The sequence below is a fragment of the Sorex fumeus genome, unplaced genomic scaffold (genome assembly GCF_029834395.1).
Source record: "Sorex fumeus unplaced genomic scaffold, SorFum_2.1 ptg000006l, whole genome shotgun sequence".
Lineage (NCBI taxonomy): Eukaryota > Metazoa > Chordata > Mammalia > Eulipotyphla > Soricidae > Sorex > Sorex fumeus.
The window spans coordinates 46076868-46221046 of NW_026606063.1; the positions used below are offsets into that span (position 1 = coordinate 46076868).

Sequence of the window (144179 nt, forward strand, 5' to 3'; positions counted from 1 at the left end):
CCCCCTTCCGATGAGGTTTTTGTCGCCCCCAACCCCCGGCTCATACCCGCTGTCCACAAGGCTCCTGTGCGGCCGCCATCTTTCTTTCCAGAGAGGAGAGGGCGAATGGGGCAACACCCTTTCCCCTCCGGGCAGGCATGATGGCGCAGTTTAACGCATAGTCCGTTCGCTTTTCTGCTCCAAGCTGCTGGTTTTCTGCGTTGTCCTTGTGCTTCTGGGACCGTGGCCGTGCCAGAGAGCCGCTCGTGGGGGCAACTGGTGACCTCGGTAGGGCGTGAAGGACGGACCTACAATGTTATTTTTGAGTAACTGGTTACCCAACCGAGGAAATCAGAGCAGAGGGCCCTACATAAAGAATATTACCTGATCTTGTAGTCTAAACCTGTCCTCAAGGACTGAAAATTCTTTAAAACAGGAAGCAGGGGCTGGAGAGAGCACAGAGGTTTAAGCACTTGCTTTGCATACATCTGACTCATATTTGATTCCTGATACCACATACAGTCCCCTAAGCCCTGCCAGGTGTGATCCTTGAGTGCAGAGGCAGAAGTAAATCTGAGCACTGCCAGATGTGAACCAGAAAACAGAACCAAATCCAAACAAAATAAGAAGCAATTTTCACCTAAGATCTTGTTTGACGCCTTTTACCTAACAGACATTATTGATGCATTTTTATGAATTAATAAATGCACATAAAATGAAAAATCACTAAATAGTAGATATATTTTAATTTGAATTTTTTAGGGGGGGCACACTTGGCAGTACTCAGGACTTACTCCTGGTTCTATACTCAGGTATTACTCCTGATGGGCTAGGGTAACCAAATGGGGTGCCAGGGATTGAATCTGGTCAGATGCATGCAAGGCAAGGGTTTTACCTGCTGTGCTATTGCTCTGGCCTCCAAATTTAACTTTTTTTTTAAGATCTCACAGTTTACAGCACTATTGAAGTCACATTGTAGTGCAAAGTTGCTATAACCATCCTTCCAACAATGTTTCAAGATCCCTCCACCACCATCCACCATCCTTTTCTCACCTACACTCCCATACTCATGTTTGTTTGTCTTTTGTAAGGAAAGGGCATATCTGGCAGTGCTCAGAAACAATATCCCAAAATTGGTGTTTGGTGGGTTGTGCCTGTGGTATTCAGGGGGGCATACAGTGCCTGTTGAGCTATCCCTCAGGCCCTAAGCAGGGAATCTTAATCCTAGATTTATAAAACAAAAAAACAAAAAATGTATACTTGGAAATAACTCTTCTTTCTGAATTCAGATTTATCTGTACTCCTGGGCATGGTTTGATCTTCAGACCAGAATCAAGACAACCTGTTTGATCACAAGTTTGAATTCATGTAGGAGGAAATTCCAGAACTGGTTTTGCTATTGTTGGGCAACAACTTGAATTCACAGCTGCTAAGGCAGCCCAGTGTGGAGACTTGTTTGTTCACCCTTTTAAAAACTGTGAAAAGGACAGATCTAGATTCTGAAAATACAAAATTCAGATTTCAGAACACTTGTGTTTTATTTTTAAGAATTTCACTGTTGGAGTCGGAGAGATAGTATAGGGTTCAGGTGCTCGCCTTGCACACGACAGATTTAATCACCAGCACTGAACATGGTCCCCGGAACTCTCAGAGTTCTCTGAGCGTAAAGCCAAGAGTAAGTTCTGAGCACTGCCAGGCCTCAAACCAAACAAAATCACTCCTGTGGTGGGGCACAGGGGTGGGGAGAGAAGAGGGTATTCCAGGGGGGTACTTCTGATTCCGGATTCAGTGCTTGAGTGCCACTGGGCCTTCTACATGCAAAGTACATGCACCTTCTACATGCTAGCCCTTTGGCAGCATCTTCCTGGACTGAAATGATCACTCTATATCATGGTAGTGATGACTTTCTTCATGATGCCCCCGTACCCACTTTCAGACCCAGCCAACCTTCACTCCCTGTTTTTTTCCTCTTACTCCCTGTACTCCAACCTTGCTAATTTTTGAACAAGCCCTCAAATGTACCACGTTCCTTCCTGCCATGGAAACTTTGCTCATGTTATCTCATCCTTCCACACCCCCTGCTCTTTCTTCATCTAGTCCACTTCATTATTTCCCCTGAGTTCAGGAACAAGGTCCTCAAAAGTTGCTTTTTCTAACCTCTCCACCTCCATTGAGATATCTGTTTAGTTAAATACATCTAAACACTCCACATTTCTCCTCCATAGCATTTTTTAAAAAATGGGTCATACCCAGTAGTTCTCAGATAAGGAATCACAGCTGAAGGTGATTAGAGGACCATATGGGGGTGCCAGGAATCAAACCTAGGTGAGGCATGCACAAGGCGAGCACCTAACCTGCTTCACTATCTCTCCTTCTCACAATGTGTTTTACCTTTTGCATATCTTTAACTGTGCACCTGGCAATGCTCAGCCAGGGTTTACTCCTGACTCTGCACTCAGGCACCACTCCTGGTTGTGCTTGGGGGACCATATGGGATGCTGGAGAGCAAACCTGGGATGTCTACATGCAAGAAAAGGAAAATGCCTACCCGCTTTGCTATCATTTCAGCCCCACCAATATCATTTTATTCATGTAGGAAACTCTTGACTATGAAGACAAAGGCTGCAAAAGACTTTAGAGTTGAAGGGCTGGAGAGGTAGTACGACACTTGCCTTGCATGTGACCGACCTGGGTTCAATACCTGGCATTCCATACAGTTTCCTTTGCACCACCAGGAGTAATACCTGAGTGCAGAACCAGGAGTAACTCCAAATAATCACCAGGTGTGGTCCTCAAATAAAACCAAATTAAAAAAAAAGACTTTACTTATTGCTGATTCTATGGCTTTCTTGAATGACTCATCGACTCTTCAAAATTCATCATCAAATTATAATTTATACCCCCAAGACTCTATTTTTTTCCCTCCTGGAGTCATACCTGGCAGTGCTTAGAGTTTGCTCATGAGTCTGTTTGGTACTAAGAACTTAACCCAAGCCTCCCACATGAAAGTGTATGCTCCAGCCTTTGGAGCTCCCTTTTAAGCCCTCAAGATGAAGACTTTTTGAATACTTTATTTCAAGTGTCTTCCAGCAATACAAAACAAATCATCTAGCATTGCTTTTTGGGCAGATTTGAGTGGTGGTGGGACTGGTGTCAAAATATCGAATGCAACCAAAGTAGAGAAAGAGTATGGGGGAAATTGTCTGCCACAGAGGCAGGGGAAGGGTTGTAACGGGGTGGGAGGAGGGGAGTACTGGTGGAAAATGTGCACTGGTGAAGGGATGAGTGTTTGATGATTGTGTGACCAAAGCTCAAGCATGGAAGCTTTGTAACTGTATCTCACGATGAATCAAAAAAAAAAAGGGGGGGGAGGGGAAAATAATAAAATAAAATTAACATTCTGAATTTAGAAAATAGTATTGTGGAGTTCATGCCCAATTCAATCAGCTTAATTAATGGCTGAATAAATAGCAAATAGCACAGCGGTAGGGCGTTTGCCTTGCACGCAGCCAACATGGCCGACCCGAGTTCGATTTCTCCGCCCCTCTCGGAGAGCCCAGCAAGCTACCGAGAGTATCTCGCCCGCACGGCAGAGCCTGGCAAGCTCCCCGTGACGTATTCGATATGCCAGACACAGTAACAACAAAGTCTCCAATGGAGACGTTACTGGGCCCGCTCGAGCAAATCGGTGAACAACGGGAGGACAGTGACAGTGACAGTGACTGCTACATTATAAAAAATGTAAAAAAAAAAAAAAAGAAATAAAAGAAAAATTTGAAGTGTCTTCCAATCCCGAACAGTTCTAACATGATCCCTTTGCAATGCTCCCTCTCCCTCCTCCATTGACTTTTATTTATTTATTTATTTATTTAGCTTTTTGGGTCACACTGACGATGCTCAGGGGTTACTCCTGGATCTGCACTCAGGAATTACTCCTGGCATTGCTTGGGGGACCATCTGGGATTGAACCCAGGTCAGCCACGTAGAAGGCAAATACTCTTCCCGCTGTACTACCACTCCGACCCTCCAATGACTTTTAAAACAGACTTTTTTTTCTCAAATTAGTTTAAATAACTTTTTATTTTAAGACAACCTACATGGGTTTTTTTCCCCCCTTAAAAACAGTGCCTCGGGGCTGGAGTGATAGCACAGTGGGTAGGGCGTTTGCCTTGCACGTGGCCGACCTGGGTTCGATTCCCAGCATCCCATATGGTCCCCCAAGCAGGGCCAGGAGTAATTCCTGAGTGCATGAACCAGGAGTAACCCCTGTGCATCTCTGGGTGTGACCCAAAAAAGCAAAAATAAAACAAAACAAAAAAAACAATGCCTCGGGGGTATGGTGCCGCCCGCAGGTCAATCTGTACCTGTGAGGCGAGTGCATCAGCAGCCTGATGGCACTGTCAGGCTTTCAGATACCCCAAAATTGCTGCTGTGCCTTTGGCCAGACCCCAAAACCTTGGGGCAAAGTTTAGCAAGAAAGTAAACGGCCAACAGTTAGGTATGTGGGAGACATACCCACAAACCACCTCCCGCTCAGCTGTATAATTGGAGGCATGGCCCCTCTGGTTCCTGATCGAACTGCTTAACAGCCATGATTCCAGAGGCTCAAAAATGAATCTCGGAACCCAAAAGCTTTTGGCAGAAATGCGTCCTGTTCCTGCAGTAGGTTACTGGGGCTGGGACACTCCAGGTGGGAATAGGTTTCGTGCCGTGGCCTGTTCCCCTTAGCGGCCTGGTGACCGTCATCCTCCAGAGGCCAGAGGACAGTCAGGTTTGGCCTGCAGTGATGAGACATGTGGGGCCTCACCAGATGGGGGTGGAACAGGCCCTTTCCTCCCCATCCCAGTGAGATCTCGAGTCGTTGCTGACAAACGGCTTCTCTGGCTCCTGATCAAGCTGATTAATGGCCGTGATACCAGAGACTCAGAAAAAATCTTGAAACCCAGCAGCTTTTGGCGGAAATGCATCTGGACCTCATACACGGCCATGGTTCCAGAGGCAAAAGGACTTAATCCAGAGCCCGTAGCTTGCAGCAGAAAAGTGAATGGACCATGCGTTAAGGCACCATGCCTCTCCGGGAGGAAAAGGGTGTTGCTCCCTTTCGCCTTCCGCCCCCGCCCCCCCCATCCCAGCAGCAAGGTGGCCGCCTCCTCAGAGCTTATTGGAAAGCCAGGTATGAGCCGACCGTGACGGGGCAACTGCAGTCTCATGGGGAGAGGGGCGGGTACCGGCTCATCCTTCACACTGAGGTCCTGAGTTACCCCCATGCAAGGCTCTCCGGCACAACCATAACACCAGACGCACAGAAACCAATCTCTAAATTATCTGGCTCTTTGCAGAAATCCAAAATTGAGTGGCTGCAATAGCGGCCGCACAACATTATATGATTCTCATAACCAGCTATAGAAAACAAAGTATTTCACAATGCCTTTCCAGCAATTCTGATTGGTGGGGGGGGGGGGGGGAATTCTAAGCAATAATGGTACATCTTTTGTCGAAATGATGAGTGTAATCAATGTAGAGAAGAGTTAAGTAGAAATCATCTGCCTCACAGGCATTGGGTGGGGTGAGAGGTGGGTATATTGGGGTTCTTGGTGGTGAAATGTGAGTACTGGTGAAGGGAAAGGTGTTTGATCATTGTATGACCGAGACTTAAACCTGAAAGCTTAGTAACTTTTCCCACAGTGATTCAACAAATAAATATAAGACGAAAAATAAATAAATAAATAAATAAAACCATGAAAAAAAAAGCAAGGTGGAGTTCATGACCAATTCAATCAGCTAATAAGTGACTGAATAAATAGCAGTACTCCTACATAAAAAAAAATGCCTCCGCTACAAATAACTCAAGGTCAGAATAAATAAGAGCTCAAGATGACATCAGTTCCTGTTGTCTGTCCTGGTGTTGTGTGGATCAAAAGTGGCAGTCAGTTAGGATGACAGGTGATTGATCCAAAGTAATAGCCAAACCTATTAATGTTTTTCCATTTCTAAACCATCCTTAGCGAAAATCATATATGGGGTCACACCATCCTCACAGTATCCAGCAGAGCAACCATACCATCTGGATTCATGTTCTCTCCAATAAAGAACTGGTAGGTTTTGAAATTAGCATGGATATGTTTGCTTTGTTCTGCAGTCCCAGTTATGAGGTTTAAGTCTTTCTGATCTTTGTTCTTCAAGTTTGCCTTGAGTTGATTTCATGTAATCTTTGATGTATTTCTTGCAGGCTTCCTTAGTGAAGTTACTTTCCTGCAAGTGATGGTTCAGGACAATGTCCACACTGGTGATCATTGTGCCTGCAGTTCGTGCTTAGGGCATTTGGCAGGGGCATTTCCACCAACAAGCGAGTCATCAATGCTGCCCTCTGTCCCACTGACCATCTTCCCCTTGACTTCCAGGCATAGCCTGTTTGTGTTCTCCCCGTTCTTATAGATGTCAGAGAACATCTTATCACAGCTGATGAGGTTCCGGTGGATGATCCTGATAGTGGCTGGTGGCAGCAGCTGTAGCTGGGCAGGAGCATGGAGCTCCAAGTCAGGGTGCAAGCCAGAGTGGTGCAGAAATGGTCTTAAAACAGACTTTTTTCTTTATGTGTCACACCCAGTGATTCACAGGGGTTACTCCTGGCTCTGCACTCAGGAATTACTCCTGGTGGTGCTCAGGGGACCATAGGATGTTGGGAATCGAACCCAGGTCGGCCGCATGCAAGGCAAACACCCTACCCACTGTGCTATCGCTCCAGCACCTAAAACAGACTTTTAAGTTTTATAAGTAGCTTGAGTTTGTCCTTACCCTTTGCTGAATCCACAAGAACTCCTAAGATAATGTTCCTCCTTAAGAGTAAGCAATCAACTAAATTTTGTCTTACCAACATGTTGCTTTGCTGAAATTTCAGGGAGGTGATTTCTTTTTTTTTTTTTTCTTTTTTGGTCACACCCAGCGATGCACAGGGTTACTCCTGGCTCTGCACTCAGGAATTAGCCCTGGAGGTGTTCAGGGGACCATATGGGATGCTGGGAATCAAACCTGGTCAGCCACGTGCAAGGGAAACGCCCTACCCGCTGTGCTATTGCCCCAGCCCCAGGGAGGCGATTTTTTATGCTAAAATAGAATAAGTGTTTATATGTAATATGATAGCGTTTTTCCATTTCCTGACAAGGTGTTATCCAATCATGATAGAAATCAATAATTTCTCAGATTTGATAACTATAATAATTCATTGAGAAGTATCTCTCTTATAGGAGCTCACATTTATCACAGGAGCGTAGGCCTAGTTGGTTTTATTGGTTTATCACCTTGTCATATCAGAATAGGTGCTTACTAATAATTTTTGAATGAATGGAGGGATCAGTGAGAACCGATGGACTGCAATGCGACAGCAACTCTTATTGATAAGACTTCTTGTTGATTCATTTCCTGTTTGTGGCAAAACTAAGATAAACCCATTTTCTCACCTTGCCACCTGGACTCAATTCCAGAACATATTATGCTGCTACACAGGATTCTACGTGGAACCCTGATAGTGATCTTAAGTTCCCATATAACTACTGCGACTATAACATGATTTTTTATTTGCTCAGCTTAGTAATGTAGTTGTGCAATTAGGAGAAATAGAACTTGTCCATGACGAAGCCTGGAGAGACATTACAAAGGGCAAGAATTTTACCTTGCATGCATCTGACCTACGAATGATCCTCAGCATCCCACATGGTCAATAGGGCACACCAGGAGTAGTCCCTGAGTGTAGTGACAGGAGTACCCCTGACCATTGCAGGAGTGGCCGAAAACAGAACAACCCCTGTCCCAATAAAATACCACAGAAATTGTCCAATGTTTTGCCATTGTGTGAGAAAGGAGTGAAAATGAGTTCCATGAGGCACAGACATTTCAACTTAGTTTGACTGATTCCAGAGTAAAGGATAGCAGAATATGCTATCCTCAAAATATGCCACAGTAGTCTAAGGATTGTTTTGAACTGAAGGCTTTTGAGAAGAAGCAGATATAAATAAAACTTTTGGTCTTCCCTCCCACTTTTGCCTTCACAAGGCAGGACATAAAATTGTGAAGATGTATCCACCTTCTCTGCACCAGGAAGGAGTGAAGTTAATCCCGAAGAAAAGTCTATTTACTTATCAGTTCAGAGACAGCACCAAAGGAAACTGCTTAGCAAACTTAATGAAGTAGCCCTTATCTTCTATTAGTTTTTCTATACACAGGATGTACAGAAATATTTTACATATATAAAGTATGTATCCCTTCCCACAACTTGCTTTCCCTAGAAACACAGTCTTTTCTCTTTTTTTATGTCTCTATAATTTTATAATTCTTTCAAAATCCTTTAAAGCCCAAGTTCTAACAATTTTTTTTAGTTCATCATCTTTAGGTGATCCCACATATGTACATTATGCACTTATTTATGAAATTTTTTAATCTTCTTCTTGTTACTTATTTGCAATGGTGGGCATCAAGCTCCAGTAAGGCAATCATTTTACCCTTGAGCCACATTTTGCCCTGTTAATGTTTTATCAGTCTAATTTACAGAGATCAGAGTTCAAACAACAACTCTCTCTCTCTCTCTTTTTTTGTTTTTTTGCAATTTTAAGAATCAACCCCAGATCCTCACACCTGCAATACAAGTGCTCTTCTCTCAGCCACACCCCCAAGTTAGTATCAATGACTTTTTTTTTTGGCTTTTGGGGTTACACCTGGCAATGTTCAGGGGTTACTCCTGGATCTACCTCAGGAATCACTCCTGGCAGTGCTGGGAGACCATATGGGATGCCAGGAATCGAAACTGGTTGGCCGTGTGCAAGGCAAATGCCTTACCCACTGTACTATTGCTCTGGCCCCAGCATTAATAACTCTTTCACTTATATAGACATCAGCTTATCCAATGAGTCTAAGTTGAGTGAAGACTTAAGCCGGCTTTTTTATAAAAGGATCACTTGAAACAAGTCACCTGATAAGGAAGGATACGGTACTATCTACACCCATGTAGTGCCATGGTGAAAATACCCAAATAAGACCCCCATTAGAAGAGCCATTGCTGCAGCCAGAGACAGAGTCCAGGGCTTAAGGCACTTGTCTCACACACAGTTCACCTTGATATGATCTCCAACACTGAATATGGTCCCCTAATCACTACCAGGAGTGATCCTTGAGCACAGTGCCAGGCGTAAGCCCTGAGCACTGCCTCTCTTCTCCACCCCCTCCCACCCTTCCCCTCTTCTCCTTTTCTCTCTCCTCTCTCTCTCTCCTCTCTCCCTCTCTCCCTTCCTTCCTCCCTCCCTCATCCCCTTTAAATAATGGAAGAACACAGCCAGCTTTGCTCAGGTCTTACTCCTGGCTCTGGTGCTCAGGGATTACTCCTGGAAGAGCCCTGAAGACCTACCATAAGAAGCAATGGTCATCAAACCCAGGCCAACTGTTTGCAAGGCAAGCACCTTACCTACTGGACTATCTTTCTGGCCTAATGTGATTTGCTTTGATTTATGACTTACTCAGTTACATTCACTTAGCGCTTAAAACACTTAGGTACTGCATAAAATACTTTTAAGATATATGAGTATTTTCAAAAAGATTCTTTAAAACTATTTGTCTTGACTATATGCTGTTATGGAGAAAGATGACCACTAGCTGTGTCCCATACAATTAGCTATTAAAATGCTGAGGGTTTTGTTGTTGCTGCTGTTGTTTGGGGGTCACATCCAGCAGAATTCAGTGTGACTCCTGGTTTACTTGGGGGACCATATGGGATGCCAGGGAGCTAACTTGAGTCAGCCATATACAAGGCAAGCTCCTTACCTGCTATACTATTGCTCTCGCCCCTGTATTTGTTGATTTTATTGAAAAAAATCAAGCTCTAGATATTTTTAGAAGATCTATTATGGGCTAAGCCTTAGAGACACAGAGAAGTGTAAAATCCAAAGATGTATAAGATGTCCTTGCAGGTGAGATTATCACTTCCTTCCTCCACTTTCTCCCTGCAAAAAGAGAATGTGAACAATTGCATCTCTACCTCTGGACCATGGAGTTTTTCCTCTTCTCCCCATGAGGTCCTCTTCTTCATCTAAAGAAAGACAAAGCTAGGTAGAGTTGAGGCACGTTAAGTAACTAGGAGATAGTCTACAGGTTGAGAGAGGCAGTTAAAGGTAGAGTAGAAGTAAAAACATCTTAAACTGAAGTAGGATGAGTTCAACATGTATTTGGAATTCATGTTTGGGTAAGGTTGGGTACAGTGAAGAAGCTTTTGATAGAAGTGATGGTGAGAGGGAAGTCAAAGTCTGGGAAATATTTTCCAGTTTTATAATTTCACCGGAAGAGCCTGGCAAGCTACCCATGGCGTATTTGATATGCCAAAAACAGTAACAATAATGACCCCTCCGGGCTGGAAGAATAGCGCAGCAGGTAGGGCGTTTGTCTTGCATGTGGCCGACCCGGGTTTGATTCCCAGCATCCCATATGGTCCCCCCAAAACTGCCAGGTGTAATTCTGAGTGCATGAGCCAGGAGTAACCCCTGTGCATCGCCGGGTGTGACACCCCCCAAAAAAGCAAAAAAAAAAAAAAACAATAGCGACCCTGAAAGAGCCTCCAATATGGCAACGTTGGAAAAGACAAGTAAGGGAGGCTGCTAAAATCTCAGGGCTGGGACAAATGGAGATGCTCAAGTAAATCCATGAACAATGGGATGACAGTGATACAGTGATACAGTGATAATTTCACCATTGCTGTCTACTAGCTATCGATCAACTGGGGCTAGAGAAAGAACTCAAGAGATCAAGCACTTGCTTTGCATGCAAGAGGACCAGAATCGATCCTTAATACTTTCTGATCTCCAGAGCACTGTCAAGGGTGACCCTGGAGCACAGAGCAAGGAGGAATTCCTGAGCACTGTTGGGTGTGCCACCAAGAAAGAATAGAGCAAACAAAACCCCAAAGAAAATACTTCACGGTTATAGAAACAAGGAAGTTTTATACACAATCATTGGGCATTAATTAAATCCAAAATTCTGTCTTGTAAAAACTTTCTCCTTGACTAAACTCTAGTGAGGCCCCTTTGAGTTCCCTTCTCAACTAGGTCTCAATCTTTGCCTATGAAAACAACAAACTTTTGGGACTGAAATGATAGTACAGTGATAGGGCTCTTGCCTTCCATGCTGCTGACCTGGGTTCAACTCCTGGTATCCCATATGGCCCCCTAAATGCCACCAGCAGAGATCTCTGAGAATAGAATCAGGTCTAAGCCCTGAACACCACTGGTTCTTAACCCCTAAAATCCCCCTAAAAGGAGCTCTCCCAAACAAAAAGCCAATCAGTGTTCCTTCATTCATTGCGGGTGGTAATGTTGCCTGGTGCAGCCCTTTTGGAAGATAGTATGGGCATTTTTAAAGAAACTAGCAACTGAGATTCCATATGACCCAGCAATTTCACTTCTTGGCATCTACCCCAATTCCCCCCAAACTCAGAAATGATATCTGTGCTCCTAGGTTCATTGCAGCACTACTTATAATAGCAAAAATCTGGCAACAAGTGTCCAAGAACAGATAAGTGAATAAAGAAACGGTGGCATATATACACATTGGAATGCTATTTGGCTTTAAGATGAAATCATCAATTTGCTGCCATGTGGATGGATATGGAGAGTATTGTGCTGAGTAAAGTTAGTCAGAAGGAGAGGGACAGACACAGAATGATCTCTCTTGTATGTGAGATATAAAGAAACGTAGTAGGGGCAATAAAAAATGACCAGAGGCAACAGAAAATGAGAACTGCTCTATAGAACTGAAATTACCAAGGAGGGGAACAGGTATGGGAATGGGGGAACACTGAGACAGCGGTGGAGGGTGTGGCATTGGAAGGTTCTATGCATGAAACCTTTTCATGAACAGTACTGTAAATTAAGGTGAGGCAAATAAAACTTAAACAAACTCAAACCATAGTCTTTCAGCACAAAAAATTTTGTTTTCTCTCTACGCACTGATTTGAACAAACATCTCCAGGAGTTTCTAACAGTTCAAGGACACATCCTCACAATGACCCTTGCCCCTCCTTAAAATTCCTGAGAAAGCTCAGAGCTGCCTAGAGAAGCTGTTTGTTCCTGCCAAACCTAGTAACAGAGAGATAGGCCTCAGAACTCCTTTGTAATTGTTACGTGGGAAAATTCACAATTATAAATCCCCTTCTACTTTTTGTCTCTTTGAAATGCAAACATCTGGGGAGTTGACTCTCACTGTCAGACATTGGGCATCCTGGTCTAACTTGCACCACCTGCCTTCTCTCATACACAGGTAAAGTTTGTCTTTTGAATAAGCACAATTCACAAGCCTCACTGGCTTAGTCCCAAATGCTAGTCTCCTTAAATACTCCTCAACCCGATTTCTTCAGTGCTTTCTAGCTTTAAAATGGCTGTATGTCTGTCTTTTGTTTCAGTGAACTTGAGTTCGGTTCCCTCTTGAAAGGGTTATTGTTAAATGGTGTTTGTCTTGTCTCTCTTGGATAGTCTCCTGTTTTCTGTGCTGATTCATAAGGGGAACATTTTTTGGCTGTTCTGGTATCAGAGGGAACCTGTTCTTTGACTGTTGGGGGGTCTCGAATTCCTGGCTGGAAGGTAAACTAAATATCTTGGATAGCTGGGTTTGGTCTTTTTTGTTTGTTTTGTTGTTTTAATTCCTCCCTTGCTTCCACACCTTTATTATTATTTTTTAAATTTTTTATTAGTAAAACACCAGGAAGTACAGTTGTAGACTTACAAATTTTTGTATTTGGGTTTCAGTTATACAATGATCGAGTACCCATCCCTCCACCAGTGCCCATTCTCTACCACCAATGATCCCAGTATCCCTCCCACCACCCCAACCCCCACATCCCACCCTGTCTCTGTGGCAGAACATTCCCTTTTGTTCTTTCTCTCCTTAAGGGTGTTGTGGTTTGCAAAAAAGGCAATGAGTGGCGCTTACACACCTTTAGATTCTATCTCCACCTCTCAGAAATCTCCCCTCCTTTTTCACTCTTGATGTAATTGCCCCAGGTCAAGGCACATCATCCAATGACTAGATCAATCTAATTACCTTAAACTAATCTCCCTGCCTCCTGTCTCCACATTTTCCTTTAAATTCTTGTTTTTTGTGTTAAGCCCAGCAGTGCTTAGGGCTTACTTGTGGCTCTGTGCTCAAGGATCACTCCTGGCAGGGATCAAGGGACCACATGGGATGCTGGGGATTGAACCTGGGTCTGCAGCTTGCAAGGCAAGAGCCATACCTTGCTAGATATTATCTCTCTGGTTCCAATTTACACACCTTTAAAGCCATGCGTCTTAGGTATATAAATTGCTCTATGAAGTTTTTATTTTTTATCTGGGGGGAGATTATGGTCCCACACCAAGGGTCACTCCTGACAGTGCTTGGAGGATTGAATCCATGTTGGCCATTTACAATGCAAGTGCCTTTCTGGTACTATTGTTAGTGCAGAAGTGAATTTTCCTGAGCTGGTGGGAATTGTATGAAGATAAATATAAATCTCAGAAGGTGAAGAAGTTAGAGTTTATTGTACAGTTCATATAGATGGATCCAGTTTCCCCCTGCAATGCCCAGGCTTCTCCTTTGACAGGTGTACAACATCATTCATTCTGTTTCGAGATGCCTAGCCCATGTAGACTCCCTGGTCCTGTCCCTTGCCATTCCCTCACCTCCAGTATATGCTGGCCTGGTCTTGTCTCTACTCCACTCTCTATCCAGTATGGTCTTGTCATTGGGCCTCTCTCCAACTGTGCCCCACTGGTTCCATCATCTGGTCTTTCCTGGTCTTCAGTCACGACCATGGTGCTTGTGGGTGAGACTCCTGTGCTAAGTGCCTATCTCTGGGTCTCTCTCAAACTGTGTCCCAGCGGTTCCTCCTGACTTTCATTGTCTCCAACTATTGCCACGTGCACGTGTGTGAGACTTCTGTGTCCTGGACCTTGTTACTAATTGGGCATCTGAGCCCTGCCTGATGCTGCTGCCTGCCTGGATGTCTGAGCCCTGCCTGATTTCTGTCATCTATCTGGGAGCACAAAGCCAAACTGATCTTGCAGTCTGCCTGGGCATATGTGAAGAGAAAAAAAAATTGGCTGGGGGCTTCTTCAATCTGCTGTTATCGCCCACCCTCCAGCCATCGCATTAACTTTTTTGAGTGGATACCTTTTCCATGGATGGAATTTAAACTGACTAAATTCACCTGGCACTCCATCCTTCCACATCTGCTGTGTCACTATTTCTCCAGTCCTCTATTTATATTTTCAAAAAGGAAAAAATTAGCATTTGGAAGGAAATGTTTCTTCCCAGTATGAAGAGGAACAAATTGGAGGGAATGGGACTGGCTCTAACGCAGGTGACAAGTCAGTAAAAAATGGAGCAATCTCAGCTGGGTTTCTTTTTCTCATAGCTTAAGTTTAGGAGGTCAAAGTGATAGTACAGCAGGAAAGGCACTTTCTTTGCATGCAGCCAACCTGGGTTTGGTTCCCAGCATCCCAGATGGCCTCTGGAATTCTGCCAGGAATGATCTCTGAGCACAGAGTCAGGAGTAATCCTTGAGCACTTCTGAGTGTGGGGTAAAAAAAAAATAGGAAGAATCTGAAAGGGGGAAAAAAAAACACGTTTTAAAAATAATTAAATTTAGAAGGTAGTTGGGCTGGAGAGATAGCACAGCGGGTAGGGCGTTTGCCTTGCACACAGCCGACTAGGGTTCAATTTCTCCGCCCCTCTCGGAGAGCCTGGCAAGCTACCAAGAGTATCTCGCCCACATGGCAAAGCCTGGCAAGCTCCTCGTGACGTATTCAATATGCCAAAAACAGAAACAGGGAGTTGGAGAGATAGCACAGCGGGTAGGGCGTTTGCCTTGCAAGTGGCCGACCTGGGATCAATTCCCAGGATCCCATATGGTCCCCTGAGCACCACCAGGAGTAACTCCTGATTGCAGAGCCAGGAGTAACCCCTGTGCGTTGCTGGGTGTGACCCAAAAAGCAAAAAAAAAAAAAAAAAAAAAAAAACAGTAACAAGTCTCACAGTGGAGACGTTACTGGTGCCCACTTGAGCAAATCGATGAACAAAGGGAGGACAGTGACAGAAGGTAGTTTAAAAAAATGAGGGCCACACATTGCGTTGTTCAAAGGTTACTACTTCTGGCCCTACTTCTAGCAATTCTTGTGGAACCACGTAGTGTCCAGGATCAAACTCAGGCTCCCAGCATATAAAGCAAGTGCTCAGACCCATTGAGCTCTCTCTCTCTCTCTCTCTCTCTGTCTCTCTCTCTTTCTCTCTCTCTCTGTCCCCCCCCTCGACCCTATGAAGTAATTCTTTGTTGAAAATAAACTAGGTAACTAAACGAACTTTAGGAGTGTACCTTCAAGGTGAGAAAACGTTCTATTTTGGGTCAGGAAGATAGGTCAATGGGCTGAGTGCATGGTTCTGAATATGATCCCTGGAGCACTACAAGGGACAACTCCTGAATCCAGAGCCTGGACTTATTCCTGAGTACTTCAGGGTGCACTCCTCCCTCCCTCTCTCCCTCCCTCCCTCCCTTCCCTTCTACTCTTTCTCCTCTCTTCCTCCTTCCCTCCCACCTTTCCTACTTTCCTAACAACCTTTTTTGTTTTTCTTCCTTCCCTCTGATGTCATGCTGTAGCTCTGATGAAGGGTTGTGTATCAAATACACACTTGGTGGTAGTGCTATCACATTTTTTTTTCTTTTTGGGTCACACCCAGTGATGCTCAGGGGTTCCTTCTGGCTTTGCACTCAGGAATTCCTCCTAGTGGTGCTTGGGGGGCCATATGGGATGCTGGGAATTGAACCCGGGTCGGCCGCATACAAGACAAACGCCCTACCCGCTATGCTATCACTCCTGCCTCCTGCTTTCACATTTTGGTGGTGGTGGTCACCAGAATTTGCACCCACTGGTTTAAGTGATTGCACATGCCTGACTGCAGTGCAGGACCAGGGATCATAGGCAGCAAAGCTGCTGAGTATACAAACACAGACGCACACACCACCACCACCAGAGCTGCCAGGAGCTGAGAGCAAGCAGCTGAACTGGAGATGTAATTTGAGGCCTTACTCATGCCAGGCAGGTGCTTTAGCCATAGAGTGATCTACCAAACCCCATGATTTTTTCTTTGGGGTGAGGTGTGTGTGTGTGTGGGGGGGTCACAATCCAATGATACTCAAGGGCTACTCTTAGATATGTGATCAGGGGACCATGCAGTAGCAGGTATCTAACCTAGGTCTTCTGCATGCAAAACTTGTGCTAGCTTCATTCATAGAATCGTCTCCATGCGTTATTAATTTGCAGTTTTTGTTCCATACCCTGCAGTGCTCAGAGCCTACTGGCTCTGTGCTCAGAGGTCACTCCTGGCTGTGCTCATGAGACTGTATGTGTGAGGCGGGTCAAACAAGGATCTGTGCATGAAGGCAAGCTCCTTACCCCTTGTACTATCTCTCTGATCTTCCTGAGTTCTTCTGTGAAATCACAGTAAGCAGGGATAAAGTCCAGAAGAATAAACATTTATGTTTATCACTGGTCCTTTTGTGTATTTCTGGACTGGTATCCGCCCCTCTCCGAGAGCCCTGCAAGCTACCAAGAGTATCTTGCCCGCAGGGCAAACCCTGGCAAGCTACCCATGATGTATTCAATATGCGAAACACAGTAACAATAAATCTCACAATGGAGATGTTACTGGGCCCATTCGAGAAAATCGATGAACAACGGGAGTTGACAGTTGCCATCCCTGTGTATTTAAAAGGCCAACATGTTGTAAAGTACTCCAGTTTACTTTTGACGGCAATGCCGAGTAAGGCTCATTTGGGAGAGAGGTAATAAATGGCTAGTGATAAGAACTACCTTCTTCCCACATTTTGGTGTCACGGGAATTTAAAGTGATTTTGCAATCAGTCTCGGGAGATAATTTTCTAGGTTCTTAGAACAAGTTGGAAGATAAACTTTGGACAATGTATTATACTATGCCCTTTGTAATTAAATAACCCAAGATAATGTGTTAAAGTTCAGTGGAGATTTTAGTTCAGGAGCTGATTAAAGACCAAGTTTTTTTTTTTGGTTTTTTTTAAATGTCACACCACTATTACTCCCTGTGTTTCCAAGTATTAGAGAGAGAATTTTTCACATTTCTATAGGCTACTCTCTTCCAATCTTGCAGAACGACTCAGAGTTAAACAACTAAAAGTAAGTAACAATTCAACTGAGTAGGCTGGCAGCAGGACAGAGTTCTCTGGGTGGCATCGTGATGGAAATGTGTCAGGAAGACAAGTCTGGTCAGGGCAGGAAAAAGTAGAAAGTCCACTGGTGGTACAGCATTCATTATCTAGGATCCAGGCTGGGGTGATCAGGGAAGGGCTGAAATCAAAGCCTGCAGCCAGGCCAAGGACTGGAACCTGTAGGGCTGGGTGAGCGAGGAAGGGAACTGACACAACAGCTTCACGTCTTCCAGAGGCCCGAAGTTTTCAGCAGCCCGGCCTCCACTCCTCCCTCTTTCGTCCAAGGATCTTCCAGGAAACTCAAGCTTCAAGCGGGTCCAGCCCGCAGAAGAAGGTCCGGAGGCAGGCGCGTCCGTGCGCATCCTGCAGCCCTTCTTTCCTCCCCGCCTCCGCACTCGGATCGACCCTGACAGCGTCCAGTTCTGCCCCCTACTCGGGTCCTAGGCCCCCCAGCACCAGCCGCCGGCACCGCCCTCCGCTCCTCCTTCCTCCCCCTCCCCCACGGGGCGCTGACTCGCGAGGCTGCCACGTCTCACTGATGACGTCACCGGGGCCGTTCGGCTTTAGCCAATCCGCTAGGGGGAGTCCGAGCGAAGTCCTAGCCAGCGAGTCAGCGGGGAGGGGAACCGGGAGAGGCGGAGAGGGGGTGGCGAGAGACTGGGGAATGGGATGGGCGACAACCCCTCAAGTGCGCATGCGCCGTGCGCGCGCGGCTTGGCGGGAAGCCGAGTCCCGGCGGCCCCGCCGCGCCGTCCGTGCCCCGCGCCTACGGCCGCTCGTGACTCTCTTTCCCGGCATGCCTCGCGGTGCGCCCGCCCCCTGGGCTGTGTAAAGGCCCCTTGGTCTAAGGCTTTCCTATTTCCTGGTTCGCCGGCGGCCATTTTGGGTGGAAGCGAGAGCTGAGTGGCGGCGGCTGCTGATTGTGTTCTGAGGGGACGGAGTGGGGGAAGACGTTTGCTCTCCCGGAACAGCCTATCTCATTCCTCCCCTCCGGTTCCCCGTGGCGCGGAGAGTCTAGAAGGCGGCTGCGGCAGCAAGGGCGGCGGTGGCGGCGGCGGCGGCAGCTGCAGTGACATGTCCAGCATGAATCCTGAATAGTGAGTGCAGGGAGCGAGCGCCTCGGTCGGCTGCGGCGGGGGGCCAGCCGGGAGAAGCGTCCAGGGGGCGAGGAGGGCGGCGCGGGGGGTGGGCGTCCGGGCCGCGGCGCGGAGGGCAGGGGTCGGGGGGGCAGGAGAGGCGGACGGCCGCGAGTCGGGCCCCATTGTCTTGCCGGTGGAGGGGAGGCCGGGGGGAGGGGTCGGCCGGGCGAACCGGGGCCCGGACCGGGTCCGGGTGGAGGCCCGGGGCGCGCTGCGGGTGCGGGGGCCCGGCCTCTGAGGGGGTGGGGCGGCGGGGAGACTTGTTTTTCCGGCGCGGGGCGTGTGTCTGGGGGGGGGCGGCCCGGGGCTCGGGGTCTGCGGCCCGTCGGGACCCCGCGGCCGCGCTCGGCGGGAGCTGTCAGACCGAGGCCGGCGCGGTGGAGAGCCGCTTTCCTCGTCAGCCCCGAGCGCGCGGGCGCCCCTCCGCCGTCCTCCCCGGCGGGCTGCGGGGAATCGGGATGCTTTCCGGGCTTGCGTGGGATTGGGGAGGAAAGGAAGGAAGGAGTCGACGGCGAGGAGCGAGTCGGAAAGGCTCCGAAGAAGCGCTCTTGCCGACTGAGTTCTTCCCCCACCCCCCTTCCCTCACCCCGGAGTTCTTGACGAGAAACCCCGGGCTCGGGGGAGCGTGTGGATTTTAGAGGACACGCAAGTCACAGGGTGTCGCACAGGTCAGGGGGAAAAGCGAAGACGGGGGTGGACGGACCGGACGCCTCTGTGACCGCCTCCCCGGGGCGGACGGAGACTCGGGCCGTCCCGCCGCGCGTCGATCGGCGGCGGCGGCGGCGGCGCTTGGGTTACCGACTCGGATGCCTGCAGCTGGGGAATGAGGTTCCCCGAGGTGTCGTGAAAAGTTAATGCATTTCTTTCCCTCTCGCTCACTCGGGAAGTCACCCGAGCAGATAGGGCACGCCCGGTGCGTTTCCTGGGAACTGGCATCCAACGTTCCGGGAATACTTCACCGGGGCGCCCCTGATGGCCCTCCAAGAACCCCTCCAGCAGTGTACGAATAATGTGTAGGCTTCGTGGTGATTTTCTTATTTCAGAAGACTGCCGGGGGGGAGTGGGGGGGGAGAAGATTTTTTTTGTGTTTGTTTGTTTTTAGGCACAAATCAGTGTTTGTCCTAGTAGTGGAGTTCAGCTACTGCCTTGGTCAATTACCGTAAAACGTTTTCCCTAAAAGGTCCATCAGTTTAGCTGACCGTCATGTGTGTGTCACATGGCTCTTGCAACATGCTTTCTGACCTCAAGTTTTGTAATACTGTGGTTTAATGCTGAAATATGCGCCCCCCCCCCCCCCCTTTACTTAACAGGAGCCATAGTATTTTGGTCAAAATTTTAGGTGCTTTAAGAAGTTTAGGCTAGGGTTTGTCTGAGACGACTGTGTTGTTTTGTGGGCAGTTTTTCATTTCTTTAATCCTGGGCTCCAGGGACAAAGTTGATTTTTACATGGTTGGGCAGAGTTGGACTTGAGGGCCCTAATTTAGTGTTTTTTTTTTTTTCTGGTTAGGTACTTGGATTTACACACCTTTTAAGAGGTGTGTGAACCTTCTGTTCAGGAAGTTTCTTGTATTTGCTGTATATACAAATAGCTTTGTAAAAAGATCCTAAAGATTTGTTGAACAGAAAGAAGCTTGACAAATTATTCATCCTCAATTTTTTTCCTGGAAAATAGGTACTAGGAGTCATTATTCCTAGGAAGGTAGTTGTGAGGTTCAAGTGTCAAAGAATTTGGAAAACTATAAGGGCACTATCTACATAGTGTAGATCATTATCATGTAATGCAGGCAGGTAGTGCTGGAATTAGGAATGTGACCAATCCTTTATCCTCAAGAGTTCATAGTGGCATATAGAAAATAGCTGCATATATTTCAGAAAAAGCAGATGAAGCAAATTCTACATATGTGGTATGGGCTGCAGCATCATGATTTCTTTTTTGTTTTGGGGGGTCCACAGCAGGCAATATTCAGGAATTACTTCTGGCTCTGAACTCAGATAAAACTCCCCAGGGTGTTGGGGGACCATTCAGGGTTAGGAGGATCAAATCTGGGTCAGCCCTATGCAAGGCAAGTACCCCACCTGCTATACTGTCTCTCCTGCCCATGCAGCATCATGATTTTGAAAATGTGGTGGATTATGGTGGGTTTAGTTGGATTTAGGAATACTTTATAGAAGGAGACCTGTAAGGAAATTTGTTAGTGATAGATTTGAGAAACAGCAAGGGAGGGAGGTTTTGTCCACCCTGTCGCCCTCCCTCAAGGAGTGGAAGGAGGGACATTGGTTAATAAATTTCAAGAATAATAGTTATTCAGTAAATACAGTGCCAGGCCAACCTCTCTTTTGAGGACCAATTAATAATGACCTCAACAGAATCAAAAGCAGAAGTCTGTGGTGGGGCCATGGGTGCTGGGGATCAGATTCAGGGCCTCTGCATGCCGGTCCTCCATCACTGAGCTTTGTAACTGGCCCAGAAAATCATTTTTATATCTTTTTGTCTTCAACTATGCCAGTTGTCTGGTCTACTGTTATTACGTTTTAGACTGAATCTAGTAAATTAAATAGGTGTTTAGGAAAACCTTTGGAAAACCATTAGTGAAAATTACTTGTCTTGAGAGTATGTGATTGGATTTTTTTAGGGAAGTCACAACAGCTACCAGCAGCAGATTTTTAGTGGTCTGACTTAAGCAGTTTCTTTTTTGCATGTAATGAAGTTTGTTACCATCATAAAACTAAATAGGAAAGTTGGAAGGAAAAAAAGAGGAACATTCTTACTGTAGCACTCTAATACAAGACTTTAGTGCTAAGTTCTAATCTTTAAAATCCTATTTTTCTTAAAATTTAATGGGTGAGTGCCTTTCCTGATTCTAAGATGTCTTGAATATCTAACATTTATTCCAGGTACATTATACATGTGTAGACATTATAATACATTTGTACTGTATACTAGCTAATGTTTATAAATTAACCTAATAAATTTTTCTTGTTTTATCATCTGATTTATATCGTTTTTTTCGAAACTAAAAATTTCACATTGCTGCTGAATTTGATCATGAAAATAAGTTCTTGCAAAAGGGGAAAAATAGTTCTCAAAGAAGAAACAGAAATTTAGGTTTAAATTGGTTTAAGATTACTTAGCCTTATTACTGCTTTTACTTTATGATTCACATGTTGTAAGTTTATTTTTGGCTGTTTTGAGAGAAATGACCATCTTGGGTCATCTTTATGCTAAAAATTAATTGTTTCAAGTACAAGCTAAAGCAAAAAAGCAATTGTAAAAGCATAGAATCTGAACTATGGAAAAAGTAGATGGGAAGGATAAGAGCTCTTTTTTCCTGGAGCATTTTGATTTTCTGAACTAGGTGGTGTGGCAGGCAGTGATTATTTCCATACGCTGGTTAAATACTTAGCATTATCTTCATACCAGAAGCATTTTCATAATCCATTGGTTTCTAGAGGATTTTTAACATAAGAATTATTTATAAGAAACGTGTTAATAAAGTATGTGTGAGTATCACTAATATACAGTTTACCATAGTAGGAGGAACTTTAGTTTCTACTTGGAACAATTGTAGTTCTTTAATGCAGAAAAAATTATAAAAGACTTTTTTTTAAATAAAAATACACTTGAATAATAATTTGAGATCATTGGCTGAAAATTTAATGCAGTCTTTCACATTTTCCTCTTTTGCATTAGTAAACTCAGATAACACTTGACAATTTTGCCAGTAGTATGCCATGGATGAAAAGTTTTGTTTTTAAGTTTCTGGGCCATGCTTGGCTGTGCTCTGTAATCACTCCTGGCAGTGCTGGGGGACTATGCCATGCTGGGACCCAAAGGATTGGGTGGGAGGGATTATTATTTTACTTAGGCGCTGTGATATATGAAACTTTCTGAGGGTCACACGTGCTTAGGGCTTACTCATGGCTATGTGCTCAGGGATATTCCTGATGGATCTTGGAGGACCATTTGTTGTGCTGGCGTTTGAACCCAGATCAGCTACATGCAAGGCAAATCCTACCTGCTGTGCTGTGGGTGTGAACCATGATTTATAAAACTTTGAGCCACTCTGAGTTCTGTCTCTGAACCTAACTAACACCCTGTCAGCTTCCCTCTACCAGTGACCAAAGGTTCCTTTCCTCAGCCTTATCATTTGGCTTAAGGATTTGAATAAAAAAATAAGTGAATCATTTCTGTTATCTGGCAGACAAATAACTATATCATTCCACATAATTTCGAATTTTATAAGAAAAGCAGAAATCAGTTAAAATTGTCTTTTTATTGATTGCCTTGATGACTTTTTGGTCGTGTTAGTGGATAGTAATTTGAGAATTTCAGAAACATTTAGGGAGAAATATAGTAAGTTTTCATGACCCAGAACTTTCATTTCTTTTGTGGTGCTCGCATTTGAACTCTTTACAGGTCATGTATGTCATCTTCCTTTGACCCGTAATGTCTATAGAGAATCATTGTATGTAATTCTTTGGGAAATGTTAGTTTCCAGTAACTAGGTAGCTACAAAATAAATCATTCTTGCAGTATCATTCATTTTAAAAAATCGAAATTTCGCATTTAAAAATTTGCTGTTTTCATTATCAGTTAAAAGGAGGGATGTTTATACCTTCCTACCTCTGACAACAAATAAAGCTCTATAAAAATTTGTTTTTTGAGGGGGAGATCTGGAACATTAGTACAGCGGTAATGCTCTTGCCTTGCATGAGGTTCATCCCTCATATCTCATGGTTTCCTGGGCATTGAAAGGAGGGATTCCTGAGCACTGAGCACACCCTGGAGTAATCACTGGGTGTGGCCCCCCACCTCATCCAGTTTTTTTTTTTCAAATGCTGTAAAAGAGAATTCTTTGTGAGTAATCGTATTTATTGGACATTTTAATCCAGTAAATAAAAATAAAATAAATCCAATAAATAAAAATAAATCCAATAAAAAAGTTGGGGTGGCTACTTCCTGTTCAGTACTGGGTTGGAGTGGGTGGGTACTGCTTGCATCCAGTGTCTAGGATCGAATTTGTAGTTTCAGCATGCAAAACATGTGCTGTAGCTCTTTGAATATCTTCCTGGCCCCATCTCCCCCAATTCCTTCCCCAATTTTGGGGTCAAGTTTAGTAATTTCTCTGTGCTAACATTTTGAGTTAAGCTCATATTCTAGTAGCAATCAATCATTTAATTGTTTTTCTCTCCTTGGTCATTTTTGATGTTACCCATGCTATTTATAGTTTCGATAGTTTTATTTTTGATAATTAAGAATAGTTAGCTTTCTTCTATTTGTTTTTATATTAATGTTTTCTATTGTCTTATATTTGGGGTTAAATAATTTGGTTTTTTTTCTTCCATTCCTAGCTGTTCTCAAGGCTTACTCTGGTTCTGCTTTCAGGAATCACTCCTGATTAGCTCACACCAACTAGGGATCAGACTCATGTACAAAGCAAGCTTGGCTCTTAATAACACACTTTTAAGTTTCTGAGATTTTTAAAGGATTTGCTAAAATTTGTGTTTCAAGACAAAAATTAGAAAGTGAATGTGAGACACTGTGGCTTGAGGTATTTTAGATGTGTTGCTTATTAAGTTTTTATTACTCCTGTGAACTTGTTTTAAAAATTCAAATAGTTTTTTTTTTTTAATTTTAGTAAGAGATTTAGGCAAAATGGCCACTTTTTTTTTCCTTAGAGGGAAAGGGGAGTGGTCAAGAGTGTTTCCAGTCTTTTCCAGTAGAAGGTGGGGCTGGGATTGTTGCTTTGATATCTGGAAAAGAATTTAGTGGGGGGAAAACCTTGGCTTTTCTTTGGAACCACCCATTGAATGTTTCAGATAATGAAAGGGCAACACTGGAATGCTATTTGGGGGAAAATGTAGAAACTGTAAGGAGCTAGAGAAGAAATGTTTGTTAACTCAGAGCATGGTAACAGGGTCTAGAAGAAATTGGAAATAAATTTTCTGATATTTTTGTGATTGATTGATAGAACACTGCTTTATTCTGAGGATATATTGTGATGAGTAGCAGTATTTTGTACTGTTTCGTGCCCATGATTCATGATTCATAATTCTGACTAGTAATGTTACATGTGCCTGTTTTTGTTCTCAGGAGGCGCCACTTATTAGAAGTGTAATTTTTAGTAATACCTGCTTTCATTTATTTATTTTTGTATTTTGGGCATACTTGGATGTGTTCAGGGGTGACTCTTGGAATTATTGCGGGGGGGGGGGGACCATGTGCATTGCTGGACATCAAACCCAGGTCGGCTGCATGCAAGTCACACAAATGCCTTGCCCTTCATACAGTTTCTTCAGGCCCAATAAGATCTTCTAAATGACTTTTAAATCAGTTTGTGTGCTAGCATATGGATCGGGTCTTCTCACAGGGCACTTTGTGCAATCTGTCAAGCTGGTGAGCTTCACAAATGGAATTGAATTATTAAATTTTTCCAAGAATTGTGATGGGTTTAATTTGTTTCCCTTTGTATTAAACTTTTAAGTACAATTTTTTGTTCATTTCACTTTGCCTGTAGACATTTTCAGTAACTTGATGTAGGACAGGTTTTCTTAACCCAGTTAATAGTTTTATACCCCAGGAGCATTTAATTAACCCCACAGACAAGTTATGCGCATGCAGATTTATAACATTTTGTGTAAAGTTTTAAGTGGTTAACATTTACAAACCTCTAAGAAAGCCTGATTTAAGAAATTGAAAACAGAAAAAATTGTTTTCTACCACTGTTGATAGGAATTCTGGGAATGACAGTTTTAAATCTGATATCCTGAACTGATGTGTTTAAAGATTTGAGATGTGTTTGGACTGATTTTATTTTGATCATAGAGTCTTTGCTTTTTTCTCTTTTCAGAAACTGGTTAGTGGGCCAGAGAGGTAGTACATCAGGTAGGGTGCTTGCTGTGCACATGGCACACCTGTGTTTGATCCCTGGCATCCCATATTGTCACTGAGCACTGCTGAGTGTAGGCAACCTCCCCCCACCCGCTGCCTGCCTTTGTCCCCTTCCCCTCAAAAAAAAGAAAGGTGGTTACCTTTCTTAGTTGTCAGAAAAACAGTTTTATGGTTAAGTTGCTTTGCATTGCATGAGCCTGACCCTGTTTGTTTTTGCTTTTTGGGTCACACCCAGTGTTGCTGGGGGGAGGTGCTACTCCTTACTCTGCACTCAGGAATTTCTCCTGGCAGTGCTCAGGGGACCATATGGGATGCCAGGGATTGAACCCAGTAAGCTGTGTGCAGGGCAAACACCTTACCCACTGTACTATTGCTCCAGGCTGAAATGGTTTTTGATCTCCACCTGGAGTTGCCCCTGAACATCCCTGGGGATTTTCCTACCACTACCAAAAAAGTCTTACCTTTCTGTTTCTCTTTACTTTGCTAGTATAGGAAGTGTTCCTAAGAGTCTTTAAAAACAGGCACAATGAATTCACAGAATGTCTTCATATTAAGAACTATGGTAGGGACATATATGATCTCTTTAGTACCTTAAAATCCATTTGGATTATAGTTAAGATGAATGCCCAGGGAAATGTAATTTATCCTTAAGTAGATTAGATGGAATTTATTAAAAACAATTGAATAGCTAGATTTTTGAAAGGATACTTGAAACATCTGTGGAATGTACACTATGGGTAGTTGTTTAGTTCTTTTTGCGGGGACGTGGGGGATGGGGGGACATGAGGAAGGGATTGAACTGGGTCTGTTGCATGCAGGGCAAATGTCTTTAACCACTGTATTCTTTCTCTGGCCCTATTTTCTGATTATTAATCTGAGTATATAAAATACATCACTGGAAGAATGTGGAATAATAAAATATTTGGAGTTATAAGTTTTAGATTTATTTTTGTTTTGGCTTTTGGGCTATACTCAGTGGTGCTCAGGGCTTAGTCCTGGCTCTGTACTCAGGGATCACTCCTGGTGTGGCTTGGGGACCAGATGGAGTGCCACAGATCAAACCTGGGTTGGCCACATACAAGGCAAGTGCCCCTCTCTCTCCAGCCCCGAGTTCTGGGTTTAAAGTTTATATTGCTACTTAAACTGCACATACCACCTCTGCTTTGCTGATGACATCGTTCTAATAACACCAAACATTAGCCAAGCGGCACAAATGCTGGCCGACTTCGACCGTGAGTGTGGAAAGGTCGTACTACAGCTGAATCTCACAAAGACAATGTTTATGAGAAATAGTCTCGTTCCTGACATTCTATTTGCTCTCAATGGGACGAACATCTCCAAATGCAATAGTTATATGTACCTAGGTCGAGAAGTCAACATGATGAATGACCTGGCAACTGAGTTGCGCAGGAGGACGAGAGCAGCTGGGAACACCTTCAAGAGCATTGAAGAAATAGCTAAGAGGACAAAGAACTCCGACTCTGGGCACATCTCCTGGATTCTACTGTTCTTCCTGCATTAGAGACCTGCCTTAGAGACCTGGGCCCTACAAAAGCAGGATGAGAATGCTATTCAGGTCTCCCAAAGAGGAATTGAAAGAGCTATGCTTGGAGTATCACGTTTCACTCAAATGAGAGAAAGAATCTGGAGTTCTGACCTCTGTCAATGGTCAAGAATCAGGGATGCTGTCTTGTTTGCCAAGGTATCGAAAAACAGATGGGCTGGACATGTAATGAGATTTGGAGATGACCGCTGGACTAGAGCCATTACCAACTGGATTCCACAGGATGTCAAAAGACCGTGTGGCCACCCACCTACAAGATGACCAGACTTCTTCGTCAAGACCCTGAACGATTGGTTTGAGGCTCTTTGTGTTCCTAGAATGAACAGACGCCATTGGGCTACACTAGCACGTGACAGGGACTAATGGAGACGTTACTGGTGCCCACTCGAGCAAATCGATGATTAACAGGATGACAAGTGATCAAGTGAAACTGCACACAGACCTTTTTTGCCTGCTGAACATTTTTATTTATATATACTAAGATCAGTAATACTCCACTTGAATCTTGAGTAAACTATATAACGCTATGCAGATACTAGTTGACATGCATGTTGTAGTAAGAAAAGTTAGATGACATGTAAATGGCAGGTAGTATTTTTTTTTTTTGGAAAAGGGGACTCATTTAGTGGTGCTCAGGTCCTACTTCTGACTCTTATGTATGGGTCATTCCTGCTGGGGCTCAGGAACCATATGTGGTACTAGAGATTGAATCTGCATCACACATGTGCAAGGCAAGAAAGTGCCTTACCTACTGTACTCCTTCCAGCACCTCCAGGTAGTAGTTTTGACATTAAAATTTTTGTCACATGTAATCACTTTTATTTCTGTTCTCTATTAAATATTTTTAATATCAGTTTTTCATTTTCCACTGAATATATATGAACGTATATACAGAAACCCTTTTTTGGTCATAATTTTGCTCCAAGTTAAGGTTTTTGTTTTAAATTTTCAATTATGAAACAAAACTATAGATGCATACCAAAATAAGAAAATGACTCACTCAGATAAGTAACCAATAGAATAGTAGCACTTTAGCACTGTCCTCCCATTGTTCATCGATTTGCTCAAGTGGGCACCAGTAACGTCTCCATTGTGAGACTTGTTACTGTTTTGGACATAGCGAATGTGTCACGGGTAGCTTGCCAGGCTTTGCCGTGCGGGCGGGATATTCTTGGTAGCTTGCCAGGCTCTCTGAGAGAGAAGTAGGAATCAAACCTGGCTCGGCTGCGTACAAGGCCAATGCCCTACCGGCTGTGCTATCTCTCCAGCCCAATAGAACAGTATTTTCACAAATTAAACCTTGTGACCTACTAGTGCAAAGGATATGTAGATAAGGGATTCCTGATATCAATTGTTAATAGAAAATTTAGTTGTGTTTGATTTAGCTGGAGAGGGATAGATTGCTGAGGATTTCTTCAGAACCCTGGTTCTAGTCTTGGGATGATGGGGTTAACAAAAACAAGTTGACCTTCAATCATCAATCAGAAGCTTTCTTTATATACAAGACTTTCCTAAATTCTGTGAAGAAATAGTATTCCTGGTTTTACAGTTGAAGGAAACAGTGAAAGAAAAGTTAAACAGCATGCATAGGGATGGAATTAGAATTTTAACCCTTGTACCTGTGTTTCGGTCATGGTAAGGTATTTCTAGTTTACTATTAGTGTTAACTTCCAGGAATTTAAATTTTAAGTCACTAAATAAGGCCACTAACATTTTTTTGTGGTTACTTAAAAAAATTTATGTATTTATTTTTAATTTTTATTTATTTGTGCTTTTTGGGTTACACCTGGTGATGCACAGGGGTTGCTCCTGGCTCTGCACTCAAGGTAAACACCCTTCCAGCTGTGCTGTTGCTCCAGCCCCTGTATTTATTTTTTAAATCTTAAGCGTTGTAAATTATAGGCTATGACTGGACCTTTTGACTTTAGGCTTGAGATCAAATTAAGTTTTTCTAGACCTGAGGTTAAATTACTATATCTTCGAGCCAAGGAAATATCACAGGTTTAGCCACATCCTGGTTTGATCCCTGATATAACATGCTCACTGGACGTGACCCTAGGGCCCCAATCCCCTTGTAAGAAGCAGTAAAAAGAATTTCGGTTCAGTTTTTGTATTTTGATTGGCTATCCTTAAATATTTATTTGGAAGTCATGGATTTTATTTTGTTTTGGTTTGGGATCACACCTGGTGAAGCTCTGGGCTTATTCCTGGCTCTGCACTCAGGTTTAACTGCTGGCAGTACTGCTTGTAACCTTGAACCTCTCTACTTGGAAATCATTTGTATTATGACAAGTACACTGGGCAAAATTTCAAGTTTGAATCGGTGAGAGAACCCTCCTATAAAAAGTTTTTCTCTTCTTGCATCTATAGAGAAAAATCAGTGTACTGGAGTGCAGGATTACATGAATCTGTTTTGAATCCCCATACCTCCTAGAGTTCCCTGAGCACCACAAGGGGTCACTTAAGAACCCTAACCCTCAACAACAAAAGGTAGTGTAGGGCAGGAAAATAGCCCAAAGGGCTAGAGTCCATTCTGTCACCTAGAGGCTTTAGGTTCTTCTATGCCCAGCACCACGTGGTCCCTTGTACATCTGTCACCAGATCATCTTCAGCTAATGCTCAGTTAACCCTAGAGCATTGTTAGGTTTGGCCCTACAACCACACGCTTTTTTTTTGGACGGAGTGTTAATTTTGAAATTTAAATTTACAAAAGAGTAAAATTAGTAAGAGAATTCTTGTATCACTTCACACATAATTTTCCCCAAAATCTTATCATCTTACTTGGCATATTTATAGAAACTTTTCTTTTCTATACTCTTAGGAATCAATTATTACCTTCTACACTTAAGAGAAGGGAAGATTTTAGTACAGTGGAGAGGGTGCATGCCTTACATACAACTGACCAGTTTGATCCCCTGTATCCCTTATGGTCCTCTGAGCACTGCCAGGATTAATTCCTGAGTGCAGAGCCAGGACTAAGCCTTGAGCATTGCCATGTATGACCCAAAAAACTGAGAGAGACAGGGGTGGGGGGCAGGGGGAAGGCAGTGGGAGGAGAGAGGGAGAGAGGGAGGCAGAAGGAGAGAGGATAGAGATTAAGTTAATATCTTCCTAAGGCAGTCTTTCCCAAACTGGGCACTCCCCAAAACTACCCCCTTTCCAACTCAGAGCCATGGATGAATTCTGATTGTAGCCTCTGTAACAGTTGGAGGGTATTTGTTTATTCCTGGCTATGACTTACAGTCACAGAAATATTTCAGAGCAGTTTCAAATACCCGATCCTTGAACACTGGTATGTTAATAGTTTAGAAGTATGCTACTGTGCTAGGTAATTCTAAATGAAACAAAGCAAGTAACATAGTATTGATCATACAGGTAAGACACAAATAGTCTCAGAAGTTAATTTAAAGTGGATCAAAGGCCTCTATTCTATGGATCAGAGTTCATAAATAGACTAGTTAAATGCTTAAACTGAATCTCAAAGATCTATCTGTTCAGTGATATAATTGGCTACATCAAAATTTGTGCATTGCAAAAGAAAAGAGCTAAAAATAAGCATGCTGCTGAACGGAAGATACCGCACACAGTATTTTAAAGGACTAATGTCCAAGATATGTAAAGCTCTTACAGAAGGTCACTAACAAAGAAACCAATAACCCCTTCAAAAAGTGGAATGATTCCCAATTGTGCTACAAATTATTCTGTGGGTTCAAGGATTTCACAGGCAATCTTTTAAAAACTTACTCTTTTAGTTATTGTTTTACTTTTTTTGGCGGGAGGTATGCTGGGGGCTATTAGCCACATCCCTAGTCCTTAACCATCATTTATTGGGTTTGTTTTTGAGCCACATGCAGTGGCGTTCAGGAGTTACTCCTGACTCTGTCCTCATGAATTACTTTTGGTGGTGGTTGATGTTGGGGCGTCATAATTGTACACGGGATGGAACCTGAGTCGGCAGCACACAGACAAATACCTTTTCTTGTTCCCTGTGGGCTGCTGCTGGGAGTGATTCCTAAGTGCAGAACCAGGAATAACCCCTGAGCATTGCCAGGTGTGGCCCCAAAACAACAAAAAAGCTTTACACATTGGTCACACCTCACTTTTGGTAAAAGATTTTGGCATAAAATCCATGACAATTATGTGGTGAAATATGGTACTCTGGTAATTTGACAAAACCCCAAATAGTTTTTTTATGCTTTCGATTTTTGGACTATACATGGTGCTCAGGTGCTATTCCTGGCTTTGTGCTCAGGAGTAACCTGTGGCAGTGCTCAGGACTGTATGTGGTGGTTAGGATCAAACCATGTCAGTGGCCTACAAGGCAGGCTCCTTAACCTTTTTTTGTACCATCTGTCAGGGCCAGATGTTTTAAGTTGTGAGTATTCTATTACCCATTTTTGTTTTGTTTTGGTTATATATATTGGGTGTTGTGAGGCTATTCCATAGTCAGGACCTCAGCATGTGAAGTATGTTCTTCAGCCCTTTTAGCTGCTCTAGCTTTCTTGTAACCTAATACTAAACATCCATAGATTTTTTTTAAAGTCCCTTATTTAAAAATGATATAGTATTTGCATAGAGTCCATACACATTTCAGATCAACTCAAGTGTTTATACTTCCAGTACATTATAAATACAACGTAAGTTATACTATCATATTGTTTAGGGAATGTAAGAGAAAAGGAGCTCTAAAAATCTAGTGCATAGCCTTCACAAGCCTACATAGCATGTATTTTCAATTCATATTACATTGTTATCAGTGAATATGGAACCCACCTCAGTAGGTTCCACATTCACTTGTGTAAAAAACTTAAGTTTATGAATAAACAAAGGTAATCACTTAAAGTTTTACCTTATTTACATGTAATTATTATAATCTAGGTTAAAATTAGAGATCTGTTTGATTACCTTAGGGTAGCATTTTTTCAAAAGCAAGACATAAACTTGAAAATCAGGTATATTTTTCTAAAAATCTGTAACTTTGGGTTTTTTTTTTTTTCATTTTGAAAATGGCTTAAAAGAATGTTGTAGAACCAGTCAGAAGGGGGATGGATCATGTGAGATTCCTTTGGAGACTGGGTTTTTGAATCTCACATGCTTCAGTTTGTGAAGGAATACTTAGGAATGGATGGATTTTTAATTTGGCCTGGCACTGGCAAATATCCATAAAGAGCCTAGTCTTCTATGTTTTCTAAAGAGGGCTTTACTGCAAGTTCAGAATGTTCATATAATTTTGCATTTGCAAAACAACTGGATTTTTGCTGCATCTCTAGTTTACAGTACATATTCTATGCATTATGTGCTTTCAGAAAATAAGTGATTGTATTTTATTTCTGGGTGGTACTGGGGTTCCAACCCAGGCCTTCACACACATAGAAAAATTAATTTTTTAAAAGTTTTTACTTGGAGGATTACTATGAAATGATGATTTTAAGGAGCTGGGGAGAGAGTATAGGGTAGGGTTGCCTTGCATATATATATATATATATATATATATATATATATATATATATAGCCTTGCATATAGCCAGCCAGCTTCAGTTCCCAGCACTCCATAAGTGCAGAGCCAGGAATAATAAGGTCTAAGCACTGCTGGGTGTGGCCCAAAATAATAATAGTTTGATCTTGGTACTTAAAGGAGAGATTTGTTTCACTGGGAAGAACAATAGAAACTTAACTCCCCAAATTCTGATAATGCATAGTAGGGTTTATCTACCCTCTTTCAGCCTTTCTGAGATACTTACATTTTTTTTCTTTCCTTGGAAGTGTAAATTCACTAATCTCAGACATCATGGATGGAATTGCCTAACTTTCTTTTACATGATTCAGTCATTCTAATGATTCATCAAAAGGGTTTGTTGTTGGTTGCAGATTTGGTTTCTATTAAGTCATAACATGAGCTTTTCAGAAACTGAAATACTCCTTTGGTGAATGAATATTCTTGGCTATGTTTTTATTGTCATGAACTATAGTGCAATATATGTTTCATTGATGTGTTTTGTTTTTTTTTTTTGCTTTTTTTGCAGTGATTATTTATTCAAGTTACTTCTGATTGGTGATTCTGGTGTTGGAAAGTCTTGCCTCCTTCTTAGGTTTGCAGTAAGTTGAAATTTATAGAAATTAATGCTGTATGTTTTCTAGGAAAATAAAATTTAGACCTTTTGTTTCAGAAAGAATTATTTTTTTTCCAGAATTTGAATGTTTAAAGCATCTGTATATACATCCCCAGTTATATCTTGAACTCTTAAGTAGATTAAAATGTTATTGCTTTTCTAATAAATTAAGCAAAATACAATTATTGTCAGACGGTCTTGGTAAAGGTAAAAATGGTAATTAATTCCTACATACATAATGAGATAAAAGGAAAAATAATTGGCCTGCTTTGAAGGTGACTTGATGGAATAACTTTTCTAATAAAAATTTACGAGAATTTTTTTTAAAAAGCAGAGCATATTTTCCTTTTCACTGTGGAGATGATTCATTCTCACAGTATGGACCAGAGATCCCCGGCTTTTCAAGAACTACAAGGGGTTCAGGAAATTGAGACTGTTACCCACTAAGACAAAAGACATTTGCTTCTTTTTATGGTGCTGACATTTGCTGTGATGCAAAAGTAATGGTGGGTAAAACCTCTGATGTATTAGTATATATCAGGGTAGTGCTACACTCCAAACTGCACTTATTGTTAATGCTATTTATATCCTTGCACTAGCAAGAGTTTTCCCTTTTCTGAAACAGTAAAAATTACCTTTTTCTTTTCGTTCTTTTTTTTTAAATAATCTTTTAGAGTTTTATTATAGTTATTTAATTGCACCATTTAGATCTCCCTACTTGTTCTTAGGGCCCAGGGCCCACACCCTGATAGTACAGACCAGTTAGTGTTGGGCCCTAGTGATTATACCGCTGTGTTGGTGGGACTGCCTCGCTCTCACCTTGCCCCCACTGCTGGTGTAGGCCACTTCTGTGCTTTGAGTGTCCAGGGCATCTGCTTCAGCACTTTGAATTATCTTCCAGACCCCTTAAGTATTCTTTTTTAAATTTTGTGTGAAGAAGGCTGGTGATAGGGTCCAGTGATAGAATGGCAACTGCCTTATATGCTCGAGACCCTGGACTCCATCCTCAGTACCATGGCAGCTTGCGCTGATAGTGCACAGTGATACTCCCCTGGTTGGGGCTACATCTGGCAGTACTTATATGTGGGGTCACTGGGGATTGAACCTGGTGCTGCAGTATGCAAAGCACACCCTAGCCCATTGAGCTATTTCCTTGGCCCTTAGCATTGAGCCCATCTTTACTGGCAGAACTTCCGAGGTGGTGCTTTGTTTGCTAGGATAAGACTGTACTGATTGTCTGATCTTTCCATTCAAACTTCTGTTCACAAATGTTTTCACTTAGAGCTTTAGGACCATGGAGAAAGCTCATATGGCTAGAATGGAATGCTTTGCAGGTAGGATACCTAGTTTTGATCCCCTATACCATCGGGAGCAACCCCAGGGCACCACTGGGTGTTTTACTCCATCTGGCACCCCCCACACCCCTTTGTTTCTATTCTGAATGGAATGTTGTAATGCATACTGAAAAGAACAGGTGGAACTTTTAAGTTTAATGTTGTGTTACATTTTGTTCATACAGAAACTTGTATATCTCTGTTTATAGAAGCAATTTTTGTTTTCCTGGATAAACAGAATGTAGTGTATTTATACAATTTACTGTTTAAGTACTGATGAGCATGGATAGCCTTTATAAAATTATAAACTGAAAGAAGCTTGACAACAAAAGGCTGCATAAAAAGTTACGGTATTCTTTTGATTTTGGGCTACACCTAGTGACGCTCAGGGCTTATTGCTGGCTTTGCACTCAAATTATTCTTGATGGTGCTAGGGGACCATATGGAATGCTGTGGATCGAACCTACATTGATCATGTGCATGTACTGTAGCTCTAGCCCCAGTTACGATACTTTTTTAATGAAATTTACTGAATAGGCAAATTCATAGAGACAGTAGATAAGTAATTCTGGGGTCTGAGGAAATTGGGAGAGACTGCTATTGGATGCAGGGTTTCCTTTGGTTTGATGAAATAGACTAAATAGTAGAGGTGAATTTTACGTTAGGTGAATTTTATTTCAACTAAAGTATTTTCCTAAAATATAATCCATGAGAGTGATATGATCGTTGCTTTGTGGTGAATATATTTGGTTGGAAGAGAAGAGGAAGCAAGAATTGATTAGCAGTTACGAAATTTTTTTTTTGGTAGCCCCAATACTTTGCACATTTAAGAAAAATTCCACAGATTTACATCTCCAGCCTCCAAAACATTGGAAGTATAAAACCTTTTCCTAGGTGATATACTGGAGTGGGATAGAATGTTGTTCTTCACATGTCATGCCTTTATAAATTTTGGCAACTTTGTAGATAAAAATAAACATTTCTTCTGTTAAACATTAATTATAATTCAACTATTTTTTCCTCCAGGATGATACTTACACAGAAAGCTACATCAGCACAATTGGTGTGGATTTCAAAATAAGAACTATAGAGTTAGATGGGAAAACAATCAAGCTTCAAATAGTAAGTAAAATTTTGTAACTAGAAAATTTATTTGGAAATTATTTTGGTAAACTTAGAATTCATTCTTTTTAAAATACCTACAACTTAAATGTGAAGTACCCTAATCGTGCATCTATGAATGATGGAATTGTTTAGATTGAAAAGGATTTATCTGAGTGCCTTGTCAAAAATAAGTCTAATTTTCTTGTACTTTTACCAATGGGGTCTAAGTTTACTTACTCTTATCATCAGAGTGTATTTGACATTTTTGGTTGTATTTTACTGTGAATACTGTATTATTGAGAAATTTTAGAAAGATCCTTTATATGTGATGTAGTTGAAGAGTAGTTCTTATGTATTAGTCTGTACAATTCTTTTTTTTTTCTTTTGGGTCACACCCAGCAATGCACAGGGGATACTCCTGGCTCTACACTCAGGAATTACTCCTGGCGGTGCTCAGGGGACCATATGGGATGCTGGGAATTGAACCCGGGTCAGCGGCGTGCAAGGCAAATGCCCTACCCGCTGTGCTATCACTCCAGCCCCTAGTCTGTACATTTCTTTAGAAACAGAATCTTGTTGGAAAGTAACTTAGATTTTCTAACATGTTTGTTTTGTAGATCATAAAATGTACGGTGAGAGTTTTATTAACTTGCTTATAGTTACTAGTAGAATCAAGTGACCCATGGTGTTCTTTCTTCAATATTTTGTGTTCCCGAGTTATTCTAGCCCTCCCATATTACCTAACTTTATATTTCCAATCCTTAATTTAAAAATAGGCAATTGCTCAAAAGGAGAGATGGGGGGGGAGAGAGAGAGAGAGAGAGAGAGAGAGAGAGAGAGAGAGAGAGAGAAACAGACAGACACAGGCAGGCAGGCAGACAGAGAAGCAGGCTGGAGAGGAGTGAAAGGTGGGGAGTGATGGGAAGGAACCTGGGGACTTTGGTGCTGGGAAATGTACATTGATGGAGGGATAGGTGTTGGAATACTGTTTGACTATAATGAACAGTGATTCAATAAAAAAAATTAATTAAAGAAAAAAATAGGCCATCATAGGGCAGTTGGTACAATTTAACCAGTGTGGAACTATCTTTGATCTGTAAAAATATTCTGGGCATATTTTATTTTATTTATTTATTTTTGGCTTTTGGGTCACATCCAACAATGCACAGGAGTTACTCCTATCTTTGCGGCGGTGCTCAGAGGACCATATGGGATGCTGGGAATCGAACCCAGGTCGGCTACGTGCAAGGCAAATGCCCTAGCCACTGTACTACTGCTCCAGCCCCTCTGGACATATTTTTTTTTTTTCTGGGCATATTTTAAAGTTGGCTATTGGAATACAGGGTAACATAGAAAACAAGTGACTTTTTCTTTTTTATCTTGAAACTGATGGCACACTGAATTGGAAGGAATTTTAATTTACAAGTTTTTACTTAGAAGTTTTGAATCTTGTTTGTGTGTTGGAACCACTTGGTGGTGCTCAGTTCTATTCCTAGCTCTGTGTGCCCAGGAGTAATCCCAGGCAATAAATGCCCAGAGTTGGGAATCAAACCCCAGTCCACTGCTACCAAGGCAAGTGCCTTAGCTTCTGTACTGTTGATATAACATGCATAGGTGAATAGATTTTAAAAAATTGCTTCCCTTAATAAAGTAGAAAAAAGGTTTTTTGCTTGATTTTGAACCACACATTGCAGTGCTTTGGGATGACTCCTGGTTCTGTGCTTATGAGTTACTCCTGGTGTTCAAGAACCATATGGATGCCGGGGATTAGACCTGGGTGGGCCATATGCAAGGCAGGCACCTTAACCTCTGTACTATCTCTTCAGTCCGTTTCAGCTTTCCTTGTTCAGTATCCCATCTGTGTCTTTATTAGACTTGGAGATTAGAAAACATTTAGCAAGTTAGAGGAAGGGCCAGTCCTATACCATGGAACTTTTTGTGATCACTCATTCATGAAGCATTTATGGAAATTCTCAAATTACACCAGGAACTCACATCAACTCAGGGATACAAAATGAAACATCCCCACAGGAGATTGAGTTTTAGTGGATGAGACAATACTGTGAAATCAATTACAGTGGGATTATTATGGATAAGGAGTTTCCCAAGTGTCAAGGAGACATCGTAAATTTTACTTGTTAAAAGCTATAGCTATAATTCTTTGTTAATGTGCATCGAGGAACTCTTGTTGTCTCTGTATAGAGTCTGGTGGGCAGAGAAGGGAAGTATTTTATTGAGCAACATCTATAATTAGACACTGTGGTAGGCATTTTACAGACACTAGAAGTTCATTTAAACTCCCTAAACAATTCTGTAAAATGAGCGGTGTCTAGGATTCACAGATTTTAAAAAAGCTGTTAGGTGATTGACTTTCCCATGAATATAGATTTGCAGTTTTGTCAGGCTGGCTTGATCCCAAAGCTCAAGCTTCTCCAAAGATATCCTGCAAGATTTTGCTCTCTAATCTTCCAAGATCTGTCTGGTACTTTAGAAGGAAAGGTAATGAAGCTGTAGTGACTTGTCCTTAGTTTTAGATTAGTCACTGTTAACATTTTACCTTAACTGAATAAGTTAATCACACACATTATGGAATTCTACTTCACAAATAATTTAAAGGCCAGGGATCTGGCACAGCATTGTAAAGTTCATGCCTCACCTGTGTGATATTCTGGATTTGATCCCCAGCACTTTGAAAAACAAAAACCTCAACATAACAAATTTGACACTAAAGTCGTGTACTGCCTGTATTCAGGTATCTCCCTCATTGCAATTTAGTTTTTATCAGCTCTTTTGGAGGTTGGATCTTAAGCAAAGGAAGTGATATTAAGCAAAGAAAGTGATTTTTTTTGCATGTTTGTGTGCGTGTGTTGGGGAGGGAGATAAGAGGGAGGAGGAATGCCTGTCATGTGTATTGATGTCAGTTTAGTTAGGCTATTTTAACATTACAGTTCCCTTCCTCTAAAGTGATTGTAGCTTATTATCTATTTATTTTAGTCAAATTATTTTTTTCCCCCACAGTAATTCTTAAATAAACATTTAAAATTCTCCATTAATCAGTAAGTTACCTTGTTGGGCCAGAGTGATAGTACACTGGATATGGTGTTTGCTCTGCAAAGCGGCTGGCCATGATTTGATCCCCAGCATCCCATTAGATCTCCTGAGCTCTGCCAGGCGTGCCCCTAAGTGCAAATCCAGGATTAAGTCCCAAGCAACTCCAGTTGTGACCCCAAAACAAAAACAAAAGATTTATCTTTTATCTGTTAGTGGGGTAAGTAGGTTTTCTAATTACATAAAAACTTTTAAGATCATTATCTAGAACATGCAGGACTGTGCTATTGGTCAACATGGCCGACCCGAGTTCGATTCCTCCGCCCTCTCGGAGAGCCCGGCAAGCTACCGAGAATATCTTGCCTGCACGGCAAAGTCTGGCAAGCTCCCCGTGACGTATTCGATATGCCAAACACAGTAACAACAAAGTCTCTAATGAAGACGTTTATTGGGCCCACTCGAGAAAAATCGATGAACAACGGGAGGATAGTGATAGTGCTATCTAGAAGCAGTTTTAACAAAATTCTCATCACCAAGAATGTAATTCTGACAGTTGAGTTTTCCTTTGATAATTTTAGCGATTTTTTTTAAAAAAATGCAAGCATTTATTTTCAGTCTAAATTGTTGAAATATGGTAAGGTGCTTTTAAAATGGTTCAGGTACTATTTGGTAGTTATCTGGATTAAGTTGTTTCATTGCTTTCCATGATGGTAAAATGTACTTGCAAGCGATTCTGTCTTTGTGGGTATGTATTGTGTTAAAGAAATTGGGTTCATAGCTTTTTTTTTTTTTTATCAAGTCAACTTACTCTGTATTCATTTTTAAGCCTTGCACAATGCTAACGGCTGTAGGTAATATGACAAGTATAATACAGTTCCTCATTCCAGAGAACATGAATTTTAGTTTAATTACCATAAGCTAAATTGTAGTCAGTACCTTCTTTTCACAATAGCACAGTGGGTAAGGTGTTTGCCTTGCACTTGGCCGACATAACCAACCCGGGTTCAATTCCTCCACCCCTCTCGGAGAGTCAGGCAAGCTACTGAGAGTATCTCGCCCGCACGACAAAGCCTGGCAAGCTACCTGTGACGTATTCAGTGTGCCAAAAACAGTAACAACAAGTCTCACAATTTGTTGTGAGATGTTACTGGTGCCCATTCGAGCAAATCGATGAACAACAGGAGGGCAGTGCTACAGTGCTACCTTCTTTTCTGAACATGCATTTTGGCCATTATCAATGCAGTTTAGTAGTATGAACATTTAGTGCTAATGTTTCCATTTCAAAGCCTCATAATATGACTATATGTAAACTAAACTCTTCTCCCTCCTCTTTGCCATTTCCTAACTCTGATGGAATTGTTTGGATTTCTTGATTGTTTTTTAATAGTGGGACACAGCAGGCCAAGAAAGATTTCGAACAATCACCTCCAGTTATTACAGAGGAGCCCATGGCATCATAGTTGTGTATGATGTGACAGATCAGGTAAGTTTCAGGGGGAAATCGTGTTATGGGGCAAAGTAGGGAATACTTGTTATAGAGAAGTTACTGTTTGTCAAAGATGATGTTCATTTACTTTATATAGAAATATTTTTTATATAGCAGAAATTTCTGTCCCTCTCCAATAAGTGTATAACACTAAAACATTTTAAAGCATTAATCTTTCAAAAACAGGTGCATTATTATCTTTCATCCTTCATTTGAATGGATTGATCAACTAAAACTGTCTTATTTGCCTTTGGTAAACAGAACATTTAGTAATCAGTTTTACATTTGCTTTCAAGAGACTGGTTATATTTATCATAAACTAAAGTAATCATTTGTCCAGGGTTTATAAGGAACTCTTGGTTAGTACTGTGTTTGTGTTCTTGGTGTTAATTATTCACAGGAATTTGCCTGGTAATTAACCTATCAAAGTTGCCAAAAGCAGAATGGGGGTGGGGGCTTCTCTGCCTGTGGAGGATGTGGGTCAGGACACATATAATGACATTGTAATAAAATAGCAAATAGCTGAAGTCGTGATGTGCTTTTGCAAGAAGGTATGGGGATGCAGAGACAGAGTGTATAATTTGTCTTTTTTTTTTTTTATCAGAAACTGTCCCTTTTGGTCAGAAAGAAAATTTCAGGCTCCCTTTTTTCCTATCAAAAAGAAAAGATAAACTTCGAAAATTTGAATTTCTCACGTAGCAAATGTAATGTCAGGTCAATTGTAAAGTTACTGATTTAGTACTTAAATAGAATCAAACTTAGATTGTCAATAGAAGTGCTGGAAAAGTACTAACAATTGGAATGGGGAAAATGCTAAACTCAACTTACAATGGAATATTTAAAAGTCAAATGTTTTTCCCCAAAACAGGGACTTCGAAACTTGTTTATAGATCCATTTGTTGTTCAGATGCCAGGGGTCTAATCCAGGGCCACTGGATTAAATCCTGGGCCCATAAACAAAATTTTTATTAAACTTTAAAACCATTTTTGCATATTCTAGAACTACTGGATTTGCGTAAGAGCTGTAGTTTAATATTGAGCTACGTTTCCCTCTCTGATAATGTATTTTCATCCTTAAGCCTTGCAAATTTTAATTTTTAATTCATTTAGGTATCTAAAGTCTTTAATTTTGAGGATGCTCTATGCTTATATTTAGCGATCCTTCTTGTGATATTTAACAGTTTCATACTAGGGTCCTGTGATGTAGTCCTGCTTATGGATTCACTAGGGCCAATCTCTGTGGTGCTTGGGGGCCTCCAGTGTTGCACCTTGTGGTGTGTGGCATGTGATGCTACGGTAGCACTTGAGGCATGTGTACATAAGGCTTGCATCTTAACTCCTAAGCCATCGCCCTGGCACCTATATATAGCAGTTTTAATCTATCATCAGTTTACTTCTTTCCCAGCACTACTGTTACAACCTATTTTGTAGCTAGAGTTGCTTCACTAAGTCAAAAAAGCATTTGTTAATCACTTGCTTTATTAGACCAGTTGTGTTCAGAACCATGTTATAATTTTTTTAAAATACCTTTTCAGGAATCCTTCAATAACGTTAAACAGTGGCTGCAGGAGATAGATCGTTATGCCAGTGAAAATGTCAACAAGTTGTTGGTAGGGAACAAATGTGATCTGACCACAAAGAAAGTTGTAGACTACACAACAGCAAAGGTAGGTCTTCAAGTTTGACTTTCAAGTTGTTTGATTTGAATTACTCATGGCTATGACCAATACAGCAATCATAGCCACTTTAGCTTTGGAAATACGTGCACTGAATAGAATTTCTGACAGTGACATTTCATGTAGCCAGGCATGCTCAGATTTGAGGACTTAACCCTTCCTCACTTTCTATTTAGATGATAAAAACGCACTAAATAAAAAATATTATTGTTAATTGTTCCTTATTATTTTCTTAGGAATTTGCTGATTCCCTTGGAATTCCATTTTTGGAAACCAGTGCTAAGAACGCAACGAATGTAGAACAGTCTTTCATGACAATGGCAGCTGAGATTAAAAAGAGAATGGGTCCTGGAGCGACAGCTGGTGGTGCGGAGAAGTCCAATGTTAAAATTCAGAGCACTCCGGTCAAACAGTCAGGTGGAGGTTGCTGCTAAAACTTGCCTCCGTCCTTTTCTCACAGCAATGAATTTGCAATCTGAACCCAAGTGAAAAAAACAAAATTGCCTGAATTGTACTGTATGTAGCTGCACTACAACAGATTCTTACCGTCTCCACAAAGGTCAGAGATTGTAAATGGTCAATACTGACTTTTTTTTTTATTCCCTTGACTCAAGACAGCTAACTTCATTTTCAGAACTGTTTTAAACCTTTGTGTGCTGGTTTATAAAATAATGTGTGTAATCCTTGTTGCTTTCCTGATACCAGACTGTTTCCCGTGGTTGGTTAGAATATATTTTGTTTTGATGTTTATATTGGCATGTTTAGATGTCAGGTTTAGTCTTCTGAAGATGAAGTTCAGCCATTTTGTATCAAACAGCACAACCGGTGTCTGTCACTTTCCATGCATAAAGTTTAGTGAGATGTTATATGTAAGATCTGATTTTGCTAGTTCTTCCTTGTAGAGTTATAAATGGAAAGATTACACTATCTGATTAATAGTTTCTTCATACCTGCATATAATTTGTGGCGGCAGAATATTGTAATTTGTTGCACACTATGTAACAAAACAACTGAAAGATATGTTTAATAAATATTGTACTTATTGGAAGTAATATCAAATTGTATGGTGATAAGTATTGTTTCAATTCTAATTCTTATGGTTAAAGGGAAATAGAACCTTGCATTATATCAAAACAGCCTCTTGTGTGTGCAACCAGGGCATATAGACTATCTTATATCTTAGAGCAGTATCTAATATGCTTTCCAGATAATACCCAATAAATGACTTAGGGAGGCTTATGTGTTCTGAGATTTAGCCAGACTTAGTGGTTCAGGGAGATTAAATTTTATGGGAAACAAGTGTAGAATATATGCTATCTAGCCTATTAGTACCTTGATCCTTCTTTAAAGCTATTTGAAATGGCTTCATTTTGTTAATTCATCTGTGGTAGAGGTGGAAAACAGCACAGCTTTTTTTCCCCTAATTGGCAAATGATCAGACTGCTGTGTTGATGCTGTTTTTAATCCATGCTCTGAGTCAGTTGTCAACTGTGTTTGGAGGAGACTTAAAACATTGAAGTAGAGAGTGAGAAATTTATTGTGATTGCCCTAACTTTAGAAATTATATCCATACTGAAAACATGAATGCTGGGTAGAAATAAACGAAAGAAATATATTTATTTCAGTGGAATTTTGCACATGTGAAAATTTTGTTAAATAGGACCTTAAAAGATTCTAGGGTTTTGAGGGAAACAAATCCTTTGCTGACACTGGCATTTTAAAGTGACAGAAATCAAGGGTTGTTTCTTAGGCTGGGAGTGGGAGGTTGGGGTTGGGGCTGAAGTGAGGTAGCAGCAGCCAAAATATTATTTTAGACCTGGCATGTGGCTATTGACAACAGAGTTAGGTTTCTTCTTTAATTCAATGATAAAAATTTAAACTAAAACAAGCCAAAAATTAATAGGTTCCTTTATTTTCACTAAACAGGCAATTGAAATACATGGTACAAAAATAAGTGGTAAGATTATTGTAAAACGAAATGGACAGAATATTCAAATTACATTTTCCATCTATGAGAATTTCACAATAAAATCATAGTTTACTTTGTATTATAGACGTGCTTGTTGGATCTATTTATCCTTTTATAAGGCAGCTGAAAAATTCCTGAAGTTAACAGTGGGTATTTGGGTTAAGATCTTTTTTTAATACTTCAAATAGGTTTATTTTTTGCCTTATCAATACAATACAATGGGGGGGGAGGGAAGAGTTCAGAAACAATTTTCGACATATATCAACTGATACAAATGTTAGTGTAATGCCATGCACTTTTAAGCAGCTTTACTCAAACTTGGGTGTTATAGCAAAAAGTTACATAAATGTAAGGTTAAGTGTATTTACATACTTAATTTTGAAAGTTCGATTCTTTTCTCCATGAGTCAATAGTCTGAGTCTTAAGCAAGACACTTCAGCATGCTGCACTATTAGCTTTTATGAAATGCCAACAAATTCCGTTTTGAAAAACATTTCTAACTCCAAATACAAATATTTCAAGCCAGTGGTTAAAACAGTTTAATAAAATCTAATCCTCCCAAAAGAATATTTCATTTTTTTCTTTACAAAGGGTAGTACTGATTTTTGTGTTTTAATTATAATTGGTGGCCATAAATTAACTTGAACAAATGAAGTCTTATAAACTTAAGCAGTGACAAGCTCTAGGAAAATCCTGCAGAATGATAGCCATCACTGAGTGAAATTTTCTTTATGCAACAAACCCTTTATGTTCCCATTTAAATTTCAAAACTGCCCTGTATTGGCTGAGAGCTGGGAGCTTAGAGCAGCAGCCAGATGTGAACACTGCCAATCCAGCTTTTAGTACTGTCTTTTCCCTGTGGAGTTTGGTTCTGTCCATTTAAAGAAGTACTATGGATTTCACTACAGGTAAATGGGGATTTCTTAACCATGGTTGTCAGTGCCCAACCAAGATATTTGACTCAACCTGGCCATACCTACACATGGAAACTTTTCTGCTGGTGGCATCTTCCTAGGCTAAAAATTTTAGCTTGATTTCAGGGGAGGTCTTAAGACTTGTTAAAGTACCACTTTACATGAAATTTAGTGTGCTGTGCTGCTTCTTGGGGACATTGACAGCTAGGTCCAGATAGCACCGTTGACTGTACCTTATTTCAAAGGAAATGAACAAAAATAATCCTAGACATCTCAGTAAACTAGTACTTGAAACTTTTTGGGGGTTTTTTTTTTTTTTTTGGGCTAACAAAAGAGCCATTTTCATGCCTATCAATTAACTCCTAAAAGTTATCCTGTGGGAAGGCATGTATGATATATAGCCATAGCAAATAAGAGGTAAAATATGTATCAATTTAAGTAAAGATACCATCAGATATATCTATTTTTAATACCAGTCCTGGGCATTTAAAAAATGTTATAGGGGCTGGAGGGGATAATAAAAGGGTTAAGGCACTTGCCTTGGGTGCTGGCAATCCTTGTTTGATCCCTGGTTCCACATATCTGCCCCTAGCATCACTGCGAGCAACCCCAGAGCACCATCAGCTATGTATGATCAAACACCTAATCCTCCCAAAGAAGATTTCATTTTTAAAAATCTCACTATATTAACCTAAGATTAATAGGACATAAATAGCACAGTGGTAAATCACAGTAACAGGCACTTGAAATAGCCCATCTTATATGCTATTCTTGAATCTTACCTAGTTCTTTATAGTTAATCTTTAAATATTTTCCAGTTGCTAAAAAGTTTGAGATACTTTAAAGAAGAAAATTGATAACTCATAAGGAGGTGCACAAGGCAACATTATAAGATCGTGAGGCTTAGGGCTGGGGGATACTGACTCAGTGGTAGAGTGAATGTTTAATGTATGAGGCCCTAGGGTCAAGCCCTAGCACTGCATAAACATTTGTGTGCTTTAGTTCCCAACTTTAAAGCCCTAAATTTCTTTAAAGGAAGGTAATTTCACAGTTTGTTCTGAGAGAGAGACTATTACAGGTCTGCATTTGAGTTCCAAATTGCATAATGTTCCAAAATTATGCTCTGAGTTCAAGATGATTTGTTCATCTCGTTAATAAGGTTAGCCCTCCTCAAGTGAGAATCTGGAGTTTGCCCATTATATTACCAAAGATTGGAGGCTGGGGAGGAGGTTGGGGGATGTGTTTTCCTCCCATGTTTATGACCCAGTTAACCTTTTTGAAAAATGGAGAAAGTCATGCTTTTGTTTTTGCATAATTTGGTTACCACCATTAGCCAATCATTTTGCTTTAAAATATTACAAATTAGCTCAGCATTAGAGCGTTTGCCTGCATGTGTGAACTCCTGGGTTTGAATCACAGAACCAAACACAAGGCAAAGAATTGACTCTTAAGTGTCTGCTTAAACGTTTTTTTCCTATCAGGCTACTTAGAGGTCTACTCCCCATCAACAAAGAGGTCCCCTTCAGTATTTTTAGCCTAGTTTCTGTAGTTAATGAGGCTGGATGATGCTACGGATACTCTTCCCTTCCCTGACCTTGAGCTTACTTGTCCAAGGGGATGGAGAGGAGGAGACCAGTATGGAGGGGTGCATCATTCTAGTGGAACCCTTAAGGTGGATAGATAATTAGTCCAAAGCTGTTTCTGCTCATCAGCACTTTACCAACTCTTTGCCAATTGTTTCCTTCTCACGTTTTGTTTTAAGGTTTACTTAGGTAGGTGGATCCCTAAGTCTTGAAGGTGCCAAGGTGTCCTAACATTCCCAAATATTTTGCAGAGATTCATTTGATTGTAACAGTCTATTAATCTGGAGGGTTAAAGTCTCTTCTAATATCTTGAGTAGCTTATAAACCTAATTTTGTGAAAAGACTCAAAAGATGTCTTCCTGACCTTTCACTTTTTCAGTCTCTTGGGTTCTAAAATGAGTAAGTATAAGCTTTTCCCTCTCTCTTGAAATAGAGCCATCATATTTGGCAGGCTGTTATTTTGTATTTTTGAGCCACACACGTCAGTGCTCAGGAATCACTCCTGGCAGGGGCATCAAACTGGGCTGGCCTCATGCAGCAAATGCCCTACCTGCTGTACTTTTTCCAGCATTGATGTATGTGTGTGTGCATACACACACACACACACACATACATATATATATATTTAGGTCATGGAACACAATTTATATGTAATTTTTTTTTAAGTATTCCCAGGACCAAAAAATTACACGCCAAAATCATGCCAAGTGGGAATATTCTACTTTAGGAGTGCAGGGGGAGGGGAACACTGGACAGAACACTCATGGCCTATCTCTGACACTGTTGTATGTCAGCTATGGGGCCAGACGGCAGTACTCAGGGCTTACTCCTGGTTCTGTGCTCAGAGATCACTCCTTGTGAGCTTGGGGGAACACATGGGGTGCTATTACGGGATTAAACCTGGGTTGGCTGCCTGTAAGACAAGCCCCTTACCTGTTATAATCTCTGGCCCCTTTAAATGATCTCAGCAGGTAGTTTTAGGCTTTGTTTGTTCTCTGGGCAGGGCTGGAGCATGCACCTGGATTCTCAGCCACTTGGGTCAGGTCTGGTGGATGCTCAAGTCCATGTGGTGCCAGGGACTGAACCTGGCACTGGCCACATGCAAGGCAAACATCTTAACCCCTTTATTATTTCTCTGTTCCTCCTCTTTTTTTTTTTTTTAACTGGATAAAGGGTTATAATAAAAACATTCTTCCTAGCATTTTATCAAAACTGCAAAGCCAGTTGTATTTGTAGAGAAGCACCAAAAGGAAAACCTTAGTTTGGGAAGGATTTGTTTTAAATTAAAAAAAGTAATTTAACAACCTTACTTAAGGGAAGAGAAAGGCATTCTAAAGCTCTAGTACATTAGAGGTGTTTCCCTCTTGATAGTTCAGTGTTAACATGGCTCTTACTGAAAGAACTTCCTGAAAGTTTCCCACCAACCAGATTTTGACTTCATAGATTATATCTCTGCCTGAGGAGATGCCTGGAAGAGAAGAAACATAAGTTATAGGTAGAATGCTGCAGAGGAAGAATCGACACCTGCAGTTACCAGCGTTCATTTCAAAACTCAACCATTGCTTATATTTCTTTGATGCGAATACAGGGACTCCCCAGTACTTGATATATATGGACCTTATCCATTAACTTGTTTACAGTGAATCCCCTCTACATCCCCGCATCTCTTCTAGAAAATCTCTTAAGCCCCACATTTTACACGTAGGAGAGTAGGTTCAGAGAAAGCAGAATCCCTTGTGGAATTACAGACCTTGGGTACGGAGGATGCCAGGCCCCCCTGCTCTGCTCTTAGCCTCCCTTCCCAATCACTGCTTGACTTTACTCAGAAATAAGAAAGTTGTCCTGTTAAGTGTCCAAGGTATGTTAGCCCACCTATCCCCTGGCCCTTTTATGAGCGGAGTGATAGGAAAAATTTATAGAAGGGTGGGTGCAGGGCGTGATCAGTAACTGATCTCTACGGCTGTCTGGTGCCATCAAGAATCACTTGGTGGGCCAGGATAGCACAGCATATTTGCCTTGGCATGTTTCATCCCCCGCACCCCATATCACAGACTGCTTGGAGTCATCCCTGAGTGCAAAGCCAGGATTAAGCCCTGCATAGTGCCGGGTGTGGCCAAAAAAAAAAAATTGCTTGCAAGGCTGGAGAAATTGAACAGAAAGTAGTTGCCTTGCATGCAGCCAACTCAGGTCCAATCCCTGGCACTACATCAGCCCCTGAGTACAGAGCCTGGAGTAAGCCCCAAGCACCACCAGTGTGACCCCAAAACAAAAATAAAAACTGCCTGGTGCTGAATGAGTTGGGGCAAGCAGAGCAGGAGCAGCCTTTCATGGCCTTGTAAATGTGCATGAGCAGACATTTTAAGAATCAGTATATTGCTGCTACTGACCTTGGGAATGGGGGTGGTAAGGGACCATCAGAAGCGGGGGGTATTGAACCACGTGAGTAGCAAAGCCCTGTGGTAAGGCTTTCTTTATCACCGGGTAACCCTGAACCATACGCAGTAGCTCCCCTGTTCAGTACCAGGGGCTTCTCCCAGCATTTCATCTGAGATATGGTGAATTGCCAGGAGCCCTATATCTTACGTGAGCATAGAGCTGCAGGAATAGATTTTCCTTCTCATTTTATACTCACCAGGCTGAACTTCAAGTCCGTGTCTGGGTGTGTCCTCGGTGTACTCTGTGGGATGAGAGTGCAGCCAGCCAGCACATCCAGGGAGGCAAGGAGAGAGTCATACAGGTGGTCTGCATGGCTCTCCAGCGCACTGGGCTGCTGGGAGATTCTCTCGAGGACATCTTTTAACACTGACAAGTACGGTTCAAAGCAAAGCAGTTAGGCCCCAAAACCATGTAGACTTATTTAAAAAAAAAATACGGAGCTCATTAGACTGTGACAATTTTCAAAATGTCCACTGTATGTGTGTGTGTGTGCATATATATATATATATATATATATTTTTTTTTTTTTTTTTTTTGCTAGGGGCGTTTTGCTAGGGGAGTTCAAGCTCGGGGCCTCAAACATATAAGGCATGTGCCGTACCATGGAGCTTCATCCTTTCCAGTCTTAACTGTGATAGCTTAGGAACTGCTCTTGCACACAGGAGAGAGGGTCTATGTTAACTCTGATCAGAGCTGAGGGAAGGTTGACCTGACTTGACTTTGGAATTACATGATTCAGAGGGCCCTCTAGGCATGATTCTCTGGTAACTGCTCTGAACTATTTTATTTTGGGGCCATAGATCCAGGAACAATCAGGGATTATTCCTGGCTCTGCACTCATGAATCATTCCTGGTGGGCTCAGGGGGCCAGATGGGATACTGGGGTGACTATCACTTGGCATCCATTACAGACTGCTTCTGAGATTTATTTTTTTTTTTGTGGGTGCTAAGTGAATAGGAAAGAAATGATCTGAAACTAGGCTAAAACAAGATTTTTAGGGCAAGATCCACTCCCACAGACCAAATGCTCATTTGAGGAAGGGATGGGCTAGGTTGGGAGAACACACAGAGGGCTTGTTCCACTCCTTCCCCCCTTTACTTTTTTTTATTTCCTTTGTTAAACACAGGCTGCTTTAGCTTCCTGTGCCTTTATCAGCTGTGTTAACACTCCCTAGTTTCCTGCCACAGTTGCAACATCTGCCAGCAGCGGAAGGGAAAGAGGAAGCTGTATATCTGCAGAGGACTCGACAGAGGGGTGGCAGAAAGAACGAGGTCCCCTAGGAAGCAGAGCAGTGCAATGTCATTGGGCAAAGTCCCCCCTAGGACTGTTGAGGCCCGCAGAGGGCTTGAGAAGTTGTTGACTAGCTGGCTTTACCCTTCCACCTTTAGACCTGTATTCTGCCCTCCTGGGTGTGGTCAGCAGAATCCAGCAGACTGATTTTTGACCTTTTAAGTTTTTAGCATGTTTGTTTGGAGCCATGTAAAAGGAAAGCTGGAATGTGATTGAAATAATAATCTTTTCCAGGGAGACATTTGTGTTTTAACTGAATACGTTCGTCTGGGGCCGGTTCAGACACTAGTTTCCAGTCATTTGATCTAGTACAGTTAATCCTTACACACAGGGTGGAGCTGCACAGGTCCAGCAAGAACCAAGCCAGCTGCAAGCTACTAATGTACCCAGTACCTGTGATCGTTCTATTTTCCTCAACTGGCAACCCTCCTTGCAAGTTGGTCTTGAGCTTAGTTAGCATGCCACCCCCAGCCTATCTCTCACAGGTCTTAGCTCCTTCTGAACAGACTCTTCAGATCCTTACATAAATCCTCCCAATTCCTCAGCCTGTGCTGGGGAATTGAAAAGGCTGCCCTACCCAGGTCGCCAAAGGGAGATGAAAGCAGGAGCAAGAGTGTCACTGTTGAGGCCTGACATCTAACATCTGCTTGGCTTACCTTGGTCTCAGTAACTGCTGCCTTAAGTGGTTGAACGGGCAGGGCTGGTGTAAGGGACTGGCAGATGGTCATGGGCATCTGAGTTAGTGGGGGAGTGTGGAGGGGCCTTACCAGTGACAGTGTGGGTCCCTGAACAATTCACTGTGGACTCGATTCAAAACTCAAGCCTCTCACCTGGGGTATTATCCAACAGGCACTGAAGAAGAATTTCTCCTTTCTGTAAGACATTCTCCGTTAGGGGCTGGTGCTCATCTATATCTTTCTTAAATTGCTTGAGGCATACCAGAAAAAGAAAGAAATTCGTTAGCATTTTGTTTTGAAAAATGATTCAAAGTGAACCCATGCAGGGTAGCTTGATTCTCCTCTAACCTAGTCTTAATTATTTATGCTTTTGGGGCCACAACCAACAGTTACTCAAGGGGCCATCTGGGATGCTGGAGATTGAACCCAGGTTAGTCATGTGCAAAGCAACACCCTACCCACTGTACTATCCACTCCCAAGAAAGTCCCCAACAGTTAAACTACTGTTAAACTACAGCTTAAACTAGCTTAAGGTAAATAGTGTCACTTCTTTTTCCATAGTTTCACATAGCTCTCTTTCCCACCCCGACGTGTGAAGAGCTTTTATTTCAATTTTTTTTTTGTGAAGTGCTTTTAATCAAGGTTTCCCTCTTGGACCACAATTCATAGTGGTCTCTTTAAACTCGCGGGGCTCAGATTCTCAAAGCAGACTTTCATCCTAACGAACCTGGGAAGAGCTACAAGAGATCTATTATTATTGGCCATAGGCTGCTATCCGCATCCTCCAGATAACCTGCCTTCGCTTAGACAAGGCATCAGGGAAACCACTGAGTGTCTGTTTTACTCTTAAGTTTACTGTTAAGAGTAAACTGCTTCCAGTTTTCCCTTGTCCTAATAGCTATACTATTTTTTTTCTTATATGCAATTCATATGCTGCCAAAAACTGAGTTGACACAAGTTCAAGTATTTAAGATAGACACCAATTAAGCCATCAGGCACCTAAGCACGTAGCTCTTATGAAAATGTATAAACCATGCGCCATTCTATATGGGATAGAGGTGACTATTCTGTACTAAAGTCGTGTAGGTGACTCCCAAGAGCAATGTTTCACTGAACTGCAGGGGCTGACCTCAGCTCTGCTCTCCACAGAATACGACAGCTCCTTCTGGCTCGCATGAAACTCAAGGAGCACAGTTTTTCCTCATGGGATATAATACATGAAGGCCAAAAAATCTACTTGGCACCCACTCACACTGGTGGCGCTGAGGCAGACCAGAAGAAAAGGCAACAGAGATGTATGCAAAAAGGCAAATTTCCTCTCTCACAGTGTGGCTCCTCAGTTGTCTGCATGCATATGGGACCACAGAGGTCCTCAGGTTGACAGGAACTACTCCAGAGAGCAGGACAAAGCATTCCCACAGGGTGAGGGAGAGCGCCCCCTGGAGGTCTGACTTCTAATTCTAATTTCTTCCAAATTGTAAAACAAAGTCCCTGCCTCCCTGGCAGGGTGTGGGAACACGTGACCCAGCTCAGCCTAGGGATGGGTAAAGCATGCCCTCTTCCGTTGAAGATATACTCCCGGTTACTGTAAAGTAGTGGACATTCAAAAATTGTTACAGAAAAAAACTTTTCATATAGCATGCAGATCCTATTTCTTCTCCAACACAGTTTGGCCAACCAGTGCTGGAAGCCAGATGACAATACTGTGGGTACTTCTAAAATCTATCATCCGGGGGCTGGAGCAATAGCACAGCAGGTAGGGCGTTTGCCTTGCATGTAGCCAACCTGGGTTCGATTCCCAGCATCCCATATGGCCCCCAGAGCACGACAGGGGTGATTCCTGAGTGCAGAGCTAGGAGTAGCCCCTGTGCATCGCCGAGTGTGACCCAAAAAGCAATAAATAAATAAATAAGATCTATCATCCAATTAAGAAAACTGAGGACGAAGATAGGCAGCTCTTGGTACATCCACCTGCCTTGTGCATATCCTAGAGTCTCAGCTCAGATCTGTATGGACAGACAGTGTTGTAAGACAGAACTTTCTGGAGTGCTGAAAAATCTGAACCTCTGATTTTACTTAAGTAGCACATGTAACTAACCGTTCTAGGGACTGTACTTATCAATCCCTGAGACATCTAGGAAATGTTTACTTCGCAAATCAGTGGGTTTTTTTTTTTAAATGGGTAATCTATTTACTCAGGTCTCTGGCCTTGAAGATAATTCCTACATTTTCAGTTTCACAGAATGTAGAATTGAAAAAGACCTCGGATTAGATTTCAGGTGAACAGCTGAGCCACACAGACATCCATTACTTGAGTTTACTCTAGAAGTCATTTAGGCACCACTTCCAGGCGCAAACAGCCAGGCCCGCATATTACCCGGTAAAGCTGCAGAGAAGACTTGAGACCTGTAAGATTGGACTTGGGTGGTGCCAAGTGGTTGGTAATGTCTGCTACATTATACAGCCAGAGGATCAGCTCTTCCAGCTGACAGCAGAATGTCTGTGTGGACAGAAGAACACATGATGTTAACTGATGAGCTGTTTATATTCTCTATGACTAAAAATATCTGGGGGACTCCAAGAGCCGACTGTGCACCTTGCTAGAACTCTCCTGTCTTGAAGGCATTCCTCTCCCTGCCCGCTGCCACCTCAGCACTCCAGACTCTGCCAGGCCAATATGAAGGGTTCCCACGTTGGTTCCATCTCCCCTCATCCTGGTATAATATCAAAATCTAATAGGCTAGAGGCTGGAGCAGTGGTACAGCAGGTAGAGCGTTTGCCTTGCACGCGGCCGACCCATGTTCGATTCCCAGCATCCCATATGGTCTCCTGAGCACCGTCAGGGTAATTCCTGAGTGCAGAGCCAGGAGTAACCCTTGTGCATTGCCGGGTGTGACCCCCCCAAAAAAATCTAACAGGCTAAACACAGCCAGTACTGAATGTGGGAGTAGAGCCACGAAGGCAAGGGCGAGTGCAAGGGCAAGGAACCGCCCAGAAGTGGCTGGCTTGCCACAGAAACCACCTCGAGTCAGCACCACTGCCAGCTCTGGAATGATTCCTGAGGCAGCAGTGTACATGACTTGATCAAGGCGAAGCCGAACCCACAGATGAAACCTATCTGTCCTTGTTTTGCTCCCGCTCTATTGAGGAAACTGGGTGTCTAGAATCCCACCAGGTGTGAGCTACACACCTGACCAGTCTCCCCCAGTCCTACAGAGAGTCCTGTTTCTTAAAGGCCCAGTGATGCACAGGGCACTGGACAGCCCCGCACCCTCCCGAATGCCAGGGAACAGTTGGGGCATCCTCCCACGCCTGCTGGGTGGCTTCGTGCTTGCTGGGCTTCTGAGTGAGGATAACACCTCCTGAACCTCCCATGTCAGGTGGCACAAAGCCCTCAAGCACTCATTTCATGCCCCCACGCAACAGCTCAGAGGCAGGGCTCCACATTCTGCCAAGGTGCAAAGGAAACTGGATCAGGCCTCAAGGACAGCTGCGCCGTGCGGCTGCCCAAGGCCCATGGCCTGTCACAAATGTTCTAGGTCCTACAAAGGGGCCATGGCCAGAGGCTAGGACAACGGCCTGCGGAATGGTCTGGACTCGGCAGTCACACCACTTTGCCCAAGTTCCGCTCTGCTGAGCCCCGTGACCTCCGAGAGGCACCTTGGTGAACAGCCTGGGAGGAGTTAGGAGCTCAGGCCACAGCTCCCACTGTCCCTGGCTGGGCAGGTCAGAGGCACTGTGGCCTCTCCCTCCCATTGGGCCACGGTGAGTCCTGAGTAGGGAGAAGGTGAACGCAGGAGGAGCAGGTGTGGCCCAGACTGGGCCAGGCCACCATGCTTGGCAACAGGGTCACATTTACCTTCACGCACTGCAGCAACGATTCTCTCCCCTGCTCTCCTCCCTCTCGAGGCGGCCCTCCCACCTGCGGGCCCAATGGGGAGGAGGCCGCCCTCAGCAGTCCTGCGGAGACTCCCCGATCCTGGCTGCTCAGCACACACGGAGCCCCCGCAGAGTCCCGAGCCTGGACAAAGGGGCGTAGGAAACAGGGGCTCTGGGCCGCTGGGGCCCCGGCCCCTCTGAGGGTTGCCCCAGAGGGCAGTTGGCTTTGGCTGGAGTCCGACGGGAGGGAAGTGGGTCCCTCACTGTCCGAGGCCCCTGAGGAGCTCTGAGCATTGGCAGGCCCCAGGGGCGGGCTCCCCTGGGCAGGGCTGGAACCCAGGTATGCGACCAGGCCGGAGACCTGTGTGAGCCGAGTGGGCAGGGCCAGGTATTCGTCGTCACTCTCCACCTCCGCTTCAGCTCGCCACCCTGGGCGCCCCTCACTCTGCTGGCCCCCCTTGTTGCTTCCTGGCCGGGGGGCGGGCCTGTTCCAGGTCTTCAGCTGGGCGCCCAGCTCGAGGCGTCTGTCCCTGGGCAGGCAGGCCGCCGGGAGCCTTGGGATTGGCTCTCGGCTCTCCTGGGGACCATCCCGACTGCCAGTGGCAATGGGGGTCGAGGCAAACGGGGATCCTGACGTGAGCCCCGGGCCACCCTGCTTCGGGGGTGCTCTGGAGGACAGCCGCTTGAGGTGGGGCTCAGCGGGCCCCGAGAAGGACAGGGCAGTTGCCTCTGCTAGCGGGCAGCTATGGGAGATGTTTGTGGGGGACTTGAGGGTGCTCGCGGGGGAGACAGAGAAGCTGTCCAGGTCCACCCCGGAGTCCTGCAGGGCTGGGTCAGCTGGTATGCGGCAGGCACGGTGCTTCAGGAGCTGAGGGCCAGGCCTCAGCGGGTAGGTGTAGTCCAGCAGCTCTTCGTACTCCCTGTTGGGGTTCCAGAGCGGGGAGCGGCGGTCAGGGGAGGGGGGCAGTGAGTCTGGCAGCACGCAGGCCCAGTACTCGGCCTGGTAGGAAAGACGTCTTCTGCCCAGTGCGGGCTCCTCAACACTGGAGGACAGGGGCTGTGACGGCCACTGCAGCTGAGGGCCCGGGCCCAGGGCAGACGGGGTGCCAGGCGGGACCACCAGCTCCCAGGAAGAGGCCACCTGGGCGGGGGAGCCGCCCTGGAGACTGCTGACGGCACACAGAGGGCCAGAGGCCCGGGGACTCCCCGCCTCCCTCCACCTCGACGGGTGCTCCTCCATGTCAGCGCTGTGTCCCGAGCAAAGAGAGGAGGTCATTTCTGCCACTGGGGGGCTCTGAGGGAGCATCTCGGGGGCAAAGGGTCTGGCCTCCTCCATCTGCAACAGTGAGGGGAGAAGAGGCACCAGGTGAGAACATGACCCAGACCAAGCTCCTGCCTCAGGCGACAGAGTGGGGGTGGCGGTTGAGGGAGGGGAGGATGATACCTGGGGAAGGTTCTGGAAAGGAGCAGCCAGGAGCAGTGAGGCCTAGTGCTTTGGCCAGCCCGGGCCGCCCTGGGGGAGCAGGCTGCTATCCCCAAACTCATCAGCCCGCAGGTCCCTGAGCTTTCCTCCAGACTCAGCTATGGGTTCTGCAGCGGGGGCAGCCACCTCCCCTGAGACGCTGGCTGGGGAGCCGCTTACTCCTGGCAGTGCGGAGCCAGTGGGTGTCTGCGCCCCTCACTGGGAACTGCTTGCCTTGATGAGGGCTCAGGGTGTTTGGAAGAAAGCAGAGACAACCCCTGTGCCCGGCTGCTCTTCTAGACACGCATCTTGGGGAGGGCTGGGCAGCGGAGAGAAATGACCCAACTGCTCTTACAGCCTGCTCCCTGGCACCCTCCAAGAGAGGACAGGCTCCCCGGCCACCACAGCACTCAGGAGACTGCAGCCATAGAGGCCTTGACAGGAAGGGTATAAGAGGCCATCAGAGCGGGAAAGACAGTCATGCATGTCACCTTCCCAGCCGACTGGGACTCGCATGGATACAGCTGCACTGCATCAGGGAGGCCCCAGGAGCCCCCTGTGCTTGGGACAATACCTCCCTGGACCCGAGGGGCCATCCCTAAGTCTTCAGAAGTTAACTGCCCTGACCTGTCCAGATGACCCTAGGGCCCCCCTGACCGCCCCACCACTGACCCTGTGAGCAGCAGGCTCTCGGCTGTAGCACCCCAGCACCAGGCTGGGGGTCCCCTGCTGACCCCAAGGCCCCGCCTCAGTGGACTTGAGTGTAGGAGTCACCCCCAGGAGCCCAGACTATGAAACTGCACCCTCACATGGAAGGGGCGAGGGCATGGGGGAGACCGGCGTCACGTGTCCCCCCACCCGCCCAATCCTACCTGTCCTCGTGCAGGCAGTAGTGGCTCCCCAGGAGGCACCAGACCCCCGGGGGCGGGCTCTCGGCCGGGGCTGTTGGCCTGCAGTTGGGAGACTGCCCCACTGCTGCAGGCAGGCGCTGGGCACCCCTCAGCCCCCCAGACGGGGGAGGCAGGGCCCCCCTCAGCTTCCAGGCGGGGCGGCTGCTCCTTGCTCAGGGGGCTCAGGGCGTCCCCCTCCTGCTGCTTGCATGTCCATCGGCTGGAGGGCTCAGCTTCGGGGGCGGCCCCCTGCTCCTCCCCGAGGGCCATGGGCCCAGTGCTCAGGTTTCAGCTCCCTGCAAATGGGAAAGCGAGAGAGAGGGGCTTAGCCCATCTCCAGGGAAGATTCTGAGTTTTCATGATCAAGAGACCATTTCCTTGGCTCCAGAACCTTTCACGGGGAAGCAGAACCTTATCACTGGTTCCGTTTTAAGTGGGTGGTGCAGGCACCCAGGTGGGTCCATCCAAGCTGCTTCAAATCCGAGTAAAGTCTTGGCCCTGCCCTGTCCCCAGGGACCTGGCTTTCCCCACGCTCCGCTCAGGGGACTGGCAAGTCGGGGCCTGCCCAGGCTTCTGCCAGGCCCAGCAGACGCCCCCAAGCCCACAGCACCAGGATGTGGAGCAGGTGGGGGGTCTCAGTCCTACGAGGACCCCCATTAGAGCACAACGGCTCCTCCCGAGCCTGGGTGGTGCTGGGCCCAGGAACTGAGGGGATCGCAGCAAGAGGGGCTGGCTGATCAAAGCGCGAGCAGGGCACAGGCAGCTGGCAGACGGGAGCAGAAGCAGGGGAGCTCTCGGAGTGGGTCCTGTCAACGGAGCCGTCAAAGTGAGCACTTCAGAAGACAGGGAGGTCCCCCTCAGCCTGGCCGGGAGTGCTGGGCCACCGAGGGCTCAGAAGGGAGGTCCCAAGCAGCTGGAGTGAAGGGGCGTGGCAACAGGGCCACCCTCGAAGCTGCTACTACAGGACTAGCTTGGCTTCCCTAGGGACCAAGAGGTGGAGGGGTGACAAGAGGGGCTGATGCAGTGGTGGTGGGAAGCCTGAGGAGGTGGAGGCTGTGGATGCGCCTCGTCCTCCTGGGTCCTGTGATGGGACACACTGGAGGGGCGGTGTGTACCCCAATACTGCTGCAGTCCACTGCCCTGCCCACTTGGGCACATGGGACTCTGCCCAACTTCACATGAACCTTCAGTCACTGCTCATAGCTGCATGTGGGGCAAGAGCTCAGGAACCCACAGCAGAGTCTTCAGAGCGAGCTGGTGCTGCTGACGTGACTTCCGCCCAGCCCGGCCCACAGGCCACCAAAGGCATGAGGTTCTGGGGAAGGTGATGACATAACTGTCCAAGAGGTCATCTTACCAGGCACATAGTTCAGCTGAGGGGGGAAAGCAACCTTTTTTTTTTTTTTTTTTTTGCGCCACACCGGTGATACTCAGGGGTTACTCCTGGCTCTGCACTCAGGAACTGCACCTGGCAGTGCTCAGGGGACCATACGGGATGCCGGGGATCAAACCCAGCTCGGCCTCGTGCAAGGCAAGTGGCCTACGACTGTAGCATCTCTCCAACCCGGCAACTATTTTTCAAATACAGGACAGTCTCCCAGAGAGAAACAGTCTCTGCACTCTTGAGTTTACCTCTCAGGGCTCCCTGCAGACAAGCATGAGCATCCACTTACCCCTGCCTCTTCCCACAGGAAGCAGTAAACTCTGGGATATACTGCTCAGGGCCAACTGCCACAATGACAGGGGCCCCACAATCCTGGTGGCCGGAATGCCTGCAGTTGTGGCTGTGCTGCTCAGGACTTACTTTGCTGGCAGCATTTGAGCCACATACTCGGGAGATGCTGGGACCACACACAGTCATGCTGCAGGGACTGTGGGCCCAGGGGTCAAACTCTCCAGCAAGACAACTGCTTTACCACTGAGCCATCCCCCCACTCCCTTTCTCAAAATGCTTAGAGATTTTTCCTTAGAAACGAAGAGCCTACACACACACACACACACACACACACACACACACACACACACACACTATGTATACATATATTTTACAAAAATATGTACATATATGGAGCCTCTGCCGGTTGAGTTTCCCTCTCTTCCCCGAGCAGAGTCCCAACAGCTGAAGACCTCTGGGACCCAGCCAAAGCCATGCTGAGACCACTCTCCACATGCTTGGACGAGGAACCGGCAGGGGAACCCAGGTGTGCGGGACCTGGGGCTGTGATCTCCAAGCCTGCTCAGTTCGGGACTGGGCCTCCTCCACCCAGCTCCCCCACTTTCCAGTAGCTAGACAGTTACACCCACCAACTGCCATGTAACCCCATCAATGGCCATCCAGAGACTATAAAACCAAGCTCCCCGGCAGGCTACTGAGAATATCATACCTGCCTATATGCCTGACTAGGAACACCTGCAAAGGTGATTAGAGGCTGCCCCAAAAGCCTCCATCCGTCTTGGAGAGCCCGGCAAGCTACCAAGAGTATCCCGCCCGCACAGCAGAGCCTGACAAGCTACCCATGGTGTACTCGATATGTCAAATACAGTAACAGTGAATGGTCCTCATTCCCCTGACACTGAAGGAGCCCCCAATATGTCATCAGGCTACACTTGCACTTGACAGGGACGAATGGAGACATTACTGGGCCCGCTTGAGCGAACTGAAGAACAACGGGGTGATAGTGATAGTGATGTATATATATATTTATTTTGCTTTTTGTGATGCTCAGCGGTTACTCGTGGCTCTACACTCAGAACTTGCTCCTGGTGGTGCTTGGAGGACCATATGGGATGCCAGGAATTGAACCCGGGTTGACTGCATGCAAGGCAAACACCCTCCCCACTGTACTATTGTTCTGACCCCTATTTCACATTTTAAAATCAGAGTTCAGTAAAGCATTATGTGGTGAGAATGTTCTCTGGCTGATTCCACTGGTCTGGCATCAGTGAATCTCTGAGGTGCTGCCAACTCCACTGTAATGGGGACTTTGGACACGCACGACTGATCTGAGGTCCGCACAGCACAACCCCCCCATGGCAGAGCACCCACACCATGGCCTCTGCCACAAGCCCTCGATGGGGACCCTTGTTCACACACCTCCATGCCAGCATGGGAACTTCTGCAAGAAGCAGGTCCTCTTCTCTGCCTTCACACATGGAGACACCGAGGCTCAGAGATTCTAGTCCATCCTGACCATGTCAACAAGAGAATGAGTGCTCCTTGCCAAAGCACCCTCGGACTGACCAGACCTCAGAAACGCCGGTCTTTGACAGACCCACACCCTCTCCCAGGCCGGCAGCTGTAAACAACAGAGCACTCTGCGGCTCGGGTCTAAGACATTTTACAGGGTTCCAGGAGGCTGAAAGGGAGAGTCAGCCTCCTCCCTAAAGGGGAGCATCCAGAGGTCACACTAAAGGACTTGTGGCCGAGAAGCCTCAACAGTGGGGGATGGGAGGGTGGGGTGGGGGAATCCCCCTCTTCCCTCTGAGAAAGATGGGCATGCTCAGAACTGTTGCCCCGAGCCAAACCCAGAGCCCAGACGTGAGATTTAGGATCCTGGAGGCTCATCTGCAACGTTGCTTCAAGCTCTCCACTGGTTTCCAGATTGTGCAGAGGCCATATGACCCTCTGGATATAATTAGGAGTGACGAGGGCTTGGCTCACTCTCGCCTACAGTAAAAATACACTCCGGCACTGTGTATGTGGAAATGCTAACTGCTCGGCCTGGACACCTGACCCACCCTGCTATCTGCCGCTGGAATCCCGTGGGTGCTGCCACTGATGCCAGGCTAGAGACAGGAGGCCCCAGGGGTGAGGAGACTCCCCTCTCATTAGCCCTCTCCAGTGCCGGAATTACTCAGGAGCAGAACACCTCAGATGCAAAACGCTTTGCCAGGGTTCTCCCATGAGATTTCTGATTTCTGCCGGCTTAGCCCTGAGTGCACAGCCGGCCACCAGACCTGCCACGGAGGCCAGGTCTCGCCTGGCAGAGCCAGTCCTGTCACTTCCGGGGCCCCAGGCCCCACGTCTGTACCAAGCCACTGTCCTGGGGAAGAGATTCTGCACAGACGCAGATCGGGACCCGAGACACACAAAGAAGCCTTGGTGTGGTGGCTCCTCCGAGAACACGGAGCTGCCCCCTCGAGGGGTGGGCAGGGTGTGTGCCCGCATCCTTCAGTGCTGTGGGTTTCTGGGGGAGCCTAATTTAGAGGAGAACAGAGCTTAAAGGCAACCGGATGTGGGAGGCAGCATGAAAAGGCATAGGATACAAATGGGGGAGGCCAACAATGGGGCAATTACAGGAGGCCTGCGCCTGCCTCAGAGCTGGGAGGCCGCCAGAAAGGCCGTGGGCAGTGGCGGCAGACCCATGGCCTACTGGCAAGGGCAAGTGCCAGGTCCTGGAGTGCCTGGGGGCAGGTCAACCTGAGCGCCAAGCACCCCTCCCTCTCCTCCTCTCCCCCCCCCCCACACAAAGTGGAGAGTGGGCAAAAAGGTATGGAGCTTGGGCTGTGCTGTTGCCAGGCCCCATGGTCCCAGCAGCCCCCCCACTCCTCCCCCAGGTGGGCTATACTGGGCTCTCCCTAGATCCAAGATTCCCTCTGTGTCTGGACCCCTTTAGTGCAGTTACCACACACATGTGGCCTACCGCCCCCTTTCCAGGAAATACACTTTCCTAAGGGAGCCAACAGCGGGCTTCCCGCTTCCCCACCAGAGGTTACTTCTGCTCCCTGGATGGTTCCTGCACCCCAGGGCAGCTCACTCCCCGTGGGAACATTGCACCAAAGCCATGTGGTGGGAGCCCCCCCACTCCCCCGCCACCACTCACCTAGCTAGTCAGCTGGTCATGCGGTCTTCAGGAGGCCTGTCCTTAGAAGAGACACAACTGCCACATTCTACAGGAGCTTGGCTGAGCTCCCAGTCGCCCCTCCCCGCACCCCCAAGCTCTTAGGTTTCCTCTCAGGTCAACAGATTGTTCCTGTGAGGCGATGAGGATGCTGAAGTTTGATTGTCGCTCAACTGGGCCTTTTGTTCCCACCTCCCAGCAAGGCAGAAAAACTGCTTTCCGGAAACAACAAAGGCCCCTCCTGCCCTCCAAGGTTTCCCTGTCCAGACCAGTTTGGAAGGTCGAGGACAGAAGGAAGCTGATTATCTCAAGAGATGCTATTAAGAAATGGTGTTCAGTGCCTCCTCCCCAGAGCACCCAGGGGAGGAGAACTCTCTACTCTCACTACCAGAAACAGCTATTTCACCCAGCAACCAGATTGTTATTACTTTATAGGGACTGGCAAACTTGATCAAATGTTCCTCTTCGCTTAGGCTGCTCAGATCCCAATCCTCAATCCCACACAAGTCACGTGTAGAGAACGAGAGGCACTCACTCACCTTTGTGCTTTGGTGATTCTCTGACTTTTCTTTACTTTTTGGACTACTTCCTCTTAACTTTTCCTGGAGCCTGCTTGAGCTTGACTCAATTTTTACTAAATATTGTGTCATAATAAAAGTAGCACTGTAGCACTGTCCTCCCGTTGTTCACCGATTTGCTTGAGCAGGCCCAGTAACGTCACCATTGTGAGACTGTTGTTACTGTGTCTGGCATATTGAATACGTCACGGATAGCTTGCCAGGCTTTGCCGTGCAGGCAAGATAATAAAAGTAAACAGAGGAATTGTTAAAAACAATAAAATAATACATGGGTAAAGGTCGGAGAGCTAGTACTGGACTTAAAGCATTTACGTCACATCCAACTGACCCAGGTCTGAATCCCGAGAACCACATAAGGTCCCCAGACACCATCTAGGATCATTCCTGAGTAGAGCGAGGTTATGAGCCAGGTTATGTGGCTCAAGCCCCTGCCCCCTAAATAAACACGGGAAATGTTCCTAAATTCAAAACTTTATAAGAAAAAAAACAACAAGCCCTGGGGCCAGTGAGCTAGTACGGGGGTTAGGGCACCAGTCCTACAAGCAGCTGACTGTAGTTTGATCTCCAGCAATGTCTGAAACCCTGGAGTGACCCCTGAGCACAGAACTGGGAGCAGCTCCCAAGCACCAACAGGTGTGGTACAAATTGCCCCCAACATACACACACACACACACACACACACACACACACACACACACACACACACACACCCTCTGAGGCTCAAACACCACCAGGTGTGATACAAATTGCCCCCAACACAACACACACACACACCCTGAGGCAGAGGATGGCTGAGGAGGTGACAGTGACTGCCAGTGTGATCTAAGTTCTGTTCAGGCTGCTTCCCACAAGCAGGAGCCTGGTCCCAGTGTTTGGGACCCCTCCCCCACACAAACACACACTGCAGGGGTGAGCGAGCTCCAGAGCATTGCAGCCTAATACACGAGCACAGCTCAAATGATGCGTGGTACCCCTGGTGAGCACCGCAAGTAAAGGTGTGCGACCTCCACAGTCAGGAGCATGAGTCCCGGGGAGCATGTCTGAGCACCCCAGGGACCCCACAAGCATTACAATCACCACAAAACATTCAGCCCCGGTGCATGCAGGTGCAGGTACTGCAACTAGGGACAGGAGTACCAGCACTGAAGCTGAGTGTGCAAGTCCAGGGAGCACCATAACCATGTACCTGTGTGAATGTGGGTGCACATATACACGTGACAGCGCCCCCTCTGCCTCCCCCCCTCCCCCCCCGTTGTTGCAACAGCACACCAGAGCGGGAAGGAGAACCAAAAGAAAACAAAACCAATTACCAGTTTCTAAAAGGCAAATGCAGATTCTTGTCAGCACCCTTTCACATAAAAATGCCATCTTTGAAACTTAAATGGATGCAGGTCCTCAGGTCCCAGAGTCTTAGAATCAAAATTCAGGGGGGCCAGGTGAATAAGCAGGCCTGTTCCAGCACTCAGAAAAGCAGCATTTCTACGGCTTTCCAACCACTTGCTCCCTCATGCCAGGCACACAGGAAAGGTATGGCACAGATCCCTCAGAACACTGCAACAGGATTAAAAACCTCACCCGTACGGCAGGTTTTCACTGCAATTACAGAAGGGCACAGCTGGAAAGAACCTCCAGAACGAAGAGCAGGCCACTGAGGCATTTGGGACCCATAGTGGCCACACTGAAAAGCAGAGCCAGAACCCAGTAATCTGCAATCTTACAAGTGAGGAGGGGAAAGGTAATCTATTTTTGGAGACCCCAAATAATTTCAGGGAAACTGCCATGCCTAGAGCTGGAAGGAAGTGGACAACTTCCAACATCGGCTGCTTCCTGTAACCAGAAAGCCAGGCAGGTGCAGGAAAGCCTTGATGGGGAGCTGTGCCCCACTGGGGTGTAGCTGCCACCTGTGTGTCAGTCTGGCAAGATGGTCTGAAGCCAACAGGAAGCTTCCTCCACAGTTCACAATTCTTGGGAAGGACTTTGAAGTGAGTTTCTTCCAAGTGGGTCCCCCACTGAGAGAGAACAGATTTCAGCTATCCAAATCCCAACAGAGGTTTTCCTCTCTAACTAAGGGGCTTATTTGCTACATCAGGCCCCATCTGTTTTTCTCCTCTGTTCCTACACCAACCCTTCAAGCACCGGAGCACATTAAGAGTGTATCAAGCAGTACTGTACTACTTGACCAAAGCGTGATTTGGCTTTAAGCAAGCTTTAGCAAGGCTCCAAGTGCAGAAACGTTTATCTTCTATGGAATTCTTTTATTGTAGGGCTAACAGGGGAAATCAGAAAAGGCTGAAGGGATTTTTTTTTTAATATAGAAAAAATAAGGACCAAAAGGCAGAGAGAACTTGGAGAGTAAATATTATAAAGATAATTAGTAGTAGTGGCTCCGTTTCAAGTATCTGTTTAATTTTGTCCTAACAACTCCGAAGCTTTTTTTTCCCTGGTGCCATGAATTTATATCAATAATTTAATACTCAGGACCCATGAACTTTGAGAACTCTCATTTTATGATGGGGAAAATCCAGGCAGAGAAGTGACTTATCCGGAGTTGGTAATACGGCAGGTTTAGCTCGATTTGAATCACTGCCAGAGCTCAGGTGACTTCCTGAACTGTAAGACTAACTGGTCCCACAAGTGAAAGAAATCTAACGGGTTGTTTTTTTTTTTTTCTTGGTCAACTTCTGGCTACAGAGCTGATTTTTCTTGTTTGTTTTCTTTGGGCTTCAATCACTGAGCGCCTTGTATGTTCCCAGCATTGTACCAGGAACCACAATGGTACAGTGTGATGTATAAAAACAGAAGCAGCAGAAGGGGGTCCAAATTATTAGCTGGAGGCTGGGGCAAGATGGGCGAGGGGCAGCTTTCCAGAAGAGACCAGAGTTCTCTGCTCTTCCTGTGGCAGTAGCTCTTAAGGGACCGGGTGGTGGAGGGAACGGGCATTAAGAGAAGTAGTGGCTCCACTTCTCTTAACCAAGCTCCAGGCAAACTCACCGTGGTGCATTGAAACATCCTCTACACCCAACCTGTAGGAAGGGTCGCGGTACACGTGAGAATGCCCGTTGTCCTGCCCACCACATGGAGGAGCTCCCAGTGAGGTCCAGTCCACTCTGGCATTACCTTGCCATTTTGCCATTTTTTACTGCAAACAACACACCGAACCTTCCACCTAAATAATTATCCTTGAAACGGGACTGGGAACCCGTGCCCGTGGGCTGCTAGGACGAGTTCTGGCGATGACGGTGAGAAAATGTGGCCCTCCTAGGCCAAAAAAAAAAAAAAAAAAAAAAAATCTTGCTCTTTCCATTGGCACCGTGGCGGCTACCAGGCATCTCTGCAGTGGGCATGGCCCTGAGCGGGCTGGTGAGAGGGAGGTTTATATTAAAAAAAAAAAAAAAAGACGAGGGGCTGCCGCTCTCTGGGCCACCCTGGGTACCCGCAAGGACACAGGGCAAAGAAGGCGCGTCTGGGAGCGAGGCCGGGATTTCGGGCACGGGCGACGGCGCAGCTGCTCGGCGGGTAACACGCGTGCACCCGCGCGCGCCCCCCGCACGCACCCCGTCGCGCGGGGCTTCCCCAGCCCCGCTCCCGCCTCCGCGCCCCCTGTGAGATGAAGGCGGGGGCGCGAGCAAAGCCTTTGTGCCCTTCTCCGCGCGGGACGCGAGGCCCAGCGGCCCGGTTCCGCAGACCCGCCGGGGCAGAGGGGCCGCGGGTGGCGCTCGGCGGGGCGGGGGCGTCCCCTCACCCCCCCAACCCCCACTCCGAGATACCGCCCCCGCGCGCACGCCGCTACCTACCGTGGCTCGAGCGCCTCGGACGCGCGGAACGGGCTTGCAGCAGGCGCCCCGGGCTGCGGCAGCCCCATGCGGCGGCCTCGAAGCCGGGGTCCCGGGCTGAGATCACGGTCCCTTCGCCCGTGCCTGGTGCGTTTAGGGCGGGACCTGGCGCCGGCCACGCCCTTCAACCCCGCCTTCCTCCGCAAAGGGGAAGCCTCCGGCGGGCAGCGCGGCCAATCCAAAGTCTCAGTTTGGAAGGTTAGCCAATAAGCGACTCGCTTCTGCAAGGAGAGCCCGCCCCTGAGTAGTTTTAGCCTATGGGAGGTCGGATCTTCCTCGGGCCTCGCTTTCGGCGCTCCAGGCTCGGGTTACGCGGTTGCCCAGAGCAGGTCGCGTTAGGGCAAGTTGTCTGGGAGGGCGCCGAGGGGTGCGTGCCTGGGAGGGGATGCGCGCGGAGGTCCGTGCTCTGCCGCCACGTGACCCGCACCCCGATCCTCGCGCGCGCCGTTACGTTTTGCTCTGGGCGCGCGTCTGCTTCTGGCGCGCTGCTGCGGGGGAGGCGGACCAACGGTCTGCGTCTGTGCATTCGCACTAGAACTCCCAGGGGGTGTGACCGAGGCCGAACAGGTGCCGTGGGGCTTAAGCTCTGGAGAGGGCAGGTCGCGAGGTGACTGGGAGGTGAAACGTAGACAACCTTTGAAAGGATATGAGGGATGTAGGTAAAGGAACTGAGAGCTACTTAGCAGCTTGGTTCGATGGGCATTTGCGAGAAAGGGAGTGCCAGCCTCTGCGAGGCCACTCTGCTCGCCCAGGAGAGCTGGAGTTGAACTGGAGCTGAGCTGGAACGAACAGGAGCTGAGCTGGAGCAGTTGCTGAGCTGGAGCTGAGCAGGAGCAGGAGTTGGAACTGGAGCTGAGCCAGAGCTGGGACTGGAGCTGAACTGGGACTGGAAGCTGAGCTGGGGCTGGAGCTGAGTTGGAGCTGGAGCAAACAATATCAGAGAGCCACTGAGGGGAGGTTCCATAGGCAGGGAAAACACCATAAGGCTGGAAAAGCCAAGAGCAGCAGTGAAGTGGATGGGTTTTACAGATGTCCAGACCACTTCTACCTCCACGTGCAATCAGACACATGTCTACCTCTCCGTTCCTTGCACCTTTTGAGAGGTCTAGGAGCCTCAAGTCAGCAATTTTAATAAATACATTTTTAATATTTTAATTGGAGGTGTCAGCAAGCTACCAAGAGTATCTCACCCAGCCGGCAAAGCCTGGCAAGCTACCCGTGACATATTCGATATGCCAAACACGGTAACAGCAAGTCTCACGATGGAGAAGTTCCTGGACCTGCTCGGGCAAATCGAGGAACAACGGGAGGACAGTGCAGTGCAGTGCTATTTTAAGTGGGGGAGACATACCCAGCTACACTCAGTGACACTCCCATTGGGGCTCGGGGGACCATATGGGAAGTCTAGCAGCATGCAAGGCAAATGCCCTACCCGCTGTATTATTGTTCTGGCCTCTCTTTTGCTTTTAATGCTCAGAAGAATCATGGGGTTTCAAAGAACTACCTCCAGACTGGGGTGGAGGAGGGACTCACACAGTACCTCTGTCTCATCCCCTCTTCATTTGGGTGCTTTTCTCCCAGAAACATTTTCGGGATTGCCCCACCCTGAAACAGATCTCTATTCCCTGGTTGCTCTTTTAGGGGGCACTGGGACTTGGGAAACTTCAACTTGTTGGATTTTCCTGGACTTCTCACGTTTGGTAGAAATTTTATCAAACCCAGAAGTACAAACTTTTGTCAATAAGAATAGTTTACCCACAAACGGTTTTGTTTGGGCAGAACAGTGGTCTTATTTCCTTTTCTGTTTTTGTTTTGGGGTAATACCCAGCTGTGCTCAGGGATCACTCCTAGTGATGTTCAAGGACCATATGCAGTGCTGGGGATCAAGCCAGGGTCTGCCTTGTGCAAGGCAAGTGCCTTAACCTCTGCACTATTGCTTTAATAATTTTTAAAAAATAACCTAATTTTAAAATTCTCACTGAAAAAAATTTCTTCATCTGGGGAACCAGAGCGACAGTACAGTGGAGAGAGCGTTTGCCTTGCACATGGCAGGTTCAATCTCCGTCATCCCATATGGTCCCTGGAGCCCACCAGGAGTGATCCTTGATGCAAAAGCAGGAGCAAACCCTGAGCACTGCTGGGTATGATCCCAAAACAAACCAAAAATTCTCTCCCCTAATTCTGAAAGATCATCAAAAGGAAAGCAAAAGAAAAGTTCATATTACAAAGTGATAATTTGGGAGGGATAGATTGACCAGTGATCATGTGCAACCCCAGATGTAATAATTGACTAAGCCACGGGCACTCCATCTTCAGGAATGAAGTTGACTGGAAACAGTATATTCATTCAGAGTCCAAGTCCCATCGCCACTTCACTGATGACCAGGTTGCCAGAGGGAAGTTGTGCACTTATAAAGGAGAAACAGCACTTTTTCCACATTAACCAATTGATCAAACACCACTAATAATGGAACTTCCAAGCTTTTCAGAGGTTTATCACAGAAATATTTAACTTCACTTCGTATAAATACGCGATATAAGGCATATCAGGATAAGTTCAATAGCACCACAAGGATGAATAAAATAAAAATTCCACTCTATCAGAATAGCAGAAAATATTCACACACAACTTATTCAACAACTAGCCAAGACATGAAAAGCACTCACAGGACTTAACAACAAAGAAACCCACCGGAAATGGTCAGCAGGGAGGTGGGGGGAAGGCACTAAAATAATACTTCCTCAAAGATGACAAAAAACACCAACAGGGCATTTGGAAAAAGTACTTATCATCCCTGATGATCTGCACTGTACTGTAGCACTGTCCTCTCGTTGTTCAGCGATTTACTCGAGCGGGCCCAGTAATGTCTCCATTGTGAGACTTGCTGTTACTGTGTTTGGCATATCGAATATGTTATGGGTAGCTTGCCAGGCTTTGCTATGCGGGCGAGATACTCTCGGTAGCTTGCCGGGCTCTCTTAGAGGGGAAGAGGAACCGAACTTGTATGCAGGTCGGCTGCATACAAGTCAAACACCCTATGCAAATGAAAAAATGACAACAGGTCAATGTCCCTGGGACTATTGTCTGGGTCAGCCTCAGTGGAGGATTACTAAGACTTAAAAAAACAAATAAACCTCCCTGGCTTTGACTGAGAATAAGATATATTTGCCTCTTTGGCACTACTCCAGTCTCCTAGGAGGGACATGGTGGTCGGTCGGTTGGTGGCTGTGTAATGGAGGGTCTGGTGAATCCACGTGTTCACTGACAAGCCCTGGGCTTGCACATGCTTGGGAGAGGAGCTCCCGCAGCCTCTTCATGACCTCTGAGGTGGCCTAGACAGAACCCCCACTGCACAGCTGTCTCCCAATCTGGGGCTTTGGAGAGCACTTGAGAGGCTTCTGTGAGAGGACAAGGTGGAGGAGGAAACAGCAGGCTTCTTCACTCTTATCTCACCGAGGAAGCGAGACCAGACCCTCCTCAAGGACACTACCTGGGGATGTCATGGCCAAGAGGCTGCCCAGAAGAGGAGGCGCTGTATTGTGGTGAGTAGAAGTCCTGAGGCTGAAACTCAGAATTCAGGGCTGAAATTGAGGATGGCACGGCTGGAGCTGGAACCTCTGAGCTGCTGCTGGAGCTAGCTAGAGCTGGGCTGAGCTAAGGGCAGGAACTGGAGCTAGAGCTGACCTGGAGCAGGAGTGGGAGCTCAGCGAGAGCTGGAGCTGGAGCTGGAGCAGAGCTGGAACTAGAGCTGAGCTGGAGCTGGAGCTGAGCTGGAACTAGAGCTGAGCTGGATCAAAGCTGGAACTAGAGCTGAGCTGGAGCAAAGCTAGATCTGGAGCTGGAGCAGAGCAGGAACTGGAGATGGAGGTGAACTGGAACAGGAGCAAGAGTCGAGCCGGAGCAGGAGCTGAGCTGGAACAGGAACTGAACTAGAGCTGGAACTGAGCTGGAGCTGAGCTGAGCTGGAACAGGAACTGAGCTGGTGCTGGAGCTCGAACTGAACTAGAGCTGGAGTAAGAGCAGGATCAGAAGCTGGAACTGGAGCTGAGCTGGAACTGAGCTAGGGTTGGGGTCTGAGCTGGGGCTGGAGCAATTGATATGGGAGTGCCACGGAGGGAGGTTCCCTAGGCAGGGAAGAGATTGAAAGTCTGGGAAAGCCAAGAGCACTAAAGAAGTGGATGGGTTTTACAGGTGTCCAGACCACTTCTACCTTGCTGTGCAGTCAGACACTTGTCTGTCACTTGGTTTGATCCTTTCTTGGTTCACACTTGTTGACACTTGGGGTAACATTTGTTTTGGGGATCCAACTCAGGTCTCCCATATGTGAAGCATGATTGTCTGCTCTTTGAGATGTGTCTCCAACCCCTAACTTTCTCCCTTCACGACATCTTCTGATCATTGAATGTGTAATCACAAAATAAATACAAAACCATGGCACTGCCTCTCTACCTGTGTTCGGCGGTCTGGGGCTGCTTCTCCCGCCCGGGACGGTTGATGGCAATGGGCACATGAAGGAGGGCCACCAGGCTGGTTGGTGATCAGTTGCCGTTTATTCCATTCTCCCCACATGCCTGTTCCAGTCTCACTCGGCTCCCCATCCCAGTCTCACACTGCTCTCATTCCCATCTCCTCCTGTCCCCCATGCTAGTCTCGCCGCACTCCATCTCGCTGCATTGGTCTAGCGCCCACCTCCAAGCACTGGGGCAAGATCCAGTGTACAGTCAACAAACGAAAGCCCTTTCTTCTAATCTCCTTCAGTTCAGGAGATCCGCTCAAGGGGGAAATACCACCCACTGGTTTGTTTTTTCTTTCCTTAGTCCAATAACCATTCAGGCATTCATCTTAATTCTACTTAATATTAGTCGTTTTGTATGGACACAATAAGAGATACATTAAGCTTGCAGGGTGGCTCTCCTGGGGACATCTCGCTATAAGCTGAGAAAGCAGATGCTCAGGAGTGAATATTATTCAGAGTCAATTTTGTAACTCCCAAGTTAAAAAAGCATAACATTAACTGTCTTTCTGTGTCTATACAAAAAGGACATTGCTCTGAAGTAAACTATGCAAAAGGACATAAGAGAAGGAGAAAAGTAGTATTTCACTTACAAATACAAATCAACAGTCTGATTTGGGGATAAAGGTGACTGACCGGTTGGGGAAGCAGAACACAGAGGAGGTTAAAGATAAACACACAGGAATGGGAGTGCCTGGGGAGCATTTGATGAGTGTAACCCAATAAACCTAAGTCCCAGGGGTCAGGGAGAAATGACAAACCAATGTTATCCTACAATTGAGCCCCCCCACCAGGTGGGGTAATTTTTGGAGGTATTCCTGTGGGATGCCCCCTTATCAACTCTACCCCCACCTCACACCTCCTCAAGAGGCAGCAGGCTTTGTGTTTATATTCCTCAGGGGAATTTAGTTGAAAGCTGAAAGGACTTGCCTGCAGAACATGTGCTTTCCTGGCTTTATTTGACATGGCCTCAGTCCTCAGCAGTTACTTGGTATTCTGCAGAGAGAGGAAATAGGAAACAGCTCTGAGGGGATCTGAGTGGGCAGGATTTCCTTCAAGTTAAAAGGTCGGGTTGCCTCAGGCTGGTAGAGTGGGGGCTAGGCAGGTGGGACTGTCCTCCTAAACAACACCTCAGATCAGAATGTGTGTGGGGGTGACGACTACCAGCTTTACCTTATAATGTAGCCCCAGGTGACTATGCAGCAGAGGGGACCATGGCATCTGGGGATACCTCAGTGACAAAAGTGTGTGCCTTGTGAGCATGAGACCAGGAGTTCAATCCTCAACATGACTCTCCATGCACCATGCGTGATTTCATTAGTTCTACTGTTGGGGTCGGCAAGGTATGTAATCCCTGGGGTACCACTGCAACTAAAAATGTTCCACTCCAATGGGCATCACAACCAAGAGTGTATTCCACTCCACAATTTGTTGGTCATTAGCACAACAGAAGGTATGGGGGATGCCTTGGTGGTGAAATCACTTGAAAGCATGGAGCTAAGAGTTGGATCCTGGGCATCACTCACACGCACTTGAGATCACAGCAGCTTGGAGTTCTAGTGTCTCAGGAAAGTGCCATGTCGGACACACCCTGCCAGGTGCGTGCAAGAACCATTAAAGTGTGGACACTTGGGCAGGTGAGCATATGTGTGAGCAGCATGGTGCCCTCAGCACTGCATCAGGAATGTAGGAGATCAAAAAAAAATGGAACGAGGTAAAAATCCAGAGGCTTTTGGGTCTTCTGAGATCTCCCAAGGCAGAGTTTCCACTTGGTGTGGAGTCAAAATAAGTAACATAAATAATTTGTTCATCTAGAATTTTGTAGAGTTGCAGGAATTTAACTTTATTCACCAGTGTGTGTGTGTACAGGTGCCACTTCCTCCGCAGTAAACACACACAGAGAACTCACTCTCATATGTGGGTCATAAACATAGCAAAGAACAACAAATAGCCGAAGTCCTCAGATCTGGAGATTTTGTCTATAGAATTGAGCTTACGGTGTGTGTGTGTGTGTGTGTGTGTGTGTGTGTGTGTGTGTGTCTGGGGTGGGAGGTAGGGGGGTGCTGGCTGGGAGGAGTCCCTGGTAGAGGGAAGCAGGCACACTCTGGCAGTGGCTGTGGTGTTGGAATGATGGATCCGTGAAAAGTATAATTAACAGAATTGTAAATCCCAGTGATTCAATACAAACGGTAAAAAAATAATTTGTTGATAGATAATAAAGTGCTTAAAGTTTGTAGGAATAAATAGCTAGCATCAATAATAGTGATACTACCTGCATTTGTCTCTCTGCATTTGTCTCCTGGGTTACCATAATTACATACATTTGTTAGTGGAGTTTTTTTTAAACTTTTTTGGTGCCAGGATCAAACCCAAGGCTTCCTACATTTTAAGCATACACTCCACTACTGAGCTACATCCCTCATTTTGCCATAAGGATTTTATGTGAAATTGTTGCTAAAATCCTGTGGCTTTGAAGAAATAAAAGAAAACGGGTCTCTGATGGAGGCGGTGTGGAGAATGTAAAGAACACATTTGAGGGGGCAGGAAGGCTGGTAGAGTTGCTTTGTGTGGGTGAGGGCTGGGTTCTGTCCCTGGTACTGAGGGGGGGGTGTGGAAGGACAAGCAGAAGCAAACAAGCAAACTAAAATGAAGAAAACGTTAGTTGGTTTGGTTTGAGATAAATTGTGCTTAGAGCATTACATGTGATTCCAGGCAGACTTTATCTTGGGATAACCACCAGCCTCTCACCCTGCCCTCTCCTTTTCTTCTGCTTTTGTTATGTAAATGCAGTATATACATTTTTGAGTGTATTTTGGGTGGTGGGTACTGCTCAGAGATGGCCCACTTGGTTGTGGCATTTATCAGCTGTTCACACTTTCCCTTGCAGTTCTCTCGCATACTTGGTTGTGGTGTGCCAGAGATTGCACAACCACCTGAGCTACCTTAAGTACTTTTCTAAGAGCAATGAAAGGCCTAGAATCCTTTAGATCCTGCAGCCCTTGAAGGCAAGGGCTGTCGAACGACGGGCTGCCGTTCTCCAGGATGGCCACTAGATGGAGCACGCTGTGCGCGGTTTCTTAGGACTTGCACCGGGAACGCGTATTCACGAGCAATGTGCAAGCATAAAGCGCCTTTTCTGAGCTGGGCTCTGTCTCCTGGGTGCTTGCACGGTCCAGGGTTAGAACTGTGGAAAGGCAGTCAGTGTCTCTTCACACCAGCAATGGATTTTAGGCTTTGGCTGCATGGATCAGGGAACTTTTCCTTCCAGGCTGTTCACTGATCAGTCCAAAGTTAATAGCAAAACTGGGCCCTAAGAGTAGAGATAAGTTTTTATTTCTAAAAATGTACATTAAAAAAAAAGAAGAAAAAATTGTGTATGTTGGGGGGACATTGAAAAAAAAACTAAAGGGATTTCTGGGGCACTTTTTACCAAGCTCTTTCGTATTCTCTCTTGTTGTTGTTGTTGTTGTTGTTAAACTAAGGTCAGTGAGGGCTAGAGAGATAATACAGCAGGTAGGACACTTGCCTTGTATACAGCCAACCTGAGTACCATACCTGGCACCCCAAATGGTGCCCTGGGCCTTCCAGGAGTAATCCCTGAGCACAGTGCCAGGAAAAAGTCCTGAGCACCATCAGGTGTGCCCCCCCCCCCAAATAAAAATAAACAAACAAAAAAAAACACCAAAACCTAAGGACATGTTTTCAAAGAGCACAGATCTGTGGAGGGTCTTGGAGAAGAGCAAATTTCTATTTAGAGAACATGCGATGACTATAGCTTTACACTGTTAACTGCATGATCAATCCAGACTGTGTGTTGAACAAGTAGGCCTTGCCAGTTATGTTCTGAACAGCAACTTTAGTTTTAAATTTCACCATCATCTCTGGATCAAAGAGGGGTTTCCCCCTTCATTTGCATTAAATGCTGCAAACTGCATTATTTTTATGGCCACTTTAAGTTTTTTTTTTGTTTGTTTGTTTGTTTTGCCTTTGTTTTGGGTCACACCCGACGATGCACAGGGGTTACTCCTGGCTCTGCACTCAGAAATTACTTTTGGTGGTGCTCGGGGGATCATATGGGATGCTGGAAATCGAACCCGGGTCGGCCGCGTGCAAGGTGAACACCCTACCCGCTATGCTATCATTCCAGCCCTGGTCACTTTAAGTTTAAAAAAATCACTTTCAATCTCTGTGTAGCCATTGAAGTGTCAGTCCCACGCAATTAGAATTCCAAGTGTGATTTTCAAGCGTCTTTCCCTCCCTAACAGGGCTTGCTTTGAGGTGTAGGGGTCTGTATGGGCTGGTGGGTAGGGAAGGAGTAATCTGCAGTACCCTCCTCCTCTCCAGCTTCCTGACTGCTTTTTACCCCTGAAGATGACAAGAAGGAAGAGGAGGGGAAGTGGGTGCTGTTTGACCCTGCTAGGACTCTTTTCTGGCTGCCGTGGACTGGATGCTGACATCTCATGTTCTGCAGGTGTTTAAAGTTGCCTTGCTCTGGGGTTCTCTTTTTTTTAAATTTTATTTTGTTTTTATAAAGTTGTTCACAATAATTTATTACATTCAATATTACAACACCAATCCCACCACCATTACACCTTCCTATAACCATAATTTTGAATATTCCCACCACCCCAATTCATGTCCTTAAATAACTTATTTTGTATTGATTGTCATGAATATTCTGCTAAAAATGAGGAAAGTATGTGAAGATTGTTGTATCTCACCCTGGAGCCATTCAGCCCTTGTGTAAGAGACTACTAACATGTTACAGGTTGAGCCTGTGTGCAAATATTCACTTAATCACTTAACTTCCCGTTAGTCGTTGATTTGCTCGAGCGGGCGCCAGTAACATCTCCATTTGTCCCTGTCACGTGCTAGTGTAGCCCAATGGCATCTGTTCGCTCTGGGAACATGAAGAGCCTCAAACCGATCATTCATGATCTTGATGAAGAAGTCTGACCATCTGGTAGGTGGGCAGCCACGCGGTCTTTTGACATCCCGTGGAATCCAGTCGGTAACAGCTGTAGTCCAGCGGTCGTCTTTAAATCTCATTATGTGACCAGCCCATCTGATTTTTGACACCTTGGCAAACGAGACAGCGTCCCTGATTCTTGATCGTCGACAGATGTCAGAACTCCGGATTCTTTCTCTCATTTGAGTGAAACGTGATATTCCAAGCATCGCTCTTTCTATTCTTCTTTGGGAGACCTGAATAGCGTTCTCATCCTGTTTGCGTAGGGCCCAGGTCTCTGAGGCATATGTTAATGCAGGAAGAACAGTGGAATCAAAGAGATGTGCCCGGAGCCGGAGGTTCTTCGTCCTCTTAGTTATTTCTTCGACTCTCTTGAAGGTGTTCCAAGCCGCTCTCTTCCTCCTGCGCAGCTCGGGTGCCAGGTCATTTGTCATGTTGACTTCTCGACCTAGGTACACTTAGCTGTTGCATTCGGAGATGGTCGTTCTGTTGAGAGCGAATGGGGCATCAGGAATGAGGCCGTTTCTCATAAACATTGTCTTCGTAAGATTCAGCTGTAGTCCTACCTTTCCACACTCACGGTCAAATTCGGCCAGCATTTGTGCCGCTTGGCTGATGTTTGGTGTTATTAAAACAATGTCATCAGCAAAGCGGAGGTGGTGTAGTTACCGACCATCTATCTTCACTCCCATTCCTTCCCATTCCAGTCGTCGCATGATGTTCTCGAGGGTGGCACTGAAGAGTTTCGGTGAAATGGTATCACCCTGCCGAACCCCTCTCTTGACATCAATGATTACTTCTTTGTACAATGGTGAGATCCTGGTAGTGAATCCGCAATACAGCTCATGGAGGATCTTGATGTATTGGGCTTGAATGCCCTGATTGGCTAGGGCTTCAATGACTGCTTCCGTCTCCACAGAATCAAAGGCCTTCTTTAAATCAATGAACGTTAAACAGAGCGGCATCTTGAACTCCTGAGAAACCTCAATGAGCTTGGTTATCATGTGGATATGGTCGATGGTGCTGAATCCTTTGCAGAACCCGGCTTGCTCGCATGGTTGTCCTTCATCTAGTGTTCTGCCAATCCTATTTAGGATGACTCGAGTGAACAACTTGTAGATGACAGACAATAGGCAGATCGGGCGATAGTTGCCAATGTCATGGATGTCTCCCTTCTTGAACAGTAGTACGGTCCTGCTGGTTTTCTATTGGGATGGAACTTTGCTTTCAGACAGGTAGCGTGTGAAGAGCTGAGCCAGTGTATTGATGAGTACTGACGGCAGGTTCTTCAGGTGTTCAGGTCTGACCTTGTCTGGGCCGGGTGCTGTTTGTTTCTTTACTGACGATATGGCGTGTCAGATTTTGGAAGGGAGAACGTTGGGAACGACATATCCATTCTGTGGAATTTGGTATGTCGGCAAGTGGACATGGCTATTGAAGAGATTTGAGTAGAAGTCATGGATAATCTTCTCCATTGCCGTTCTGGAGGATGTGATGGATCCATCAGGACGTCGGAGGGCAGTCATCTTGGTCTTGTAGTTGGCGAAGGACAGGCGGGCGTTACGAATACTTTTCCCGGCTTCTGCCGCATCTACCAGCACTTCTGCTCTTCTCTCTTTGAGGTCTTCCTTGATCGCATCTCTGTACTGCTTTGGGGGCTCGGACGTTAGCTTGCGGTTGCCTGAGGCATGCGTCAAACCACGCTGGCGAATAAGCTCGAGTTTTCAAAGACAGGCATTTTTTTGTGGCTATCTCTCTCTCTCAGCATTCCTCGCACAATCATGGAGGTGCTGTACCAGTCGATCATATTCTTCGTCAATGTTGTCACCAATGGCATCTTCCCATGTTGCCGCAATAGTGCCAAAGAGCTCCCAGTTGGTGGTCGTTCTGGGAGTTCTCTTTTTAAACTTTGCAGCCCTTTCTCCCCGCTCTGTGAAGTAGAATTTTGCACGGAGGAGACGGTGGTCTGATCCCGTTCGGAATTTTGGGACAACAGCGACATGGGTCAGGCAAAACCGTTGATTGAATATGATGTGGTCTATTTCGTTGTGGAACCGTCCACTGGGAAACTCCCATGTCCAACGTATAGATTCTGCCTTCTGGAACTGTGAGTTACCATGGATGGTCTTGGTCGACATGATGAACTCAGACAGTCTCTCACCCTGTTCATTCCATTCTAGGCCATGGGTCCCGATGTGAAGTTCTTCAGCTGATCTTCTCGGTCCTATCTTGGCATTAAAATCACCCACAAAGATCTTGTAGAAGGTGTGGTCTTCTTTATAGAACTTCTCCAGCTCCATGTAGAACTTCTCGATTTCTCTTTCATCATAATGAGATGTTGGTGCATAGACAACGAAGATAGAAACTGCAGGCAGTGAGCCACATCTATTCAAATGGAAACGTCTGATTCGGGTTGTTAGGCATTCGAATGAATCAATGCTCTTGGCCAAGTTTGTGTTGACAAGGACGACGCCTCCAACACCTCTTTTATCGCATGTTCTGAGGAACAATTCTTCTCCAGTGTCAAAAATGGCATGGTGAGATTCGTGCCTTCTTGTCTCAGTCAGACCAATGATGTCGTACTTGATCATTCGCGCTTGTACCATCAGGTCCTCGATGGATGCATCTGATGCTAGTGTACGTGCATTGAAAGTACAGACGATCATTTTTGTCTTCCTTCGTTGTGGCAGCCTAGTTCGGCCTTGAGATTTTATCGGCCTCTCCTTTCTCATCCTTCTCAGTGCTGCCATGTCGGTGAAGCCTGGCAAGCTACCGAGAGTATCTGGCCCGCACGGCAGAGCCTGGCAAGGTCCCCGTGACGTATCCGATATGCCAAACACAGTAACAACAAAGTCTCCAATGGAGACGTTACTGGGCCCGCTCGAGCTCGAGCAGTTTATATAGGGTCAGAATTAAGAGGCAGTTTATATACTGATCTATTTTTAGCATCAGCCCTATTACAGTGGTGGTCAGTAATTAGGCAATGGTTAGCAACAGTTTTCAAGGAGGGTATAGAGACCCTTCATGACCGACCAGACCCAACTGCCCAATTTCTTATCTTGGCAAATTACTCAACTGGGAGTTTACCACAAACTGCAAGTCCTGCTTTGGGGAAACAGAAACTGAGGCCTAGTTGAGACGTAATGTTAGTTGCAGCTTGTCATGGCTTCTGAGGAGCCTGCTTTTGGGCCTCACATCTGAAGCTTGTGGGTATCTTTTGAGATTAATTTGTGAGTTGTTAATGAGTTTATATGGTGCCCAGAGGCAGTTTGTGGGTGTGACTGCCAGGCTCCAGGAAGCACAGGGAGATGGGGGGGGGAATCACCCATTCCTGACTCCATGAAAGCCTGGAAATTTCAATCACAAAACCCACATACTTGAGGGTTTTTTTTAAGTTCTGTAGGTTTTTGGCTTTGGGGGCTCTGTTGAGGTGGGTGTTGGGACTCACCCACCTGGGGATTTCTTTTGAGAACCCAGACCCTATAGGCTTCACCTGAGTTCCCTTGATCTGCAGATTGAGCAATTTCTTGCTCCTGAACAAAGGAGGGGGTCTCTCCTCAAAGTTCAGAAGGCCCTCCCAGCCAAGTCCCTTTGGCACGTAGATTATTTCAGGCTGAGGTCGACTGGGCCCTTCATGCTCACAAGGACATTTCATCACTCACTGAACTCCCTAAAGAATAAAAATTGGGAGTCAGAGAGATAGTATGGCAGGTAAGGCATTTGCCACGCATGCAGTTGACCTGGGTTTGATTCCTGGCTCCTGTATGGTCCCAAATCCCCACCAGGAGTAACCCTTGAGCACAGAGTGAGGAATAAACTCTGAGCACAGCTGGTATGGTCCACTACTCCGCTCAAAAAAAAAAAAAAAGAAGAAAAGCTAGAGGTGCTCCAGAATTAGGATTTTTATTGCGAGTAGCCGTACTATTAGAGAAAACTGCCTATAGAGCACAGCATTAAATTACAGAGCATTTGCTCCTCATCCAATGAGTCATTGTTTTCTCATTTCCTGCCTCTCTCCCGAAGTCCTGGCCAAACATTGGCTCTAGATTCAGACCCTCATTTTGCCCCGCCGACATAAATCTACATTCATGTGGATTCTTTCTCTGCGTGGGTGCCATTATGTCTTTTTCTCCAAAACTCTAAGTTTAATTTGATTGCTCAATAGTACCAACAAGGGGTATAGAGAATTTCCTCTCCCCTTGCTCTCCACAGTGGGTCTCTGGGGCTCCCTCACCTTGACTTTCCCCACAAGCACTGCAAATCCTCCAAGGGCCCCTGTGGTGGCATCTGAAGGCCTCTTCAAATGTTTTCCATGGGCCACCCTGTTCCCCTAAGAAATTCAACACAGGCCAATGCTGCTGGAAACACCTCAGATTCATGACGCATTTGATTTTAAATTAATTTGGGGTTAGGGCACATTCAGAAACCTTTTACTGTTGCCAAGGGGTTTATTTTGCCATCCTTCTACTCAGTGACAAACCCCAAAGTGGGGTTGTGAACCAGCGGCTACAAGCCCTGCTCTGTCCATCTGCCCTCAGCCTGCAGCCCACCCATGAGACCCTGTTTCCATCCTGTGCAAACAGAGGTTCAGGCCGAAGCCAGAGCAGCAGCAAATCCTCTTGGCTCCCCTCCCAAAGCAGCTCAAAACCCTGTGCCTGTCTCTTGGTGTCCTGCGTGGGGCTGAGACACTGTCCACTCTGCCCCCATTGTTGTATGGGGCACATACCCAGCTTGCCAAGTTTTAAGTCTGTCACTCAGGGTGACAACAGGCCTGATGGCCAAGCCAGGTCCAGATAGGAGACCGAAGCTCTTGTCACTATTGTTAATCATTCTCAGTGTCCTATTGTGTCAGAATTTGAACCTGGGCCTCAGTCCTGGGAGGACGGGCTACCAGCCACTGCAGTGATCATTATAACTTTCTTTAGCACCTGTCCTGTCTGCCCTGTAGCTGGCCAGCTGCAGCTCGCAGCAGATGCCTGCATCTGAACGCAAAGGGCACCATAGGGAGAGGGAGGACAGGTGTGGGCAGACATGTCAGTACCCCAGCTCCCATCAGCAAACCCAAGATGCCTTTTGTGGTGATGCACTGCCTTTGATTATCACTGATTCCAAGTTACAATATATTTTATTTATACTTCGTGAGGTGGGGGGTGGTCAGACAAGGTCAGACCTGAACACCTAAAGAACCTGCCATCAGTACTCGTCAATACACTGGCTCGGCTCTTCACACACTACCTGTCTGAATGCAAAATTCAATCCCAATGGAAAACAAGCAGGACTGTACTACTGTAGAAGAAGGGAGACATCCATGACATAGGCAACTATCGCCCAATCTGCCTATTGTCTGTCATCTACAAGCTGTTCACTCGAGTCTTCCTGAATAGGATTGGCAGAACACTAGATGAAGGACAACCATGCAAGTAAACTGGGTTCCACAAAGGATTCAGCACCATCGACCATATCCACATGGTAACAAAGCTCATTGAAGTTTCCCGAGAGTTCAAGATGCCACTCTGTTTAACGTTCATTGATTTAAAGAAGGCCTTTGATTCTGTCGAGACTGAAGCATCATCGAAGCCCTAGTCAATCTGGGCATTCAAACTCAATAAATCAGGATCCTCTGTGAGCTATATTACGGATTCACTACCACAATCTCACTGTTCTACAAAGAAGTGATCATCGATGTCAAGAGAGAGGTTCGGCAGGGTGATACCATTTCATCAAAACTCTTCAGTGCCACTCTCAAGAACGTCATGCGACAACTGGAATGGGAAAGAATGGGAGTGAAGATAGATGGTCGGCAACTACACCACCTCCCTTTACTGATGACATTGTTCTAATAACACCAAACATTAGCCAAGCAGCACAAATGCTGGCCGACTTCAACCATGAGTGTGGAAAGGTCGGACTGAATCTCACGAAGACAATGTTTATGAGAAACAGTCTCGTTCCTGACGTTCCATTCACTCTCAACGGAACAACCATCTCCGAATGCAACAGTTATGTGTACCTAGGTCGAGAAGTCAACATGATGAATGGCCTGGCACCTGAGTTGCGCAGGAGGAAGAGATTGGCTTGGAATGCCTTCAAGAGTGTCGAAGAAATAGCTAAGAGGACAAAGAACTCCAGCTCCGGGCACATCTCTTTGATTCCACTGTCCTTTCTGCATTAACATATGCCTCAGAGACCTGGGCCCTATGAAAGCAGGATGAGAACGCTATTCGGGTCTCCCAAAGAGGAACCGAAAGAGCTATGCTTGGAGTACCACCGTTTCACTCAAATGAGAGAAACTTTTTCTCAGCGCCCATTTCCCACATGGAAGTTCCGACCTCCGTTGACGGTCAAGAATCAGGGACAAGGCCAGAGCATAGCGGGTAGGGTGTTTGCCTTGCACGTGGCCGACCTGGATTCGATCCCCGGCATCCCATATGGTCCCTCAAGCACCACCAGGAGTAATTCCTGAGTGCAGAGCCAGGAATAAACCCTGAGCATCGCTGGGTGTGACCCAACAAGTAGAAAGTAAATAAATAAATAAAATTAGTTTGAAAATGAAACAGAAAACAGAAACCATACATACACACACACACACACACACACACACACACACACACACGAATCATCATTTGCCAAGGTGTCGAAAATCAGATGGGCTGGGCACGTAATGAAATTTGGAGACGACCGCTGGACTAGAGCCATTACTGACTGGATTCCACGGGACGTCAAAAGATCGCGTGGCTGCCCACCTATGAGATGGTCAGTATTCTTCGTCAAGACCCTGAATAATCGGTTTGAGGCTCTTCGTACTCCTAGAACGAGCAGACGCCATTGGGCTACACTAGCACGCAACAGGGACGAATGGAGACGTTACTGGTGCCCGCTCAAGCTAATCGATGAATCATGGGATGTCAAGTGATCAAGTAATCAAGTGAGGGGGGGTGGAGCTGAGCCACATCCAATGTGTGAGGGTTCAATCTCAGAGGTGTTCAGTGAACCATATGTGGTGCCAGAGATAAAGCTGGGGTCAGCTGCATGCAGGACAAGCACCTTACCTCCAGTTCATTTCTCTGGCCCTATCTCATTTGGGGAGTGGGGTGAGGGGAGGTGAGGGCAAGTGTTAGGCTACACCTGCACTGCCCAGGCTATCCCGGGCTCTGCTCAGGAGTGACCCCTGGCAGAACTCAGGAGACCACATGTGTTGACAAGGATTTGAACCCGGGTTGCAGCCACCACAACTGCAATTTTTATTTTTTGCTTATGGGATAGATGTGCTAGTGCCGCCTTTAAAACTGGTATTCAAAAGGCTGGAGCAATAGCACAGCAGGTAGGGAATTTGCCTTGCACATGACTGACCCAGGTTCAATTCCCGGCATCCTATATGGTCCCCCGAGCACTGCCAGGAGTAATTCCTGAGTGCAAAGCCAGAAGTAACCCCTGAGCATCACTGGGTGTGACCCAAAAAGCAAAAAACAAAACAAAAAACTGGTGTCCAAGTTACTTTTTATGTCTGTTTACATGTTCTGCCTTCTGGGTGAGCCTCGGCACCAACCTGATGCCTCCACATGTCCTTGTTGACAAAGCAAACAGAGTTCTAAGGCTTGGGGTTACTGCCGGCCACCGCTTCCATGTGGGAAATGGGCTCTGAGTTTAATCAGAAATGAATATGTGGTAATATAGATAAAAGTGCCCCCACTTCCTCTTTGTATTTCAAAGGATTATGACTGCTTTTCAGCTGGGTAACTTTGGATCAATTACTTCACCTTCAACTTCTCATTTGTAAACTGGCCATCAGTGCAATGCCAGCCTCACCGGGGTTTTCTTCAGATTAAATGGAATAATCCTTCTAAACCACTTAGAACAGTGGCTGACATACCAATGAGCTCAGCAGCTGGTCACGGTTGGCAGCTCCCCACATGTGACCAACAAAGAGGAGTGGGGGAGGGGGGAATCACATCCCTGTAGGGCGAGACCCTGGCTTCCGGTCTAGCCCACCTGAGCACCACCTCCAGAGTGACCCTGTGGCCCCTGAGCACTTCCTGGACCATCAATGCCAAAAATGAAGGGCATGAAGCGTATCTCTAAATGCTCCCTCAGAGTGATCTCTAGCATGTATGATAAAATGAGAAGAGTGGAAAAAAGTATAGCATATTTATAACCAAATTAATGTTACATATGCACATATGTATCATAAATATACTTTAAGAGCCAACTGGGTTTCCGTAGTGTAGTGGTTAAGAGCCAAATATGGAAGAAAAACCAATGAAGAAACAGTGAGAGACCAAAGGTATGATACAGGAGGCAAGGTGCTTGCATCGTGTATATTGTGCATGTGACTGACTCTAGTTCAAATCCCTGGCACCACATATGGTCCCACTGCTGGGTGTGGCCTAACCTTTTTCCCCCTCTCCAAACTAAAACTGGTTATCACAGGAAGCTTAAAGCGCTCAGAAGAGATCTCCCCAAGACTCCCAGAACTGGCTTTCTCAGGACACCTCTGTGCATATGCACACACAGCATCCAGATATTGAACTTGTGTGATCGAAGGCCCTAGAGGACAGGACAATCTCTATGCTACCTTGTCATCAGAGAAATGGTGACCACTCTCAAACCCAGAGGAAGCACAGGGAGGCCTACCCAGATGGAGTATAGAAATACCCTGTCTATAGAACTAACTTCCCTGAGAAACACCAATATTTTCAGGGTAAACCTAAGGCCCTTTGCACTTCCTTCACACGTTGGGTCCGTTCCAAAATCCTTAGTTTTGGGCGCCAGCCCTCTAATGACTGAAAAAGGAATCTGTATGGTCTTTGTAGATTCATCGTGTGTGCATTCTTAAACTGATCCTTTCTTCTGTCAGTTCCTCTGAAGCAGGTTGGGTTTTGTTTGTGTGTGTTGTTTTGGGGCCATATTGGGTGCTCAGAGATCACTCCTGGGCAGTGCTTGTGAGAACATATGTGTTGCCCTAGGTGAGTAGTGGAGATTGAACCAAGCGCTCTGCCCACTGCAATCCCTCTCCAGTCCCATCTGCACTTTAATAACCAGCCTGAGGGAAACCCAGACAGGTGGGGGAATTTCCAGAATCAAGGGAACAGAGTCATGGGGGCAGGGAAGGGAAACATAAAAGCGAATTGTTTTGAACATAACTCCATTCACACTTTGGACTTTGGAGCCATGCAATAATTGAGATAATTACAGAAACCATGAAAAAATTTAGGCCATCCTCTCAATATCTGTATTGCAAACCATAATGCCCAAAAGTAGAGAGAGAGTATGGGGGAAATTGTCTGCCAGGGAGGCAGGGGGAGGGTGGGAAAGGGGGAATATACTGGGGAGATTGGTGGTGGGAAATATGCACTGGTGGAGGGATGGGTGTTTGAACACTATATGATTGTAAATCAAACGTGAAAGCTTGTAACTATCTCATAGTGATTCAATAAAAAAATTAGGCCACCCATAAAAATAAATAAAACAAAACAAAACAGCCAGTTCTTTTTAATCTGATGTAGGTGAATACTTTTAAAATAGAACATACAATAATTGAAGGAAAGCTAATCATATTATGAACAAGAAATTTCAACAGGAACTTAAGACTGTAGAAAAAATAAGACTTTGAGAATAGAACTTAACTTTTTTCTTTATAAACTATAAGATATATTTATATATATTTTTTAACTTGAGATAACCTTGTGAACATTAATGGGATTGAAATACAGTTATTAATTATAAAGGAAGTATTAATTAAAGTCATAAAAGACACTAACACAACACACCCAAAAGAATAACTGAAAGTTTAAAAGACAGACTGTTGAAAATATTGGTAAGAGGAGGAAAAAATCAAATCATTATAACTATCACATAAATTAAAATTCATACAAAAAACTGGATAAAATATTTGAAAGTACCTATCAAGTAAATGAAGCAGCTTTGAGGATAGATGCTCAGAGAATAATTTCTTACTTTTGGGGGGTTTGGACCACATGTAGTGGTGTTCAGAGCTTACTGGCTCTGTGCTCAAGGATCACTCCTGGCGGTGCTTGGAGGACCATATGCAGTGGTGGAGATCAAATCATGGTTGACCACGTGCAAAACAGCACCAAAATCCCTTTTCTATTTCTCTGATCCCCAAGAAGGAATTCTGTCAAGTGACTGAAAGACAGTAAGTTTATTTCCTAAGCTAAACATACCTTGAAGACAAATAAATGAATAAATGAATAAAAAATAAATTATTCAGCTGTGTAAAGCAATCACATTTTTGCTAGCAGACTTGTTGTTCTGTGATTGGAAGTAGTTGGTAGGTTCTTTGGGGGTCCAAGATAAAGCAATATAAACTATGACGATGTAATTCTGCCATTCTCACAGTAAATGAAGACCAGAATTTTTAGAGTGGAAGAAAGGAGACATGGAATATAGGAAAGGGCAAATGATTTCTTACAGCCCTGATTTTAAATGGGTACTATTAATATAAAATCAGAAATTTCTTTCCTTACTCTGTCCACAGAAAACACCTAGAAGTAATGGCCAATTCTGTAATGACAAGCACGCCTAACCTCCATATTGTGATATGTGTTCACGTGTACACATGGGATTTTGATTTATAGCAGTGACTGAGTGATAGCCTGGAAAGGAAATGTCACAGAAGAATAACTGATTGCTCACATTTCCTCAGTAAAGATAATTTGCCATCCCACATCAGCCACAGGGGAAATGCCAGGTTGGTTGCAGAGATGAAAGGAGCATGGGGAAAGCCTGGTCTGGATTTTTTTGTTGGAAAAACAAGGCAGGCAAAGAGTTCAGGAGTGGGTAGTTTAAACTGTGTTGGCAAGCTCTGGACTGTCAAAACTGTCCTCAGTTTTCTGATACCTGGTTTTATGTTACTTTAGGGGGAAAAATACTGATTTGAAGTGAGTTAAGTTAAGGGTATAGTTGGGGGTATGAAGTCAGAATTGGTTGTCTTGCAGAGGAAAGTGTGGTAGGAGGTGAGAGAGTTTGAGGGGAATTAGGCTGGGAGGCTGCCCTACAATGTCAAAACATCATAAATTTTTTTAACATGATGACTATATCTCAAATTATTTCTACTAAAAAGAACCCGTAGTTTCATATGGAGAAACTGTTGACCCCAGGAAATTTATGCAATCAGCATAGAAAATTTTGTCATACCAGAGAGGAAGCGCTCAAAAACAGTAGATTATATACTTGAAAGGACTCAGGGACCAATTGGAACAAACTCCCTCTGACCAAAGATGGAATGATCAGCATTAATAAGGACAAAACCCACATGGATTCAACTTCATCAGGAGTATTTAAAGGTATGAGTCAAAATGTTCCTCAAAATAAATGTTTTTCTGTTTTTCTATATGAACTGTACCACTGGTTACCACATAGCAAGTGAAGGATTTTTGGTTAAGGGTAATGCAAAGAATGATATAATTAGACTATCTTTGATAAGTACTAAAGTATTAAAGAATCAAGTATTGAGCATTACTGGGGAGCAAAAATCTGCAATCCTAAAATACATCTTTTGCAAAAAGGTTTAATTTCATAGGAGGAATCTGAGAGCTGGATAAAACTCATCTTTGAAAAATAGGTGCATGTCAGCAAGTCTGTAGGGTGTCTTGGATGAAAGATTTAATTAATGGAGAAGGAAGAACTCAAATCCACAGACCTTTATTTTACTACGAATCTCTAATAATTTCATGACTCCATTTCACCACATAACCATTGCAGAATTTAAGACAGATTCTTTGTTTTGTTTTACAAAAAAGTGGAGTGTGACCATTATGTGAAACTTTTGAATAATTTGTGCTGGTATTACCAAAAAACAATACCAAACAACAAAACAGGATGTGATGATTATGAAGTGAAACACAGTAATTGATTTTCCTTTTACCCCCAATGCTAGCAGTTATTTATTTATTTATGGTTTGTTTTTTTTTTGCCACACCTGGTTGTGCTCAGGGCATTCTCCTGATTCTGTGCTCAGAGATCACTCCTGAAAGTACTCAGGAGACTATACCGGGCATTGGGATAAAATTCAGGTCAGCTGCATGCAAGACAAGTTCCTTACTGCTGTACTCCCTCTCCACTCCAAGCCGAACTATTTGAAGATGGTTTTCAAGTTAGTTAGTTACTCAGTTTTTCTGGGTTTCTCTTATGTATGTATATAGGAGATATGTAGCACTGTAGCACTGTAGCACTGTCCTCCCGCTGTTCATCGATTTGCTCAAGCGGGCACCAGTAACGTCTCCATTGTGAGACTTGTTACTGTTTTGGGCATATCGAATACGTCATGGGTAGCTTGACAGGCTTTGCCATGCAGGCAAAATACTCTCGGTAGCTTGCCAGGCTATCCGAGAGGGGTGGTATACCTATTATTAATGTATTTCTCCTCACTTTCCTCCTAATCTGTCCAATAGCTTACTTGTTGAGACTCTAAAGAACCCAGAGAGGCCAGCTTAATTTTGTCTGTGCCATGTTTTCAATACATATTGCCATAACAAAAAAGAAACCACTTACTAGAAGAATCTCTTTATAGAATATTCCTCTACCCAGGAAGTGGTCTTTTTTGTTTGTTTGCTTGCTTGCCATACCTGGTAGTGCTCATGAGCTACTCCCAGTACATTACTTGGTGGTTGCTCCAGTGAAGGATGGGAGGAAGTTGGCACGCAGTGCCAGGGAGCTAATCAGGCCTCTGTGAGTTTGATAGATTGGAGTGCATGCAATAGGCTGGAGGTAACACTCGAATGCCCTTGAGCACCACTGGGTGGCCCTCAAACAAAATTTTAAAAACCAACAAAAGCACAAAAAAGCCTAGGCTCCTGCATGTCAAGCACGCACAGTAGTCCCCTGCTCTCTCCCATCTCTCAGTGTCTTACAGAAACTCTGAACCTGAATCTGAATGAGTTCTAGTCCCAATTTATAAGAAACTCAAAGGAGAGGTGAGAAAAGTAGTAAAAGAGGCCACCAGAGAGCTATAGTCAGCATAATCCAGACAGTGGGGAACTCTCCAGGCCAAAGATTTTGCTGCCTATGTAGAACTAATTCTTTTATTTTTATTATCGACCGACAGAGTTTGCAATAGTGCTCGTGTCTGTGCTTTAGGGATTCACTTTTGCCGTGTCATACCTGCCACCTAATGCCAGTGTTGTTCCACCACTGTCCATAGTTCTTTCTTGTCCTCCTTGCTCTGCCCTCCGCACTCCATGTTGGTACTCTTAGCTCTATGTTGCCAGTCAACTAAATTAATTTCAGTGAATAAAAGGTTAAACAGGGAAGAGCAGTGGGTGGGGTGAACCAGGGATCCTCGTGACTTATCAGTCAGTTGTATCATGTTTTATTTTTTTGGGGGGGGTCACACCTGGTGATGCACAGGGGTTACTCCTGGCTCACACACTCAGAAATTACTCCTGGCAATGCTTGGGGGACTTTGTGGGATGCTAGAAATCAAACCCAGGTCAGCCTTATGCAAGGCAAATGCCCTACTTGCTGTGCTATCGCTCCAACCTCTCAGTTGTATTATGGAACTGATATAGATCCCAATTCATACTAGCCCTGTAAAGTTACTTTTTGGGAGGGAGGGGAATTCAGCAATGATGAGGGCTTACTCCTGGCTCTGCACTCAGGGATCACTCCTGGCAGGGACTAAATGTGATGCTGGGGATCGAATCCAGGTTAGCCATGTGCAAGGCAAACACATCTACCTGCTGTACTGTGGCTCCTACCCTATATTTAAAATTTTTCATGGGCTGGAGCGATAGCACAGCAGGTAGTGTGTTTTCTTTGCATGTGGCTGACCAGGGCTCGATTCCTCTGCCCCTCTTGGAGAGCCCAGCAAGCTACTGAGAGTATCCCACCCGCATGGAAGAGCCTGGTAAGCTCCCTGTGGCGTATTTGATATGCCAAAAACAGTAACAAGTCTCACAATGGAGATGTTACTGGTGCTTGCTTTAGCAAATCGGTGAAATGGGAGGACAGTGCTACAGTGCTACAGAAAGATGTTCAAGTGACCAGGGCATTTGGGCATAATAGGAGAGCAAATATCTCGCATGTGGTAAGCCCTGGGTTCTATCCATCTCTTGGGTGTTGGGAATGATCCAGCATTGGGAGCAGGGAGCAGATGCAGCTGATGGGCACTGAATAGTGTTCTTTTCATAGGAGGCAGTGAACCAAAGAAGTTTGGGGAACTCTGCCCCCCAAAAGGAGAACCTCGAGATAGCAATAATAAAAAGGTAACATTGTTCTTCTGCACTTTCTCCCCTGAAAAGACCCACAGTCATAGTTCAATGGGCTAGTCAACATTCAATTTTCGAATTCCTCCTTTCCAGAATTTTCAGACACATTTGTAATAATATCCCATTAGTTCTCATAGATTTGAAATTATCCAGATTTAATCAATCAGATATCTAAATAACCCCTTCGTGTTAATGCTAATTATTTTGATCAAGCTTTACTTATAAGTGTCTTATATTTTTCTTTCTTTTCATCATTCATATTATTGAATCACCAACACGTTGTTACTATTTTTTAATTTTTATGCCAGTTATGTTGGGAACCCTCAGGCACGGTGCTGGTCCTAGCCTACATGGCTACTTAATGATCTGGTGTGATTGTGCTAATTCAAAAGCTGAGACTCTCTTTTTCTCTGTGTGCTCTTCCTGTTAGCTCCCAGCTTGCTGCAGCCAGTGGCTCCTTCCCAGTATAATGAGATCTCTGCTATTCCTTCCACTCTCCTCTTCATCTTAGCCCAGCAGAAGGCCCCATCAGGCACTCAATAACCACTTGCTAAATTAGATTAAGCTAGGAAGAATGGAGGCTTGCCTGAGGAAATTAAGAAAGCATCATTAACTTTAATTTTAGACATATCACTTAAGTGGAGGAGTGTAGTTTGGGAAAGAGTTGGAATTCCAGGTGGTTAGGGTTGCCAGGAGCCTGGCTGTTGTTAAGCGGAAAGTATGATTCTATTGGAAATGAAAATGTATGTTTGCCGCCATGCATAATTGCTGCTAATTTGTACTGCAGGATGAACAATAGTAGCAAATTGATAAAGGGGCTCTACTTTAATTCTAATGTGAAGAATAACCCTTGATTAGCTAAAGTACAACCCCTACCTTCATTGTAGAATACCAGTGTGAGAAAGTATGACTGTACATAAAAATCCAGACTATTTGTTGAAATTTTTATAAAAGAAGATGAAATATTTTTGTAACCAAGAATCAGGTGGGTTTTGTGGAAGGAATCTTTATCCTCAGTATTCATAATCTTAGCTGTTTTTTTTTCCTGCTAAAGCATTTATGAACTACAGTAAGACCTCAGTTTACATCATGGATGGATTCTTGAAAACTCAGAATTTTATCTTCATGAACATGTAAAGTAAGGTCTAGTGGCATATTTCAAGTCACAAAAACATTATCATATTTCTAAATAAAGACCTTAATATTTCTAGTGTTAAAATGGGCTGGAGGATAGCAGAGTGGTAGGGTGTTTGCCTTGCACGCAGCTGGCCCGGCTGAGCCAGGTTTGATTCCTCCGCCCCTCTCAGAGAGCCCAGCAAGCTACTGAGAGTATCTCGCCCACACAGCAAAGCCTGGCAAGCTACCCGTGATGTATTCAATATGCCAAACACAGTAACAAGTCTCATGATGGAGACGTTACTGGGCCCGCTCGAGCAAACCGATGAACAACAGGAGGACAGTGCAGTGCAGTGCTTTCAATGTTAAAATATCACTGTATTCACTTATTTTCCAGCCCACTTATTCCAGTTTAGAATCCAGATGTCCAGAGGCTGATCCTAGCCACTCTGTGCATGAGGTAGGAACCAGCCTGGACAGGAGGCCACTCTGTTGTATTGTGACAAGGGAGGCATGACCTTGACCTAACAGGCACACTTTGGAATGTGGCAGGAAGCCAGAGTGCCCAAAATAATTCACACAGACAAGGGAGCACGTGCACATGCTACATAGAGTGTAGCCCTGGCCCAGAATAAACTCTTTCCCACGAACACTGTTCTGCCACCATGCAGAATAAAACAATGCTATTCAAGCCTGCTGTAAGTCTAAGTGTATCTTTAGTGGCATTTAATTGCTTCTTACCGAATATGGTATGGCTCCACCAGTTGTCTAGGGTCCTCTTGGTCTCATCTGGCATCCAGTCCACCCATTATTCATTATTCCCTTTCAAAAATCTATCCAGGATCCAGCTTTCCCATGACCCAATATTGTGACCTCAGTACCCACCACTCTCTTCTGAGCTTCTTCCAGCTTCTTCCTGCGCCCCCTCCTCCCACTCTGTCTGTCCTCGAGTCACAAACGAAAGTGACTTTAGTCAGTCTCATGCCTGATGCCCGCCCTGTTTCTCACCAGTCCTCACCTTGACCTGCGCAGCCTAGCTCACCTCCTCCTCCACTCTCCATCTCAGCCATAGAGACCCTTTTGGTAATTGTTGGGGAATGATGAACTCTACAAAAATTGTGACTACTACAAGCTGTTATGCTAGCCCAGGGAACATCTTTTCTCCCACAGGTCTAACCCATGGTTTCAGACTGTACCTGGCATAATCACCCAAGTCAGCGTTTCTCATCTTTTTTTTCTGACCCTGACCTGCTTCCAACCTTGTTTCCTTCCTGAGCCTGCTCTGCCCTCATTCTTATGGTTGGTCCCTACTTTAGTTCTCTGCCGCCGCCCCCCAAACCCCCCACCCCTGCCGTTTATGCTGTGTAGGGCTTTCCATACTCGCTCCCTTCGCTCCCCTCAGGGCCCCTTCCTGCCAAGAAGAAGGTCTTTTCTTCTGCTCTGTGCCCTCCAGTGTCCTCTCTTTACTCCCAGCCTCTGAGGGAGACTGATGGCACTGCAGTAGTACTTAGAAGGTACTGGCTTGGCCTGGTGGTGAGTGGAGGGCAGTGATGAGGGATTGGAAGGCAGGGGTAGGGGCTGCACAAGTGGACCCCATGACGTCTCTTTACCCCTGCATACCTGTTCTTTGCTTCCTTATAGAGCAAAAACTGACTTTCTATACTTACGGGGGATGCAAAATGTATTCAAGGGAGAACATGCAAAATATTGTAAACCACCTTCCATAGTGTCTGGCATATTCGATATGCCAGACACAGTAACAACAAAGTCTCCAATGGAGACGTTACTGGGCCCGCTCGAGCAAATCGATGATCAACGGGAGGGCCTTTACTTTACTTTACTTTTACCTTCCATAGTATAAGGAGTATTTCCTAGCTCCAGGAAAGTAGGCAAGAGGATGAAGCCAATTATGAAGTCTCCTAGTGGTGCTTCAATAATGTGGATTTGGCAGTGTATGTGTGCACGTGTTTTCCGTGTGGCTTCCAGCCTTTGACCTTCCTACCCAACACTCAGTCTTGATGGCTTTAGGCACTGCAGTCAGCATTCACTTTGCTCTGTCTTATTAAATGAATGAAAGCTGCATGTCTTGTCACTAGTCTCATAACTTTCATTCCTATTTTCTATCCACCTGAGAAAAGGTCGCAGAATAAAACACAGATACCTGGACAAAGACGAGGATACACAGTCAGGCCCTGCTAGGCGGAAGCCAGGGAGGGTCTGGAGCACTCATCCATGCACTGGGGAAAGTCCCCGCTGGTCACAGAGCACCCTCTGGGAGTCCAGGGGTGTGTGTTCTGGAAATGAGGGCTGTGGGAGACTCTGCACAGCGGCCACCAAGGTTCTCCAACCCCCCAGTTATACCGGCCTGGGCCTCAATGGCTGAAAGATGAAAACCACCTTCCAGGCATCCTTAAAGCTCTGCCAAGGAGAGCACCTTTGTGCCTCTCAGGGATGCCAGGGGGTGAGAGTGAGGAATGAAGGAAGAGCAATATATGCGAGAGGGTGAGGCTGCAGGAGTGCAAGGAGGAGCTTCCACCCCTGGGTTCCCAGCAACCCAGGAAGAGGCATCCCCCACAGCACCAGTTGATCTTGTCCTTGAGAATTAGGAACTGCCCTGCAATTCTACCTCCCTCCAGCCCTCTCTTGCAGCCTGCCTTTATGGCAGGCACCTCTCTCTCTCTCTCTCTTTCCTTATGGGATTATGGTTTGCTCTACATATACTGCAATATCATGTATATCGCTTTACCTACTTTCAGCACTTAGTTCCTGTCCAGAGTGGTAATTTCCAACTATCATTATCATATCGTGTCAGAGGGGTCACTTCTCTATCCTAACTGCACTTTCATCCACTCCAACCGACAATGTGTGGTAAGACCAGTCCTCCAACTCTTGTTTCTACTAACCTTGGGTATTAGTCTCCTACTATGTATTTTTTTATATATCCCACCGATGAGTGCAATCATTTTATGTCTATCCCTCTCCCTCTGATTCATTTCACTCAGCATGATACTTTCTCCATGTCCATCCATTTGTCCAAATCAATATTAGACAAGATGACCCACCCCAAAGCTTAAAGAGAAGGACTTAAAGTTTATTCACCCCTGCAAAGCCTACCCTAAACTATGTTGGATTGTGCTCCTGGGACCCAGTCCAGGCAGGCATGCTGTTGTTATCTGACTTGAGGGTTTGCATCACCCTCTTCCCCATGTTCTTTCCCTATAGAGATCCTTCTTGTGACTGCAGATGAAAAAGTTCTTGTCTATCATCAATCCCTTCCCTACTAGAATGAATCCTGTCATCTACAGCTCTGGCCAAATCAAGGCTCATCAGTCGGGGCTGAGGCAGTGTGTGGTGTTGACCTTATTCTCTTCAAGTCCTCTGAAAGAACAATTCCAGTTCCTCCTTAGAGTCTCTACCTGCTCTTCCCATGTGCTCTGGGGCTTCTGTGGCCCCTCCAGCCCTGTCCTCCACATGTGCAGTGACAGCACTTCCATGGGAATGCATCAGGCCAGGAGGGGATGTCCATACCACTGACTTGCCAGCTCAAAACACAAACACCAAAGCGTGCTCATTGAACCAGGCACGCAGCAGGTCCTGCCATGAGCACCGTCAGCAGGAGGCTCGGACACTTCAGTGGCAGCTAATGAGTGTTGTAGAAAACATAATAATAAAGTGATGTTCCTCCGCCGTTCAGTTCTGTAATCCCTCCTGTGATCAGCACCACCAGCTCTGCAGAGAATACTGAGAACAGCTGCTTCACTGCAGGAAAAGGCAGGCTGCTGGACATAGAAGGGTCTGAAAGTCACCTCCAGTTGCTTCCTAAGAGCAGCACTAATTAGACAGGGACTGAAAAGCACTTGTGCTAACAAAGCAGCTAATGCCAAGTTCCAGTGTATGTGTGTGTGGGGGGAGGGGGGTTCTTGCCCCCTTTTCCCAATCACCAACCAGTTCTCTGATTACCAACTGGGCATCCATAATTGTGACCCTGGAGATGGCACAGGTGAAGGGCTCAGTCCCATGAGACTGCTCTGTTTCAGGTGCCAACCACAACCCTGGGTGGATACCTGACCTTCTGACCAAGCATCGACCAACCGGTCATCATCCTTGCATTCAATTAATTTGTTTGAGAGGCTCATAGGAGTCAGAGATCCCTTTACTTACTAGATGATTGGTTTGTTAACAGGGACTGTATTTCAGGAACAGTTGGGTGGAGTAGGCAGAGAGAAAGGGGACAAGGTGTGGAACATCCCTGCTCTTTGCTCTCCCGGAGTCCCCAATTGCTCACCAGCCTGGAAGCACTTACAACCTATTCCTTTGGGTTTGTTTGTTTGGGGAAGGGGCCTGGGCCATGCCTTATTTTTGAAAAGATCCATTTTTTATTGGAGTAAAACTTATTTTTGAGGACAACATGCTTCTTCTAAATCATGAGATTATACTAACCCAGGGTCGGTATTAAAAAGAAAAATTACATAAGAGGAGGGAATATATTAAATAATAAATATATTAAGAAATAAAGTGTAAATACCCAGGCCTAAACCTAACCAGGGGTGGGGCATGTCTTACCTGTGGGCCATGTAAGGCCCAAGAAATGATAAATCAGGCCCAGTAATAGGGCAGGACAGATAAGTTGGCTTCTCATTGGCTGCCTATGGCCAACCTTCCTGTAACTATATGGCCTGTGAATGATGCTATAGATATCCAAACGGACCTTGCCAGAAAAAAAGATCTCTACCCTAGGAACCAACTGAAGCAGTATCTTTGAAGGTAACTACAATTTTATTTTATTTTTAAAAATTTTTATTAGTTTTTTAAAAATGTGTGAAGCAATACAGGTTTTATCAAAATTTAATTAGAAAGATGTGAAGGGAGAGAAAGTGAAAAATCAATGTTGGAGAGAGAACACAGGCTTCTCCAGAGTGGAAATAAGTAAGCAGAGACATAGAAACACGTGAGCAAGATACATGTGCAAGGGAGAACACTGACTTTAGCACAGGTCAGTGTGGGCATTTTAAAAATCTAGTCAATGCCAAGGAGCCTCAAGGTAGGTTAGGTCTTTTCACTCCCTCTTTATCCTTATGAATTGATTTGCTCTCCTTTCTCCACAGATGCCTGTGGACTGAGACCAGTAACCACATCGGCTCTCAGCTTTTGGAACAATCAGAGTTTGTGGCCAGAGGCACATCTCTCTCCCCTGTGATGTGCTGGGAGTTCATAGGGTACCACTACCAGCTTGCAGGGAACTCTGGGGACCATCTGATATTCCCTTAACTGAATGCCTACTGCTAAAAATCTCAGCCTCTAATCACCACACATATGGCAGTCAAGGATGGGCGTGGCTGGGAAGAGTTTCTTTAGAGCAGGACTTGGCAAACTTTTTTCATTAAAAAAAAAAAACAGTCAGGAACAGTCAGGAAGATAGAAATAGTATCAACAATCTTTTCAGACCACGATGCACTGAGAATAAGAAGTGAATCACACACAGACACGGAGAACCAAGTCAAACACTTGGAAATTACACAATGGAGTGCTATGTAGCTGTTAGAAAAGAGGAAGTCATGAAATTTATATACAAGTGGTACCATGTGGAAAGTATCATGCTAAGTGAAATGAGTCAGAAAGACAAGGACAGACATAGAAAAATTGCATTCATCTGGGGAACATAAAGTAACAAAATAGAAGACTAACACCCAAGAATAGCTGAGATAAGTACCAGGAGGTTCACTCTATGGCTTGGAAGCCAGCCACACACGCTAGGGGAAAAGGCAGTTCAGATAGAGAAGGGAGTACCAAATAAAGGGTATTGGGAGGATCCTCCCAGGATGAGAGATATGTGCTGAGAGTGGACTGTGGACCGAACATGATTGACACTCAATGCCTCTTTTGCAAACTACAGCACCCCAAAGGAGAGAGAGAACAAAAGGGAATGCCCTGCCACAGAGGCAGGGTGGGATGGAGGAATAGGGGGTGGGAGGGATACTGGGATCGGTGGTGGAGAATGGGCACTGGTGGAGGGATGGGTATTCAATCACTGTATAACTGAAACCCAAGCACAAAAATTTGTAAGTCTACAACTGTACTTCATGGTGTTTCACTAATAAAAATTAAAAAAAAGAAGACAGGTAGCTTTGAAGGTTGGGGATATGGGGGAAACACACGCTTCACTTATAGGAGGCCCTGAGCTCAGTCCCTGACACAATAAAATAAAATGAAATTTAATTAAAACAATAAAATAAAAAGTTGACTATAAAAAAAAAGACAGCGAAGTATTTAAGCAATCTGGGAAAAGAGGCAAGATCGAGGCTCTCATTAATGTTCTTCAATAACAGAGGAAAAAACCCTGCCCCAGCCCTCTCCCCTGTCTGCCCAAGGTGAGCCCTGCCCAGAATGGGCATCTTGATGCTCTGCTGCAGTGAGCAGGAAAGATTCTCAGGAAAAAGCACTACTGGTCTACTGGGATGGACTTAACGGCAGAGTGTGTACCTGTGTGGTGCATGTTGAGGATGTGTTTGTGATCTATGAGTGAGCAGCATAGGAACGTATGTGTCTGTGTGATGTTGTATGGCATATGTGGTGCGTGTATGTGCTGAGTAATTGTGTGGATTATGTGTAGATGGTATGTGAGTGTGTCTTGTGTGTGTGAAGGCAGTGTGTGTGCGCAGTATGTGTGAGGTATGGTGTGTGTTTCTGGTGTATGAGTGAGCAGTGTATGGATGTGTGTGGTTGTGTGCTTGTGTGGCATATGTGGTGTATGTGCTGAGTGTATGTGTGTGGGTAGTGTGTAGATAGTATGTAAGTGTGAACATGGTATTTATGTGTGAGGTATGTGGTGTTTGTATGTATGAAGTGTGTTTCTGGTATATGTGGGGGTAGTGGATGGCGGGGTGTGAGTGTGTGTATGGCGGGTATGTATGTGTGAGTGTGTGTAGTACATGTGGCTGTCCCCAAACCTGGAGGGGAGGAGCACGTGAAAGATTGCATGCACATGTGAACATAGAGCCTGTTTAATACTCTATCCTATAAACTGGTGTCTTGTCCTTTTGAATAAGTGGTGGCTAGCGTTAGCTGTGGTGTCCATGGGTTGAGCGAGAATATCCTCTCTCATAAGGGAATGGTCAAGCATGTGTTGGCCACCTGGGTCAGCACAAAAGGAATGAAGGCTGGCAGAGCCTCTCACTGCCTCTGCCTGTGCAACTTCCCATGCCAGGCTCCCGAAGTTCTCGAGCGAAAGAGACAGCTAAGGAGCCCCTAAGCAATGAACCGAAGGAAGCTGTAAAATCAAGAAATATTGGGGATACTTGAAAGAATCTGGAAAGGAGCTATTCTGCCAGTAGCCCAAGGCTTGGGACTGAAGAGGGCAAGTTCAGACCCAAAGGCTAGACCCTCTCAGCGTCAACACAGAGGCAGAAACAAAGGCCCTGCCAAGACTGAACCAACAGCAGGCCACCACGGCTCAAGCTCTTCCCTAGCAGGGACTCATTTTCTCTTCTCTTTTGTGGAGCCAGGATTGTGCTTGGTCCATATCTGATCCTGGGGATTTGACTCATGATCATACACTTGCCAGGCTGCAAGGCAGGTGCTCTGAGCCACCACCCCTCCCTCCCTGTGGCTCTCTGCCCGCCCAGCCAGAGGCTGTAGGCTTGAGCTGATGCTGCCATGTTTCTTGGGCTCTGCAGTGCTGGGGATTACTCAGGCCCCCCTGGTGTGCCAGGGTGGGGCTCAGGGCTGCACCTGCCATGCTTGGGGGACGTGAGGGACTAAAGACTGTCAGGTTCACGTGAGGCACACGCTTAACCCCTGGGCTATCGCTCTGGCCCCCTTGAAAGAGCCAAGCACCCAAGAGCCCAAGTGAAGGCAGCTGGGGAAAGGGCCCTACGGAATCAGCTTCCATGCAGGAGTCACCCACGTGCCCCTGCTCTGGCAGTCTAATTTTCCTTTACAGGACTCTCTTCCTCTCGCATTTTTCCCTCAGCAAAATCGTATTGCTAGACTTCCTCTTTTCCTACAATTCCTTTCTGCAAGATAGACAAAGAACCTAGAATTTGGGTGGAGATTGGAAACTGACAACTCTTTCAGAGAAGAGCCTATTATCCCCACAATTGTAGTACAGGGAACCCTAAAAATTGGGGTGGAGACCTTTTTTCCCCCTGGTTTTAGGGCTATACCCACTGACACTAAGATCTTACTCTTGACTTTAGGGATCACTCCTGGAGTTGCTGCGGATTGAACCCGGGTTGGCCACATGCAAGGTAACTGCTGTACGGTCTTTCCAGCCCCAGGGCTAACTTCCATGCTGTGAATGCAAGAGGGTTCTGGTCTGGTGGCCGACCTAGGCAGGGATGGGGTGCCCAGGCAGGCTTTGCCAGACCCGGGGACTCACCCATTGACTGCTTTGCGGTGACCCATGCAGGAGCGAGGTGGCGATGTGCACAGCTGCCTTCTCCTGCTCCACAACGTCCCCTTGCACACACAGCAACAAGATCACAGAGGGATCGGAAATGTCTCCCAGGAGATTCGGGTGACCCAACAGATCTGCTCTTTGTTTCCTGGAGTAGGTGGTCTCCAGTCCCACTTCTTTTGCTTTGGCTACCGTGAGAAGCTGAACCACTGGGTATTAATCCCAACCTCCAAACGCTCTCCAGGAGAGAGAAACAAGTCAGCTACGCTCCAGGGTGAGAATCCAAGTTGCCGATTGTGACAGGTCCCATCAGGCCCTTCATTCTGTGCAAACTCTCTCCTTTTCCCCTTGGACTTTGCCCAGAAACGAAAACCGGTTTTCGAATGATTTGATGAGAAGGAAATACCCAGGTCAGAGTTTCTTCAAAGGCCTCCGAGGTCGGGAGAGGAAGGCTTCCAGTGTGAGCTTGCAGGGTAATCCTATAATAAGAAACTTGTAGATTCCCCAATTGGGCTGGAATGTGGTATCATTTGAAATGAAGATTATGGAAAAGGGCTGGGTGTGGCAGCGCTAAGGATGGTCGAGCCCTAGCAGGCCGGGGCCCCACAAGGCTGCTATCTCAGTAACTCCACACCCTCCGCATGCATGCTTCCAGCTGGACTCCTGTTTTCTGCAGATGCTCAGGTGGGGGCTGAAGACCTCACTGTACTAACAAGACTTCACATTTGTGAGAGAATAGTGGCCAAAAGGCTCACATTTTGCAAGAGCCAGAGGCAGATACATACGTGCTGGGGCAGCCCCTGGGGTGATCCCATTGCCTGCAGCAAGAAACAATCTGGTCTCCTGCAAAAGTTATCCCCAGATCCAGCCAAAATTCCATCTGTCAAGGCGCTTCAAAACCCAAGAAAGGAACAAAGGCACAGCCAGGTGCTGGTAGAAACACTGTATTCATTTGTGAGAAATGCTATGTTTTAAGGCAAGTGTCACAAGTACAAAACAAGAAGAGACGAGCAGTATTTACAATAGCACGTTAGCAGAGGGTACCGGGAGACACATCTTCAGACCCGCCTGTGCCGGTCACATCCCTCTCATGGGATGGGATGGGATGAAAAGCAGGGGGAGCTGGCCACCTTCTCCCTCCTTTGTTTGCCTCTCAGGGGAAGGGGTTGAGCATCACAGGCTGTGGGTGGGGTGTCTGGAAGCATCACTTCTAGGTACATACACCCCTGAACTCCCCCACCCCACCCCATCCCATGGGAAAGTTACCCTCTCGATAAAACCACACCACTTGGCAATTTGGTCACCTGCATCCAAACTCCAACTTGCTTGCACTGGAGCTGAAACCGTTATCGGTAAGTGTGTACACACAGAAACTCGGTGTGTATGTGGACAGGCACAGCCACAGGGACAGGAGGAGCAGGGAGGAGAGCTGCACGGAAGCCTGGCAGAGACTGACAAAGGATTATTTCCCCTGCGCGAGTAGCTGGGTGTCAGCATCAGGCTCCAGCTCTGGGGCTGAGGCTTCTGGACCTTTCTGCTCAGCTTAGGGTGCCCTGGGTGCTTCCCACCTTTAGTCCCAGACCCACGCAGGTTCCTGTTCTGCCCTCAGACAGATGAAGCTTCACCATCTGTCCTGCAGGGCCAAGTGAGAAGAACAAGGCTGTTGCGACAGGGAACAAGGGGAGATGCGAGGCTGAGAGCTGGGGGTCTGGACTGGCCTACAGGGGGCAGAAGCTGTCTCAGAACCATGGGATATGGAGAAATGAGGGGCAGGAAATGCACCCAGACCCGAGGGCCCGTGGGAAGAGGCTGTCGCTGATCCAAGGACACAGAGGAACATGGGCACGAGCATGTGCGCGGGGTACCGAGCCCTGTGCTGAGGACACGGGGAAAAGGCCTCACTTCGGTAAAAAATAAGAAAAGAATTGCTGGGGGGATGTTTGCACTGGCTCTCCGAGAAGTGAAATGGGTGCTTCCGGGGATCCCCTCTGTTCACCTTACCCAATCCCTCTGAGGTAGCTAAGAGGAAGGTGACACCTGCCCCATTTCATAAACACGGTACAGAAGGGTCAGGGATTGGCTGCAGGTCACCCCACGGATATGGATAGACGCCAATGGCCCCTGTGAAAGAGCAGGTAAGTGCATTTGGGGGCATCCCTGGGGCCTGGGGTGACCCTCCCCCCACCCCAACCAAACACACCACCTCTGCTACCACCTTGATTTCAACCTGCGCCTGCAGGGGTCTGGGGCAATGCAGACTTTGGCAGATTTTCTCAATTTTGAGTAAACAGCGAAAGGGAACACCTCGTCATGGAGCTTGACTACAGCTAGATCTGGGGGCTCTTTAGCAGGGGTGGGTGAGTGGGGTGTGCTTGGTTAGTTTCCTGCCATATTGTGGCTGAATTATATAGATGGATCAGCCACCAAAGGGTCCTGAACGGGGTGCCATGTCACCCCTCCTTGAAGGAGGAGGCCCTTTGCTGGCCGATTGCCAGGTCAGAGTGCAGGGGAGAAAGCAGCCCTGGGGCAGGGTTGAGAGTGAGAACAACTGTCCTGTCCAGAGAGGGTGCTCCCCCTGCTCCCCCTCCCCCCCCCTCCTCCTTTTTGACCTCAGAATTCCCGTAGTTTTCTGAATGCCACTGACCACAGGCTCCAGCAATGCTCCCGGCTTCAGGGGGGCGGGGCGGGGGGGATGGTTCCTTCAAAATTGACCATGTGCCGCATATCCACGCCAAGGAACCACAGGCAGCCACAGTGAATTGGAGCATCAAGTCTAAGCTCCTCAGTTCATCGACATTCAGCCAAGGTGAAAGAAAGATCGGGGGTGGGGGGTGGGGTGGGGGATGGTTCCCAGTGATGCAAGCTTACCAGGCGGTGTGACAGGAAACTGCCACCAACCCCCCACCTTGGGGCTTGCCCAGAAAGCACCCAAAAGCGAAGCTGCCCGGCCACAATGAAGAATCCAGCTGCATTTTTCCAAGCTTTAACCACCTGGTCCCCAGGAGTTGCTCTCTCTCCAGGCGGGGCAGCTGGAGGGTGCCCACACAGCGCCCTGGGACACGGCCCGGTGTCAGGGTGAGTGTCCTGGCTCTTGGTGACCAGTTCCCACTGGGAAGGCCCGGGAGGTCATCCTCGAAGCAGTGACTGGGCCAAAGTGAGGCTGGGGGAGCTGGAGGTCAGTGGGAGGCAATTTCCAGGGTCTGGCTGGACTCACAGGCCAGGCCTCCCCCACTGTCAGGCCTACCACATCACAGAACCGACTCCTTGGATTCCACAGCGGGGCCACGGGCCCCAGGGCCGTGTGTCACCAGGGGGGATGTCTCCTCCTCTGACTTGCTGTTAGGGACGGCCTCTTCTACCTTGACCTCGGTCAGCTCCTGCTCCCCTTTGCTCATTGCCTTCTGGTTCAGGTGGTGAAGGATGCCTGCGCCCAGGGCGTCCCCCTCCACATTCACCACAGTCGTGGTGCGGTCCCTGGAGGCACAGAAAGGCTGCATGAGGCCTGGGATTTGGAGTTCTCAGGGAAGCGACCTCCCTCTCGCCCCAAACAGACACACACACACACACACACACACACACACACACACACACACATGCACACACAATTTTCTTGGCATCTTTTTCACTTTCCTGGAAGAATGTGCCTTCCTGTGGGAAAAGATCCAACAGTACTGCAATCAGAAGACCCAAACTGCAATAATCAAACTTGAAAATGTGCTGACCAGGTACTGGGATGAAGAGAGGAGCACTAAATAAATGATGGTTGGAGGAATCGCTCAGGATAGTAGATGCACGTTTAAAGTAGACTGGAACAAACATGATGGCTACTTGTTACCTGTACTGCAAACCGTAAGACCCGAAAGGACAGAGAGAGTAAGAGGGATTGTGCCTGCCACAGAGGCAGGAGGTGGGAAGGGGTGAGGGTGTGGGGAGGGATACTGGGAACATTGGGGGTGGGGAATGGGCACTGGTGGAGGGATGGGTACTTGAACATTGTTTGACTGAAACACAATCATGAAAATCTGTAAGTCTGTAAATGTATCTCATAATGATTCATTAAAATAAAAAAAATTTTAAAAAAAGAAAGAAAAAAAATGTGCTGACCAAGAAGTCTGACTGGGGTAAGAGGGGACCTGGGCACACTGGTGGTGGGATTGGTGTCTGGACACTGTGTATTGAAATACAACTACAGACAACTCTGTAAATCATGGTGTCTTCATATTTAATATGAGGGAAAAAAATAGCATCACCCCAGCTCCCAGCACTGAACGAGGCAGCAGTAACTAAGCCCAGGCCGTCTCTCTGGTGCCTGCAAACACTGGCCTATGGCCTCTGAGGAAAAGGCCACGGGAGGTCTGAACAGCTTCCTTTCCACTCGACCTCACGGCCTGTGGCAGTTCCCCTTCTTTTTCTCGTGAGAACTTGGCGTCTGCTGAATATCAAGCCTGTGGCTGCTGGCCAATGGCGGCTCTTTCTCTCCGGGAACAGCCCCCAAACGTGGCTCTCCCTGAGCTGGTGGGAAACACTGCCATCGGACAGGGTGAGAGCTGAGGGCTCAGAGACTGGGGGTGGCCTTGGGGTGTGGGGTGGGGGAGGGCGTGACTCCAGGCCTCTGCCCTGGACCCTGTTTTCCGCGTGCCAGCCAAGCACCCTCTCCATACTTGCCATATCCCTGCAGGGGTGACGCTAGATGAGCAAAGAACACGGGGGGGGGGGGCGGGGGGGGGGGTTCCAACTCTGTCCTGACATCATCTCCCTTACCAGGGACCCGCTAAGCTGTAAGGGTCTGTGCTGCATTTCCTGGCTTGGGAAGAAAAAGGCCAGAGAACCTAGGTTTCATTTTCTCTCCCCTCACGGAAATCACCCCTAGGCTTGGCATGGTGGCCAGGCCTGGCTCAGCTCCCACCGCTGCCCAAAGGCCTCTTCCTCCAGGCCTGTGCTCCGAGCACCTTACCAGTGGGAACTGACCTAATCTCCGGCAGGGCCCTGCGCTCCTATTTGACAGACAGCAGAGCAAAAGCACAGGGTAGCTCGTGTCACACAGCAAGCGGACTGGAAAGCCACGACACATACCAGGTGCCTGGGCTCCAGGGCTGCCACTGTACTTAGTGAGTTGAGGGGTGGCACAGGCTTGGAGGAAGAAGAGAGAGAGAGAGAGAGAGAGAGAGAGAGAGAGAGAGAGAGAGAGAGAGAGAGAGAGAGAGAGAATGTGTGTGTGTGTGTGTGTGTGTGTGTGTGTGTGTGTGTGTTCCGAGATTTGTTTCTGAGTCTCTGGGATCATGGCTTAAGCAGCGTGTTGAGTAGCCAGAGAGCCCATTCATAGACGGTCACTGGGGTCTTGTTGGGGTGGGGGAGGAAAGGGCCGGCTCCATCCCCATCCCATGAGGCCCCATGTGTCTCGTCTCTGCAGGTCCCTACCTAGCTGTCCATTGGCCTCTGGAAGACGGTGGGCCCGAACCGCTAGGGGTTTCACTTTCTCTCCCCTCACAGAAATCACTCCTTGGACGCTTTTTTTTTTTAATAAAAAAGAAAGAAAGGAAATCTGGGTCACACTCTGAGGTGCTCAGAGTTTACTCCTGGTTCTGGTGGGGCTCAGGGAGCCATAAGTGGTGCAGAAGTATGTAAGACAGGCACCCTACCCTCTGCTTTCAGGGCAAGAACAGTCATTCCTGAGGGCTCTGCACACTACTCCAATGCCCAAGGACTCTCCTGCAGTAACAATATTCATGGATGCTGGGGTCTGGACCCCACATCCTTGGATGCTATATGCAGGTTCTTGGTAACAACATTTTATGGTCATTTGTGCCATTTATGGCTCTTTGTTTTGAGGGGAGGTGCACCCTCAAGAGCATGTAGGAGGCCGAGGGGCCCACTGATGAGTCTTCCTTAGCTAGGCAGGCTGACAACTCAATGTGGGGGCCTGAAAATGTGATGTTAGGGATACCCAGGCTACCTCTGCACGCGCATGCGCGCTCTGTGTGTGTGTGTGTATGTGTGTGTGTGTGTGTGTGTGTGTGTGTGTGTGTGTGTGTGGCGGGGGGCCTCAGGAAGACCATGTGAGAACTGAATTCAGGTGGGGCATATGCGAGGCACGAACCCTAAGCACTGTCCTCCCAGCCCCCACTTACGGGTCTTTGATTCCCTTCTTGTGGGTCTTTGAACATTTTCTTTGTTCTCAATCTTGTCTTACCCATGCAGTGGTGGGTGGGGGCAGACACACTCTCAGGAGGCAGGGGTGCCCCAGGGCTAACTGAGAATCGAGCTCAGATACCACTTCACTTTCTTTCTGACCCTCCCCTACACACACACACACACACACACACACACACACACACACCTTTTCCGTACTCACAGGACTTGCTACTTACACAATCCAGTCCACAGCCAGGATCAGAGAGAGGTCATGCGTGGGTAGCCCAATGGCCTCCAAGATAATGGCGATGGTGAGGACGCCTCCTGCTGGCACGCCAGCCGCTCCAACACTGGATGCTGTGGCAGTCACTCTAGGGGACAGCAGAGCCTGGTCAGCCATTCACACACAGTGTGGCATGGGCAGCAAAACAGGCAGAACGTGGCAACCCTGGCTCAGAAACTGAGGGCCACACAGCCCTAGATTCTGCAGGGTAAGCCTGCCCCTGAGCGGTGGAGATCCCTTCTCCATCTTCCTTTGTTTTCTTCCCGGATCAAGGTGGGGGAAATTTGGTTTTGAACCTGTTCTGCAAAGGACATCACGAGGTTTGACTGGGTCTGCACGTGAGGGGAAGGGGACTGGACTCACAGGATGGTGAAGATCTGGCCGGCGTTCAGCTCCACGTTATTGAGCTGAGCAATGAAGACGGCAGCCACGCACTGGAAGATGGCTGCCCCGTCCATGTTCACGGTGGCCCCGATGGGGAGGATGAACCTGCCGATCCGCTTGTCCACGCCGTTGTTTTCTTCGATGCATTTCATCATAGAGGGAAGCGTTGCTGAGCTGGAGGCGGAAAGGCAATGGGCGCTGAGCGCAGTGCACCCTCACCGGGCTACCGTCACTCAGCAGGACTGGGGGACAGTACCGGGGCACTGGCAGAGCTCTGAACCCGCCTCTCATCCTGTAAAACACCAGGCTGCTGGGGGCGGTGGGTTGGGGAGTCAGAACTGTCTCAAGGTTTCCACCACAACACGGAGGAGTTTTATCAGCTCCCAAAGTATTCAAAATATGACTCCTTCGGTTTACCTGTTTGATAATTATCTGCTTCCACCTGCTCCAAATTCCTAAAGAACCACACACTACCTCTTGGTGCAAAATATTCTTAAGAAAACAAAGAATTATTTACTCTCTCCATGCATTTCCTCTCTTGACATTTTTTTTTCCCTCTCCAAAGTGAAAGGTAAAGTAGGGTGTTTGGTTTTGTATTCTTTTCCCAGAAAGGCTCAGAAGCAGAAATGGCTCTGGGTCTTTGGGAAGAGGAGCTGGGAGCCGAGGGGCTGTAAGAACAAGCTGCCGTTCAAGTCTGCTCCCAGAGGCGAGTTAGTGCTCTAGCGAGGCAGGCTGGCTCCTGACCAGGCCAAATGAAAACTCATCCCCTAAATCTCATTACCCTGTCAGCTGCCATGAGGAATGGAAAAAAGGACGCATTAGACATGGAAATGCAATGCGTGAACGACACAACGTGCTACTTTCAACGCTCTGAGAAGCGTTTCCTGAGCAGATTTGGGAAGCCCACCGTGCTTGTGACGGTGGATTTCCAAGGACAAGGTGCATCCCCTGTGCCAAGCGAGATAATAAGTGCTGTGGACAGCCAGAGAGTCGTGCACCAATCCTTGCCTCCACAGGGAAAACTGGGCAGGTGCCATTCTAGAAACTCCCATGCCGGGCATTTTGAGTCAAGTAGCTACCTTCTTCCACTCAGAGATCTGATGAATGAGGATGGGAACCTAGAGGCTGAGTGGCCTAAAGCTCTGAGTGGCCTCTAAAAAAAGCAAGATGAAGAAGGGAATGAGGGAACCTCAAGAGAGTAGGGGTTGAAACAGAAATCCATGCCAGAAATCTACTTTCATAAAAGCTGCTAAGACCAAAATAAATAAAATCAGAGGAGACTGACTTAGAATTGGAAATAAAACGGGCCAAGGCGCGAGGTTGTGCATCTACCACTGGACTCACTTGGTTCTAGATCAGGGGAACCCAGAGCAGTGAGAGGCACCCCCAAACCACTCACCTGGAGCAGGTGGCAAATGCCGTTGCAAATGGTGTCAGGAGGCCCAGGAGGAACTTGTATGGGTTCTTTCGTGTGAAGACAAAATAAATAAGTGGCAGAACAACTCCCCCGTGGATGAAATGGCCCAGTATAGACGCAAAGATGTATTTCCCCAGGCTGGTCACCAGCACCACAATGTCCTTCATCTCCACGATCTTGCTTCCCACCAGGAACATGATGCCTACTGGCACGTACCTAGTGGTGAGCACAGGGCGCTCATTAGGAAAGGTGTCAGACTTAGAGAAGAGGCCCTTCCCAGGACAGAGCACAAGACTGTCAGCAAGGCAGTCTCTTTCCTCTCTTCCCCGCTCCACAGGGTGGCCCTGTGGAAAAAACTGGGGGTCTCTCATGCCCATTCTCCAGGCTGTGACCTGAGTGAGAGGAACCTCTGCATAGACACACAGAGAACTGAGTCAGGACCAGAATCCCTTTGACTTTGACTTTGACTTTGACAAATCTTTCCCTTTGACTTTGCGCTGACTAGTCTGAGAAGTCGGGAATGGAAAGGGCTGGCAACTACCACTCTTAGTTGCTGTGATACAGAACTGAGCCACAGCTGGGACTCTGGTGAGGTATTAAGTTCTTTGCGGTCTGGAAAACATGATTTCACAGGAAAAGGGCATTAACAACGACAGTCTGGGGCACCCCTGGCATGGGGAAGGGTGAAGGGCAGGACAGGAAGAAGGAAGTGAAGGAATAATTTACGGGAACTACAAAGAACAAGTTGGCTGCTTTGAATTTAGTATAAACTGGGGAATGTTTCTCTAACCATTGACTTTATTTGCACATTTTATTTATATAGTGATGTTTTGTAGTTCAAATTTCAAAGGGTATAAAAAGTGTCCCCCAAGCACTGTTTCCCTTGCTGGAGAGAGCTCAGGTCTGTAGCTGCGTTTCTTTTCAGGGGTCATCTTAGAAGTTTCAAATCCCATAGCAAAACATGAATGAACTCTCCTTTCCAAAGACTGAAACATAGAGGAGGCTGAAATCCTTGTTACGCATCAGTTCCAAGCTACATCCCTCTTCAGATTTAAATCCTACCTCCTACCATTTTGAATGCCTAGTCGGCATTTACATCTGTACATTTATGTGTAGTGTTGCATTATGTCTTGGAAATATTTATTTAGTAATACACAACCATCAATATCAATTTTTAAAATTCTAGAGAAATATGCATAATATAAACTTCCCTTCTTAAGTACTAAAGGATTTTTCTCTTGTGTTTTTTTTTGGGGGGGGGGTGGGGGAGGGCACACCTGGAGATTCTCAGGGCTTACTCCTGGCCCTGCACTCAGGAATTTTTTTCTGGCCAGACTCAGAGGACTATAGTAGATGCTGGGGATCAAACCTGGGTTAGCCTCATGCAAGGCAAGCACCCTACCTTCTGTCCTATTGCTTTGGACCCTAAAACATTTATTTTAATTGTAGGGGTCACTTCTGATTGTGCTTGGAGTCACAAGGGCCACAACTGGAGATTCTAAAGGGGGCATGTGGTGCTGAGCATCAAACTGAGTCTGTCTCACTATGCAAGACATATACTTTATACCAATTGAACCCCACCTTCGGCTCCATGTCAACCATTTTTAAGTTGAGTGACTTTGAGTATTTGTAATGTGTATAAGTATTAACACTATTCATCAGTGCTTTCCATTATCACATACTGAAACTTTGCACTCATTCTGCAATAATTCTGGCTCCAGACACCCCAGGTTCCCATTAATTTTCACTCTCCTCTGTCTCCTTGGATTTCTATAAGCTGCTTGTAAATGCAGTCACGGATCTTTGTCTAGTGTCTGCCTGTTTCACTGAGAGCATATCTGAGGTTTATCCACATTGCTGTATATATCAGAATATCATTCTAAAGGCTGAATCCTTTTCTACATGCTGCATTTTGTTTATCCACTCATTTGTTATGGATATTTGGGTTGTTTCCACCTTTACCTCATTCTTTTTAAATATGGCCATCAGAACTTAATTTCTTTTTATTTGGGAGGAGGGTACACACAGTGATGTTCAGGGGCTACTTCTAGCCCTCCACTAAGGAATTATCCTTGGGATACCATATGGGATGCCAGGAATCAAATTTAGGTTGGCTGTATGCATGGCAAGTGCCCATCCATCACTATGGCCCCTTTTCAGAACTTAGTGTATAGTTTTCCTTTTGTTTTGATTTGCATCACTGCCCTGTTGATGAACATTTATTTTATTTTACTGGTTTTTAGATCACACCCAATGGTGATCAGGAATCACTCTTGATAGGGCTTAGGGGACCATATGTGGTTCTAGGGATCAAACTCCGGTCGGGTGCATGCAAAGCAAGTGACTTCCCCACTGTACTATCTTCCAGCCTGCTGACAGACATTTAAATTGTCCCTCGGTTTTTCTTTTTTCGTTTCTATCTACTGGTAAATGGAGATTGCTCCTACTGGTGGGGATAAAATCCGAATCACCCCTCGTGCAAAGCATGTGTCCAGCCCATCGGGCTATCTCAATGGCCTGGCTCTGGTGTCTGTCATTACATTAGGCTCTCTGTGCCCACAGGCCTATGTTTTCCTGACTTCACCAAGAAGTGAAGCTTCTGAGTTTTGGGATGTGCATGTTTTAATTTTAGTGAAGTGCTGACCCCTTTTACTCTAATTCATACTCCCACTAGGTCTGGAGCCTGATTTTTAAACTCTAACTGAACATGTGGGTCACAGAAACATTGGCAACAGTAAAAGACTTTTGAATGTACTGTGATCATAAATAAATTAAAAATCAACTGTGAAATGAATCCGAGGTGTCTCTGGCAGCACTCACCCACCATGTGTTTCTCCAGGGAAAAGGGAGATGTGAATGGCTAAGGTTTAAGAAGTCCAGGGCTAGGGCCAGAGAGATAGTATGAGGTTAAGGACTTTGGCCTGGCACTGACCGGGGATGGATTCCCAGGTACCACATCTAGTCCACCAAGTGCTGCCATGAGTGCTCTATGAGCACAGAACTAGGAGTAAGCCCTGAGCACCACCACGTGTGGCCCAAACATTTAAACATTTTTTTCAAGAAAAATAAATAGAAAGGAAAAAAAAGAAAATAGAGAATTTTTTCCTTGCACCAGTTGTTCTCTTTTGGGGGTGATTTTTGCCCCCCAGGAACAACTGACACTGTCTGGAGACCTTTTTGGCTATTTCCAAAATTATGTTCTATTTATAGAGCAGGCGGGGGAGGGGAGTCTATTGGCAGCTAGTGTGTGGCAAACAGCAAGACTGCTACAAGTCCTACAGTGCATAAGACAGCACCCCCCACTCCCCTCACGTCCCCAACGCCCCCAGTGATCTGGCTCAAAATGTCAACAGTACTATGGTTAAAAACCCAACATCACTCAACATGACAGAACCAAGGTTTCAGGTTCCCAGCTAGTTTGAATGGTCATTTGGGTTTACTGGCCATTGGGTTCCTCTTCCATGACTTGCGTACTCATAAACTTCAATGCTTTCAAATAGTTGATCTAGATTCTCATATGTTTCAGTAATGGGAACTCTTGGGCCAGAGACAGTACAAGAGTTAAGACATTTGCCTTGCATGTGGCCCTGGTTTGATCCCTGGATCCCTAAGCATTGCAGGGCATGGCGCAAATCCATTTCCTGTCCCAACCCCCAATAAAGAACTCTTTACATGTTTCCCAAACTAACTTTAGTGAAAGGCCAGCTTATTCCTATGAACCAACATTCATTTTTATTTGATTTTTGGGTTATACCCAGCAGTGCTCAGGACTTACTCCTGTCTCTGCGCTCAGGGATCACTCCTGGTGGGGCTCGGGCGATTATCTGGGATGGTACTGGGGTCGTCGGTGTGCAAGGCAAGTGCCCTACCTGCTGAACTACTGCTCTGTCCCAGTATTCTTATAACAGCCAAAACATATTAGAAAAATGATGTGCTGCTCAAATATTGAAATGATATTAAACTGCTATAGAAGTTTTTAAACACTGAGACTCAATTTCCCTACAAATCTCAATGCAAACAGATTAATGGCTTACAGATTAATGCTACCAGTCCTTTGGATGGATACTAAAGCTTTGAGATTGTATGTGGACACACACACACACACAAACACACACACAAACACACACACACACTCCTACTATATGTAAATATATATTCCTTTTTTCTTTAGTAAGTTTCTTGTTCACTTTGTTGTTAATTTTGTTTAAGATACCTTTTGCCTGCAAAATTTAGTACGCTGGGGCAGTCAAATTTAGCAGCTTTTGATGGTTTATACTTTTTGTAATTTGTTTGGGAAAACTTTTCCAAGAACGCTATTTTCTAATTTTCTGGAAGGAATTCTGTCATCCTTTTCTTTCTTTTTCCTGAATAGTTTGCTGCACGGCTTTTAATCATGAGTTTTAAAGTAATATAGCCAATGTTGATTCACTGACAAACTGACTTTGGCTGCTTTTACCCCACAATACAGAGGGACAATTGCAACAGGGACCAGATGGCATGCAAAGTTTTTGATCCTGCATTGAAAGTCACTTTGTGGATACTGTGGGGGCAGGTAGCAGGTTTGCTCTGACAGTTAAAAATTGATGAAAGGAAGAGCCACTATTCAAGCTTCCCCACCTGGTGGAGAGCCTTTTTTAATTTAAAAGGAAAAAAATTAAAGCAAAACAATTTTATTTTTATTGTTTTGGTTTGGGCAGGTTGGGGCGGCCCATAGCCTGCAAAGCTCTAATGTCACTCCTGCAGTGCTCAGGGGACTATGTGGTGCTAGGGTCAAAAAACTTGGGCTTCAGCATGAACTTCCATCACTTCTGTCAAGGCATTTAGTCCCACTTCTATGTTAACTGCACTTTCTGGTGTAAGGTCGCTCAATGCAGTCAGACATTCACTTGGGGTGCCCTGCTGAGTATCTGCTGCATATCCAGTATATCAGATGGAAGGAATGACTGCAAGTTGGTTTCCAGATTAAAAACAAATGTCCTAGCAGAGCAATACCACTTTCTTGGACACAATTTCCTTCATTCCAAATTTTGGGAGTATTTTAGACTAAACAAATAAGCTAGGAAAAGAACTTGACAGGTACTGGAAATATTTTCTTTTCCTTTCAGAAAATATTTCTCTCTCCAGAACAACAACTTCAATATGAAGTTCAATATGAAGTGTCATGTTTTCAACGCCAGAGTCAGACTCTGGAATTTTTGGTTGTGCAAGAAAATTTGGTTGAACAAGACAAACACCACCAGTGAAAGCTCTGAACTTGGCCTCTCACTTAATTCCCAACCTCCCACCAAATTCCAGGCTTCCGGCCTCACACAGGTCCAGCTGGCATCTCAATGCCATCTGAAAGAGAAAAGTGCTGGGGCACGTACGGCTTGACAGTAAAAAAAAAAAAATGCTTTGTGCACAAAAGGATAAGCTAATCTTTAAAAACAAAACTAGGTTGAAGCTAAAATCTGCACAATCTGGTTTGAGCAAAATAGGATAAAGTTTGGGAGAGATGTGTGGCAGGGCTTTCTGAGAACTGTATCTGAGAAGGGTGTCCAATTTTGATCTTTTAGCCAGAATTCAATTTAATGGCTTTATTAAAACAACTACACTTTTCTTGTATTATGCAGAGAAACATGTAAAAAATACCATACAAAGTGCTTATAGGCATCAGGTAAAGATGCAGTTGTTTTTCTTTCTTTCCTTCTTTCCTTCCTTCTTTCCTTCTTTCTTTCTTTCTTTCTTTCTTTCTTTCTTTCTTTCTTTCTTTCTTTCTTTCTTTTTTTGCTTCTTGGGCCACACCTGGCGATGCTCAGGGGTTACTCTTGGCTCATGCACTCAGGAATTGCTCCTGGTGGTGCTCGGGGGACCATATGGGATGCTGGGAATCGAACCTGTGTCGGCCATGTTGGCTGCGTGCAAGGCAAATGCCCTACCCGCTGTGCTATGGCTTCAGCCCCGATGCAGTTGTTTTTCATGTTGTAAAATACTATAGTAATGGGCCCCTTTAAAGCTTGGACTCTACCATTTTGAGATAAGTGAACCTTATTTCATGCAACTGAGAGCAAACAGGTAACTGCCCCACAAAATGCTGAATCAAACATCTGTTGTGGGTAATGGTGGAGACCTAGACAGAGATCACTGATGGCAGGACAATTGTCGCTGGGCTGCTCAGGCAGTGACCACGGCACCCACCTCTCTGGGGTCCCAGAAAAGAGAAGGAACTGTCACCTCCATCACACCCTAAACCCAAGAAGGGGCTCTTGTGGGGCATCAATCCCTGGGCGGCAGGGCTGGGCCAGGTAGCCCCCAGGAGGGCAAACCTATGAGGGCAAGGTTTGGGATGACAATAGAAATGAGAGGAAGAGAATGCTGCAGGGTGACACTCACCACATAATCCAGGACACCAGCACCATTGTTGCCTCGTTGAAGGCGTTGAAGAACCGGATGAGCTCTTCACCCTCAGAGCCGAGTTTCTTTAGGGCCACTCCTAACACCAGGGCAAAAAGGACCAATCCTAAAATGTTCATCCCTTCGATCTCAGTGCCAATGGGGATCTGGAGGGTCAGAGGGGACAGAGGGTCTGAGTTTATAACCATGAGTGAGAGGCACTTGCTGGGTGCTGCCACCAGAATGAAACCCAACATCCACAGTGAGAAGAGCTTTGTATTTTCGTCAACTTCAGCAATTTTGCGCAGGCAGAAATGCAAAAGAGGGGCTCATCTAGCCAATAGCTCGAAAAGTGGTTTCAAAACTGGGCTTAGGTAGAAGCAGGAAGTAGTGAATGCCCAGTCTATGGACAGGTGTGAGAGAGGCTGGACAGTCAACAAACACTGCTCTGAAAAGAGTGAGCTAATGAGTTCCTCCAGAATGTGACTCTGTGAGCTCCCTGTGACGAATGTCACAAGGGATTGTCAGGAGTGACGTTAGGATGGTTTCCGGTGTTCTTGTCTAAATCACTGACTTAAAAATGTATAAAGTCAATTCCCCCTCCTCCACCACCACCAGCAATGTTCAATCTCACTACTGCAGGCCTGAAGTTGCACATTTTATTCAATAAAAATATTATAAAATTCTAGACAGGAAGCAGGTCTGCTTGGTAAGATAGGAGAATTTTGGACCACACCTATGAAATCCAGTTCCAGCTTGGATATTAAAGAACTGCTCCAAGCCTCCACTTCTCATCTAGATGAAGGGAATTATAACTAAATCTAAGTAGTTTTGAGATTTTTATTGTTAAAGTAGGACTTTTCTGGGGCTGGAGTGATATTAGCGGGTAAGGCACTTGCCTTGCATGTAGCCAACCTTGGCATTTCACATGGTCCCCCAAGCACAGCCAAGAGTAATTCCTGAGTGCAGAGTCAGGATAAGCCCTGAGTACCATTGGGTAAAAAAATGCAGGACTTTTCCTTCAATGAAGCCACTTAGCCCCAGGAATGGTGTGATGTCAATGGGGGTAGAGAAGGGCAAAGTACCCCCTTCTTCACTGACGGCCCCGTGGCTACACTGAACCCACCAGGGGGTGCCTACCAGCTCATTCAGGAAGGCCATCGTGGCAAGCAACAGGAACTCAAGAGATAACTGGGGATGGATGTAGAATGAATTCTGTGGAAGGTTAGTTATATTTTGGGAGAGCAGAAGGGGTGTGATAAGTTAATTACTGAAGGAAGGGGAAGTAGTTAGAGCATAAGCCTTGCAAGTGTGAGGTCCGAGGTCTGATCCCTGGCACTGCAACCCAGGCGCCAACCCGCCGCACCCAAACAGTGTTTGCTTGAGAAGTACTTTTTACAAGCAACCTTACAAAGAGCGTTACCTTTTCATGGGTTATGTTTCCAGAGCTTGTGTTGTGAGCCACCATTTTGTAATCGGTTGCATACTGTGAGAGAAAGAGAGGGGTGGGGATCAGTTTGCTGATGAAGGCTTAGAGAAACCCAGAGGCTGGGCCTCCAGCTGCCCATCAGCATTCTCACTCCCGCTGTTCTGGGCTTTCATCCCTGAATGGGCCAGATGCAGGCCCAGGAGACCGCTACAGAAATGACATTACAATCCAGGCAGCCTGCATGCTCAAAGCAACCTCTGGGTTACGTAGGGACCTAGATCCCTTGGTGCTGGATGGGAGACGATGGTGTTCACAGCTTCATGCTGAGAGGTAGTGAATTTAGCAGGTGGGATCCTAGCACTTGAGCATCCCATCATTGAGTATTTATTCCACAAACATCTGAGTTCACTTTTCAACATCTTTTTTTTTTTTATTTTCACTCACACCTAGATATTCCACTTCACTCCAGATTGTCTTTCAGCTTGACCACGTCTCAGCACCTGGTTCGGATCTGGGCTGGGATGCCAGAGGACAACTGCTGGTAGAGCCATGGCAGAGAGAAGCTCTCCACCAACTCTGGGCCTGTGGTGGTCTTGGCTCACTTCCTCCGGCAGCACACAGAAGGCTCCGGGTAGACAAACCTATGTCCTGACACCTTCTAAATATCTTTCTTTAGCTTCTAAGTTGCCAGGAGCCATGCAAGGCAGGGGTCTGCTTTGTGTCTGCCTTTGAGGGGCTCTGGTGTCCCTCAGATTTGCTTGACCAGGTTCCTGGAGGACAGTGGTGTTTGAATTTCCTGTGACAGAGATAGCACACCACCATGCAAGCACCCTAAATGCCTCCTTTCCCGCTGGCCTCACAATGTATGTACAAGCCACAGCTGTGCCATGTACACACTCAGAGAGAGGTTAACGTAGGACCAAACATCTTTGCTCAAAAAATGCAATCAGATTAGTCTACAGAACTTTGACAGGTCTATTCCTTAGGTTTCCAAAGTGATTTGGTCTAAACCCCCCTCCCACCCTTTCCCCCTCTCCCAATCTACCTTCTAAAAGCAAAAAGAAAGTGTCCCTCACCTCCTATTGCACCTGAGGCTACTGCCTCCTGCCCTGGATCGTTCCAGAAGCCCTCTACCCCACATACCCCTCCATCCCTCCCACCCTGCCCCCAGGGTGGCAGTATGGTCCATTTGGGCAGTGGTGGTGTAAAGCATGCCACAGGGATGTTTGCTTGTGATGTTGCTAAACTCAGGGAACAGCTGGAAACTGACAGTTGTCCATTAGCCTGGGGCTGAGACAGTGCAACTGGACGCTGAAGTGTGGAGCAGAGCTGGTCATGCAGAAGTCCAGAAGCAGTTCAGGAACATGTCACAACAGACTGCTGGGAGCCAAGTGGCCTGCAGCTAGTGCCCATGCAAGTATATGTGTTCACATAGGTGGCCATGTTAAAGCAGACCCAGAGGGAAAAAAAACTATTTGAAGGGCATGTACCAACATGTTAATGGGTTACTCTAGGTAGTGATTATGGGGGATTTTAATTTCCCTCTGTATTTTAATATTCTTGCAATGAGCAGAGATTATTTGCATACTTAGAAAAGAGCTTTAAGTGTGTGTGTGTGTGTGTGTGTGTGTGTATGTATATATATGTGTGTGTGTGTGTGTGTGTGTGTGTATTGCTTTCCTAAAACATTTAAGAGATCCCTAATCTGGGGTTATATCTCCAGTGGTAGAAGAAAATGCTAAAATCAGTGAATACTTTAGAAAAAAATTTTTTTTTGTTTTAATGTTTACTTTTTTTTTAATTCTATGGGCCCATATGCCAGAAATGTAGGCCAATGTTACCAAGTTTTGTTACCAATCTATTCATCCATCTCTCCCATCTTCCCTAACTCTAGTATTATTTATCCAATGCCCATCGAAGTTTCATATTTTTAGCAAAGCAACAAGGCTTACCGTACGAAAAGTGGCAACCACCAGATTTGAAGGAAACAGGTTTCTGTTGGAAAAGAAAATATTTTGTAAGTGTTCTTAAAAATTGAAGTAGTCGACTTGACTATAAGGGGAAAATAAAATATGCAATTTTTTTTTTGCCATGTGGATGGATCTACTGAGTGAAGTCAGCCAGGAGAGGGACAGACAGAATGATCTCCCTCCTATGTGGGATATAAAGAAACATGGTCGGGGAGAAACAAATTGTCAAAGACAAACGGGACCTGAAAATTGGCTTAGCTAGGTTTCCTGAAGGAGGGATGAAGGGCTGGCAAGGGCACACAACACTAAGACAGTGGCGGATGGAAGTGGCACTCTGCTGGAGGGTGTGATGGTGGGATGCTGTATGCATGAGACGTTATCATGAACAGCATTGTAAATCAGGGTGCTTTAAATTTTAGAAAAGCTAAACGAATTCAAGTATTCAAGGGGTTGTGGGTGTGAGGATGTGATTCAACAGGGAAAAACAAGTCTTGCATGCATGAGATATGGCTCAATCTCTGACACCATACACCCACACCCACACCCACATACACACACAGTGTCCACTTATAAATGTCCACTCCTGACCACCCAACCTGGCCCCATCTCTGCACCCCAGCAGTTCCTACTGGCTATTGTTTGATCTGAGCACCGAGCAGAGTCATAGATGCTGAGCCACAACAGACTCATGGATTTTCTGCCACCCCTCCCTCCTGGTATTTCTTGATGTTCAGATTTAACTGTGCCCAACCAGAGCCCCCCTTTCCTCTCTGCTAGAGGCTAAGTCCTTGTGCTGTGGTTCAGGGGGAAGCAAAGCATACCTATAAGTGAAACCCAAAGGGCTGTTCCTGCTGTCACAAGAATTGGTGGGGGTTTCTAGAACTGGAGGAGGGTGTATTGAGGGTGTGTTGGTGGGCGGCACCATAGTGCAGCCCCTCATCCTGCTAAGACAGGCACAGCCTCGCACCGCCCCATGGCCTGATAGAAGTTGTTAGACCTGCTTACAGGTGTCAACATTGTCCAACTAACTATACATATACCTAAACCCAGGCTAATTCTACAGCAAGCTATTTTGTGTACAATTTGAACACATACTAAAATTTCTATGTATACAACTACTGTAAAATGTGGGAAGACTTCTTGCTTTTTTTGTTTAGAATATTTCCAGGAATTGTTTCTCTTCCTGAAAAATCATCTCATTAACGTCAAACTGTTGCAACTGGATTCCATGCCTGTATCAAATATCCGTCTTCACTAGCTGTTTAATGAATGGCAAATTTAAATTCAGAAATGAGCACCGGAACACACTGTTTTAGGACATTTACGAAGGGAAGTACATTGAGATGAGCTATGAAGTCTCCTTTTATCTTTTATGTTAGTTAAATCATGTTGATGTCTAGAAAATATGTGTGCAGGTAAATTCTGTTCATGTAACTCAGGATAATGAAGGGGATTACAATAGTACCTCCAAGTGTGGCCCCCATATTCCCGGTTCCCCTGCCCTTCCCCCCCACCCCATCTCCCAAAAAGGCTGAAGCAAATAAGCAATTTGTATGGCTATTTACTATGATATAGGTTCACAGCAACCAATATTTGCCTATTATTTCCATTACAAAGCACCATTTCACCTGGTTCAGACTAGTGGGGGTAGGTTGGTATCTCATTTTATTTACTCTATGATTTGGAAGCAGAAACAAGCCTCAGGCTAAGGTTTCCTTGTTCTCCCTTTACCACGCGCAACTCTCGGTAATTTCCAGACCAAGAAGAGTGTCTAAAGCCAATAGGGTTGGCAACTTCGACCTCCATCCTGTGGGGGTTGCACATACAATAGGTAAAGAGCAGGGGCTTCACATAGTCTATCAGAAGTCACTCTTGAAAAATAAAGTCCATGACAGTTTCCTATTCTATTTTTGCTGTTGTTCTTCTCTACATCTAAAAATCCTAACCAGTCTTATTCTATGCTTACTTGGCACATTTGCAGTTAGCAGATATTTGTCATCTGTTCTTTCCTGGGTTCACATCTGCAAACCCTTTGCGTTCTAAGACCTAAATTATTTTACGTAAAGGCATATTCCATCTTTGGGGTTTTTCTGTTCAGGGAATGAATTCTCACATTTGAGCACAGATTTCTGTCCTTAGGAAACCAGGTAAATGAAGGAAAGAGCTTAACTGGAAGCCCACCTTCCTCTACAAGGACTTCACCTTCTCCAGGGGCCAACTATTTTCTTGTAGTGCAAAAACAGCCTTACCCCCAGTCTTGAAACACACTCTCTTTCAAAGGACGCACACTATTTGTTTAAACTTTTCTCCCAGATCTGTTGGCCTCTTCAGCATGAGCAATGACTCAATATGGTCCAACTCAGAACAGACCCTGACCCTAAGCCAGAACTTTGAGACCAAACAGACACTGACATACTGACCTGTTTCCAAGCGGGTTATGAACTATAGTCAACAAAATCCTATGGGATTTGGGGAACAGGAGGATAAATAACACAAGAGGCCCCATGATAACTCGTTTCCCAAACCAAGTTCCTAGAACAGAATGTGCTCTGGTAGTTTCTTATAAGGCTAAATATATGCTTACTACATGACCCAACAATTCCACTCCTAGATATTTTCCCAAGAGAAATGAAAAATAAATCTGCAAGAAGGACCTGTGTTGTATAGCACCATTATTCCTAATGCTACTGTACTAATTAAATGTCCATTAACAGAGAAGTGGGTAAGCAGATTGTGATAAATCTACACAATGGAATTCTACCTTGAAGTTTAAAAGGAAGTTTAAAAGGAAGCAATTAGTAGTTGGTTTTGTATTTTTTTGTATTTTATTTTATTTTTTTATTCTCTCCCCATCCTTCTTCCATTGTTACCATTGTTACCTCTATTGCTATGACAGAGGGACCTCTCTCTCTCTCTCCCTCTCTCTCTCACACACACACACATACACACACACACATACACACAAATGCCTGGCTGTGACATCACCAGAAGTTGTACATTAGGTCACACACTTGACCACGGTGCTCATACCCTTGGTCATGGTGCTCACCAAGGTTTGAGCCCCTTTAGCTGTGATGCTTGCACATGGTTGCCCAGGGGTCACTCTTATTTGAGCACCACAAGTTACGATTGTGGGACTTGCCCGGGGTTGCTGTGGTTCTCATACATGTGTTTGCTCATACATCATTTTCATCACTATGCTCACCGGGGATAGCAACCCCAACAGGAATCTGCCATTGACCTACATAAACATGGGGAGAATCTCAACAACACTGTGTTGAGCAAAAGTTAAAAGAAAACACATTCTGAATGTGTCCATTGGTGAAAACTGTATGAAAAGTGTAAGAAATCTATAGCAATGGAAAGCAGCATTTTCTATCCCAAGCTGCCAGTGATGTGGAGTAGAGATTACCCAGAAAAGGTCAAGGTGAAGGAAAAGTTCAGTATCTGAACTGCAGTGGTAGTTAAAATGAGCTGTCCATTTTGTCATAACTCACTGGTGTGTATATCTAAAACTACTATACCGAATTGCATGTAAATCACATCTCAATATTGCTTAGGTTAAAAAAAGGTGTGATTTAACTGCTATGGAGATTATTGCAACCAAAATCATGATGCTTAAACTCATGTACCTGCAAAACACACCTACAAAACACAATCTCCTTTCCCTTGGTGCCTCTGGCTACAGAGAGCAGAATCAGAAGTCTCCTCCTGCCTGCCAGAAGGAGACAAGGAGACGAGGCTGCAGCAGCAAAGCACACTTCTTTGCTCTCTTCAGAGACTGTGCCTGTAGTGGTATAACTATTATCACCATTCCCAGGCCCAGTTCATTTAGGTTTCCTCCCATATTTCTAGGTAGTTTTATACTTTGACATTTTACAGTTACATCTGTGGTCCATTCGAGTTGATTTTTGTGCATGCTAAGATATCTCTGATTTTTTTTTGTCATATGTTAGTCCAGGTGTTCCAGCATATTTGTTGAAAAGATTATTTGCTCTCTGTTGTATCATCTTTGCTCCTTTGCCAAAAATCACTAGCTATAGCCGCAAGGGTCTATATCTGGGCTCTCTCTGTTTTTTATTAATCTACCTGTGATTCTTTGACGGAACCACCATCTCCGAATGCAACAGTTATATATACTTAGGTCGAGAAATCAACATGATGAATGACCTGGCACCTGAGTTACGCAGGAGGAAGAGAGCGGCTTGGAATGCCTTCAAGAGCATTGAAGAAATAACTAAAAGGACAAAGAACCTCCAGCTACGAGCACATCTCTTTGATTCCACTATTCTTCCTGCATTAACATATGCCTCAGAGACCTGGACCCTACAAAAACAGGATGAGAACACTATTCGGGTCTCTCAAAGAGGAATCGAAAGAACTATGCTTGGAATATCACGATTCACTCAAATGAGAGATAGAATCCGGAGTTCTGATCTTCGTCAACGCTCAAGAATCAGGGACGCTGTCTCATTTGCCAAGACATCAAAAATCAGATGGGCTGGACATGTAATGAGGTTTACAGACAACCGCTGGACTAGAGCCATTACTGATTGGATTCCACGAGACATCAAAAGATCACGTGGACGCCCACCTATAAGATGGTCAGACTTCTTCGTCAAGACCCTAAATGATCGGTTTGAGGCTCTACATGTTCCTAAAACGAACAGATACCATTGGGCTACGCTAGCACGCAACCGGGATGAATGGAGACGTTACTGGCACCCGCTCGAATAAATCGATGAATAACGGGGATTAAGTGATTAAGTGATTCTTTGGCCAGTGGCACATCTTAATAACTGTAGCCTTATAATATACATCCTTCTTCTATTCAAAATAATTATTCTTTTATTTTGCTATTCTCTGCCCTGAACTCTGACCCCTGTCCTTGGGCTTTCAAGCACAGGTGTTGTAGTGGACAGTTGCTCTTCCTTGTCATGAGCTCTTGTTCTTCAGGGATCCACTGCTTTTCATGCCAGCACTTTTGCTCTCCAGATTTCCATCTTTAAAACACTTCCCCAACCTCTTCACATTCATACAATAGCTTCATGGGATTTTGAAAGAAGGAAATCTGAGCCAGAAGGGATTTAGTTTTCTTTCTGGACCTCTCAAACAGTGCTCAGGGGTACCCTCGGGCTATTTCCACTGATTCTTTGCTGTGCAAGCTAATGGTTCAATATGAAGGCCTGAGGATGTGGTGCTGCTCAGACCCTACGTTGCCAGCAACCTCCAGGACTACCCTGTTGGTACCCAGCGACACTGCTTGGGGGTCTCCCAATCTACAATGCGTCATGCTGGATCAGAGGAGGGGGAACCTGTGGTGCCAAGTTTCAAACCAGGATCATACTCATTAATATCTGCACTATCTCTTTGACCCAGGAAGGGATTTTAGAGGTGATCAAATTCAACGCCCTCATTAAACACACACAGACACCAAGGCACGGAGACATTTGAATTGATCCATGTCACACTGATGTTCCATCTAGACTAGCACTGTCCAACAGGAGTTTCCATATTTCTACTATCCAATATGGAAGTCATGAGCACCGAAATCTTAACAAGGGCTAGAAAGGATTGAAAAAAAAATTTTTTTTGCAATGCTGGAGTTAGACCCCTGACCTTCTGCACGCAAATCATACAATCAGTCCATTGAGCTCTCTCTCAAGGATTTTCATTTTTAACTTGACTCATAATAAATATGTCAAAAAATATTCACTTATGGTGCACGTGCGTGTCAGCTTGGAGAGTGAAGAACACTGGTCTGAGATGCAGTTTACAAATCTCTTGCCTGCTTCAGCACAGCACTCGGGCTGACCACAAAAATCACCATCTAATTCGAATTCTCAGCAGTAGGGCGTCTGCCTTGCACGCAGCCAACATGGCCGACCCGAGTTTGATTCCTCCGCCCCTCTCGGAGAGCCCGGCAAGCTGCCGAGAGTATCTCGCCCACATGGCAGAGCCTGGCAAGCTCCTCGTGACGTATTTGATATGCCAAACACAGTAACAACAAAGTCTCCAATGGAGACATTACTGGGCCCGCTCGAGCAAATCGATGATCAACGGGAGGGCCTTTACTTTACTTTACTTTACTTTACTTTTTTTCTATTATATGATCCCGAGAAATTTAGTGAAGTTACATAATACCACATATATGTTAAACCAAATTGTTTGAATGTTAGTAGGCCATGAAACCAATTTGCTGTTTTTGAGCAGCATCTTATGAGGTGTAATACATGAAAGAGAATGAAAAGATAGAGGAATGTTTCACATGTAAGATATTGTTGGCAGAACCTGCATATGTGGGTAGTGGGAGTGAGGTACATAGATGTAGGTGCCATCATTTTAACATGTTGATGCCAACACTGCAGTCTGTGTTAAACCATATTTAAGTGCGAGTCACTGGTGGTATTTGCTGGTGTCAATGTATTAAATGCATTTCTTATAGTGGATTCAAGCAAAACACATTTGCAAAAATGCCAAGACCATACTGCTAAACCCAGAGACCCATGTCAGAAAAAAAAATGCACAGATTGAATGGACAAGTCTTTCAAGTGCTATAAGTATCTCTGGTTGGGTTACTTAAAGCAAACATCAAAGCTGGTATGAGTCCCAAACTAGTGAAAGGAGAACCTTTAGGCATTACTTCAGACTCTGGCAGCTCAGACACCAAAGACTTCAAACGTGCACCTTTTTCATACATCCGGGAGGTGTGCTCTCTGATCCTATTGTCAAGAGTGGGATGCATTTCCCTGTTCCATATAAGAATGTAAAACAATTTGATTTTGCTTAGGTATATTAGGTAAATGTTCCTAAAGCATTTCCTTTAATTTAACTTCAAAAATCCTTTACTAAGCATACAAAATTTTCAAAGGATCTTCAGAGCAGGATATGGCATGGTAATGTATACTTGGAAAGCATTTATTGTCCCTGGTGTTTGTTGTTAGAGTCATTGAACAGGCATGTGTCTCTTCAGATCTGGGTACCCCCTATGGGGCTGGGAACAGAGGAAGGACTGGGCATGGTGCACTCTATGGTGAAGGAGGGAGCAGTGGGGAATAATCAGGATGCCTGGAGGTCACTCCTGGCAATACTTGGTCAATGTGAGCCACATGGTTAAATACTTGGGCTACTGATGCTGGACAGGGTCCAGCAGAGCTTCAGATCTGAAGACCGGAGTCCACAAGGCCACACCCAATGATGTGGTGGTGGTGGTGGTGGGTGATGTAATACTGTCAATTGAACTCAGAACCTCATGCACACAAGGCTCCAGTTCTAGTTCATGCTCCAGTTCTTTAAGCTAGCTCCCTGGCGCTCTCCCCTCATCTTAAAGGGAATAACAAATTTGTATTCTAAATGAAGAGACTAATGCTGAGCCCCTGAGGTGGGCACCTTTTGGTGAATGACACCTTTGCAATGAGGCTAAGGAAAAAGAGTCATTTTCTCTATTAAGTAGGCATTGGGAATCTCTGAAAGGTGGAATACACTTGCGTATCAGTGGGTCATGCCAACACAAATGCAATAAACTCTCACAACAAATCTAGGGAGTGGATATCATTATTATTTACAGTAAGGCTAATCGAAGTCTGTGAATCCAAACCTGGACACTGATTTCAGGGCCTGCTCTTAATTTCTACACAAGCTGCCTCGCTGGGTTTATGCTCTAATTATAACTATGCCGGTATTTTCCTGGATAATCAAAGGAGTGAGTTGAAATACCTTTTTCTACTTTTCTGTTACTTCTTCTTCTTCCTTTTTTTTTTTTTTTTTGGTGGTACTGAGAATCAACCAATCAAACTCAGGGTGTCATGAATAAGCTTTACCACCAAGCCACAATCCTGGCACTAATGTGCTGCCTTTCCCCCTTTTAATCTCTAGACAGTCAGACTAAGAAACCACTATTAATTTACATCTTTTTAGATTTGTTAAGAGTCCTTATCTTGTCTTTAGAAGAGAAAGGGAGAGGCAGAGGTCAATTCAGGTGCCATGTACAACATTTTAAAAAATGAATTCACCCTTCCCTCCATTGGCTAGACATTAGCCCCCTAGGGGCTAATATCTAGGGGCTGGTGTTAGATCTCTGACTCAGATAGACGTCTTTGCAAATACTAAAAAAGTATATTCTTTGCAGCTTGAGAAAAAAAACCCAACTTGGAGTCCAGTGTCTCTTGTCTCTGGCTGTGAAGGGAAAGCCTCACAGCATTGCACACTGTCAAAAAAATGAACATGAGAGAAAAAGAATAAAACCAGAAAAAAAAAAAACCAGAAAACAGGCAACAACTCACTGTGGCTACCCGCACATGGCAGGCTCCTGTTGCATTTTTGCAAAAGACAGTGGCTCGAGGACATCCTCAGTGGCCAAAGCAGACAGATCCCTGGGACCAAGGGCTGTCCCCACCTCCTATGCAGAATTGTCTCTACCTGTTTTAGCACCCCAAGGAGCCGTAGAAGCCAGTTATCTCCCATCTTTCCATTTATAAGGGAGGCTGAGCACATTTAGATTGGGAGGTTTTTCTACCCATTTCTGAATAAAGACTCTGAGGTATACTTGTAACTTTTCTCCACTTTTCTGATTCCCCTCAGCTCAGAACATAGTCCTGGTTCCCTTCCTGCTTCTCCAGGATCTTTAGGGATGCCAGTCAACTTAGGACAATTGTACATTTCAAATCACCTTGAACTTCCCCAGACATTGTTTTTCATTCACTGAACTCACACTAAGAGGGACATTTCTGTAAACTGGAAAAGCCAAACCATTTTGTAATATTACTCCTTTCACGACAGAACAGTGTATCCTGGGCCAGCTCTGTTCCAAGAGCTTTATCAACAGAACTCAGTTAACCCTGGAAACAACCCTACCTGGTAGGAACGTTCTAGGAACATGTTTCTGCTCCCCCAAAGCAAAGATGTTGCTACGGATTAGTGAGAGGCTCTGGTCCTGACAACCTGTAAGCACTATTGGGGAACATGACTGGGTTCCAACACCCTGTTTCTGTCTCATAGATGCCTGAACCATTTCAGTTTGAAGGAAAAAATCCCAGCTCAGTCACTTGGGTTACACTCAGTTCTGAAAGCCCCGAAGAGCTGGGGCTCCGAGGCGAAGCACTTTGCACTGCTCTGTGCTACTCCAGAAGACTATCTTTAATACTCTCACTTGCCAACTGCTGTCGACCTGTCTCTTCTCAGCAATCAGAGTGCCTGGAAGCAGTGCCAGCGCCACACACCCACGCCACAGCCCACCTAGTTATTTCTAACCCGCATGGTAATGGCATTCTTCACTTTTCACAAAGGCATGATGAATATCAATTAGCTTCATTTCTTTCCAACTTGGGGCTCCCTCTTTTAAAAAACTGGAAATTGTGGCAGATCCTAGGGGAACTTCCTGACTGGGAAGGTGATGGACTTTAGTTTAATGTTTGCTGCTCACTGCACTAGGTCACCAAAGATGCTGCCGATTTCTTGCAGGTGTTTAAGTTCTGGGCCAGTCCCAGGCAATGCTGGCTGGATAATGGAGGCGGTTGGGGAGAATCTCTGTTAATTAATACACACACATGTACAATGGATTGAACCTTGCCTTTGCCTAAGAACATGTCCAGAAACCTTTCAAATTGACACTCATGAGGTCTCTGAAGCAAGCAAGTTTACTTCTTTCCATATGTTACCCCCACACTCTCAAACCCAGCAGGCATCTTCACATGGCTAAGAAATCGTATTTCTTTGCTCTTGCAAAGAGCTCAGTGTGGAAGCTGAACCCAAGCACCTGAACACACGCTTGAATGGAAGGCTCAGTGCCTTTGTTAGAGGAAGTGGGCATCAGCCCTGCCCAGCTGCTGCCTGGGACCATTAACCTCACGCTGACTTGGGGAAGGTGAAAGTGGGAGAAATGGAGCCCTGAACGATGGACCAGTGCACCCAGAGTCCTTCCTATCTGTCTTTTGAAAAACCACTTTTGAGCTAATCACTTAATCTTTCTGTCTCAGTTTTCTCAGGCACAAAACAGAATCATTCCACCTGCCCTCCCTTTATCTGCAAGACTGGATTATATGACGCTGACCATTGGCGGCATTACAAATTGCTCCCTAGTCCCAATGAGCCACGAAAAGATTCTCTTGATTCTCTGTAGCTGCAGTCCCATTCATGGAAACGTCTGCACTGATCCTGTCCCATTTGACCACGATGCAAGGTCACCAGGCACTGCAGGGACCGAAGGACCTTGTGTCTGGAACTAGAAAATCGTGATCAGAAAACAGAACTCTCAGGCTGGTGGAGCTGAGGAAATCCCCCATATTACCACTGACCCCTGTTTGGGGGTCAATGCCCCATATCTTGCAGCGAAAGCAATATCTGAGCCTCCCTGTGGGGCACTGCCAGACCTGAGCTAGGCGTGCTCACTCCACTCTAGGCCACTGATTCCTGAAGAAGAGAAGCCTTTAGCCCCTAACCACCTTTTCTCTTGGAGAGTGCTGGCCCAAGGGCTGATATTCTCGCCCCAAGATATAATAAGCAAAGGCACCTTCAGTCTCAGGAGGTTTTTTTTTTTTTCCTTCAGCACCTATCCTAAAAATTAGCCTCCAAACTTCACGACCTTTAAGACTCCAAAACACAAGCTGAGAGAGAGGGAACAAGGGCTGTGGCTCATGTTAAGTGGCCATAGGTCACATCCACCTGCCTTTTTGATAGGAAACTGTGGTAAGCACCCCGATTTTCTTTATTCCCTTCCCCACAGCAAAGGCTTTGGATTTGCTGGACTTGTTATTGCGGCTTTAAATGAACACTGTCTCTTCAGTGGGAGACAGTCGTCACACTTTCCAGTGGGAGAAATGGAAACAGTCGGCAGCCAAACCACTCTGTGCAGGCTTTGCTGTTTTTCAGCAAAGGAGCTTTGCCTCAGTGGTTCGAGACAAAACATCACCACCCACCCCAGGCTCCAAATCTGTGATAAAACCCCAGATGGGGAACCATTGAGGTTCCTCTCACAGCTGAGCCCCCTTAGGTGAGCAAATGCCTCCACGCTGCTGTATCCCCAAACATGGGCTCTGAGCTACCGAAGAAAGTCAAAGAGACCGAGGAGACCCCACCGGAAACCCACTTCACATCTCAGGGGGGAAGCCCAACTTCCGAGAGTCCCACAACAGATCAAGTTGTACAGATGCTTCTTCCCCTCCCTCCAAATAAAGCCCTTCCCCCCACCCCCAAATAAAGCCTCCTTAAAACCCACATTACTTTGAAGTGGTTCCAAATACAGGTGTGGGGGAGAGCAGCTGGACAGTTGCCTGGGGCCAGACACCTGCCAAGCCCCCAGGAGAGACATGTTCCTGGGCAATGGCGCCAATCAAAAGTACCATGTTATTCTTGGATCTACTGACATCTCGAAGAAATCACCAGCTTCCTAATAGCCCCAGGGGCCAAAATGGAGAAATGCACAGAGGCAAAATATGACCAAAGTTCCCAGGAGAGAGTTACTAGGATTTAAAAAAAAAATTGTTGTTGTATTTTCTGGGCAATGGGGGCAGTCTGCGAGTAAGTAGTACAAGGAATTAAGAAGTGAAGAAGGCGGTCTCTTTCCTAGCCCACACTCCCTCCTAATGGGAGTGAATTCTTGCTACAAGAAGAGGCTGAGCTCCTTAAGATGGTCTGGGGTACGCTCGGGTGTTTGCAAAGGTGCGGTCAGCATGCAAACGCTCCAGACATGATCCTGATATTTAAGAAATGTTCAATGCTGGCAGCAGCCAACAAACTATTAACTCTTGAAAGACAGAAAGCTGGGGTGCACCGAATGGCACTCCTATTCTGCCTTTCCCACCGGCCCCCTCTGTGAGGTGGGGTAGCGTTACCTGACCAGGTCGAGGAAAGAATCCACCGTCTCTTTGGGGACCGGAGGCGGCCCCGAGTCGTCCAGTCCCAGGTCGCTAGACTGAAGGGTCTGCGCGCCAGACCCAGGCTTGATGATGAATGCCAAAGCCACGGCCAGCGCCGAGGCGCCCAGCGTGGTGAGGCCGAAGTAGGCGACGGCGATACCGCCCAGGCGCCCCAGGGAGCTGGCATCCAGGGAGGCGGCGCCCGACACGAGGCTGCAGACCACCAGCGGCAGGATGATCATGCGCAGCATGCGGAGCAGCATCTCGCCAGGAAAGGCCAGGTAGGTGATCTGTGTGCGGCTCAGGTGGAGCCCGCGCAGCGCTGCGCCCAGGCCAGCGCCCGCCACCACCCCAGACACCGTGAACAGCACCAGCGCGTTGCGCCGCAGAAAGTCGGTGCAGCGCCGCGTGCGACCCACCGCGGTCCGGGGCATCGTGGACGGCGCTGCTGCTGCTGCAGGCCCCGGTGCAGGCCCCGGTGCAGGCCCCGCCTGGACGCTGTCTAGGTATCCGTTGGTCTCGCTGCTCTTCTCCATAGTGCTGTAGAGCTGCAACTCCCGAGTTACAGGAGGCGAGCGACTTGGGCCCTGATTTAAAACAAAAAACAAAATCGGTTCTGAAAATGAATGGAGCGGGAACAGCTGCGAGGTCCGCCTGCTGCGCTCTGCCGCAGCCCGCTGCCTGGCCCGCGGGGGGCTTCCTCTTTCAGTGCAGCAGCAGGTGCGAGAAGAGCAAAAGAAAAGGTGCGGACCTTGCGGGCTGGTGTCTCGCGCGGAGTGGATCGCGCCGCGCCCAGTCTTCCCGCAGCTCTCGCGGGCCGGAGGATGATGCAACGCGTGAGCGGCTAGGGAGGCCAGGATGGGTAGGAGGAACCGCGAGGGGAGCGGCTCGGTCCCGCCCCCTTCACACCCGTTGCCCCGCCCCCCGCCGATCCGCCCAATCAGCGCTCAGCAGTCGTCGCCGCCGCGCCTCTCATGTCCCCGCCCCCGGCCGCGGGAGCTAGGGGGAGGGGCCGCCGCGTAGGGCCGCGGCGAGTTGGCCAATCCCGGCGCCCGCAGCCGCCTCCCGGTCCTGTTAAAGGGGGCCGGCTCCCGGCACCCGCGGGGAGGCGTGGCCTGACGGACAGCCCAGGCTCGTTGGCACCTGCCAGGGCCGCGCCGGCTGGCGGGGGGTCTGAGCCCTCGCGGCGGCGGGCCGAGGACCCGGGAGAATGTGGAACGCTGCGGCGTTCCTGGTCCTGGGGACTGGGAGGGGTAGGGGGGTGGGAGGGGGCTCTTCCAGGGTTGGGGGGTCTTGGAAACTGGGGGAGGGAGGGTTAGTGGGCCACAGAGCTCGCTGGTGTCCTGCCAGAGGGCGACACGCAGCCAGGGGCGCGCGAGAGTGGTGGTGGTGGGGGCGGTATCCACCCGCTGCCTGCATCCTCCTCCAGCTTCAAATCCTCCTCCCCCCGGGGAGCCTTGCCGGGACCCCGTGTGACAAAGCGACCAGAGTGCCCAGGACAGGCCGTGGCTCTGACAGAGGATGAAGGAGTGCATGGATGAAACGGTGGAATGAGAAAAACATTATCACTCGCGCATTCATTGCTCTGACAAAACTTCATCGCTAAGACTAACACCAAACTGTTTCCTGCCGTGCAGGAAGGAGCATCAGGACGCTTGGGGTGTGGCGCGCAGGCTGCCCTGGGTCACCTAGCGAACTGCCCATTGCAGTCGCAGTCTTCCCTAAAGTTAGCTCTCAACCACCACTTCTGTTTTCTGCTACACAGCTTTAACTGAAATACATGTCACTGACTCTTAACCTCTTCCATTCCCACAAACTGGAAACAGTACGGAGAGTAATATAGCCAGATGTTTTTTAAATGTCACATCCCATTCATTTCCTTTCCGTTCATTTCCATTCATTTCGAGTTTTATTTAACATTTGTCCGGAGGATGCAGATATAAGGAAACTTGTTGTATCCTTTTACTTGGTCACAGTTACTAGATTCTTATATTTTCTCATTAAAGTTTGAAAAGAAACCTTTTGAAGTCTTCAGTGAAAAACTAAGACTAGAGCTTCCATATGACCAGAGATTCGACCACTTAGCCTCTACTCCCTCCCTCCAAAAAAAAACATTAATTCAAAAAGATAAATGCACACCTATGTTCATTGCAGTACTTAGTTCATTAGCCAGGATATGGAAACAGCCCAAATGTCCAATGATGAATGAATGGATAAAGAAGCTATGGTACATATACACAGTGGAATACTATGGCAGCTATAAGAAAAGACAAAATCATACTGCTTGCTGCAACTTTGATGTAACTGGAGGTCATCATGCTAAGTAAAGTGAAGAGTGTGGGGAAAGAGAGCAAATACTATCTCACTCAATTGTGGTATATAGAGAAACAAAACAAGGTGATAGACCCTATCAAATGATAATAAACACTTGATCTTAGATTATAGAACCAAGAATACCAAGCAAGGGGGTAGTGGTGGAGGGATATGATGTGGGGTGGAAGTAGTATATGGACATTGATGGAGAGTCTTTCACCCTTTTTGGGGGGGGCACAGATATAGGAACTGTGTACATAAATATCACAAAAACACTAATACTATTATAAACATGTCACCTAAACTATAAAAATTATATATATATATATATATATTTAAGGGCTGGGGCGATAGCACAGTGGTAGGGCGTTTGCCTTGCAAGCAGCCAACATGGCTGACCCGAGTTCGATTCCTCCACCCCCCTTGGAGAGCCCGGCAAGTTACCGAGAGTATCTTGCCCACACGGCAAGACCTGGCAAGCTACCCATGACTTATTCAATATGCCAAAACACAGTAACAACAAAGTCTCACAATGGAGATGTTACTGGGCCCGCTCAAGAAAATTGATGGTCAACGGGAGGACAGTGACAGTGACATATATATGTAAAACTTCTGTGTCACTGGTGCTGGGAGATGTACACTGGTGGAGTCATGGGTGCTGGAATATTGTGTGACTGGAATCTAATCATAAATAGCTTTGTAAGGGTCTATCTCACAGTGATTCAATTAAAAAAATTAAAAAATAAAAAATTTCTGTGAAAGGGAAGTCTTCTCATATATGGCTAATCAGGATTAAAGAGAAAGGGAATTTGTTAGAGATCTCCTGCTAAAGGGGAGTCATTTTATATCATGTCATGACAGATGTTTGTGCAACTCAAAATGCCTTCACGAGGAACTTTGAGGAGCTGTCCAAATTTGACAGAGGGTTTTATTGCTTAAAAAGAGCCACTGTCTGGATCTGGTAGGGTTTGGACATCAGGATTGGAGAGGGGGCTGGGGGAAGAGGGCAGTAGTTAGGTAAAGAGCTGAGGTCACAACCAAGTATTTTTATCTGATTTTAGACAAAAGTTTGTTTTTCTGTGTGCACTGAAAAGAAATTTCTAAAGACATCCTATTTTGCCAATCAATTTAGTCTTTGTTTTGACTACTTCGTTTATGAAAAAGCTTTCAAAGCATGCTTCAGAAATGAACTTCTAATTACCCATTTTAATTCTCTACTAGATATTCTGCAGGCATCCCGATCCCGCATGTCCAAAGCCAGACTCAGGTTTGCTCATTATCAAACTATTATTTCTGTTACTAACATCACTGACTTCTTAGTGTCTTGGGCTAGAAAATTTAAGATGATCTTTTATTCTTCCCTCTCTAGTGTCTTCTTTCATATGATCAAGTTGCCAGAGACACTCCTTGTACAATATTTATCATATCTACCCTTCCCTTCCATTCCTACTGCTGCTACTGTACTGGCTCAGTTCTTATTTCCTCCCTTCTTATCTCGATTATCTAAATGTTCTCCCAATTAATCTTCTCACCTCCCATGCTCTTTGTGTTCCAGCCATTCAGCATTTTGCCTTGCTCTGGGACAACATTCCTAATAAATCATAAGCATGTTAGAATTAGGTTCAAGTTCAATCAGCAGTAAAGAGAAGCAATCACTCTTTTAAAATACACTTTCTAGGGACCAGAGAGATAATACAGCTGGTAGGCACTTTGCCTTTCACTCAGTTACCCGGGTTCAATCACCAGCACCCCATGTGGCCACCCCAAGCTGCACCAGCAGCAATCCCTGTATGTAGAGCCAGGAGCAAGTCCTGAGAACCACATGGTGTGGTCTAAAAACAAACAAACAAAACCACTTTCTAGAAGTTGCACCCGCTAATTTTTTTCTATTTCACTAGCCTTAGTTTAGTCATATGATATCACCTGTTTTACACAGGTAAAATCAAGGCTTCTATACTGGTGATTGGTGTGGTGTTGGAATTATGTGCAAGAGAAACCATTATTAACAATATTGCAAACTATAGAATATCAATAAATAAAAATAGTAATAAAATAAAAACAAAGGTTTCTAGGGTCCTGTAGGATAGCTCAGTGGCTAAAGGCACCTGATTAGTGAGTTGAAGGCCATGAGTTCAATTGTTGGTGCCCTCTGTGGTCCCAGCAGCTCTGCTATCTGGGATCCTCAGTGCCACAACAAAGTGTGTGATCTTCACTATATGGGAGTCATGTGTGTGAGCCACGGCTAAGATATGTGACCCAGGAAGTACTGCGACTAAGTGTGCGAGCACCAGCTGAAACTAGATGTGTGATACCTGGTATTCACAACAAAAGAAAGAGAAGAGGGGTGATTTTTTATTTTAATGGAGGCTTCTGGGGTCAGAGTGATAGTACAGGGATTAAGGTGCATGCTTTGTATGTATCCAATCCTGAATCAAGTTCTGGCACAACATGGTCCCCTGAGCATAATCAGGTATAACCCTGGAGTTCCCTGGCCTATCACCTGGGTGGCCCCAGTAATCCCTGACAGTTAAGGTCTGAGCAGCACCATATCCTCTGATCCTTGTATTGGACCCCCCCCCCACCCCATCAATTGATCAAGAATTGCCTGCAGGGAATCCTGGGCCTCTTGAGCTTGCCCATTCCAAAATTGAAGCTTTCATTTCTAAAGAAGCAGGATATTGGGATATTGGAGGAAAATGCCTTCAAATTACTTTCTTGTTCAGAAACTTTTGGGGGCTACCAGTGAATGAAGACTGCATGCTTCATGTCATTTTTCAAGACAGGTTCTGCTTTGCCTCAGCTCTCACTCCTGCTAATGTGTTCTTTGCTTGCGCCAACCGTGGGCTGGGTGGTCCTTCCATGCTTTTCTGCCTCTTCATTCATCCAGTTCAGAGAACATTTCTCTCCCAGTGCATTCTCACTCTTCCTTGCTCCAACTCAACTCAAGGTCTCTAACCTTCTGTTATTGTTCCCAAGCACCTCAGAGCTATGCTAATAGATGCCCCTCAGGCAGGAATGGGGAACTGCATCATAGGCACTTCCATGAGATACTGAGTGGGGAGGGGAGTATCTGGGGGTGTCTTTTGTTTTGCAAAATTATCTGCCATTGAACTAGCAAAATTTCTTCTGAAGAAGCATTGGTCTCTTGGAAGATTTTAGTTTTATAAAGTTATTATTGTGTTTGGGGGCCCCATGAAGACAGGACTTATTCCTGGCTCTTCTCTCAGGCATTATTTCTGGGGGACTGGAGAGCAGGTGCATATGGGGTACTAGGGTTGTTGTATGCAAGATAAGCGCTTTTACTCACTGTATTATCATGCCATTAGTTTATTTGTCTACTTTTACAAATTTCTCAGAACCCTAAGTATGCATATTCTCATAATGAAATTCCCCAAATATATTATGAGTATTTGTCAAATGAATTTTGGCACAGTATTATATATATATATATGTATATATAATTGTAGTTTAGATAACACGTTTACAATAGTATTAACACTTAGAGTTTTATACAAAGTTATTGCACTTCACCAATGTCAGAGCCTCCACCACTATACTTGTGTCACCTCTAGTCTCTTAATCTCACCCCTCCTCCCACCACTTGGTGATCTCAGTTTTGTAATCCAAGGCCAAAGGTTTGTGTCCAGTATTTATCCTTCTTGGAGCTTAAAACATTTTTTTTCAGAGACTCTGCTGTATTGTGACTCTACCTACCTCAGAGGCAAACTCAGAAACCTGAGTCCTGTTCCAGGCTGCCTTCACTCTTGACTAATAACCTCAGTTTCTGCCTCCTCCTCCTCCTCCTCCTCCTCCTCCTGCTTCTTCCTTTCTTCCTCCTCTTCCTCCTTCTTCCCCAGTGGTTCTCAGGCTTACTCTGGTATCTGCACTCAGGGATCCTGGTGGGGTTCAGGGTACCATATTTGGTGCTGTTTACAAGGCAAGCACCCTACCCACTCTCTCCAGCCCTCTTCTTTTGTCTTTTATTTATTTTGTCTCTTCCTAATTTTATGACTACTGCTTTGTAGATATTTCACTTGATCACTTTCCGTTACTCATTGATTTGCTCAAGTGGGCGCCAGTAACGTCTCCATTTGTCCCTGTAGCGTGCTAGTGTAGCCCAATGGCATTTGTTTGTTTTAGGAACACAGTCGTTCTGGGAGTTCTCTTTTTAAACTTTGCAGCCCTTTCTCCCCGCTCTGTGAAGTAGAATTCTGCACAAAGGAGATGGTGGTCCGATCCTATTTGGGATTTTGGGACAACAGCGACATTGGTCAGGCAAAACCGTCGACTGAATATGATGTGGTCAATTTCGTTGTGGAACCATCCACTAGGAAGCTCCCATGTCCAACGTTTAGATTCGACCTTCCGGAACAGTGAGTTACCATGGATGGTCTTGGTTGACATGATGACAGTCTCTCACCCTATTCGTTCCATTCTAGGCCATGGGTCCCAATGTGGAGTCCTTCAGCTGGTCTTCTCGGTCCTATCTTGGCATTAAAATCACCCACAATGATCTTGTAGAAGGTGTTGTCTTCTTTATAGAACTTCTCCAGCTCCATGTAGAACTTCTCAATTTCTCCTTCATCATGACTGGATATTGGTGCATAGACAACGAAGATAGAGACTGCCGACAGTGAGCCACATCTATTCAAGTGTAATCATCCGATTTGGGTTGTTAGGCATTCAAATGAATCAATGCTCATGGCCAAGTTCGTGTTGACAAGGACACGGACACCACCGACGCCTCTTTTGTCGCGTGTTCTGAGGAACCGTTCTTCTCCAGTGTTGAAAACAGCATGATGTGATTGATTCCTTCTCGTAGATATTTATATTCTTTGTAGATATTCAATCAACAAAACTGACTGATTCCTATATTTAGGTAATTCCTCAAAAAAACCCCCACTCTCCTGGAGTCTAGACAACTTAGGGAAGTACCTTCAAATCAACACTATTCACCATCAACACCCCATTATGTGATGCTTGAATTTCGGGATAGTTTGGAATTCACTAAGTATCTTCTTTCTCTCACTTAGTGGGGAGTATATTTTCTCATTTGTTTAACTTTGAGCTTGCCTTTATGACCTATTTGGCCAATGAGTGAAACATCTGAAGAAAGCAGAGGCATCAATTTTTTTTTCAGAGTTGCACCTGGGCTCTTGTGTACATGGCACCCAGATGCCCTAGGTAGATGGTGCTCCTTCAACCTGGCACCCGAACAAAGACACAGAAGTATGTCCAAATCCAGCCCAAGCCTTGAGCAAGCTGAGTTGCCTTATGGCCTATTGATGAGCACCCTAGGCAATGCACAAACCCATGAGTGAGAACAATCAGTATTGCTGCTGAAACCCACTGAATTTCGAATCATGTGTTCCTCTGCACTGTGGTGACAGTAGTGGAGGGATTCAAATCTTCTCTTCGAAGTGGCTCTAGTTGTCTGTTATTGAATAATAATCCATCCCCAAAATGTAGTGGTTTAAAATAATGACCAGTTTCTTATGTTCATGATTTTGTAGTTCATAAATTCAGGCAAAACATAGTGGGGCATCTGATCTTATCTCTGCTTTATGATATCTAAAGCAGCTGAGGGTAGCTCAATATCTAGAGATGGCTAGTATGGCTTAGTTTATGTAGCCTTGGTTCTGGAAATCTGCTGGAATCCTTGTTTGTTCCCAAAACAGTCCTTGTTTGTTCATCTAATAAGGTTGGAATGTCAAAATTAATCTTTCATGCACACAACAGGTGCTTGGGCTCATGTGGTTGGGACAGCTGGGATTGGCTGAGGACATCTCTCCCTCTCTCTCTCTCTCTCTCTCTCTCTGTCTGATTGCTGCCTGTCTGTCCTTGTCTCCATCTGTCTCTCTCTGTCTCTCTCTCTCTCTCTCTCTCTCTCTCTCTCTCTCTCTCTCTCTCTCTCTCTCTCCCCCTGTCTCTGTCTCTGTGTCTGTCTGCTGCCTGTCTCTTTCCTTGTCTCTGTCTCTTTTCCTCCCTTTCTCTCTCTCTGTCTCTCCCTCTCCCACCCCTCACTTTCTCAGGTTTCCTTGCCTCTTAGAATGGAATCAAACTTCTGACACAGTAGTTTATTTCTCTCAGAGTGTTCTAGGAAATCTACAGAGAAGCTATGAGACTTCTACAGTTGGCTCAGAAGTTCAGGAATATCATGTTCATCCTTCTTAGTAAAATAAGTCAATAGTTCCAGTTCAAATTCAAAAGAGAAAAATTAAATTCCACTTCTGAATTTGAAGCAATTTGAAGTTTCCTTAAATGCATAGTAACATTTTGAATTGCAACTATACCAACTATACATTCAACCTACCAAGTCACCAATATTTAAAGTATTATATTTCTGATATTTAGTCATGTTCGTTATTTTGGGGTTTTTTGGGGGGTCACATACACAGTGCTCAAGGTACTCAGAGTTAACTTCTAGATCCGTACTCAGAAATCACTCCTAGTGGTGCATGAGGAACCATATGGGGTACCAGGGATCAAACCTGCGTCAGTTGCATGCAAGGCAAGCGCCTTACCCACTATACTATCTCTCCAGTCCCTAGTCAAATCCTTAAAAACAATTGTTACATCCCTTAGTAAGAAGACTCAATTTGCTTTATAAAACAAAATTGTGAATTTTTGCCAGTGAAGTGATAAGAATTGTGTTTTATTCGACCTTGTCAAAGTAACTTAATCACTTCCCACATACTGAAGCATCAGTGAATAATAAAGTACAATCATAAGCCAATTCCTCATCTGTCCTTACATTCTGATGCTATGGCATATTACTTTTCAAGCACTTCAACTCTGAATTGGGGCTCAGACATATACAATTATTGATTCAAGGGATATAGCTGACCCAAGGCAGCCAGAGTTTGAAACAGATTTAGACGTTCGGCATGTTTCTTGTGCCTGTTCCAGGCCATCAGAACATGCTGGAGCTAGGCTGCTTGAGGAAGAGAGATGTGGAGCACAGAAAAGACCCCAGTCATGCTAGCAGAGGTGATCCTTCATCAGTCATCTGGAGGTTGAGGTGCAAGTCTGGCCTAGTTTGAGACATGATTATTATTGTATGCCACAGAGGTTTAGTGGTTCTTTTTAATGTGTTGGTCCAATCCACTAAGAAGCTTATACCATGGTGCGATAAAACATCACAAGAATTTTATTAGGGGAAGTATCTATGTGAGAGAAAATAAGGAAATAGTCTGAGCTAGGAGAGCTGTCAAAGACAATGCAAACTTGACCCCCAAGAGAAGGAAAGCAGGAAGCAGCAGACTGAGCTATCCAGTCTAAGGCAGGTCAGGCAAAGTTGCCATCAGCCTCAAGCCCAAGACAGTTGTCAGAGGAGCGTGGAACGCTCAAGAACAGATCAGACAGTATCCCCACAGGCTCAGCCATCAGGTAAAGCAACCTGTGGTGCAAACTTGGCAGTGATCTCAGAGCACAATAATTAGACAGATAAGCCTGTGAGGTTTAGGATTTTTCCCCCTCTTGCTGCCATCATTACACAATTCTACTGAGGTAAGACTTGATCAGGAAATGCAAGGAAATGCTATTTACTGTAGAAAGCAACTTTTTTTTTTTTGCTTTTTGGGTTCACACCTGGTGATGCATAGGGGTTATTCCTGGCTCTGCACTCAGGAATTACTCCTGGCGGTACTCAGGGGACCATATGAGATGCTGGGAATCGAACCCAGGTGGGCTGTGTGCAAGGCAAATGCCCTACCCGCTGTGCTATCACTCCAGTCCCAGAAAGCAGCTCTTAATAAGAGCAAAGTTATTTCCTGCGAGTGAATTTTTAAAATGTCCGGGGTAGTTTCTTGTCTGTCATAATGACTAAGAGGGTGCTACTAGCATTTAGTGGGCATGGGACAAAGATGCAGGTGTCCTACAGTGTATTGGAGTAGCCTGCACCACTAGTCATCCCTTGTCCCTTACTAATTTACAATGTCCTGTGAGAGTCACCGGAGAATAATCTATTTTATTTTATTATTTAAAAATTTTTTTTGGTCACACCCGTCAGTGTTTGAAGTTTACTTTTGGCTCTGTGCTTAGGGATCATGTCTGGAGGGACTTAGTGGACCATAAGTGGTCCTGGAGATGGAACCTGGACCAGGGACACACAGAAAACACCTACCATATCTGTACTATCTCTCCAGTCCCATAGGATTAATTCATTTTAAGTTATCTGAAACAAGAGAAGTTCTGGTTTGTTTATGTGTTTGTTTGTTTTTTTCGGGGGGGTTTACCCAGTGGTGCTCAGGGCATACTCTTTTTTTTATCATTTTTTTTATTAGTGAAACACCATGAGGTACAGTTATAGACCCACAAATCTTTGTGCTTGGGTTTCAGTTACACAACGATCAAGCACCCATCCCTCCACCAGTGCCCATCCTCCCCCACCACGGGTCCTAGCATCTCTCCCCCCCTTACCCCCCCCCTCGTCCCACCCTGCCGCTGTGGCAGGGCATTCCCCCCTGCTCTCTCTCTTCTTCTGGGTACCGTATTTTGCAAGAGAGGCATTGAGTGGCAACCATGTTCGGTCTATAGACTACTTTTAGCATGCTTCTCCCACCCTGGGAGGGTCTTCACAACACCCTTTATTCGGTGCTCTCTTCTCTATCTGAGCTTCCTTTTCACCTAGCACATGTGGCTGGCCTTCAAGTCATGGAGCAAAATTCCTGGTACTAATCTCAGCCATTCCTGGGTGTTAGTCTCCCGTTTTGTTGCTTTATGTTCCCCAGATGAATGCAATCTTTCTGTGTCTATCCCTCTCTTTCTGACTCATTTCGCTTAACATGATACTTTCCATGTAGTGCCACTTGTATGTAAATTTCATAACTTCATCTTTTCTAACAGCTACATAGTACTCCATTGTGTAAATGTACCAAAGTTTCTTTAACCAGTCATCTGTTCTCGGGCACTCAGGTTTTTTCCAGATTCTGGCTATTGTAAAGAGTGCTGCAATGAACAAACAATTGCAGATGTCACTTTGACTATACCTTTTTGCCTCTCTGGGATATATTCCCAGGAGTGCTATAGCTGGATCAAATGGGAGATCAAATTCTAATTTTTTGAGAATCGTCCATACTGTTTTCCAAAAGGGTTGGACCAGCCGGCATTCCCACCAGCAGTGAAGGAGGGTCCCTTTCTCGCCACATCCGCGCCAGCACCGGTTGCTTTTGTTCTTGTGGATGTGGGCCAGTCTCTGTGGTGTGAAATGATATCTCATTGTTGTTTTTATCTGCATCTCTCTGATAATTAGTGATGTAGAGCATTTTCTCATGTGCCTTTTTGCCATTCGGATTTCTTCTTTGCAAAAGTTTCTGTTCATTTCCTCGCCCCATTTTTTGATGGGGTTGGGTGATTTCTTCTTGTGTGGTTTAACCAGTACCTTGTATATCCTTGATATCAACCCCTTGTTGGATGTGTATTTGGTGAATATTCTTTCTCAGGGCATACTCTTGACTTTGCTTTCAGGGATCACTTATGGCAGGGCTCAAGGAACCATATGTGAGGCAGGGGACCAAACACAGGTTGACCATGTGCAAGACAAATACCCTACTGACTCTGCTCTGGCCCCAGCAGTTCTGTCTGAGACATAATTTCCCAGTAAAAATAAACATTTCATTTCTAAGATCACAACTATGTGAACAATCAAGAAAGATTGCTTTGTTTTAAACTTTACAAAGAGTTGGTTACCCATTTTAGGAAATAATGCCACTCAGAAATATGACTTGTGGCATTGGAATCAGCCATGCACTGGTTCTGAGGCAGTCTGTGTTTGTGGCCATTATGAGTAATGCTCAGCATTTAATTATTTCATTATATCCTCCTGTGCAATCATTCCCAAGTATTGACTTACAATCAAATACAAGTTATTTCATTGTATTGATTTCCCTGAAATTATTCATTAGAGAGACTTGTAGTACTTATGAATTTCATTTTAGAATGAAAGGAGTGCCAGATCTGACATGGTTCAGAACCACTACCTATGAAAGGATTATACAAGAGAAGAGATATGTGCATCCGTGTTCATAGGAACATTTTTCACAATAGCCACAAAGGTGGAAGTGACCCACTCTCCACTGGCCAGTAGTAAATCGACAAAATGTGATATGTGTGTAATATGCACGCATACACATACATATACATATTAGATAGGAAATGCAACACACAGTTTTATATGAATGGCTATGCATATGTATATTTGATATATTAAAGTATCTGTGTAAAGCATGAGTTCACAACGGTTCTCACTAGAGTCACTGAAACAGAGAACACTGTCTGCAGCACTGTCCTCCCATTGTTCATCAATTTTCTCCAGCGGGCACCAGTAACATCTCCATTGTGAGACTTGTTCTTACTGTTTTTGGCATATCGAATACGTCATGGGGAGCTTGTCAGGCTCTGCCGTGCGTACAGAGTACTCTCGGTAGCTTGCTGAGCTCTCCAAGAGGGGCGGAAGAATCGAACCCAGGTCGACTGTGTGCAAGGCAAAGGCCCTACCCACTATGCTATCGCCAGCCCGAAACAGAGAGCATTCAAGGAAAAGGCAAATATGAATTTCAATAGTCTTTATGGAAACCGCTCTTTCTGCTGGTACTACCATTTTCACAGCAAAGTTAACTTTAGTTAGCACCAAAGACTAGCAACAAAATGTCAAGGAGAACTAGAGAGAACCCATGAGAGTCATTGCCATAAGAGGGCATGCGGCTAGAATCTTAGAAGAGATGAGCAGGAAGAGAGAGTAGAGTAGACAGAGAAAACAAGGAGTACACGGGCCCAGCCTGGTTGGCCAGACCCAGGTGAGTACTTCAGCCCATGTGCAAACCTATAGTGGGAACTTTGTGCCCCTTCATTACTTCTCTTGGAATAATTTGGAACTCCAGTGTGAAGTTCTGAGTCAACATTGATACCTTAGTGCAAATGGTAACAATAGTGTTACCATTTCTATGCTGTTTGTATTTGGTTTATCATTTATGATGCTTTAAGTTATTGAATTAATCAGACTTTTTAGATTATTAAATTCGGCCTTCACCAGTAAGAGTATTTTGAATAAAATAGAATATTTTGCTATTTATTTATTATATTACTGGGGTTTGAATCCAGAATCCAGAATCCATATAGGCAAAGTATATGTTCTACCAATGAGCTACATTATGGATTTTTAAAATATATATATTTATAAGACTTGTTTGATGTTTTAAGTTCCTGGGAGAATCAGATATGTTATATTTGTGACTAGTTTGAAACCTCTAAAGTAATCTCATTAATCAAGTTTGTATATGTGTCATATGTTTAGGGAAAATTAATATGTCAAATAGCTGCACTTATTGGGAATAAATTAAAGAAAAAGTGAAAGTATTTTCACTTTAACACAAAATACACATTATAAATAAATATGTAAATCTATGTTGTGCTTAGAAGCTTTAGGAAAACCATAGACTTAGAGAAATACAAGCTATTTTCATCTTTAAATTTTTTTTCTTTTTGGATCACACCCAGCAATGCTCAGGGGTTACTCCTGGCTCTGTACTCAGTAATTACTCCTGCCAATGCTCAGGGGACCATATGGGATGATGGGGACCAAACCCCTACCCGCTCTACTATTGCTCCAACCCAAGTGAATTTAATCTTGTCACTGTCTCTGTCACTGTCCTCCCGTTGTTCATCAATTTGCTTGAGTGGGCCCAGTGACATTGTGAGACTTGTTGTTACTGTGTTTGGCATATCTTAATAAAACTTAAGTAGTATCTAAGGTGCTTTAGCAGACATAACAGCACTGTGTGAAATCTGAACCCACCAACTGCTTTCCTCCTGCCACTGCTCCTCATGAGGTCTTGAAGGTGTGGTGAGTCAGGGTGCTGCAGGTTCTGCTGCTATGTTTCTGGGGTTTTTCTCAGGGCTAGTATACAGCCCTTCCCAGTTGTCTGTGGTGGTCACTGTCCTAACTGATGGTCCTCCCTCCAACTGAATGTGTTTTTCTGAGGGGTTGGCAATGAGCTAATCCAACATTTTAAACGAGCTTAGTTAGGGCCAAAGACAGAACAGTGGGTAAAGCGCTTTCCTTGCACATGGCAGCGAACCCAGCTTTGAATTCCAACACCACATCTGGCTCTCCAATCCCTGCCTGAAGTGATACCTGAGCGCAGAGCCAGGAATCACTGAGTACTGCAATAAGGTTAGCAAAGTAAACACAGACCACGGTTCTTTGGTTCTTTGTCTTTGTCTTTTTTTGTCTTTCTTTCTTTCTTTCTTTCTCTCTTTCTTTCTCTCTTTCCCTCCCTCCTTACCTACTTCCTTCCTTCCTTCCTTCCTTCCTTCCTTCCTTCCTTCCTTCCTTCCTTCCTTCCTTCCTTCCTTCCTTCCTTGCTTTCGGGTTACTCCTGGCTCTCTGCTTCTAGGAATTAACCTGATAGTGTTCCGGGGATCATATTGGATGCCAGGTATAGAACTCGGATCAGCCACATTCAAGGCAAGCTCCATACCCTCTGTACTATTGCTTCAGCCCAATATTACAGTTTTTGATACTGATTTAAGGCCTCCTCTACACCGTCAGAATGATCTCCAGACCAGGGAGTCTGCTCTTGGGTTGTGGGAACTTCTGGAGACCCTGAATTTGGGGGGGATGAGTGAATCAACTGAAAGAGCCTTTGGGCTGGGGCTCTAATTTATTCACCCCCCTATTCCTTGAACATTGTAAGTTTCTGTGAGCACCATAGATACTAATAGGCTATTAAGAGATGTTTTCAAAGAGCTCACTGAGCAAGGCAGCTGTGTGGTGTGGTGGTTTGTTGAACTGTGTGACTGCGGTAGAATTATTTCCTAGAAGTGGTGCAGTGTGGTACAGCGGTCTGTTGAACTATGTGACAGGATGGATTAGTGTT

The 144179-nt window shown here is 45.6% G+C and overlaps 3 protein-coding genes and 1 pseudogene across 3 annotated transcripts; 1 reads left to right on the forward strand and 3 right to left on the reverse strand.

Moving 5' to 3' along the window:
* Positions 1–5952: 5952 nt before the first annotated feature.
* On the reverse strand, positions 5953–13799 carry LOC130035145 (translationally-controlled tumor protein-like; annotated as a pseudogene).
* Positions 13800–18081: 4282 nt separating this feature from the next.
* On the forward strand, positions 18082–43630 carry RAB1A (RAB1A, member RAS oncogene family). The gene is made up of 6 exons (XM_056124540.1): positions 18082–18321; positions 32843–32915; positions 35290–35385; positions 39803–39898; positions 41437–41568; positions 41814–43630. Exons 1-6 carry the CDS (start codon positions 18299–18301, stop codon positions 42009–42011), a joined length of 618 nt encoding a protein of 205 aa, XP_055980515.1. The 5' UTR covers positions 18082–18298; the 3' UTR covers positions 42012–43630.
* A 3691-nt stretch (positions 43631–47321) lies between these two features.
* On the reverse strand, positions 47322–66038 carry CEP68 (centrosomal protein 68). Its single transcript, XM_056126742.1, has 7 exons — positions 65892–66038; positions 56661–56974; positions 54307–55662; positions 52825–52947; positions 50601–50697; positions 48676–48845; positions 47322–47511 (listed from the first exon to the last, which is right to left on the reverse strand). Exons 2-7 carry the CDS (start codon positions 56946–56948, stop codon positions 47488–47490), a joined length of 2058 nt encoding a protein of 685 aa, XP_055982717.1. The 5' UTR covers positions 56949–56974; positions 65892–66038; the 3' UTR covers positions 47322–47487.
* A 35741-nt stretch (positions 66039–101779) lies between these two features.
* SLC1A4 (solute carrier family 1 member 4) lies at positions 101780–129845 on the reverse strand. Its single transcript, XM_056123328.1, has 8 exons — positions 128965–129845; positions 117119–117161; positions 115161–115223; positions 113738–113904; positions 107348–107581; positions 105928–106122; positions 105518–105652; positions 101780–102623 (listed from the first exon to the last, which is right to left on the reverse strand). Exons 1-8 carry the CDS (start codon positions 129522–129524, stop codon positions 102398–102400), a joined length of 1623 nt encoding a protein of 540 aa, XP_055979303.1. The 5' UTR covers positions 129525–129845; the 3' UTR covers positions 101780–102397.
* Between the last annotated feature and the right edge of the window lie 14334 nt (positions 129846–144179).

Excerpts from the sequence above, each read along its gene's own strand:
- RAB1A (XM_056124540.1), top strand. The coding sequence starts at position 18,299 with ATGTCCAGCATGAATCCTGAATA. Across the intron at positions 32,916-35,289 it reads GCCTCCTTCTTAGGTTTGCA|GATGATACTTACACAGAAAG; the intron begins GTAAGTTGAAAT and ends TTTTTCCTCCAG. Across the intron at positions 41,569-41,813 it reads TAGACTACACAACAGCAAAG|GAATTTGCTGATTCCCTTGG; the intron begins GTAGGTCTTCAA and ends TTATTTTCTTAG.
- CEP68 (XM_056126742.1), bottom strand. The coding sequence starts at position 56,948 with ATGGCCCTCGGGGAGGAGCAGGGGGCCGCCCCCGAAGCTGAGCCCTCC. Across the intron at positions 52,948-54,306 it reads CGTTGCTGCAGTGCGTGAAG|ACATTCTGCTGTCAGCTGGA; the intron begins GTAAATGTGACC and ends CTGTCCACACAG. Across the intron at positions 47,512-48,675 it reads CGGACTTGAAGTTCAGCCTG|GCATCTCCTCAGGCAGAGAT; the intron begins GTGAGTATAAAA and ends CTTCTCTTCCAG.
- SLC1A4 (XM_056123328.1), bottom strand. The coding sequence starts at position 129,524 with ATGGAGAAGAGCAGCGAGACCAACGGATACCTAGACAGCGTCCAGGCG. Across the intron at positions 117,162-128,964 it reads TCTTTCCTCGACCTGGTCAG|AAACCTGTTTCCTTCAAATC; the intron begins GTAACGCTACCC and ends CTTTTCCAACAG. Across the intron at positions 107,582-113,737 it reads CTGGTGTCCTGGATTATGTG|GTACGTGCCAGTAGGCATCA; the intron begins GTGAGTGTCACC and ends GCTCACCACTAG.